This window comes from Oreochromis aureus, linkage group 12 (genome assembly GCF_013358895.1).
Source record: "Oreochromis aureus strain Israel breed Guangdong linkage group 12, ZZ_aureus, whole genome shotgun sequence".
Lineage (NCBI taxonomy): Eukaryota > Metazoa > Chordata > Actinopteri > Cichliformes > Cichlidae > Oreochromis > Oreochromis aureus.
Genome location: NC_052953.1, coordinates 26,906,773 through 27,050,951, shown reverse-complemented (window position 1 = coordinate 27,050,951; position 144,179 = coordinate 26,906,773). Strand labels below are relative to the sequence as shown.

General features: G+C 40.3%; 1 protein-coding gene across 9 annotated transcripts; it reads right to left on the bottom strand.

Moving 5' to 3' along the window:
• Positions 1-33,455: 33,455 nt before the first annotated feature.
• pbx3b (pre-B-cell leukemia homeobox 3b) lies at positions 33,456-90,473 on the bottom strand. Of its 9 annotated transcripts, none has more exons than XM_039621211.1 (11): positions 88,762-90,473; positions 88,088-88,167; positions 45,943-46,184; positions 44,827-45,017; positions 43,682-43,817; positions 42,822-42,851; positions 39,009-39,174; positions 38,342-38,419; positions 37,802-37,914; positions 36,818-36,907; positions 33,456-35,230 (listed from the first exon to the last, which is right to left on the bottom strand). In XM_039621211.1, the coding sequence occupies exons 1-11, from the start codon at positions 89,007-89,009 to the stop codon at positions 35,138-35,140; spliced, it is 1,467 nt and encodes a 488-aa protein (XP_039477145.1). In that variant the 5' UTR covers positions 89,010-90,473; the 3' UTR covers positions 33,456-35,137. The 9 variants fall into 9 exon arrangements, with proteins under 9 accessions (XP_039477145.1, XP_039477146.1, XP_039477148.1 ...); XM_039621212.1 differs by having other exon boundaries at positions 88,088-88,161; positions 88,762-90,468; XM_039621214.1 differs by lacking the exon at positions 42,822-42,851 and having other exon boundaries at positions 88,762-90,469.
• Between the last annotated feature and the right edge of the window lie 53,706 nt (positions 90,474-144,179).

Sequence of the window (144,179 nt, the reverse complement as noted above, 5' to 3'; positions counted from 1 at the left end):
AAAATATGTCAGCTGACAAGATGAACTGTTCGAATAGTTTTGTTAGAACATATCATATCATTAGCATATCATAGTTTAAATGTGGGAACTTTTAGTTTACTCTTCGAAGATGTTGCTTCGATTAGACAGACAAGAGGAGGGAAAGATTTGTGCTGGGGCGCTTTTAAAAATAACTGAAACATATCGTTTACCCTCTCACTCCACCACAATCATTTCCACACAGTTTCCAGCAAACAAGAAAAAATTACAGCTAAATAAAACCATGCGGGGTCCTACAGAACAAAATTAAAAAAGGGGTAAGGTAAAGTGAAAAGGTCTACAGTACGAGTTTATTAAAGAAAATATTAACTCTATTTATTGAATAATATTACAGCTGAGCATTAACCCTGGTTGTTAACCCTCGGGAACTGACACGCTTCAAATATATATACGCCAAGTTTTTTGGCAAATCGGCTTGTTGGTGCAAAAATATTATTTCATGTCTGTCAAACTCTGTTATCTTTGGCTCTGTTTGTATATTTAACTCGATTAAAGGGAACACATTATTTCAATTTAAAATGTGTTCTTTGCTGAGTTGTCTGTTATGTGCAGACACAACAATGACTCATCCCTTGACTGAGCTACCTTTAAATGCTATGAGTAATAAAAGTTTGATAAGTGCATAACAAACAAACAAACTTCCTCTGACGACGGTTGGGTACATTAGTGAAGAAGCAGCCGAGCCGTTTCCTTAAGAATGGCTTTTTGACAGCCACACTTCTAATGAGACCATTTCTGATGAGGCTTTGGTGAGCAGTATATGGCTCACCTGAAAGACCAGATGCATCTTTTAGATCCTGTGCCAGGTCTTTGCTAGATTTATTTTCCCATTTCTAAAGAACATGACTTTCAGATATGGTTCACATCCTCTAGATAGTTTTTTTCTTTAGCCTCACCACTTTTTATTTTGTCCTCTACTTATCCAGTTTCCTAAATCTCCTTAAGAACACACTTTGCAGATTTTGATCAACCTTGCACTACAATAAAAGTAAGTGTCTGACTGGCAGTGGCTTCATTTTTAGTATGACAATGACCCCAAACACTCAGTCATGGTCCCCAGAGCCCAGACCTGAACATTATTGAAGCAGTGTAGGATCATGTTGACAGAGAATGAAACAAAAGGCAGCCAATATCCAAAGAAGACCCATGAATGGCTTTAGGGGTAGTTTCCCTGAAGACTACTTAAGAAAGTTTGCCTAAGAGAGTTCAGGCTGTGTTGAAGAACAAATGCGGTCATACCAAATATTGACTTTTTCTGTTTTTGCCTTATATGCTGTGCATGTTTCAAGTCACTGTGCCTATCTCCCATTTTCCTGATTAAATACAAAGAAATGAGAGGTGTCTCGATACTTTTGCACAACATGGGATGTTTTCAGGAGCAATCAGATGGATATGTCAACATTTCTTTGACACTTAGCATGCTTAAATCTAATAAGAGTTTCTCCTTGAGTGCTCATGCAGCACACCATGGGCACTTATTTCAATAGCCTCTGCAGGCTGTTGTTTCATAATAAGCAACCGAAAAATGGAACATGTTTTAAGGCATCTCTGGCTTTTCCAGGGTAAAATGTTAATCCAGCTTTAGCAAGGTTACATGGTCAAGGTTGCCAAATTACCGACAAGCACTAATCACCCTGCCTTGGAGCGAGTCTGGCTCAGAAGCAAGCACTGTGGAACATTGCTCCCAGCCCCCCTGAAATGCCTCACTACACTCACAGCCGCACTCCCTGCTTTTCCTATGTATGAAACTGTGATTTACAACATCAATTTACATCTGCCAATACCAAGTAACTTTTACTTAAATACATAAAGTTTCTGCTTCAAAGGGTTTGTGTTCGCCCTCTGAGGTTATTCAGAACGCTATAAGCTTATATATCACACTAAAACAAACATGAAGATCACTGACCTTTGGAAATCGCAACGCTGCCATCAAGAGAGAATCAGCACCAATTAACATAGAAACATTTCAGATTGGGATATATGAACACAGCTGTGTCTTTGTTTAGACTCCTCTTAAATTGACCATGAAATCCCTGGAAATGTGCTCATCCGGAGTAGGAGGACTGTCATTTGTGAAGGAAAAAAACAACTTACCCAGCTTACTGTTTGTTAGGATGGTTTAATAAAAATGTAGCTGATTAGTAAGAAATTTTTACTGAAAAACATACGTTCAAACTTTTGTCATAGGCGTGCACGTGTTTGCACAACTTTAAATATGATCGAAAAGCAGACATTTTCCAATATATAGAGTAAAAGTAAACTTGTAAGTTCACCAACATACAATTTCCAACAATTGTAAAATTGTCACGTATTTGCTTAAATAACTAAAATGCCCAATGGTAATTATACATTATCCTATTTAAATACAGTATCTTATCTTATTTTTTATTTCAATGTGCCATATAATTTTGTTGTTAAAATAATATCAGTCAATACATCGCTTGGGAAAATGCAGTGTGCTCTGAGTCACTAAAGTCAGTAAAGTGTCAAATGTGCAAAAACAAGCCCCAAAACAAATAAAAAAAACAGTCCCTATAGATCCAAATGTGCCATGTTAACCTGTCTGAGTGATGTTACCTACAAGCTGCAACAGTCATGAATATTTAAATAAAAGTTATATTCTGTGTCTTACATATTCTGGTCTTTTAGAGTATTCCAAACTGGTTATGCATGATAGACTCATTCATGCGCTGTTGGTTTAACTTGATTTAAGAAAATTCTTGACTGCAAGCTCAATTCTGAGCAATCTCACCGTAATAATGGACACGCGACGATAATTTCTTACAACGTCATTTGAGACACGATGGGAATATATGTACATTTTTTAGAAAAGTATATATAAAACATCTCAAGGGTCCAACAATGACCATTTTCCAACCAATCAGGCATCAGTTGTTACTTGGGTTGACACGTTTAAAGACAATAAACATAAACTGTGCATAATAATCTTGCGCTTACTATGAATTTTAGTTCCTCTTCTAAAACTAAGTATTATTGCAAAGGGTTAATGAAAGTTTAAAATATGGTATACCAAGTGTTACAGTCCAATCACTCTTTTTAATAGCTTTGTAGCGGCCAGAAAATCAAGTATTCATGAAGATTGAGGAAGATGATCCAGTGAACTTCAATTTAATTGGTGCAAATTAAAACAATCCATCTTTTGCAGCTGTCTATCTATCTGCTATCGCCACTTCATTGCTCGTCTTGCACCTTGATTACAATTATCTTTTAATAGCAAAACTTGTCAGCAATTTCTCTCCCTTCTGATTTACATCACAGCCCAACACAGCATTGTTCCACTCATATAATTCATGTTTTAGCGTAATGCAGAGTAAGCCTCCACTGGGCAGACGCAAGATATATTGACACCATCACCTAATATGTGCTGGCTGCTATGACATACTGTATGGCAAACTGTCTGTATGTAATACAGGCTGCAATCTTTCATCCATTCACACAAAAAGAGTTTGCATTGCCGCCGTTTGGCCCCAGTAGACTGTCCCCTGAGTAAAGAACATCAATAGACTGCAAAATAAATGCATATGCAGACAGTATTTTTTGCAGTACCAAGTAATGGCTCCAAGCAATTAGACTGAAAGATGACACTCTGATCCTTATTTGGGACACGGCGAGCTCTGTCTCTTTCCACTTTGATCCTCCCTTGCCTCTCCCGCGATATGCTGAGCTAAGATTTTGTCTGGTTCTATCCTCGAATAGGATCTTGCCATTAGCTTACGATGACGGGAACTAACTTAAGGTTTCACATATGATATCACGTGCAGTAGTGCTCAGGGAATGGGCATGAATAGCTGTTGAGCTAAGCAGAAGGTTAAGTATTTGCCAGATCAAGGCAAAACAACATTTAAAATGCTGTGCATGGTTGAGAACAAAAGCTCTTTTGTGAGAAGTAAATGCTACTCAAGCCAACTGCTTGAACTTCTGGAAATAAAACTTAGAAGTATACCTCTGCACTAGTCTGTAAGGTCCAAGTGAGGCCGGTGTGAATGTCAGAACAGCCTTCATAGGAAAAAAAAATAATGTTCTCTGTAACTCATCTTTTCAAAGTATCAGCAGCAGACTCATTGCTGCAGCAGTAAAATATATCCAGGTCAAGAGTTTCAGCAATTGAAATTGCTGGACATTACAGCAAATGAGCCATGCATGGGCAATAATCAACAAAGAGATGGAGAAAGAACATGGCAAATATACAACTTCATATCAAGATATGTGGTCAGTGGGAGAAAAAACATCTGCTGTTTTTTTTTATTGCCAATAATTATTCACTTACAGAGGGTAACAGATACATTATGCTTTTGGAATTCCTCATAAACAAGACAATTAAAAAGCTACTTTAGGGAAGCAAAATCGGTGAAAAAGGGGTGGCGTGTGGAAAACAAAATCTGTTTATTTTTTCAATCGACAGTAATTTTACTGGTAACTACTGGTGAATGTACCCCTTTGCAATAAAGGGGTACATTCACCCCGTTATTGCACACAAAAAAAAGGAAAAAAAAAATCTATCAGTGCTTTAGGGAATTGTTCAGCCATTTCCACTATGCCCCAAATAAACTTGGATGTTCTTCATCCATCAGGTGACTACATGGAGAGCTGACCTGTCATAAATTCACTCTGTGGGGATGATGACAGGGCCGGAGCCAATCTTCATGAAAGAATAAAAAAATGGCACAAGTTTCCCTTCCCCCCACTCCCTGAGCCCCCTTCCAACCCCAACTCACCCTTTACCCTCACTACTGGAGAACCTCGCTCCCTATCTTCCTGCCTATCTCGCTGTCTCTGCGTCTACCTAGCTTTCTCTCTCTCTCTCTCTCACTCTCTCTCTCTCTCTCACCCCCTTTTCTCTCCATGGGTAAGCAGGTAATCATGAGCTGTCACAGAAAGGTGACCCATTAATGTGATGGATACGGTGTGAAAAACAAATGGTGTGAAACGTGTGGATTGCTGTCCTTACTGCACCTTGGCCTTTTGTTCTGTCATATCAATATCCACACAGGGCCTCATTACACCGCTGCACTACACAATGAGTGGAGCGCCAGGGTCAAGACTGCGCCACGCTCCCTTTGACTGGCTCGGACTGGGCTTTTCAGCTCAACCTCACCCCAAAGGACTCCCAGGTAAACAGGAAGAGGGGCAACCTCTGGAGCCAGAGACAGCGCACATCATCCTAGACTAAATAAGCAACCGCCCCCACCCCAGCAGTTCCATCAGGGGCCCTGACTCTGTTGCTTATATGTGCTTACAGACAAAACTGGCAGTAGTCAATAAAATCAATGTTGTCATTTATTTGTGAATTGGTCTTTTGTCAATTTTAGGTTTATTTTTACATGTAGCTTTGCTTCGGTTAAAACTCCAAAGGAGCCTAGGGATTATTTACGTGCATTCATAGAAGTTTCACGTTTTTCCTCAAATTATGTCAGCGAGGTCAAAAATATCTCTACATAAATATGGATGCCATCGAAGATGTTTTTCCTGCAAACTTACAAGTTCCTTGGCTATAGATCACATTTTTCCCAGACAATGGCAGGTCACATAGAGATGATTGAAACTCTGCATTGCGAGACTGTGTGTGAACAGCAGCAAAAGAATCAATAAGTGGGACTTATATGAATGTGTATGGACTTCTAAATTGCTTCAGGCATACGGTAAGATGGGCACTTAGACTTTCAAAGAGCCATACCGCCAGTCAAGGTCAGAAGGGGAAGTAGAGAGGAGCTATCAGAGTCCTGCCCTAACCCTGCACTGTCCATTACATTTCCCGGCTGTCTGGTCAAGCACTTATTAAAGACCGGGGCTAATTCTACTGCCAGGACCTGTGATCCACCAAGATTCTGCTAATCACCAAATAAGAAACATTATGGATTACATTCAATTGGTTTTATGTGCAGAAATCAGATGTATGGCCCGTAGAGACTTATAGAGGAAGCACTAGAGTTACTTTGTGGGTTTTGCATGATAATCCACAGCATTTGTTAAAAATGTTAGACACGATAATATAATTTGCATTTATATTTGCATTTGACTTCTTCGCAGTTTTACAGTAGAACTGGAACATACTACATGTAAGTCAGCAGGGATGTCTCCACACCCTCTGTGTTTCCCCTGAGGTCTACAGTGGTGGTCTCGTGGACACCTCAGATGAAACGCTGGAGACTCTATTAAGGACAGTGGTTACGGGCCACAGACTAATCTAGTATGACAAACTGGAGGTGTCCTGTTATTTCCAGACCCGGTGATGAATCGAGGGCTGTAGTCCCCCATGCTGTCATGTCAGAGTGGAGCTGAAACAGATTGAGAGGGAACAGACAGCAGATTGATGTTCCAGGCTTCTTCCATCTCCTCTGAAATCCACAGAATCAGCCCATTAGCCCTCCTCCCATTTGCCTATCATTTTACACAGGCAGCTACCTCCACATTGAAATGTGAAACTCACCTAGGGACTTAATCAAAGAAATACAAATCACTCTTCATTTGTATATTTTTTATTTATTACATTTTACAATCTTTTTCTTATATTTTCTATTGTACTGTATTATGAAGCAGCCTTTGACTACAGCAGACAGTGGATCAGCCAGTCTAATTAGGAAAAGTTATCCACTGCCTATAGTTAGAGTTATTTTGTACTTTTAAATCAAAAAGAATTTCTACTAATACAGTTTAATAGCCCATTTTTAGCTCTCTCAAAAGTTATATTACCTTGTGCCAAAATTAGGTTTGTTATTCTTTATTTGCTATTTTTCTTTTGCATTATCTTTCTTTAGGATTACTTAAGCTAGCTACTTATTCTATTTTCTGTAACAATAAGGAAAAGTCAAGAATCAGCCAAACTACAAACACTGAAGTGTATCTAACCTGGCAGTGATGGGCTTGGTCTCATTTTGTCTACTTAACGTCTCTAAGCTGTGTCCTCCTCTGATACTCAATTTCTGTTGTTTAGCCACAGTGGAAGTCATTGAAGTCATCCTGTAAGTGCCTGTTATTCTATTTTTGTGTACAGTTGTGATGCTGTATCTTGTTTAACATTAGCTAAAATTCTAGCCTTAGCGTCCCATTAGCTAGCTAGCTTCTAGCTTGAGACTTCAGTACAATGGACAAGTATTCCTGTAACACCGCAGATCACAGCAATTATAATCAGCAACTGAAACACAGATGTTTGCAAAAACTGCAGTGGTTTTCACTTCTCATCACTGAAAGCAAAAAAGTAATCAAATTACAATAATGCAGTGAAGACTGCTGAGCGGCATTACTAGCAATGCTAGGTAGGCTACTGAAGAAATGGTCACAGAAAAAAACAAACCAAAACTCAAACTAAAGAAATATATTTGGAAACATTACAGGTTTCATTCATTTCTTTCCTCACAAGAATTGGATTTGGTAATATTTTCATATCTTTACAATCTATGATGCTAGTTAGTTCACAGGGAGTCACTGATCAATCTATAGTTGCCATCCCTGAAACACACACCTCTGCCATACCCACCTCCCTGCAATGACCGCATCCCCACAGTAATGTACCTGTATGTGTGTGAAGGACATCCCGACCGGCAGGGCTATCACAGACACAATCTCACAGCACTTTAATAACTTTGAGAGCGGTCAGCACCCTGCGCTTTAATAACACTCCCTGTCAGCTCACCCCACACTGCGCAAAATTGTCTCGTTGGAATTCTTTATGGTGGAGGCCAAAGAACTCCTGTGATGGGGATGGAATATAGCCACACTCAAACCGCTTCTACTTCTAAATGGCTTTCCAAGAGTATGTTTTTATCTTTGGCTCAAAACAAACAGGAGAGAAGACAGGCACTTGCTTTATGATGCAGCAATAAGCTTTAAAAATCAGCGCTATCAACTCTGGGGAAAAAAAAGACGTCTTCTTTGAGTGTGCCTAAAGTTCACTCACTCATATGATAAAAATGTCAAAACTGGCACGACTGTGGAAAGCACACAAACTTTTCCATAAAAAACAGCTATCAATAGTACAAATAAACACTGACTGGACTGACTGGATGTAACAAAGAATTGGCTCAATTAAACTGCTGGGAACATTATATCGCATATGTGCCGCTATATGCACATATCTGTATGATATACACATATCTGCCCACATAAACTGGCAAATATAAATTGAAACCTGTAAATACACAACTGAATGAAATATATACTTTTTCCACATAATGACAGAGCTTGAAATTTTTTGTTGCGTCTTTGGTATAATTTGGCATCAAGCGTAGGGGGTAATGTAAGCAGTAACACTGGATGATTTCTAGCTATTGAAGTTTGTTTCAGTTTCCCCTCGCTGCCATTTGAAGCTGCCAACATGCAGCGCTGACTGGTGTAGCCACAGTGTTCTTATCATTATGCAAATATTTGATTATCTGTTAAGGGAGATCACAGCTAGTAGCTTCGCGAATGCAGCATGTTTATCTCCAGAATACATATTAAAGGAAAATTCAAGCTGAGCATATGAAGTGTAAATTGCCCAGTGCTGCACACAGTGTGCAGTGGCTGTGTTTCAGAGCTAATGATGGGCTCGGGCTGTGTTTTTGTGATGCATCTTAGATTATAGCTCTCTCTCCTGCAGCAGTGGTGCTGCGTTCCTGGTCATCACTGCCTAGTACTACTGATTAACATAATCAGCCAACATTAGTTATTCATGTGATGTGCAGAAGCGCTCGGGGGTCAAATCTTTGCCCTGTCTAATAACCTATGTTAAATATTAAAGAAGTACATGGGCTGCCTGATTTACATGCCTCTCATCCTGCCTTTAGATGCAAAAGTAGTGAGAAAAATCACTCTAGGCCTGTGGTCCATTAATTGCATGCAGAATAAATATATAGTGTGCTAAAAATGCATTGCTTTGATGATGTGAGGATGTGCAGTTAATGCCACAATGTACAACAGTTGTGCCCAATGCTAGATCACATCCAAGAGCTTATGTTCATGTAAGCTGATCATCTCGTATCTCACAAACCAGCCAAAGGTAGCCACCGCTGCCCTACAGAATTTCTCTGCGTGTGAATATGTGTGCGTACAGTATTAGAGACCGCTTTTTTCCACTCGGCTTCATCTGACTGTCTGACAAAGAGGACGCCACTGGGCATGCATGAACTGACTTGCTGCATCTTTATGCCTCACATTTCTTGATTAGGAACAATGAGAGAGGCTAGCCAAGCGTTGAGCTGTCCATGTTGGGTGAGCCATGCGTTGGGTGGAGGGGGTGGGCGTGTGTAAATGTGTGTGTGTGTGTGTGTGTGTGTGTGTGTGTGTGTGTGTGTGTGTGTGTGTGTGTGTGAGTGGGGGTGGTTGGGCTGCAGAGAAAGGGGCAGACTATGAACCCTGAGGAAGTCATTAGGAGACCAGTGACCTCACTGGTGCAGAGCTCAAAAAAAGCTGCCCACTGGCATGATGTCATACTTCACATGTCAACCTTCATCACAGCGGCACAATGAAGAGTCGAAAACTGTGAAAACTACATCACGTACCTGGATGCTTTAGCTCCACTTAGTGCGCCGTTTCAGTGAGTAATATTGCACTGAATCAAAATCAGCATAGTGTGTTCACGTGGTCCACATGTTCTGCAGCACATAAAAACATGGCGTTTCTCCATGTGCGAACGAGTCTGTCTGGTCCTACTATAAATAACAGCTTTGCTCAAAAATCCAGGTCAGTTTGTTCTTGCGCTTAAAAACTTAATAACGCTAAATCAGTCTGGCTTCAAAATACATTTAGAGGGTATTACATACCCAGTAGTCTTTATTTCAGGAACTCAGTCTTTCTCTCTGGGAGTTATAAAAGTCTCTAGCCCTACAAAATAAATACAAACACAGCTAGAGCAGCAGGTGGATCTCAAAGGTGGCACTATATTCCAATTCCACGTTGGGCCTTTAATGACAACTTGCACCGTGGAAGTGAATGGATGCACAATTTATCACCCATATTCCCTCACCCTGTAGGAATAAAGGGACCAAGCGTGTAGACTAATGAACTGCAAACTCTCCTCTAGGCTTCCTTTTGTAATGATGGAGCTACTCAGGAATTTTCTTCCTTCTTTTTTTGTAATTTGTTCCTTAAGAAAAAACAATTCTCCTTAGCTCTGCTCATTACTGCTTGGCTGTGGTGACCATTAGGAAATGAAAATAGCTGCGCATATTGTGCAAAGCGAAGGCCTGCAGGCTGAAGGTCTGAGTAAAGAATTTAATCTCTAAATATAACTTAAGTGCTTATAAGCCGCTGTGATTTTACATAAAGAAATGGCATGATAGGCTAGTTTACAAGGCCCCTAAATTGCTAATGGAACCACTGTTTTCTGTAGAGTTGCACAGAGTTTGAAATCAAATGTAAAAAAAATTTCATTGTGTATTTCCTCGTGAGCTATGTGTATACGATTTGCTGTGTTGGAATCTGTGGTGGAAGCATGACTGATATCACCCCCACATGGGTGATATCAATCATATCTTAAAAACTGAAAGTTTCATAGTCTATATCATCCGATACGAGACAAACAAAACACTTTACTATTGGCATTTTTACCATTCTGTCGTCTAAAGTACTGCACTTTTAGAAGAGCTAAAGGGGAAATGATGACACAATCTCAGGCAAGTAGCTATTACTTTGTAAGTAGTTATTAGTGTAAATGGTCAGTGCATTCATTTTGTAAATCATTAATGTTTCTAATTTCTAATGTGAAGAAACACATAACAGTTTGTAAATGATCAGTTTGGCATATTTTTTTTGACCAAACCAATTTCAGTAGGATTTCTTGAGAGCTCAATAATGTTAGTCCTTCTGCAACATATGTGTAAACTTAGCTAAGGCCTCCATCACACATGTCTAAAGACCGGTCAGCAACCCCTGGCTGTTGCATTCAATTTCATGCTAGCAACTGATAGCAACTTCCAATAGCCACACTCCAAACATTGGGGGAATGCGCATTTTTCCCTAGCAACCAGGTTGCCAGTGGGCTGCTGAGCAATCTCTAGAGCATTGTGACTGAGGCCTTAGCTAAATTTAGATATATGTTGCAGAAGGACTGATATTGTTGAGCTGTCAAGAATTAACAATGAAATTGGTTTATTGTCTGGAAAATAGCCAGAAAAAGACAGTTACTTAGGTAAAAGTGCTACATTGTTCATGACTTTAACTTTATACTTGTAACACACAGAGAGATTGAGTTACTTCTTTGTCACACACCAGGGCTTTTTATTAGCGCTATATAGTTCCGATAGAAAGACTTTAGACAGTTCAACATACTGTTAGAGTGAAGGCTTATATTAAAATAAAGTTTCCTTCATTAGAGTTAACGCTGTGACAATGAGCAGAATCTGTTCTTGTCGAGATTTGTGCAGAACTTTGTTCTGTGCAGTGTTAAGGAAACATGGCACACAAGCACAAAGTCTCATGGCACTCATACAGCATCAGTTCACTCACTCCAAACACAAATGTGGTGGCAAGCTCGATGTATTTGGCAGAGACCAATGTCCAGTGGTTACTGGATGAATGGCCCACAATATTGCACTGAGTGAGCGCACTCCCACATCGAGGCTGGACTGCTGTTTAAATCAAGCGGGCGGTCGCACTCGATGTGTACATCACCACTGAGGCATGGTGAGCAATGAGACGCCTGTACTAGGCCCCTGCCGGCCCATTGCAGGGCTGGACTGCTGAGGCCCCTGGGCTGCCTAATCAAATCTGAAACCATCACATTCACTATGCTCTCAGGCAGAGATGCATGCAAGAAAAGAAAAAAAACATCTACATCACCAATCATCCCCCCCTCCACCACACATCTTAAATACCACCATTAGGAAGGCACTATGAAGGAATATGTAAGTAATGGTATAGCATTTCTTTTTTTTCTAGTTTTCCCAGCAAAGGTCAGTTTGAAGTTAAACAGAGGTTTAAGAAGCTTGTGCAAAACTCTTTGTGATCCTCACTACAGTGTGTGTATCATCAACCATATGCAGCTGATAACTACAATCTACCCTCAATCTCTAACTTTCCAGACCTATGAAATTGATGTGTTTATTTAGCGTGTCCAAGCCAAGGCAGAGCAGTAATAGCCTTGTCTAGGGGGTGAAGATGGAATCCCGTCGCTTCACCATCAATGTAAGATAATGGTTTCCTTTGATGGAGATTTGGGCCATCTAAACATAATTAGGCAAGCGTGAACAATGATCTCCATGAAGTGCAGAGTACTAATTAAAACAGTTCAGCATTACAGCATTTCAAAACATGACAATAAAAATAACACGAGGACCCAAATGGATTGCACACTGTGCCAGTAGTTCCAAGGAAAAAAAAAAGGACTGTCTCAGAAATTCAAAGGGCATTGAATTCACTCTAATGGAAACAGAGCTAAGGAGAAAAAATATAATTACACAAAATATATGTGTTTTAAATTAATCACTTCTAACTATTTACCCTTTATCTCGGGTTGCCCTCACTAACCGCATGTGTAAAATGAAAACTAATTATAAAATTCACTCACAAAGATCAGCTTTGAGCAAGAATGAGAAAAGTTATTAACATTATTCACTTGAAGCCATGAAGTTATGGAAAAAATGTATCAAATGTTGGATGTAAAAACTTGTTTACAGTTACTATGAAAGACCTTCTTCACAAAGCACATACATTTTTAGGTTAAAATCCCGCGTCTTACTCACAGTTCTGACCTTGCGTGTTCTCCTAATTAACATGTCTCATGTGTTCAGTGAAGCAGCATTACTACAGTAAAAACTAAGTACCTGCAGTCCATTAATGCTTGCTGTCTAAAACCATTTAAAGCTTAAAAGATCAGAAAAATAACAAAGGTTTTCAAGTGTGTGCAACTGTGTGTGATTCAAATAGCCAGTCTCTTAAGAGGCACATTGATTCCTAAATGAATGCAAGGCTAGAGAAAAATGGATTTTTTCCTTAAGATGTGACTTTATATCTCTTCTTTAAATCCCTGCAGCACAGTGTGCATTTGATTACACACCGAGAAGGAGGAAATCTTTGCATCTTTATAAAATATTCATTGGAGTGGATGGGTGAGGCAAGGCTCTGTAGATGGTTGCTTGGTGATGGAGGAAAAGAAACTGAATTTGGTGTCTTCTGCGTAAATCAAACAAGTAGGTCAGGGATTTAATGCTAAAACTTGCCAAAAAAAAGAAATCCATTGTGAGTTTGCGTACTTATCAAAGATATTTTCCAGAGTATTTAATTAAGCGCTCAGTTTTTTAGTCTTTAATAAATGGTGCGCATCTAGTAAATGAGTTGATCAAGTGATTTACTGTTGTGAGATGGCTTTTGTTACAGCATCTTTCATCCGTTTTGTACGGACAAAAGATTGATTTAAGATATGATCGTGATTCAATTATAGCTGAATCCTTTATTACCCACTTGGCAGTCTCTGCTCTGTGGTTCCACTTCTGGTTGTGGCCTTCTTTGTAATTTCAAATTTTATATCTATGTGTTGACATTCCTGTGAAAACACAAATTCCCAATTACATCAGCTATCCATTTAATGTATGTCCTAAAAGTGTGTGTAATTCTTAACTTCCCTAACCTGATTTGCGTAATTGTAATTAATTCCTGTTGAGCCAGCACCAAACAAGTATGTGCAGCACTAAATTGGACTCAGTGCGGTGTTAATCTTATAATTGTGGCACAAATAGACACACGCACACGTACACACACTCACACAAAGATGACTAATGACTTTTTAAAGCCCGGCAAATAGCTTTTGAATTCTCAGGAGTGCGTACAGTTACTGTTTCGCTCTTTTTACTGACACGGATGTGCATTTGTTTAATGTCTCAGATTGAAAGATTGAAAAGTTTACTGCTAAAAATAAGTAGCTGTGGTTTCACTGTCGTGCATGTCAGACTTTCAAAACAAAGGTGTAGTTCCAATTCAGCAGTATGACTGCACTGCCAGACTCACTTTTATGTTCTTACTTTAAGAAAAAGGTGAGTTTTAGTTTACATGTATTTGTGGAATTAAATGCCTTGTAATGTTTTCAGTGCCGATGGCCTTTCCTTATATGAAACTGAAAAACTACATTTACATCAAGACACAAACTACCTATAGCAGTGACTTAATGACAATCATTAATTAATTAGAAATGATAATTATTAGAAGTACCAATACCAGTGTTACACTAATGCTGAACTCTTTTCAGGTGAAGCAGGCAGTGACTGAAAATGTGAACCCAGCCATACTTGGCCTTTTCAGAAAGCCAGAAGGTGTCACTGTTCATGCAATACTTCCACACTAAATGGACAGATGAAAGCACATCAGTGGTTTGTAAAAGCTGCTTGTGTTAGATTGGGGCTAAGGTAACAGCAATTAATGTATTATGGACATTCATTTGAATTAATTAATTTAATATTTAATTAATTACAGTGGCACAAATTCATATTTTGACATCATTCAGCACTTACTAATGACATTAGAGTACACTAGTAAGGCTACTACTATAATAAAAGATGCACTGTACCTGCCAGCACAGTTAAAACAAATTGAGTTGTTTCTTTATTACTTCATGAGATTAGATCTAATTTGACTAAAAAAGTAACTTTGAGCAACAAAAGACGTGAAAGAAAAGAAGCAGGGTAATAAGAGCAGACAGAGTAGAAAAGACAGGTATGGCACAGACACACACACCCACCCACACACACACACACACACACGCACACACACTCACAGACAGATTGAGTGGAGGGGCTTGTCAAAGAAGTAATACCCCTTGCTTGGTATCTTCAAAAACTGACTGGATGACAAACATGTCTGTCAGTGCTGTGCCAATATAGTTTAGGGCCTCTCGTGATGGGGCACACACCCAATGACAGAAGCAGGTCATTTCCGCTCGCTAGCATCATAAATCCACCGTCTGGCCCCTGTCCGGCTGCTGATGCTGCAGAACACCACACACAGTGGACCTGTCGGAGCACCGTGAGCTACTGCGCTGTCCCCATGGCACACAAAAATACACACACATACACAACAAAAACTCGCTAAGAAGCGGTGGCCAACACACTGTCCCATCTACTCTTGTATGGCATCTTAGGTGAGTAAAGAAAGAAAAATATAAGTGTATCTTTTTGTTATAGCTTACAGAGCATCTTTGAGGATTTTTTTTCTCCCTTGTCAAGGAAGAAAGCAAAGCTGCTACACTGTGGTTCACCTGTCCTTTGCATGGACCCTGACAGCTCATATTCTTGTCTGCAGTAAAGACTGCACTTAATATACAGAGGCATTGCAAGAATACAGTGCGAGCACGTCAGCTGGGAGATGAGGGATACTGCGCCTAATATATTCATGTTTGCTTAAATCAGGCTCAAGGTTAAAACAACATCTATTTTTCTTGGCGTCACATCTCTTTGGCAGAACACAGAGTTGCGATGTGCCAAACATGACACCTCCACTCACTAATACAAGAGAAATAAAGGATGAATGATAAATAAGTCTGTGTTTTCGCAACCTTCCACTATATACCCCACCCTCGTGTTCTTTTCAGCTCCTAGACAGAAATGCAAATAGGTCATCGAGCTTCATCCCCTATTGCCGTAACGTGCAATGACAGTCCTTAAATTCACATTTGAAGCAGGAAGCTGAAAAAAAAAGAAAAGAAATATGGGAAACTTTCCTATTTAGCTTGAAGAGGTAGTAATATTTTCCTTTGTAAGGCTGAGGATCAAAATATGTGCTTTAGGGAAATCATGACCGCTTTCAGGAAGCCATGACCGAGGTTGAGTGGAATGCTAAATGCCATACATCCTCAAGGTTATCTCTGAAGACAGAGCCCTTTTGGAATCTGCTTCTGCTTTATTTTCTTGAATGCATGCATCAAGTCGGCTGAAAAGAAAAAGATGAAGGTGACTCCTGGAACGAGTCAAACGCTCTCTCTTTGTGCACCCTGCCTGGCGGTTGTAGGGTGTACACCTTGCTGTGTTTGCAATGAATGGTTGCAATTCAGGAAGCTAGCTCCCAGTCGCTCTCTGTGCATTTCTGTCTGTGAACTGGGATTAGGCAGAGGTACAGTAAGCCAGGGGCTAATACAAAGCATTTAAATGTGAAAAGTGTCATTTCCATCCCCAAGTCCCTGAATATTGAAATTAGGTCATCAGTGCAGCAGAGGCCAATTTTCACCCTCATATATCATGGCTGCCCCTGCACCCAAGGTCTCATTACACCATACATGGTCAATAAGCCATTAACATGCAGCAGACAATGTGTAATGTTCATACAAAGACAATGTATCTACTGTACAATAAGACTAGTGAATCACTGTTTGTGCCGTAAAATAACTGAGGGGAGGGGAAGTAAAATACGTTTAAGATACGGAGCGATAGAACTAGCGAGCATCTTTTGAAGTATTTTGGAGGGCTTGGATGCTATTGGTCATTCGGCATGGGAGAAGCTTTTTGTATGCAGTCCTTTTTTTCCCCAACATCAGTTTGCCAGAGTGATATTCATTTGTTGGAAGCTGTGCTGCATAAACAAACAACGCCCAAGGCTACCACTGGCTGGTTAAACAACCACGGGCTGTTTTCTCTTTTCTCTACCATAGCACATTGTAAATTCCTTGTTGGACCACAACACGCTCATCTATGTTTATTTAACAAATAGCCGACATGTACTGACAATTTCACCTCGGAATATTTACGCCTTGCATCTCAAAAACCACCTTGTTTACAGTTTCTGTTCAGGGTTTGAGTAATTAATTAATTAAAGACGGTTAGCACAAAAATAACAGCTCGCCATGACAGCAGAATTGTTTTAGGAATGATCGAACGGTCTGCACCGCACATCCTCCCCAAGTTGCAATGATACAAACATTCTTTCGTTTGTCGGCATCCCTACATTTCTTCTTGCCATTACCCTGCAATAAACCGAGAGCATCAACATTCTTCTAACTAACCAAAGGCAGATTGAAGCTCCTGGCTGCCACTGCTGTAACAAATGGGGCAAATCATTGTCACAACCCATGTTTCTTTCTCCTTTAACGTGGTTACATGACTGTGCTGGGACATTTATGGACTGCCTGATCCAGTGCTGGCAGATTAAAGCAAAATCAACCCAAACCAGTTTAAACCTCTTCCCTGACGAGTCTCGCAGCATATTGTACAGCAAAAAACAAACATTTTATTAACAATAAAACATTGTTTTATTTCATTTTCTCGCTCTGATTCAATCTATTTCCCTCGACGTTTTTTTCAGGAGTACCTTCTTCCTGCTTGTGAAAATGGGGTTTGTATTGATGAGCTGGGCCCGATATTGATTTCCCATCATTCCTGGTGTGGACATTTTCTGGTCTATTATACTACAGTCGCAGCATATTCCCCTAGCAGCCGTAAAGTGGATATATGGGCAACCTGACCTTGGCAATATGGAGATAATGAAATATCCTTAATGACCCTTCCTGAAAGATTTTACAGGCTGGACTATAGACTGCCAACCCATGTACAATAATAGTTAGCAGAGGAGGATTTTAGAGGCCCAACTAAATCTAGAGCTCACTACACATATTAGTAGGAGTGTTGACTTGTTTATTTTACTAGGTTAATGTAACCATTAGGAGCACACATTTATATGATAGTAGCTAATATGAATGAAAGGTTTATATTCAAGGGCAGTGTCAGCCATTACTCTATGACTCCCAGCATCACGGAGGGAAAAAAGGAAACCAGTATGTTTATAAATGATACAGATCTATACATATATATATGTGTATATATATACATATATATACATATGTATAAATATTTGGACAGTGACACTTTTTGATCATTTTGATTTTAAGCCACCAAACAATAGAGATGACTGAATTTAACTCTAGGGGTTTAACAATAATGAATCACACCGCTATTTATTATTATATCACAATAAGAAGAAAATACTTCAACCTTGAGCATATTTCTTTACTCGTACCCTATTGATAATTGGAAAAACAGTATGAAGGAAACGATTTAATTCTTTAGTGCTTACAAGGGCAAAGTGGGAGGGTGTGCTAAAACAATGTGCTCCCGTAATTTCCTCGAATTGTGTGAAACTGTAGCCAAAGACAGAAAGAAGAAAGGAAATGAATGCCTGAACTCAAGTAGTACTGTAGGTATTTAGGTGTCAGAGTTGGTTTGGCATCAGCAGGTAAAAAAGGGAGATCATTATTCACATGTCATGCTGACAGTTGTTTCAGAGATTCGTGCCGATAGCAGCTGATAATCATCCCCAGAGCGAAGCAACAATGAACTTGCCCTACCACTCCACTGTCTTCTGAACACTTCAAACATGCTCCACTTCAAACACAAAAGCAGCCATCTCCTTTGATGTCATTGTCAAAAAATGAGTTTTGTTCCATCGCATTTAAACTCCACCCCCTCCGCTGAAACCTTGACGGAGACGTGCGAGAAACAGATTTTGAACATGAAAAGAGCAGCTGTGTTGACTGATACAGCCCTCTATCCTCGGGCTGCCATACTTCTCCCTTTGCCTCACCAGAATAGGAAATAGTAAGAGCTGGGGAGTACATAACCTTTAAGGTTTTAGACGCCGCCGCTCGCGTTAATGTGATGTTTACAGAATATATGGCGCAGAATGTGTAATTATTTATAATTTCCTCTCCAGTTAAGTGACGACTACAACAATCCACGGAAGGCCAAGTAGTAGCTGAAATATCTAGTATTACATCTGCAGTTAGCTCTTTGTACAGCTCCTTTACTAAACGGGACCTGGTTGCAGAGGCAGCTGGCAGAGTATGTCTGCCCCTGATGAAATCGCACTACAGACACGGCTGCTTCATAATGACTATAATCACAGCAGATAAGCAACTAGTGCATGGGAAGGGTGGAGATCAGAGGGTGAAAGAAATAGAAGGAGAGAAAAAGTAATTGAATCTTTTGGAGGCACATTCAGATGAAAGCCATTGGCTGTGTGGGAGATGCTTTTCAGTGAATGACATTTAGATTACAGAGGTGCCCTGTTCACCATCACGGTCAATACCTCCTTCTTCACAATAGCACTCCTAAGTCTCAGCAACACTGCTCTCAGAATAAAGAACACATTTCAGGAGTGATGTGGATTTTGGGGATGCAGAGTTTTCTGTATGGATACTCTCCAGATTTAGGAGGCAAACACTGACGCTGCATTAAAGCATAGGAGACAGCATATTATCTGTTTAGACTGCAGCGTTCAAACATCGTCATCATCCCTGCTAGATAAATAAATTATAAGATTGAGATTTAATAATCTGATACATGGGCTGATATTTTTTTTTCTTTCTGATATCAAAAAACAGATTTCCCTGTCATCTGAATAGTTACTCATGAATTTTTACAAAGATAATATGACAGTCCACGTTAAAAATAACTTACTTTAGTCGTTTATTCATTTCTGTTCTATTCGGTTTTATTTATGTAGCACCAAATCACAACAACAGTCACCTCAAGGCACTTTTTATTTGAAACTAAAGACTCTACAGCAATAGAGAGTAAACCCCGACAATTAGATTACCTTCTGTGAGGAATCACTTGACGAAAGTGGGAAGAAAAAACTCCCTTTTAAGAGGAAGAAACCTCCAGCAGCAGAGAGGGGCAGCCATCTGCTGCGAGCGACTGGGGTTGAGAGGATGGAGATGGGTCACTTAGTCTCTCCCGAACTCTGTTTGTATCTGCTGGTTGTTGTGATTCATACAGGGATGTTTCACTGTGCAATGTAACATGTTCAGGAGTATTTTTCCATGTTTTTTGCCTTTAAATGAAAATTATTTGTAGATACTGATTCGTCGACAAATAGCTAAACGGCTGGGCCGTCATACTGGCCAGTTAGCTATATGCTGATAATATCGTCCAGCCAGTATATCAGTCGGGCTTTAATAACTTCCACAACCAGAATAAGTGTTACATTCAAATATAAGGGTATTCAGTTTCTGCTGTGTATGGTCATTTTAAATATTCATTGAACCACCTTATCAAAATGTAACCGCTGGGGAAGTTTCTCCCCCAGCACCTCCACCTGCTTTTATCCCTTCTATCTCCAGTATTGACACGGACCAGCATATTCCTAATATTAGAGGAATGCCATATTCCCCCGGTGACACACTTCAAATGTATCTCAGATTAATGATATATCACGGTAAGGGATCTACAAAAACCATTAGTAAGCCTGACACTTTGACGTCAGATTTTAAAAAATTTCCAAGTAATCTTTTTGATTTATGAAAGTGTGTCCAGGTTCATCGGGAGTGATTCCAGATTTATCACATCCTGGTTAGAATTATTAATGATTTTCAATTTGTAAATCTGATGCTGCCATGTTCGCAGGAGCTTCGCAGAATCACCAACGGCTGATATCAGAGTCCGAGGTTTGCTCCTGCAGCATGATTACTTTATCAAAATATTGCTACCTATGACTTACATTTCACTTATTTTCCACTCTCGCAGTTCCTTTCCCATCGCCTTCATTTCTCTCTCCTCACGTACGAGTGCCACACACATTTTTCAAAAACGCCTTCTAAACACCAGAGCAGCCACAGCTTATGTCATTGCTTGGCTAATCTTCTGAAGTTAGACATTGCACTATTAGTTCCGAGTTCCTGACACATGCACTTTTAAGGACCCGCTGTGTCAACATGTCAAATGGGATGTAGCGCGCTGACGGCTGTACATTGCAATCTTTCTCACTGTTGATGAGAAGTACAGCGAAGATCATCATCACTTTCCAAAGATAGCCAGCTATGTGTAATGTTGAGGTTTGCTTTGATGTCATGTCGATGCATCAGTACAACTACTTTACCTCTACTTAGTCTGTATGCTCACAATGACTCGAATCCATTCTCTGTGAGGTGTCCTTTGTGCGGCATATGCCCACTCAGACATGAATAAGAATGTCACTTTGCAAGTAAGCACTGTGGAGACATAACAAGATGCATGGGTGTGACACCTTTTGCTGAAATGTGCTTTTCTATTGAAGCCAGAACAAACGCGATAATGATTTTTAAAAAGTTTAACATCCTCTCAGTCCGTCTTGTTTTCTAAGAGCACCTCAGTAATTATTTGAAATGCTATATTCCAGAAATAATTAGGCCACAGGCAGCTGATATTGCCAACATTTCTTGCTATCGCTGTTCCCGTTCTTACACCTATATGGTGCATCTCACTTCAGAGGGAATCGGTGGATGTGTGAAACTGTTGATAACCCTCCCCTGTCCCTGTCCTGTTCTCAGATAAATACAGTCCTTCACCACATCCATGAGTCATTGCTGATAGTGCCAGCAGTAACGTGTTTGCAGTACTGCCTCTTTACCTATTCAAAACTCTGCTGCATTGACTCCATGTTGAATATCACCGATATCGTGGGGAAATTGATACAAGTCATCTTCAGTGAAATTGTAGCATGTATAAAAATCTTTGGTGAAGCATAAGAAAATTCCAGATCAAACATAACATTAGAGGAATAGTATTGGAAAACTGTCATGTCTGCAAGGCAGCTAAATATAAATCCATACCCAGTAACTCATTATGACAAAGACTGGAACAGGAAACAGGCTGGCTCTGTCTAAAAATATGAAGAAATATGCCCATTCCAGCACCTCCCTCAAACTCATATTATTTCGAGGTTCTTGGAGTTTCATAATCAACATAAGGTCGGCAGGTCAAAAAGAGAAACGTCCCCAAGGCCAAGACCCTTCTTCCCTAACTTCACTTGGCCTACAGTGTCCTTGTGCTTGGGCACCACCTTTGTCTGCCCTGCTACTTCTGATATGGATAATATCCCAGTAAGTATGATGCTGGCAGCTGGGCAACAAATGGATAATACGTGCTCTTTAGCATCATCTTCTGTCTCACTTTAGAGCAGTTGCTGCTCCACCCATGTATGCCCCGATAGGCAACAATCTTCCACTCTGTCCTCCAGCAACCAACTAAGATGCTCTATTGATCAACTCTGTGGCTGAGGTAAAGGCCAGCGGGAAGACGGGACAAGTGGATGTGATTCCTACTTCCAGATGTTGCCAGAATGCAAGTTTGTACAAGCCTGTTCTGGCACAGGAGTAAGTTGTTCCTCTTCTGGTTTTGTTCACTGAATTTTGTCAGGATAATCTTTTATTGGGACACATAACAAAATAAAGTTATAACTAAAAATGTTATTTGTAACCAATGACCTAACAACTGAAATTTCCTTCACAATGTGAACTAGTAAACAAAGAGCTTTAAATTTAGATGCCATAAGTATATGGTGTTTTCCCTGTGAGTACTACTAGGCCTCTGGTAATATTTAGTGTAAAGCTGCCATTTACCTGCTGCCATCGTTCAGCCTACTGTCTTGTCATTTCACAACAAGTCTTCTCAAACAGTTTTGTGAAATAAAGAAATTACCAAACGATGCGCTATTTATCAAATAATGTAAAACAATAATGTCACCACTGAACCAAGTTACTACATGTAACAGTGAATTTATTGCTCCACAAATTATTTTACCCAAAGTAATAAATGTTTTTGTAAGATTTTGCAGATTGAGAGTGCCAAAATGTGTAGTGCTCTGTAAAAAATGAATCTCATTTCTCATTCTCTATTGTCTCTGCACTCAATTACCTAAATCTAATAAAAGCAACCACAAAGAAACTGTATAAACTTGAAAAAAGAAACCAAAAAAGGAGAAAAAACCAGAGGTTGAGAGGTTGGAGTCTTTACAGAAATCCTGATTAATTGTCCTCTACACAATTTAGATTTGGTTTCATGCTTTAAGTAAGAAGCTTCAGATTACAAAGCTCTTGTGCAAAGAGAACACAGACGTTGTAAGAAAAGAGAGCACTGTTATATACTCTCACACCGCTGCGTTTTGTAACTAATGAATTAAAAAATTCAAGCGTTACGCTCACCATGAAGAAATACTTAAAACTCCACAGGAAATCTGCTTATTTGCTTTCTTGAGATTAAAGGTTAGATGACACCACTGATACTGTTAATATGCTGCATGCAAGGCAGCTACGCTCACCATAAAGAGAGGAAACAGAGAAAAACATCAAGCCTGGTTTTGTTCAAAGTGGGAATTCATTTCTTCTACTGGTACATATTTAATAAACATGCTCTAACGTTGTAATAAGAACACATTACTTGTTATAAATGACATCAACCAGTCAGGCACAACAGATGAAAATTAGCTTTAATCTGGCATATTTCCATGATGGATTTCAGTTATTGAATTTTAATTAACGTGCATGAAGTTTAAAAACATTACAAAACTGAAAAACTTCTGTAATGCTGGAAGATTTCACAGCTGATTAGGTCAATTGTAAATTAGTAAATGTAAATGGGTATAAAAAGAGCGTCAGGGAGTGTTTACTGCTCCCTGAAAGACTGCAGCAAAGAGTTCAGCAATTTAAGAATAATGCATTTCACTGTAAAATTGTTAAAATATTGAGGATTTCATCCTGTATGGTATACGATATAATTAAAACATTTTGCAGTCTGGGGAAATCGCCGCTTACAAGGGACAGGGCTGGAATCCAATATTAAGAGGCTGCGATCTGCAGGGCCTCGGGTGGCACTGCTTTAAAAACAGATGTGATTCTGTGGTGGATGTCACTGCACAGCCTCGGAAACATTTACAAAAACCATTGTCAGTGAACATAGTTTGCTTCTGCATCCACCAAGTTTAAATTCAACCTTGCAAAGAAGAAACCTTTATAAAGCAGAACCAGAAACACTGCTCTGCACTGAGCACGCCTCCTCGACTCTCCTCTGTTTCACTCCACACTACCGCATGTCATTAACTTTGTATCTTCCCTCTGCTGTGTTTTGTACTTTCGCCTCTCTCTCCCTGTACCTTACTGCAAATGCTCCTTCAGAGCCATATGTTCCTGATGTTCAGGTACCAACACCACCAACCTGCTGAGCATTTGATGTGATGTTGTTTGCTGTGTCTCTGTGCTGCTGCTGTTTCTCTCTTTGCTCTCCTCTCTCTTCAACCAGTCAAGATAGATAACTGCACCTCTGTCACCAAGAATCTTAAAGTTTTAATATTTAGAATAATTTACCATACATTGTTAAATGGCATTGTTTTCGGCTGATGCTGTGTTGATAAAAGCAAAATAAGTGGAACATAATCCACTTACTTAATCCACTAATGGTCTGAGGCTGAAGAGAAAACAGTAAGCCTGTTTGCTTAGCTGGCCTGCCTGCAGTCCAGACCTATCACACATTGAACACATTTGGGGGAATATGAAATTTTTAAAAAAAGTCCTTATTTGTTGAGGAGCTGATGATTCAATATCTTAATAAACATGCTGATGTCCTAACTTTATTAACCATTTTGGTGCTGAAAGATTAAGAGTATTTCTTTTTCATCAAAAAGAAAATAAAAACAGTTTGTAAACTTCAACAGATTTGCAACAATTTTCACGTTCCTTTTTTGGGTTAGGTTTGTTTTTGGAAATGCGGTAGTATCCGACTTCTCGTGAAAATGGGAAGGAAAATTGACGGAAATTGAACATTTATTTAGCTCGAGGTTGAAAGTTATCAGAAAATAAAAACAAACAAACAAAAAAAAATGTTACCAATAATGGCAAATGGATTTTCTGTTGAACTGGTTACTTTTATACTTGTGTCTTTTGCAGTTGTTTACCAGTGGGGGAGTCAGTGTGAAACAATGTTTATTGCTTTTCGGTTAAGAGCCCAGGGGAATTTATGCATTGCTGTGGAAGTAATTAACAGAGATGGAGGGGTACAGCAAAGGAATTCCAAATGAAATGACAGCTCACTCCCCACTATCATACATTTACATTTTTCTTCTCTGCTGCTCATTTTTGTGGCTCCTGCTAAACGTTGTCCTGGGGAGACGAGTATTTTATGGTCAATGCAACTCTTTTATTTCTATTACCTACAGCACCGACTGTCACTTCCCCTAAAGGCTTGCCAAAAGAAAAGCCATCGTCTGTGCTACCGTATGCTAATCTAAACATTCTTGAGACTTCTTAGGACTTTATATGTGCTCATTATTGCCCTGGGAAAGTCAGACTCATAAGTCACTCTCAAACTGGTGTCTTTCTGTGACTAATATGTCCGGAGCTGTTTGCCGTTTGTAGTCTGCTTGTAGTCAAGTCCTACTAATTAATGGCTTTTGATTGCATGGCGATTAACAGTCCCTATGGAAACTTTTAAAAAACGCTGGCATTTGCCGAAATCTATCCTATGACTGTTAGCTATCGTCACTTTAGCTTTAACATTTATTTGCATTCATAAATAAAAGTGCAAATTAAAATTTTCACCCGGATATCTGCTGGCTACACCGATAGCATCAAAAAAAGGTCCGTTTCCCCCAGAGGCTGAGTCAACAGAGTAGCCGAATTACTAATCACAATTCTTATACTGTAGTATCATTTTACGTCTGCAGCCCTTATTCAATTTTACTTGGCAGCGTCAAAATGAAATTTAATTTGAACTAAGATGCGTTGTAAAAGCCAGATGCTCTGAGATGAAACAGAGACACGTTGCTTCCTCCTGGGAACGAGAGATGGAAAAATTAAATGTCTTTTCACCACCGGTAAATTCGTGTTTTTAATTTTTTTTTTAAACAGAAACAGCATCATCTTGCAGTCTGGTATAGAATTTTATCTCTTGTTGTATAATATATAGTATGATGTCAGCCCCCTGTAAAAAGGCAGTCAGACAATCAGCACTCGAGAGGACCATAACTTACTTTCTAGTTCGAAAGCAAACAACGTTTTTGTTTTTTGTTTTTTAAGACATTCTAGGTAGGAGCAGAGTCTGGAAATTGCCATGCTTTTCCTTGCCAGTCTGTGCAGTCCTGACAGGCTTTGACAAAGGGAGCTGCAAGCTAACAGACTTGACAACAAGAGCCTGTGACAACCATACAAATTAAGGATGACTTATGATGAAGTATTGTGGTCTGAGAGGCAAGACAGAAAGTACCAGGACTTAATTTGTGTCAGACTAGCAATGATTGTAATGAATTCCTGTGGTTGGGTTGGACTCAGTGCCAAGGTCTTGAAAATTCATGCAGCGAAGATCCTGCATGTAGATTCCAAATATGCGGTGCAATCATTTACTGTCAAACCGCATCTTAAATGTATTCCTGTTGTTCTTTTAATGTGAATCATTTCTTCGATTATGTGTCCTTGTCAATTTGGTGGATAACTTGCTATTTTTGGTCATAGCTCTGACCACAATTTTCAAGTTCATTTTATGCTATAAGGGTCTCAGACAAGGTAGGCTGATCATTTTATCCATACAGTAAATGACCTTTTATTGAGGATGTCAATAGGAGGATCTGGTTACCTATGTTGAGGGAGAGGGAGGAACTTAATTGCTCCCAGTGAGTGCAGTCTGAGGACTTGATTAGACCTTGAACCCCTTCTCATGTTTTTCATTTGTGTGGTGACGACCTTCCTCCTGCCTGAAATCAGCCCGGGCTCATTGCATGTCCACTGCTCTCTGGAGATTCATGCCCCAGTGGCTCCAACTGACTGCTGGCTTCATTCTAGTAACTCTGAAAGAAAATCTGTTAACTCTTTTTTTAAAAGCATAGAGCTCATTATATTAATCCAGAAAACTGTCCTTCACAATTTATCTCATGACAATAACCTAAATGTAACAACACAGGCTGGTGAAAAAGGAGTGATTATTTGCTTCTTCTTTTTTAAAATCAATTATATTGTATATAAAACAAGTGTATCACTTCCTTGAAAATGGAAAGTAAATCTACTATTCTATACTATAAAATAACTACTGCGACCAAATCAGATGAAAGGGGGGAGAAAAAACAGAAATCACAATTACGGCGCTCAACTGACCCACCTGCCATTAGCAAGATGAATTAGCTGGGTCCATGCTAGTGACAACAGCTACAGAGGGAAAATGATCCTGGTGCCTCATAGACCTGGGCTCCCAGACACTACCAGGAAGCAGACAGGGGCCACTTTGAGCCCGGAGACCCAGAGAGAGGGAGAGCGGGGGATAAACAAGATAAACACATTCACTAAAGCAGCAGTGGTGTAAAAGACTGATGGGGGTTTACATGTCCAGTAAAGTGCTACACCCTGCTACAACCATTGTGAGTAAAATCAGTAACTTTGTTTCCTATTAGAAATTGTTTTTAAGGGCCAGAATGGACTGGACAATATTTGTACTGCTTATATCACTTTTTTAAGGGGTAAAAAAAATCTGTGATTCACGATCAAAAATTTGTTATGATACGTGGGACAGTGATAACAGTTCTTCAAGACAATCTTCCATGTCTATTGCTTCAGATTTGATTGCCAGGGGTAATGGGATGACTGATTGCATGTTAAATATGACATCATGCCAATGGGCAACTTTTTATGTGCGTTGCACCAGTGAGGTCATTGGTCTCCTAATGATTTCCTCGGGGTTCAGAAACAGCCTACTCGGCTACAGACGCTCCTCTCGTGCTTTTTAATCAATAGTCGAAGATAGTTGCAGAATGTAAAGTATGTTGCAATTCAGAGTCAAAAGAACTGGAAACTGCCCTCACATATGAAGCAACAAGATAACAAACACATTATTTAATTAAGTCAAATGATTGCATGGCAGGCTGGGAATTTTAAAGAGAATTAAAATGATCAGCCATGAATATTTTTTCATGTTAACCTGTAACGATAGTGGTGTAAAGGTTTGGAAAATCCCACTGAAGTGTCTGTGAGAGAAAACTGTGCGATGGTGTTTGCCACGGTTTCTGGACAAATATGTCCTCGGTATAACCGCCTCACATCTGTATTTGTTCTGCTCTGAATCATAGGTGGCCCAAAGCTGTCTTGATAAATAGCTACTCCAGGCAAGTATGGTGTATGCTCTCTGACACTATAGGTCACATAACCTTGTTGTCGGGACTAAGACTAATGCAATGTGAAGTGTCAAGTTATTATACTTAAACTAGACTGTGGAGCAGAACCTGAGCCACTGTGGTGATAGCAAGTAGGTGAAACAAGGCAAGGTGAATGTAAAAAGGTCATAAAAGGAGAAGATACTGAGCAAATGAGAGGGGATGGAAGGGAAAAATATTCGACACTGAGCGGGTCTTGTCGGAGGTGAAAAGGGGCACCGAGGTTCTCGCTACTCAACGTACATCATAATTGGCTGCTCAGAGCTGGAGCGATGCAAAACACAATGCTGACTCGCTAGTCGCGCACGATGCCAGGAAGGGAATCTGTTTGTTTATTTCAGGAGAACTAAATAATGCAGTAATAATCCTCCTCACCATGTCTCCCGAGCAAATGCCTCAGCACCTGTCAAGAATTTGCAGTATGTTGTCTATTGAGAGAGTTGCAAGAAGAAAACATGCTATTATTACAAAGCCAAGTAAACTAAAGTAATTGTCTGCAGATGGCAAAAACAAGCCACAGCTGTTAATACAGTGTGAAACATAAGATATGAAATATAAATGTAGCAGCGAGGGACTGAGAACAAACTGCATCAGACCAAAAGCTAATGACTTCCCATTACACAATGTAGCCTATAGCCACACTGCAATACATAGCGAATGGAGGATGGAAAATGTGCTGTAAAGACTAGCTGTTATTCCAAGTAATTACCAGAATCAAAGTCGCTAGCTGGAGGATTTTAGGTTGGAATCGATTTCACTAAAATTAACATTTCGCCAGTTTCTTATAAAATGCAATATGGTGTATGTTTTTTTTTATAGAGTAGCGGCGCATTCTCTAAATGATCATAATTAACACAAATACATCTCATTAAAGCATTGACACACAAAGTAGAATAATAAAATCAGCAGGCAGCTTAGCATAGCTTAGCATAAAGACTGAAAATTAAGGAAATAGCAACTCCAGCACATAAGCATTAAACCACAACTTTATGTTTCAGAAATAGCCAGGATAGCTGTTTCTCTCTGTGTCTAATGCTTATACCAAGTTTAACTAACTAACTAGTAGTAATTGGTGTAAAGAAAATAAAAGATTTTCCAAAATGCATCTATTATAAAACATGGCTTCACAAAGCATCTCCAACTGAACCAGCAGGTGGTTCACAAGAAGAACACAGGAAGCAATCACATGCATCTTATTAAGCTTTTTTTTAATATGTGCAGGTGAGAAGAAGTCCAAAAAGTGATTTTGGTGCAGATGATTTCAGTCTTATTGCACTTAAATGAGTGCCACGCTGTCTTTGTAGATAAACATATTGCAGGGAGTGGGGTTAACGCCTGTTTTTGCAGGAGCAAACCATGACAAGGGTGAACACAATAAGGTTCATCCAGGTCGGAAACCTCACACGTAACCTTGACTGCAGAGCTTCTTTAGCAGCGCGGCGGGATTCTGAATATTTGAAGAAGCTTTTGATAATCTTTCTCAGAATGGTGCCATCCTTCTTTTAAATCGTCTCACCTCCACCACGCGAAAACGTGGCGGACGATATTTAACAGACCATTTAATGTATTAGGAGAAAAACATCAAAGGAATCTATCACAAACACGTTGTCACTTTAGGTAGACTTGTCACTTCTTACCTTTTTTAAAGCTTGCAAATGAATTTAGTCTGTTGTCTAGTATATTTATTCAGTGACCCACTTTCCTAATCTTAAATAAAATAATAAAATAAAAAGAAATTGGTTCAGTTGCGTTATCTTTTTTTCAGAAGTTGACAACAAACATGTTTGTTTTTGCATGTCAGGGTATATGTTGAAGCAAAGAAGGCAAACAGAGACAAGAAATGAGACAAAGCCTCAAAATATGGGATATTTACATGCTATAACTCTGAGCCCCTTGATGCCCCAAAATTATGAAGTTACTAGATATGATTAAAATATGTCTTTAATATATATATTATTTTATGCTGTAAGGGTTATGAAGACAGAAAAAAACTCTTCGGGAATCAAAGAGAATAAAGCTGATTTCCACATCACACATTAATTTTTTTTTGTTTCCAAGTCTTCAAGTGTCCCGTGATCTAAGTCAAGCTGACAGCAGACAGGAGTGACACCCAGTGGGGTCTTCTGCTGCCTAAAAGTTCAATCCGTGCATTCAGAGATGCTCTTCTGCATACTTTGGTTGAGGTTATTTGAGTTAGTTTTGCCGTCCTATCAGGTCAAAGCACTCTCCTCTGCCATCAACAAGATATTTTTGCTTAGAGATCTGTGGCGAACTGGCAGGTGCACCTACAGTAACAAAGTAGCCACTGAGCCTTTATACAGATGGAAACATCTGTACCGCTCTTACAGAATAGTTAATTGAAACATGAACAAAATACTGTGGAATGTTTTCAAGCAGCATTGTTTTAATATAATATAATATTTATACCTCTAAAACATTCTTCATGCTTTTAATGCAATACATTTATTTCTTAGTTGTAAGTCAAAAAAATAAATATAAAATAAAAATAAATATAAATCTCTTTTGTTTGTTTTTTTTCTTGTTCGTGTTATTGTTTTGGGGGGGGTTGTGACATGGTGTGAGTATATTTGAGCAGCACGAAGGCAGCACTTTGTTACTCACACGCGTCTGCTAAGAGGCAGGGCAAACATCTGTCTCCCGTCATAGCCTTCACATATATGCTTTTGTCCAAGCAGCTATGATAAGCCACCTTCAGTTCAGAGGAGAGATTACATGCCATCTTAAAGCAATCTTTCAGCACCAAAATGGCTGAATGGGTTGAAATGAAATTGAAAATGAACTTCTAAAGATGTAAAGAGAAGCCAGATCAAATGTTAATTAACTCCACTGTTTTAAGCTCAAAGGCCACTCAGGACTCATCTCTTAATAGAAGTCACTGCGGCTGAAGAGATCAGTGCAGGCAGGCTATGGTCCATTATACATCTGCTCAGTGAATCAAACTCCTGCACACTACTCTCAGGCTACACTGCTCTCTTTATGAGCATCTTCCAAAGCAAAGTCTATCAAAATTATTGTCCAAGGGTGGCGATTAGCGAGTTAGCCAGACCCTTCTCATCCAAACATTCTGCGCTAAATAAGAGCTACGGCGCCATGTCTTTAATGTTTACATGTAGGTTACTGGACCTTGTGTGCTTTTAAAAGAAAGAGAGAAAGAAATATAGTTTAATTACATGTTTGAATATCCTATTAAAATAACTAAAACATGATTTCTTAATTATGGCTCTATGTTCAGAATAACAAATACATTTTTCATTGAAAAACAGATGTTCAAAGAGACACATGACTATTCTAATTTGCACTCTTCAGTCACTGTTAGGCAAAGGAGAATTGTTACGCTCACATAGAAGTATACACTTCTCAATATGATGATTTAGTAAAACACGGCTTTAATAGTCAAAAGAGAGATTTTATAATTGTGGATAAATGCAAAAAATTGAGATGTCCTTATGATTACATCACCATGATAGTGTCATAAAGCACTGATTAAAACTAAAAAAGCTAAAACAACAGAATATAAGTAAGATTCTCACAAGAAGTAATACAAGAAGTGAAGCCAGTCTTTCAGAGGACTTTAATTTTTTTGTCTTTGTTTTTGCCACACTGCTGAACCTATTAAACAATATAATGGCTGTAAGCTTCTTCCTCTTAAAATCTCTTCATTGGGTATTGGTATCATTTGCACTTGACACCACAGATGCTTTTAGATTTGAATGCTTTTGGAGTTTAACTGTTGATAATATTTTTTTAATAGGATTTCCAAATTTATCTAAAATGCATAGACTATTGTTTATTAACTCACATTATCTTACACAGTGCTGTTCTTTCTGGAACAGTCTTCAAATACAAATTCGGAAGATTTACATATACTTTCTGTTTTTCTATTCTATTGCTGCAATCTTTGATCGGCGATCAAAGCACCAACGTACACTTGTAATTATTCTCTGAAATCAGAAAGCATTGATTCCAGCATTATAGTGTTAATTGTTGATTGGACTAAAGGTTAACAACATAATGCTGCTTACGTTTTAGGGCGTTTGTGTGTACATTTGAATATCAAGTCATATTGAAGAGAGGAACAATACGTTTGGCAGCTCATAAATTTCAGTTTGAACTTCCTACCAATTAAATTGAGCAATAGTGTGATGCAATTACATTTTTTTTTTACATTTTAATATTAACAATCACTCTGTTGAAATACAGTATAACATGGGTCCGTGAACCAAGCATTGCAAGGCATAAATCATAACGTGACAAAATTACATTTTATATTTAATCTAATATGAACTCTACCTTAATAATACAAATGATATCTTTCTCTAATTTAATTGGCGCTAGCTTGGTGCATATTGCTAATATAATTCAGGATTTCCATATTTAATGATGCATGCCTTTCATGGTGAGTTTTACTTAGAAAATGTCGTCTTTAATGAACCTTAGAAAAACCTCTAATAGGCATAATCTTAGAAAATGTAACTTCTTTATTTAAAAGGTTCTGAGAGCAATTTTGCTGAGTGCAGTACTTAAAATGTAATAGTTGAAGAATTGAGGAAGCAAATGCATTTGTAAAGCTAGAATAAGCAAATAGATTGCACTCTGAATGGCTGAGTAACACTGAGCTGACCTCTGCATGCTTTCGTGGATCCTTAGAGTGGATCAGAAAAGGATCATATGTAAAAAAGGGCAAAACTGGGATTTTAATTTCATCTTCTAAGAAAATATGTGTGCATGTGCACAGAAATCTGTGACATGGGTGTGTAGTAGTAGGACAAAGGCACGGTTTGCAGAGAAAGGTATTCAGTGTTTTTGCCTGGATGACTGGACAAATATGTTCTCCTAGAAATTGCCTGTGCATTGCACTTGAATCACGCTTGTGCTGTTACTTCTTTTTTTTTTTTTTTTACTGTGTATATCAAAGAAAAAAAACAAACTTGTACATGTGCTTTGAACTTGCTGCTTGCTGGGGATGCTGGGAGTATTTCTTGCAGCACTTTGCTGAAAATCTAGAGGGATCCATTACTGAAAGGGACAAACTCTGGACATGAGCTTAGTAGAAAGACAAGAACGAAGAACTATGCTAAGAAAATGAGAATAAATGGATGTCAATTTCCATGTGGAATTGGTAACCAATGATCCATTAAGCCAGCCTTTCCACAACAGACAGACAAAACAGCCTGAATTAGAAGTGCCTGACATTTCAGTTAATTGCACTTTGTCAGCTCTACAGTAGCTACTACCCAGGTCAAGTCCTCAGCGTCTACCCACAATATGTAAAGCTGGCAAATCCATACGTGATGAATAAATCACATGATTTTATCTTTAATTTGTATTTAATCTGTCTAAAAACTAAACAGGAAATGTGTTTAAAAAATGAGAAGAAATGGCTTTTAATGACTCTGAAGTTCCGATTAATGAGCAGGAGCAGTCAGCTACCATTAAATTGCATCCCTCGTTGAGAGTTTACAGAGATGGAGAAGCGAGCCGAGGTTCTACTTACCAGACAAGCGTTAAGGGAAAAACTAAAGAAAACAAACACACCCCCTTGCTGTCATGAAAGCAAAAGGTTTATTCATGTTTGAAATTACACAACTACCACAAGGAAGACTTTTCAGTCCAGGGTGTAGTCTGGTTAGAAAGTAACACTAAACATCTTTAATACATTAGAATCACTGCCACAAATCATTTGTCATGACTTTTCAGTTTCAGAATCACATACAATAGAAAAAAGAGAAAAGAAGTCTTGAACCCTGTTGAACAGAGCTGGAAATGTACAGTTCTGAATACTGAAACCTCTATGCATTACAGTTTTTATAGTGATTTTTTTGTCTTTTTTCTCCGCATGATTTAGTAACAAGATGAGCAACATTCAAAATGTTCTTTTTTTTTTCTCCTTCATTATTTACAACAGTTTTAACTGTTTGGTGTTAATTTATCAACAATATTCGCCACACGTCCCCACCCCTCCCGCGCGCCCACACCCCCCAGCCGTATAAGCCACAGAGCAACAACATCTTCAGCCACCCAACCCCACCCCCTCCCATCCCCTCCCCGTCTATTTTCCATGGTATTAATATTGTTATTTCATTGTTTTGTTTTGTTTTTATTTGTTATTTTAAGTTGCACAGCTGCAACATCATTTTATTAAAAGATTAAAATATACATTAGATTACATAGAGAATGAAGAGTTTACAGTGTTACAAGATGTAATCAAAATAACTACATAAAAACATTAAATAAGGGCCAAAGAAACTGTGGTGGTGATATGGTTTAGAGGTAGTAGGTGAGCGCTCTAAGCTACAGAAATGTTGGAAATTATTGGTTTCTATGAATGAGGTAATAAAGCTGGGTATTGATTGGTGGGGTGTATAATTACTCTTAAGCTATATTATGTACAACTTTTCCTGTGTAATGGGGGCCTGCTCCTGTGTGCCATGTTGTAATGATCTACTGTTCGTGTGTGTGTGTGTGTGTGTGTGCGTGTGCTGTCGAGGGGGGCTTCCATAAGCAGTACAAAAAAAAAAGGTTTACATATGTACATACTAAACATCAAATTATAAAATATGCAGTGGTGTCATGTTATAGTCAAGCAATCAATTATGCTTCTTTATGTTCCAGAGTTTGAATAGTCATTTCCTTGTACTAATGTATACAGCTGTAAGGCAAAAATAAATCTTGAAAGTAACTACAAAGCTGCCATTGAGCTGTCAACAACAGCATTGTTGAGTTGCCGGACAAGACTGCGAGCACATTACAGTCAAAGAAACAGCTGCTTTAATCTCTATGTTGTAAGGACTCAATTATCAAAATGGAGAGCGGCAATTAAATCAAGACTCGAACAAATGGGCCTTTAAGGTGTCATAAAATGTCACAGACAACACACAAGTGTCATCCCGTACTTTTGAGTGGAGATAATTATCCTGAAAGTTTACTGTTATTTTTGTTTGGAAATGTGCATGTGTTTACCTCTACAGTGAACCAACAAATTAAAAAGAAGAAAAAAAGCATGGCGTGTACACTTGATTGATTTATGAAGAAAGAACAAAACAGCTACCGGGAAACACTTGGTGTTCATAATGGAGGATGGAATTTCAATGCGTGCGACACGGTCGTGATGAATTTTAAGATACGTGAAAACCAATCTGCTGTGAAAGTTTAGTTTTCAATATCCTCTTCAGGTGGTCAGCCAGTTAAAAAGTCCTGCTAGAGGCGAAGATGCATTAATAGCGGATCAATTCGAGGTATCGGAGTGCACACTTCCGGGTCCTTCTGTTGGAGATATTACAGAAGATGAAGTCGTTGCATCTTGCCATCCCCCATTAGCCTTGGACACAAATGGAAAAGGTTGAGATTACAATCAAACACTCAATGCAATACGAACCTGGTAAATTCTAGACACTCCAAAAACAGAATATGTAGATCTATAGACTGATTGTCCTAATGTGTCAGTTGATATTAAAGTGTTGCAGACGCAGTTAGTCTAGTCTCTGCGTTACAGTAGCATCAGCAAAGAGACTCTCAAAAACAAATTTGTTCTGTGTCCCGACCAATGGGAGCGATCCCTGAAATCAGTGTCTAAGCAGATTTCAGCAGCGACCGACAGCTTGTCGCTACATATTCTCCTGTCAGTCAAGAAGAGGGAGGGCTCGGGCTGGGTGAGGTGGGGAGAGCTGAGTGAAAGTGACAGGGCAGGGCCTCTCCAAGAGAGCCAGTCTTAGCCAGCCTGACTTTGCTTTGCTCCAGGCGTGACCTAGCCTTTACTGGATCCCTCTACGTCACCACCAACACAGCTAAAGGTCTATGTGAATATATCAATAGTGCATTTTCTGGGCTATGGCTAAAAACGGCTGCTTTTCCACAGCTTTCCGTTCAGAATATGTTTTTTACTCTATTACTCTTTGTGCTCCGATCCTCTCTTTTCATGTTAAGGTTATTCGACTATTAATATTTTAGTAGGGATCACACTGAGCTCTGCTGAGCCAGTAGGCACAGGTCTACACTGCACATGGAAGTGAGAAACCTTGTGAGAAAGTGAAAAACACTTGATCCTACAAGGAGTTGACATGTCTAAAGAGCTTATAGCAATAAGGCTACAGCAAAGCCAAAATGACACCAACAGCACAGAATTGCTGGCAACAGCTGCCACCGTTTGTTTATATTTAAAAGAAAGAAAAAGATTTTTAAAAAACTAATTTAATACCTTACTTTCATGCTTAACTCTTACATACTATTAAGACTGTGAATATCTGTGCATTTCACCCAACAGGCATGCTAACACAAAGAGAGCAAATGCTGCAGTGTTGATACAGTGCCGAGAGAATGAGCTGTCTCCTCCTATTTCTCTCTCTTTCTCTCCCTCACTCTCCATCCTCCCTCATCAACGAAATTAATCTTTACTCTGATAGCTTCAGATTATGTGCTGCTTTACAAAAAGGCGCCGTATCAAACCTCATCAGGGAAGAAGAAATTCATGTCTGGAAAAAGGCTGCGGGCGATCACGTGATCATATTTTATCATGAAGATAAGTCTACGGAAAATTCTGTGAAGCATTTCAAAGCAGCTGAAATGCAACAGATAGGCCGTGTTTTTTCTCCCCCTCCAAATCTCATTCTTGGTTTGAGTCAAACAAAGTATTAAAAGCCGTTTATTAAAGTAAATCTGATTTTATTCACCTGCTGTGTAGCGTGTTTTTTATTAAAAGCAGCTTTTATTTAGATCAGGTGACACAGTGATGTGACACACTGGCTAATATTTTATTGTGCAGGTTGTAAAGCAATGTAATGCACCGTAATTTCATTAAATAAAATTAAAGGATAACCATGCAGCACTTTTATTGAAAAAAAAAAGTATCAATGAATTTCACACTTCCTTTGCCTCGACAAGCTTGTAAGCCAATAAAACCTTCACTTACATTTAGGCCATGTGGACTATACATCGCGTTTCCCCCCAGAGCATCATTGTATCCTGCCGTCTGACTGATAACATGGCGCAGGGTATCCACCTGAAGGGACAGACAAGGTGGACAAGCTGGTCAGCCAAGTGTCTCGCAGAGTTCCAACACTAACTGTAAACATGCTTAGTAAAGCAAAAGATACTAACTGAAGTGAAATTAACAAAAAGGGACTTCTGAGACAGCAAATGTACTAACCAGAAAAAACACGGCAAAAAGATTTTCAAAATAAATGTAAAAACAAAGGATAGTGATGTTACGAGCATGCTCAGGTATACTACTTCATCTAAAGCAGTTGTGGATTGATACCAAATAAAAGCATAAGTAAAAGTAATGGAACACATAGACTTTAATAAAATCTTAAATTAGCTTTGATTTTTCTTTACCTTTATTATGAATGAGCATATATTTTTTTCTGGTGTGGTAGTGAGTGTGTGTGCAGTGTGTCGGCTGTGTAGCTGCGTTAAACTCACAAAATGGAAGACATCAACAACAAACAATAACAAGATGAGACAGGAAGATAGCGATACAGAAGTACAGAAAAAAGGGGATAACATCGTACCAAAAAACCCAAATACCAACCCAAGAGCTCAAGTCAAAGCCAAATGCATTCAGACAATGTTTTGAATAGTAACCAGGAAACTGCTTTGCGGCATGATTGCAGTGGGGTGGGATCATATTTTGGCGGCCAAAGCATTCCATCCAAAGCGAAATAGTCAGTAAACACTTCAGTCAATGGGATGTTATTGGAGGCCTCGCTTGGTAATTTGAACTGCCCGTGGATTGGGCAGCATGTTTTTCTTATTTATGTTTTTTGGATTTTTTTTGTCTTTTTTAGGTTTGTTGTGCTTTTTAGACTGCACTGTGGATGGCTCAGTACACAGGCAAGACAAGGACAGCTCTCTGCACTAGTCGTCAGGAACTGTCCCTGATTGTTGCTCCTACCTGTGACTGTACATTGGCTCCGACTTGTGCCCCTTGGTAAGAATCCCCATTCAGACTCTGCATGCTCAAGAACATGTCCCCAGAGTTTGGGAGGTTAAAAGAACCTGAAGAACCTGGAAAGGGAAGATGTAAGTAGCTGAATACATGAGAGGGCTATAAAGGGAAAGCACAGGCACACACACAGACACGCACGCACGCACACACATTTATCTGTAAAAAACACACCCAGCTCAAGCAGACAAACACACAGAAGAAAGACTCCCATAAAGCAGGCAACTACAGGGGTGACGGAAGAAAAGGCAAGGAACCAAAACAGAGGAGGAGGAGGATGATGTGCAGAAGAACTGAAGATCTTTTTTTACGAATGCAGTGAGCACAAATTAAATGAAAATCACATGACAACAAGGGGACCGATTCTATATGTGGTTGGTCGCTTAAGCTCCCAATTGTTCCACATCACCTACTTCCAGTCTAAATTAGCAGGGAGGTATCACATGGTAAATGACAAGGACAATAAGAAGCTTATGAAAAGACCAGTACCAGTAAACATGTTGCTTAAAAGAGTGTTTTTGCTCTCTGCAGAATCCAGCTGAAACTCTTCATCTTTCATCTGGAATCCTGGGTGCAAGAAAAAGGGACCACTTCATAAGCTTACCACATCCCGACGAAGCTCAAGCTAGTCCAAACTCAGCATTACATTACTCATCAAACTCGACTAAACATGCCCTTTCAGGCTCTTTGCTTTTATCTCTATTTTTATTCAGCATCAACTGCACATAACACCATTTTGATACTACTACTGCAGGTAAAATGCTCCCAGCAATTATGTTTCACTTTTTTGCAAAATGCCTTTACCATTCAGTGGGAATACATACCATTACATTAGAAATGACAAGAAGTTGACAGAAAGTCAAGGGAAAACAAATCCCATGGCATTATTTTGAATTTTTTTTTTTCTTATTTTGCCAAAAATACATGTGTTCTCGGTTCACAAGTCAGGAACGCTCTCTTTATGCATGAGTTTGCTTGGCATCAACTGTCTTATAGACAGGAGACACTGTGATCCCCAAGCTGGGAGCAGAGCCTGTCACTCTAGCCTGTGTGAATGGTGCATGAGAGAGTGAGGCAGGCAGGCAGCAGGTTAAGGACTGAGGTAGAAGGTAGATCTTTTTGTTTGTTTTATTTGTCTATATGCAGGAATGCCTACCGGAGTTAGGTGTGGTAGGGGAGTTGGCCTGGCTGTTCTGCACTGCAGCGGCTGCAGCGTGTGCCGCATTTACAGCAGTCTTGGCGGCATACAGGTTGGCTTCTTCCTGAAACTTGCCGATATTTTTCTTGTACCGGATCCTTTTGTTGCCAAACCAGTTGGATACCTGCGTGGGAGAGCAGAAGGAGGAGGAGCAGAGGAGTCAGATGTCAAGCAGGCACAGCACCATGCACTGAGCAGTGCGACTGTTTCAAGATGTCATGTTTGGGTCCATCAAGTACCCAATTCCCAGCCCCTGCGCTAATGTCCGCCGGGTACACAAGCTAATTAAGCCGTAATCAGGAGCCACTTGTGTCTTCTCATGGATGGGAGCATGACATGCTCTCAGATCTGTCTCCTGACAAAACTAAAACACAAGGGGCTCCTATTGCACAGACACTGAAGTCGGTACGTATTTCTCATATGAGGACTGGCTGTTAAGGATACAAATTTTGACATTTCCCTCAGTGAAACATATGAATGTTCATATTTTATCCTCCACAGAATTCTCACTGTTTCCAGACGAGTGGGTCCAGGTGACTGACATTTTATAGAAATACAGTTACTTAACATATTGTAATAATTCATCATATGAAGAGTACGTCCAATTTAGCATAACCACTGGAAAGCATTACACAGTTTTCTGGGATTACTGGGTTTGGGTTGCTTTATTTTGGAAGATCATAAAACACTAAGGCAATGAAACATTTGTGCACGCTCAGTGATTTAGAGCGCCGTAGACATGAGAAGCAGTACAGAGATTATTGGGGCAGGCCTAGAGCTCTTAAGGCTTGAGAAAGACTCGAGATCAAACATGCACTAGAATCTGGGTACGTTCAGATTTAGAGCAGTCGGATATGTTAATTTTGTTGGACCGAAACGATGCCATTCAACATCAGACACTGAAAAGTTGTATGGTGTGAACCTTATGTGTGAATGCTGGCTCTGCAATAACAGTGGAATAATAATGAGATGATGCTTGTTTTTAATGGTCCTATAAATTAGAGTGTCTTGTCGCTGTGCTGCAGCCCCCCTCTCAGGCCCTGCAGCCCACGGCTGGACCAGCCAAAGAGCAGCTGCCCCTAATGACGCTTTATTTAATTTCCACCCATGTGCTTAAATTTTAATATCCCCAGCAGCCCGCCGATGCTGTGGCGTAAAAACTGACTGGATTTGCAGGACATCAGATCATTTCTATCCTCCACGTCTCTGTGCTCTAAATCTTTAATATCTAGGCAATTAAAATTAATGACCATTCAGGCGAGGCCCACTGTTGGCAGGGTTTCCTTGACATCAATTGTTTGATGGGTTTACCTAGAGGTTAAACTAACAAGCAAGGCTTAATTGGAAGCAATGAAAGCCCTGGCCATCATCCTTTTTACTTAACCTGCTTAGAGTGGATTGTAGAGCCTAAGACGATGCAATATTGTTGCTCTTTTGGACAGCTCGCAACGTGCCCACAAACCCCTGAAAAATCATATAAAATGTTTTGTAAAGCTCATCAGTCTGTTTAATTTAACAAAATGTTCATAAAAACAGTGCATTAAACAGATCTGCATTTATTAAAATGTCAGTTGTGGCCAGTTGTGGTGTTTGCACGTTCAGACCTATTTTTATCATTAAATTTGACTTAATGGATACAGACTATACACTAGTTTACTTTCATCGCATATTACTTTCATCAGAAAGGAGGCAAATCCTGCAATAAAATATGACTGATTATTTCATAAAATTAATAGATTTTTTTTTTAGTGTGTTATGACTGTAGTGCACACATTTATTGTGTTACAAGCCTCAGCAGTCTGGACAGACTCAGCCGCGGTGGCGTCACATCTTGTGGATGTTATACCACCCTTCTTTATTCTGCACACACATTTCTCTCCTGCCCGATGAACTCTGGCTTTAGTGATTCTCGGGTTCAGCTAAAATATTGAATAGATGCACAGCACCGCAAGGTGTGTGCAGCACAACCCAATCTACAGAACTAATTTCCTTTTATCTCGTAGCAGACCATGCATTCAATTGACTCCTATGTTTGGTAAGAATTACCTGACACCACCTGCACTCAAAGGCAGCGATTGTGTCATGACAATGCAGACTTCCTGTGCAAAGCTATGATACCACTGGCTTCATTGTTGCACACTGTAGTTAAGAGTTTGGACTATTTCATTGTGTCTCAGATAAATACTGCTTACTGATCAATATATGACCAATGCATGAGCCAAAAGTAAACTTGCAATGCCCTACTGTAAGATCAAATACAAAAAATAAAGCATTCGCTGCTTTGAAATTATTTCTTTTTTTAAATAGCTGAAATATTGGACAGGGTGTCATACATTTTGCATTATAACAGATTGAACATATTAACCCTGTGGTGGAATCAGGTTTAACAGTTAACCAGTGTTATATTGACACATATTACATCAAAGGTGGCCTCTGAAGCATCCACACACCTCAACACAAACTACATCCATCATATCCCATGCCCTTAGCCCTTACTGCAATGCACATGCAAATTAAATAATAATAATAATAAAAAAAAATTAAATGAATAAAAAAGGAAATAAGACCTGGTCTCGCACTAGGTAATGTTACCACCTTAAGTACATCATTGTGCATCAGTTATGTGCTCAAGCAGAAATCGGACATGAAACAGACATCTGCAATTTTGTTAACTCAAGGGTATTTTAAGGGCATTAAAAGTAATAATAGAAAGGAAATGTGGCGTTTGGACTGCTGGAATCTGAGTGAGCGCTTGACTTGAAGATGACTTCATTTTCAATGATCCCTGTTAAAATGATGCAGGGTGTTTCATCAGCAAAGATGTATTGAGCAAAGCTGCAAAGCTATATTGGCATACCATTCACAACTGATGGTGTTTAGTTAATGAACTACTTGTGCAATCAAGAAAGCACCAAAAAAAGGGGGGGGGGGGGGGTTACTTAGTCCAGCCTGCAGTGTGACCACAGTAAGCCATATATGAAAGGCTGGGCCACAGTGAGGGATAACATACTTATAGTGAACCCAGCATTATGTCAAGCCTCTCACTCTGTTACCCTCCTAAAATGAGCCAAAGCACTAAGAATAAGTCAATAATGATGTCTGCCATGGCCTCCGCTTATCGAGGAGTACACCACTAATGGGGCCCGGGATGAGTTCAGGTGAATTTTTAAAAGCCCTCTAATTTCTGCAAAGACTTATTTGTTCTCATGGGAACTGGTTCCGCGGACTGCTTTGGGAGACACTCAGACAGCGATGCCCATTTCTTTAACTGCTGTAAATCACACAGTGATCATGAGGTGGGAGGGATATAAATAAACTCTGAGTGCAATTTTTTTTGGAAGGGGGGGGTTCAAGATTTAAAAAAGACCACACAATTATTCAATCTTCTACAAGAAAACAAAACAACAATAAAATCAAATCAAAAGAAAACAAATAAATCATGTCATAAACCATAGCCAGAAAGTAAAAATTACATGTGACACATTTGTACACACATAGTATGGTGATAATATGGGTGTAGTGTAAAGATGTCAAACATTAAAAATAGGCTGCAATCTCTTGTTAAAAGTGGGATGTAAATGCTGATATAGCTTAGCCACTCTTTCTTTAATGTAAATTCAAACTTTAAATTTGATATTATAGCATTAGCATGGATCCAATAGTGTAAGAGAGGGAGGGTCTGTGCAGTGGACAACTGTGAGGCCATTACATACATGAACAAAGGAGGTACAAAAAAATGAAAACAGTGGATCAGGAGAAGTTATGACATACCTGTGATACTGTGATGGTGCTTCCCACCCCCTGAAGGCAAAAAAGAATGGGCTTTTACAGTATCTGACTCTTCATGACTACACTCAATATACCCCTCATCACCCCCTCCCCACACAGACAAAACACTGCAGATTATTGTATAGATTCATGTTTCTCTGATATTGTGTCTCAAGAGGACAACCATAGAACAATGGAGAATAAAAAAATCTAGATAGTAGTCACAATCATAGCAAAGGGGGGAGGAAAAAAAAGAGAAGACAGGGTAATAATACTTTGGATGTGGGGGTTAGGTGTGAGAGATATTGCCTTCAGGTTTACCCAATGAGGAGGCTATGATAGATATCGAATTGGAAAGTTGACTTTTTAAGTGTGAAATATAACAGAATTAGCAGACTCCTGCAAGGTCACTTGAAGAGCAAACATATGAGTAAATACCCAGGATCATCCAGTGTTTTTGAAGCACCGGAGTGACCGCTTTTCTTAAAGTAATGGATGATGCCATTTTTTTTTTTTTTCCCCATATGACCTGAGCGACTGACCAGGCAAGAGAGAGAGAGAGAGCGCACATGGTGGATGGGAATGAGGGGGAAAAATGGCAGGGGACCCAGCGCTGGGGCGACTAAGGAAGGACAGCATAGTGCTTTGATTGAGGCTAAGATGATACAGGCCTCCCTTCCCTGTGGCCCTGCTCTGACTGACTGGGACCAGCCTTGACTGAAGGATCATTAGGAAGTCACAATGTCAAGGTTAGCAAAGGACATTGCGCCTTGGTGGTGCGACCTACGGTAACTATCCCTCAAGGCTTTTAGCCTTTCCCACCTTGATTACCCACCAGCTACTGTTAGACGAGCACTACCCACCTGGGAAACTGTGATGCTGCACTTCTTGGCCAGCTCCTCTTTTGCCTCCTCGCTTGGATACGGGTTGCTGAGGTGCGAGTAGAAATATTCGTTCAAAATTTCTGTTGCCTGCTTGCTGAAGTTTCTCCTTTTCCGCCTGAGTGGGGAGCAAAACGAGAGAAACACCGAGCAAGCCTATTAGTGAGACCAGCATTAACTCATCCATTTGGATTGCACAAATTGCACAATCAATCTCACACATAAATGGTGAAAATAATGAGGAATGGGCTCTAAGGGCCCTCAGGAGCAGGATATCGTGTCCTGCTCCAAGAGCCTCATCAACACACAAAAAACTACAACCAATAAACTGACAAGCACACAGACAGACACACACACACACATACCGTTGCAAAATACATACAATGTTTAATTTGGTGTGTTGGTCTCCAATCTCTAGTCCAAGCGTGTAATGTGTAGAGTTTAGTGCAGCGGATGGGTGGGCTTCATGATGGAGCGCAAAGCCCAGTCGGAGTGCATCTCGGTACATTATAGAAATCATGGCATGCACAGTTGAGCATTGTTCCTGAAGTGCCACAGCCCCAGGGATCTCCAGTAGAAACAAGCAAACTCTAACTAGATCTGGGTCCCCTTCCCTCCCAGGGCACTACTTATCATGTTGTTGAGCATTTGCTTATTTTGCCTTGTTTACTGCGCTTCACACAGGCAGTGGGCAGCAAATGTGCTTCCACTTGGCTTGTTTGGCCCAAACTTGTGCTTCTCTCCACAGAGCTTCTACAATGCACCATACTGTTAGTGATTAGAGTAATCCACAACACCTGCTGATGACCTCCCCTCCATCCATTACACATGACTCGGCCCCCATTTCATTTGGGTCCTAACTGCTCTCAGGTGTGAGGGCATGATTGTCTTGGAAATGGATAACGCATGGAACATGGGCATAATTAAAATCATGCATCTCTGCAGTGCTCACACTGTGTGCTGTGCCAGAAAAGTGGAAAGAAACTTCAGACCTGCACGCCGTCTAAAAATGACCTCGCCCACTGGATTTACTTATGTGGGTCACGCAGAAGCAATAAAAAAGTCGAAACTTTCTACCTACACACACGCGCGCACGCATTCGCACTAAGCACACGCGATCAACTGACCTGGCATCAAGGAATCTGGAGCGCAGGATCATGACAGCCTCACAGGTGCTCTGCTTCAGTTGCATCTGGATGGAACTGAACTTACGGTGGATGATTCCCACCATGCGCTCAATCTCTTTGGGAGAAATGGGCCGCGTACGAGACTGTTCCCTCAGCAGGTTCATCACGTGGGTAGTGAATTCGTTACATGCCTGCCAAGAGAAAGAGTGACAAAAACAACCAACGTGAGGTGGGGTTTTTGTTGTTTGTTTGTTTTAGAACTTTAAAAAGCTCCTGACTGATGTGTTAAAGTTATATCCATTTTTCATGTATTAAATGAGTTAATATGCACGCTGATAAAAGCTTCCACGGAGTGCAGTGTTTGCATATAACTGTGACATAATAGGTGAAGTCATCTCAGAATAAATGCAGATCTGCAATTTGGCCTGGCCTTAATGCACTGAAGTTAAGCAGCTTTTCGTTAACACGGTAGTTCATACATGATTAATTAGAATAACTCATTTACGTAGTGCACACTTTAGCTCATTACTCTGAGTAAAATTTGTTAAGTATTTACATTTAGATAATTAAAACCTGGAAACACCCTTAAGAAAGATGCATTTACTCCAGGCGAAGTGTTGCGTGCCCCCGCATACCCACCTCCTCTCTCGCAGAGAGCACAAAGTAAATTACTCTAATTTACCTCACTGGCTTGCTGAGGCATCACAGTTTCACCTTCTATTTTCACCCATAATGCCCGTGTTTAATGGCAGGCTCAAAGTGCTGGGTGAAAGAGCTGATCATACTTTCATTTAACACAGATGACTGGGGCACTCCTTTGGATCTCTATAATCAACTACAACACAGTGAATAATACGGCAATTTCGCTTTTTCCCGAGCTGCTTTTTTTCCCACATCCTCCTCTATCGTACATATTCGCCACAGTCTGCAGTTGTGAAAGTACAACTCAGTGGCTTTTAAACATTTAAACACAAAGTGAAATTTGAAAGCTGGTAGTCACGTGGAATAATGCATAAAGAACATTTTGGAGGGTGTGTGCTATTTCCAATAAAAACTCATTCGGGAGGCATTTCTTGGGAGGATCTTAACCTTGGGGTTGTAAAGCTCCCTCCTCACCTGTTCGTATTTCTCCAGCTCTGTGTGGTAAATCTGTCTGATCTGGGTGAGTTTGGCTCTGTAGTCGGAATGTTCGATTGAATTGTCGGCTGCCCCGCCCGAGGCGGCGGCGGCGGCGGCTGCGGCGGCAGATCCGCCACCTTTCTCTGGTCCCGCTACTCCCTCTGCCAACAGCATATTGTCTAAACGCATGAGCTGAGGGTCTGGGGGGTCCTCCTCCTGAGCACCACGGATGCTGAGACCTGCAGAGACACAGAAACAGGGACACGTTTCAGCAAATGCATTCAAGAGATGAATTAAGATGGGAAAAGTAACATTATTAATAAGAGAATGAGTCAGAACAGCTGAAACCAGAAGCGTTGACTCTATATCGTTTGATACTGTGATGTTTCCCCGTCAGGTAGGAACTGAGAGCCTCCTGTGTATATGCTGTGTTCCTGTCGCCCATGTGTACGCCTGTTCTCTTTTATTTACACACTGCGCTGCACACTGTGTGTACGGGAAGGCTGACATGACAGCAACATCCATAAACTGACAAATGCTCAATGGTGAAGTGGCACTTCTACTCTGTGAAAGGATGCTAAACAGAAAACTATACCTCTAGTAAGTGTCTGTCTTTCACACAGTGAATGCTGGGAAATCCACAAAAGTAACTACTGTTTGACTCGCGTCTATTTCCTTGTGAGTTTTGAATCTTCAGTTAATTTAATTTAAGAGGAATCTAGGCCATTATAAGACTGAGCTATGAAATAATAATAAGGAAAAAATTGCGTTGTGAATTGCATGCAAAGCGCAAAGCCTGATTTCTGTGTTTGTTTTCAGATGGTGCTGTTTATTTCCTCTGGTCTGTCTCGCCAGGCTGTCAGCAGGTCGTAATCACACAGCAGATAGCGCGGGCTACATGCACACCTGGATGCGCTGGCAGTGAAACCACAATGTCAGGCTTTTCAGAAAACAAACAAAAAAAAAGCTCTCGCAGGTCAAAATTACACCAAAAACACGCTCGAGCAATCAAGTCTAGTAAGTGGATAAAAATGTGGCTCAATGGGCAGTAAATACTGAGTGGCTACTCAAACGTTATGATTACCAGAGTTGTTTCAATTCAATAATCCCTCCCGCAATTCAGGGATTTTCAAGAGCTCATTACAGCTTCATTAAGATATGGCTAGCCTTTGGATTCTAAATAAGAAGATTAGTGGCTCTATTGTGTCAGCCAGTAGGCATGCAATCAGAGAAGCCCTTTTTACCGTGCTTTGACCGACTGACCCTGCGAGCCGTCCACAAGAGTAAATACTAGAGAGAAAACACTCCCTTTCTTCTTAATATGTCTCTTATAAACACAATCGTAGGTTAAAAAAAGCCCACAGTGTAACCTCTTTTCTGATGTTTTCATCCCCGTTGGTGGTTTGTTCAACTGCAATGCCACTGAAAAACAAATTTTCCTCTATTTATAGGTCGGCTGGCTTTGAGTCTTTTAGGTGTAATGGTGTGAAAGGAGTGGATGAATGTGGCTATTTGTGCTGGAGACATTGAGATGCTGGACAAAGCTCCATCAGGCTTTGCAGAGCCAAGCCATCCATGTGGACAATATGCCGCTGCTCCACTAACCCTCATCCACATCACGCTGCATCTGCACAACTCCACCCAAAGCCATCATTCTGGACAGACTCGACTGTTTCCATTCCAGTTTGTGCTGCGTGAAACAAAACGGCACATGATTCAAATGTGACTGACCAGATGCCCGGCTCGGGATCTCAACATGCTCTAATAGCTGGTGGTTTGTCTGCCACGACGGTTCATATTTTCCCTAATTCAGTGTTTACACCCACTCTCTGAATCAACGCAAACTCAGCAGGCTGCACTTTTCTTTGTGCTGCGGGTGGTGGTAAGTAGGTAGCCACGTTTTTCATGTCAGGTATATTAAATATAACTCTGGGACGCGGCGTACATTTCCACACCAAACCTAGTTGTCACTTTCACTCCACTCACTCCATATCCAGGGGAAATGCAGCTGAGGGAATTTACAGGGCTTTTCAGCTAAATGGGCATAAATCACTGGTTTCATTCAAACTAAATAATCTAAGGCCATAAAGAGCTACTTGTCTCTTACCATATATTACCACAAAGTTCCTGTGTGCAATACTGTGGCCATTCACGGCAAAGGAAAACAGAGCGAGGCATTAGAAAGTGACACGTAATCCTGTTAGTCCGCTGACATGTGGAGTGGCCGTGACATTTTTATCATACGTGTCCATTTCTATTTAGGAAATCAGCAGGATAAAAATGATTACTGCGCTGCTCCGAGAAGGAGACGGCCCTGCAGGAGTCCACCAGGGTGTATTTGTGCCACGCCGGCTCTGGCTGGTCATTCATAACACATGTTATGGGAGGGATAGTGAGTTCATCTCAACCACATAAATAGTAAAAATTAAAGAAAGAATAAGAGCGAAACGCATATCTCTGCCTCGCTGTCTCTTTTCCGCGCACCTTTGTTGGAGGAGCTAAGCTCGGCGTCATCACACAACTTCCACAATATAAGCTCAAGCGAGATAATATCTTTAATTTGCTGTGTGGTTGACAAATCTGTATAGTAACTCGCAATTCCACAGTAACATTTTGCAATGCTGCTTTTCCTGCTCAAATCTTTATCCTGTTTTTGTCTGATGATATGGGTATTAAAACAAGTTTGGGCACCCGAGTTTAGCTTTAATCCACCTCCACAGTCAAAGTGGGATTAATCTCGGTGCGAGGGGAAAGTGCGGGAGTCATGTCACCTTGGTAAAGCCTCTAAGCAAAAGAAAAAAGGAAAAAGAAAAGAAGAAAAGGAATTTAAGAAAGAAAAATCCATATCTTCCAGTTATTACACGTGGGCTTGATGATGATGCTCGCTCACTTAATTACCAGGGCGCATTTCATGATATAAAAGGGAAAAAAAATGAGAAATTGTAATAATAATGTCACATGTCCTTAATCGGCCTCATTTGTCATTCAACAATACAGGTGGGGTAGCCGGGTAAAAAAAAAAAAGCACTTGCATATATGATTGTTCCTCATTTCTCTTCTGTGGCTGAGACAAAAGGAGACGCTGTGATTAATCCTTCCCTATCAGTTAGGGGTGGCTCTTCTTTTCACTTTTTACAGGTTTCACTGTCATTATCTGATCCGTGGATGTAACAAATTTGACAGATAAAGGCAATGCAGCCCTTTTCTCTCATACACTCTCCCCTGTTCACTGTTTATAATCATTTCCGGTTCGGGGCCGTTGTCTCGTACATCATTCCCTGCTTGAAGCCCTGACAGCGATCTGAGCACTGCCTCGGGCTGCTCTCCTTTCCTCCCACCTCTTTTTCCCCCTTGTGCCCTCTTTTATTCTGTGGGCTTAGCTGACCTTTGCCCCGCTGCTTGTTTACTCTCATCACTGAAGTGTGAGCAGGAGAGCCATAAAGGAAGAGCCCCGCTGGGTTAATGTGGCCTGCTGAAGAGTGCAGGGGTGGCTCTGGGCTTCTCCACCATATTCTGCCTCGCTCAGTGCACTGTCAGACACGAGATGATACACTGGAAGAGCGGCGCTTCTTGCAGATGAAGCCAGAGATTTTTATTTATTTTTTGCTATACTTTTCTCTCAATAGCTAAAGGACTTTTCGAGATTAAAAGTTCTGCGAAGCAGTGAAGTAACCTATGTTTAGATGATACGCGCTGTGGCTCGGTTACTTCCACCGCTGTTTCCAAAACATCCTGTTCATTACAAGTAACCCTGACCTCCTGCAGTCCTCTCCTACCCACTGCCTCTAGTGAACAGCTCCGGCCACATATCGACAGTCTGTTCATCTAATTGCATCGATCCACAAAGGTCTCCCAAAGCCAACTAATCGAAACAGAATTTATTTTCTGTCAATATTTGCAAAGGTCATCTCTCTTAAAGCCGTGGAGTTGATGGTGTGAGGAGAGAATCGTCTGGAAGGAAGAGCGGGACCGTGGCTTCTAGCCTGTTACTGAAGCTCGTCCAAGGTGAGCTTTAACTTAAGCTTGGCACTCGGGATCCAGGGCTTCTAATCCACCGTGTTATTAAAACCCGCTGCCAAAGCAAAACACTAGAGACTACAGAGGGCTTAGAGTATCCATTTCACAAAGAGGCCAGTGTCACTACAGCCGCGTTCCACGTCTCCTTTGACTTCATATCATCTCCTTTGTCGTGGCGCCTGGATCGGTAACCTTCAGCTCGAGAGGCGGGGAGCTGGATCAAATTACCATTGAAAATCTTTTGTTCTGTCAAATGAAACATAAGAATCCTCTTTCATCGACGTTCTTAAAGGCTTTTTTTTTTTAGATTGGCCTACATCCACATGGCACAAAGAATCTGAGAGAATGCCTGTGGGCTCTCTCTCTCTAACATGTACAGTAATTAACATGCCATTAACACATTAATACACATTAACTATTCCCAATGTTAATGGCAGGGTAATTACCATACCTGATACCACTCTGTGGGGAAGCCAAAGCACATTTGCCACTTTGTGTTTCACTTTCTTTGTTGAGTGAGCTGAAAAGAATAATTTGGGAAGATGGCTCAGTCTGCTTTCCTCCACATGGACAATATCTGTGTCAGTGCAAATGGATATATTGTCTGTCTCCAGCTCAAACGCTGTGAATAATGCAGCTGTTCTGATTTTACTATAAAAACACCGGAAAGGAAGAAAGCGCCCATTGTGAGGCGCTAAGGATTGTTTTTTTAGAGGTGAGGCTGAAACACTGGAAGGGACAAAGAGTGTGGTGATTAAATGCCGAGCAGTAGAAGACAGGGAATGGGCCCTAAACTGGGGAATCCCTGTCTGGACTGATGATGTATTTCCTCCCAGTGCAGTGAGTGATAAGCTAATCAGCCGCGCTGACAGTGAAGTGTTACAGCCCCCCAGTGCTGGGTCAAGACTTCTCCCATCATACACCACCAGCACACACTAAACAGACAGCGCATGGAGATGGTGGCGCTGGGGAGTGACAAAAAGTGGCTCTGGTCAGAAAAGAAGATCTCTGTCAGTTCAGGTAGCCTTTGTCCCTTGGTGATGATGAGGCACTCCTCCCCCCCCCCCCAAAAAAAAGCTGTGACAGCATTGGGGTGGGAGGGGGGGGCATGCCACTCTCGACCCACAACTCCAAGACATGCGAGGAGCGGGGGTGGGAAAAGGGGGTGGGAAAAGACAACCCAAACAGACATCTTGAAGACATTTTGCCAGGCACACCAAAATTAATCACTGTCCCACGGTGGCACTGACATTTGTGGGAAGTGACACACAACATGACAGACTAGAGGGAGAGGATGAAAGGAGAGCGAGGGAGGGTGGGAGGGCTGAGTAAACAAGAGCCACTGTCACTCGCTGCGATCATGTGTGTGCGCGCACCCCTGTGTGTGTGTGTGTGTGTGCATTTGTGTGTTTATATGTGGATATGTGAGTGCCCACTTTGTTTCCTGCCCTCTAAGACTCAAATGTGGGCAAACAGCCAAGTGGTTCAGTGATGGCTGACCAGGCCTGGTGGTGGCGGACACACGCGGCGGTCGGGGGAGACTGGCCAAATGAGCGGACAGGACCTCCGCTACAGATCAGCACACTGACTGACCCTACAGGACACGTACAGCATGGGGCTCCAACATAGGGCTCACGTGGTTCACATGGTCCGCTGGTCACAGAATGAGCAACAAACACAGAGACATCCGTGTGGTATTCAGGGAGTCGCACCAAAACCTAGGACAAACATAACATACGCTCGATAAACAGAATGGGAACAAATGACAGGAAAATCTTCCACAGCAGCTTCAGTGTGCCTTGGTTTTGGTTTTATACATCTTTGGGATTCAGCTGGAGGATTGAGCTCCAGCTGATCTTCATTTATTTGTTATTTGAAACAAATAAAGTGGTCAAAAAACACTGTCATCTTGGGAGAGACCACTCCCATCAAGACAGGAATGTTTCACCGGTAAGATCCGCAGTGACACTTCCCTCTACAGGGGACAAGTGGACACAAACCACATGAGAAACCCCTCCGCCCCCACATATTCGAACTGCCTCACTAGGCTCTCAGTAGGTGACAGACCTACACCCTCTGTTGGTGTCGGTAAGGGATGAATCATCCAACAATGTCCCCCTTTTTTTTCCTGCATCTCTAAACCAGTGATAGTTTTTAAATTTCTGAACCTTCAAATCTGCATCTATCTTTGTAGGGATCAGTTTAAGGACTGCAATACTGCTGTAATATCCCTCTCTATGTAACTGTCAACAGTCTACTGTTGCCGAGACTGATCACATGCTGCATTGGCATTCTCAAGTCAGCTAGGGAAGAGTTGCTCTTTTGTTTTTCCCTGAATGTTGCTCTAGTGCACAAGCATCACAGGCCAATAGCAGTTTCTGACCATCTTTCCCACAGATCTCAATGCAGACGTCACTTAAGTCAGTGTTCTTACTGAAGCACTAGCGGAGCAGTCTTTGTGACTGAAGCCCCTGCCATCTGTGTCCCAACAATGAAACCACTCTTTCACCAGTGAAGAGAAATATGGGTGGGGGGACAGAGAGTTTTACTGTCCAAGAATCAGACCCACTGCTTCACAAGTTGTCTTTGCACGACCGAATGCCAGCTGCTTAACTCCTGTGTACCTGTAGTCACTGTATTTTTCCACTCATTTATTTATGCCTTCCCTTTAATTTGTCCCCCACCCTTATTAGTCAAATAATATCTGTAAGCCTCATCTAGACTAGCACGTGGAGCGTAGATCACTTTGAGACCGTTATTGCATCTCATGTTTCAATATTTCATTTTATTGCCCCCTATATTGTGTTAGCATGTTTTGCTTATTTCTTTTCTTCAGTTTCATTTTATATTTCATGTATTGATGGTCTTTAGCTGCTAGCCTCAATTTGCTGGAAAGGTAGGCTGATTTGTTATTCAGACCCCAAGCAAATAATGCAAATGTGGCACTGAAAGCCACTTATGAAATACCCAACGGCAACTAATCACTCCTCCTCTCGTTCCAGCCTTTCTACAGCCTCCTAATTAGAAGATGGAGATTGCATGAAACCAGGTCACACAGCAGGTCTTGTACACACCGATAACCAGGCAAATACGCAGGCAAAACTTTGCCCAGACACTAAGCCAAGCATGCATTATTTTAAAGGCTAGAGGTGAAAAATAATGCTATTCAGGTTATTAATCCCATATATTTCACTGTATGCTTCCAAAGAAAGGATTTGGGCTGGAAGCATTTTGTCTGTGTGTGTTTATGTGTGTGTGTTCTGTATTTGTGTGTATCTGTGCATGTGCATACGTCCATGTCTGCACGTGTGCGTGCAAAGGCTAGATGCTCACATAAACAAAGAAAAGGCATTGGTAGCATACAGCCAACCATGATCCACTGCCAGAGAGATTATTCTTTGCAGTGCCATTTCTGCAAGAGAGTTGACAGTCCATCATTTAGATTTTGCAGTGTATCCACGAAAAGGCTGCATTGCCTGAAGCAGAAGGAGCTGCTCTTTCCTTCAGTGTCTTTTATAGAAGAGAATTCAGCTCCAAATTGTAAAGCCAGAATGTTTTGCTAGCCGTGCTAGCGTGTAAGGACTCTGCTACGAGGCAAGCGGGGTTATGACATCGGAATAAGACTGCACTTGACGTGCTGATTCTCGGTGGGGACTGATAAAGCTCACAAAAACACATCCACCTCCAGTATCTGAGGCTGAATGCACCCAGGACGACAGCGCTTTTTCTGGAAGCATCCTGAGTCTGAGCCATGTTGCAGGTTACTGCTAGGTCTGCAGAGTGCAGTGCAAGGAGTGGCTGGGCAGATCAGGTCCAGGCCAAACAACAGCTTGTGACAGAAGCAGGCCAAAGAGGATGTTGAGACACGCAGAGATTTAACAGGCAGCCGGCCTGCCATCCACTCTTTTTCAGCTCTCCTTATACTCAGCCCATCACTTCAGATCCATCGCAAGCGACTCTCAAAGAACACAGCAAGAATATAGTTTGAGAAAGGGACAAAATAATAGTTGCACGTTTGTGGAAAAAGAGGAAAATATCATTTTTCTCATTTTATTTTGATTGTATTGCACACCTGCCGAGGATACTCCACTTTTTTTAATGACACCCTGAAAGCAAGGTAGCAAAAAAAGAGGTTATTTGGTGCTAATTATTCCCAGCATGTACTTTACACAACATTTAATGAGTTAGACTGGAGGTGTGGCCATTGGCTGTGACTTGCTTGCCCAGTTACCGAAGATGAACCATGCAATCTCCCTCACGTCACCCCTGTCATGTGTACCACGTCCCCCTCCGCATCCAATTCCCCGCTAAGGCTTCAGTGGAGCAGAGACGAGGCGCCACTGAAGCAACACAACAGCTCCCGTAGCGTCTCCACACACCGGCGAGGGAGGGGTTGAAGGGGGGTAGAGCTGGGAGCTCACTCTCATAATTACAATAATTAACAGTTGCAGATTTAATTGGAAGGGAAGGCATTAACAGGAGGAACATTGTGGTGGCGCATGCAGAGGGAACCTTTGCTGCGAGAAGCTTTTGTCTTCTTTGTACCTAATGGTGCCTTGGCTGTGGTTGGCGAGTGCTGACACAACACAACACAACCGAGCTGAGGGTTCAGACGGTAGGGCTTGTCAGGACTCAGACTGGAGGCAGATAATTAGGTGCCAGGTTAATGAGAGCACAGGCTCTTGATGGCATTTGGTTACTGTATGTGGGCAATTAATGACTTTGTTTTTGTGTTTTTATTGCCCACTTGAGTGGAAAACATAATACATTATTCACCTCAGGCCCGGCGTGTGGTGTTTGATGGAGTAGCAGTGACTCCGGACTAAAGAATCAGTTTCATTCACCGTGGCGAATTCAAAACAATACATAGTATACGGAGTTGTGAAATGCAATCTCGGCTCACTCACGGCTACTGCGCCGTCTGACCTTTTCAGAGCGCATTACCTCATGTCGTCAGCAATGATGTTAAAAACTCCAAATATGTCAAGCAAACGCTGAAGTCACTGGTCAGGCGGAGGACAACGTAGCCGGCGAAACACACCAGAACAAAGAAAGCAAACCCGAGCGTTGGCTTAATTCTCCGCGTCGCGTTTCATAATGTATTTACGAAATTCCACACCCCGTGGAAAAGCCCCGCTTTCATTCCAGAGGATTTATTGGCAATGAATCCACTGAGAGGTCTTTAGACATCCTCTTCTTTAGCCCAACTGCTCGACGCCTCCTATTTTGGAGTTAGTTGTTCTCTAGCCTGTGGTGGCCAATTAGAGTGCTATAAGATAAATGGGCACCCGCAACTTTGATGTCCATCTTTTTAATAAGCTTTGGTTAAGATGACATCTGTGTGAAAGAGTTCAATATCTTCACAGTGGGAGAGAAAAGAGGTTTATTCTAAAATGAAATATCATGTAAATACTGCTGGAGGTTTAGGCTGGGTGGGGTGGGCTGGGGTGTTGGGGGATCACAGTGTCTGCTGTGACTCTGGTGTTGGCATTCATTATCTTCCACTGCAGTCGTGCAGATTAGTCAGCGAAAGATGATTTTTAGAGCCTTGTGAAAACTAGGCTTTTATATACACCGAATACTGAATCAGCTTTAGCAGGATTCAAATAAGGAGAACGTATCACGTCTGAAAAACAGTGTCTATTTTATATATGTGTATATACAGAAAAGTCAAAAAATTAACACTGAAGAACATAGTAGAGCAGTAATAGGATGAAAGGTGCAGTGTAACAATATCTAAAATGGTGGGGTAATAAAATGGTGCATGAGTCTGTATGAATGTAGGAGAGAAGGAGAGGTGGAAAAAGCATATATCTAACCTAGCCTGCGGACTTGCTCCTTTATATGTGCGTGTAACTCAGTCAGGAATAATGTAAATGTCTGGAGAGTCTTAAGACTGAGCAGGCCCGTATAAAAGCACCCTGTTTCGGGCTAGTAAAACAAGTCAATAAATACAGCGGAGAAGTCAGTGCTGTCTGCTGCACTCTCGTGAATGAAAACAGAGGTGAACTGCTTATTTTCAGTCTGGCACCAGAGGTTGACAGCGGCATTATGGGCGCTCATACATTCTGACTATCACTCGTCACAAGCTATATCTGTCAACATTACACTCAAGTGCATTTTAGATGTAAAACAAGCCTTCGCTTTGCTGGTGGGGTGGGGGGCAGTATTTATGACTCGGCGTGGTCAGCTGCTAAATGAGCTAAACAGCGGTGGCTGACCACGGTTGCGACGTCCTCGAACTACTTTTCCGTCTCGCCCACTTGGCCTGTTTGTCTTGTTTGCTGATTCTCACGGGCAGAACAAACACAGAAGCGCTACATGCTAAGCCTCTGTAGGCTGGCACTTACTGTGGGAGAAAGCGCGTCTAAATGGGAAGCCAATGGCACAGACTCGCACAAGATGGAAACACCATTAGGTAAGCAAACACTTTCCTGAGATAACTGCTACCTGATTACAAGAGGGAAGCGTAGCCATGGTTCTCCTTTTTTTTTCATACTGTATCAACACTTTGGGAAAGCAAATATTTCAGTGACTACCCTCGCCGCGCTTTAATCCATATGGCGCGTTCCGCGTGTCACCACGGATGTTACACTCCCCGGATGGGTTTTCAGAATAGGAAGAACTGCTCTCTATAAGCAGTGCTCACCTGCTCCGTGTTACACAATGAATATACAGAGGTCACACACCATATCACACCAGGGCCAGCATCAATCCTTTATTAAATTACCCAGCTATCTTATTTTCTGTCACCACGCTGATATGAGGGTTATCTTTTTCATTTATGTAGCGGATTTTCAGGGGATTATGCATTAAAGATTAGGGGTGTGTATACCTCAGCACAACAAAATGCAATACCTCAGACAGCGCATGGCTGATGTGTGTTAAGGAAAAGGAGGTGCTATAAAACAAATCTTCAGCAGCCAGAACCGGACAGGGTTTATTCTCCTCAGACAATACAAGCTGTGACTATACAGAATGCTTCAACCCTAAAATACTGTGGTAAGCAATACAAATCCCTTGGACAAAATGAAATGTATTAAACATGTGGATTTCATAAATCTCCCCTTCCTCGGTCTGGGTCAGAGGTATATTCACTGTAGAGCTCAGCAGGCATTTTTTTTTTTTTCCCAGCATTGTTACACTGAGTCGCAAGTGCTCCGAGTGGTTTCAAAATGAATGTCAGCAAAAGCTGCATGTGTACGGCAAACAGCAGATCCTCACAGTAAAATGGTTCAAATCACTTACCCCTGCTACTTTATAAGAGTACAACACTGGTGAAGGGATTTAGGGGTGTGCTAGAGGAACCCTGCAGCTGAAATAGCGAAGCGGGATCTACATTGTAAATGTGAAATCGTCTAAGATGAACAGTTCCAGATAGTTCTCTAAGCTCACACTCTACAGTACAGACAGTTTTTAAAAAAAAAATGCCATTCAGATCCGAGCACAACACTGTTAAACACCCAACTGGGATCCCTTTAACCTTGAGTAGCATACCAAAGGTAGAAGCAGCCCGGGGCTATGGGGGTGACTGGCTAACACAACTCCCAGTGCCATGCTGGTCCACAGTGGGGGCCCGACATGGCCAGATTGCCAGAGCGGCCAGGAGAGGTGGTACTACAGAGTTAGCGGGGACTGATCATTCATCTGCCACAACATTCATTTAAGTTGCTTCATTATCTGTTTGTTTTGTTTTCCAAACGATTCTGTGCTGGTAACCTCGCTGAGGAGAAATAGCACCAATGTTCACCTTGTGACAGATAAAGCATCTGTTGGCGGTTCGTTGGTGAGACGTTCCTGCTAATTATTTAGCTAGCTTGATGGATAATATGTGATCATTAAAGATCAGTGCTAAGAAAAGGGAGTAATTAGCACTGCTTTGTGGTTCTTGCTAGGACTTGAAGTAGCACAGATACACAATTAAATATTTTTCGTACATACCAACAGGCTGTAGAATTTGGATTTCAAACTAAAAGCGTATTAATGATGTATGGCTGTTATATATAGTCGTGCTTCGTGTGTCTGTGTGTGTGAGGGTGGGGGGTGTCGGGAGGGTGCAGGAGATGAATAAAGATGGAAGATAAATTAGTGTGTGAAAGAGGATTTTCTTTCCCTCAAGCTCACGTTACAGCTGAAGCAAAAACAAATAATGAAGCCTACAACCTACGAGTCACTTCAGTCCCATTGTACGATTCAATCATTTTTGTGACAGCTGACGATTACTTCATCATCACATAGAGACAGATTAAAAAGTTGTCAAATTAAATATTAAAGAGGGACTGCAGGCAGTGGTGAATTTTTAAAGGAATAACACAGATTGGAGATGAAACGAGGCACCTATATGCATATTTTATGCCATAGGGAACAAATGCATATTTTTTCCTCTAGGCCACCTACTTTGTAATAAAGAATAGTGAGCGTATAGATGTGGCAATGCAAGTACAGCAGAAATGATATGAAAGAGAAATTGGTTCTACATAATGATGTCAAAAGGAATACGGCTCTGCATGGTCATGCAGAATAAAGATAAGATTCTCTTTCTCCGTCAGTGAATATTTTGCTAATGGTTTCTTCATTTCCTTAAAGAATAAAGAAGTCAGCTTTGTATGAACCTTGAATGAGGTTTCTATTGAATGAAGTTAACATTTATCTTTCAATGGCAGAAGAGATCTGTTGAAAATACCCATGTGTGGAGCAGAATGCTGAATATAAAAGCTTTGTCATCTGTTGAAATAAAGATAAAGTGACAAGTGACAGTAAATGCTATCACATTTTCAGCAGAAGGGAGGTTTGAAGAGGAGAACAAAGCCACGAAATGCAATGCAGAGAGGGTTAAATCCCTGCAAAGAACAGAGAAGAGGCTGCATTTCACCAAGTCAGCATCGATTGGAGTAAACAATGACTGATCAATACGCATATAAAGGGCCCCTTCTAACAAAGACTTACATGCAGATTTCATATATTATATCTCTCAGAGAGCGTTTTCTCAAGCCTGTTGAATTAGCACCTTTTTTTTTTCTCCTCCGAGCAGTGTTTTCTATTCGGTGCTGCTACATAGACGCACTCTTGTGTCCATACACACTTACTCATGCAATAAGCATCACTGTCACAGAGGCTTCCTTTCCAAATGGTTCAGCCTCCACCATCTGCAGGCGTTCCCAGACACACCGCTTTGAGTCTGCCATAATGATGCATGACTAAGTACAGTTAAAGTGTTGCAGTCTGTTGGCAAAAAGCAGTCAAGCACTTTGCTATAGTGTCACTCCGGATAAACCATACAGCTGAAGGTTGACGATGGATAAAAGGCGGTGACAGGCCTAGTGATGTGACTCTGTGTGCATGTGTGTGCATGTGTGTGTGTGGATTCACACGTGTATGAGAGGTTAGAAACCATGGCACAGCAGATTTGTAAGTGTACTTAACTAGGATGTGAAATAGGGTTGGACACAGTGAAATAAAATGCTGCGCTGGAGTCTGTTGAAACTGGGACACGGTTTAAAAGTTATTCCCTCTGCCAATAAACACGCGGCCTCCCTCTAGAACTAAGGGGTTCACAAGAATCGCAGACTCATGGGTTTGGAAATATGTTCCGTTACACACATTTCTGAAAGGCTGTTGTTGGCATAACATTGTCAAATTGCAATTCCGGAACATTATTTTAACTGCTGACCTTGATGCACTTGGACCGTCTTTGGAAAATTTTGTGTATAAATGATCATTACTTGGGGTCCACATTTTTTGCCAGGCTTATTTGGTCCTGTGCAGCCTAGTGGTTCAGTGAATTTAGCAATAAGGGACTTAGCAATAAGCCTTCCTCTCAGCTCCAATCCAGTCATTCTCCTCTTTTTTACTGTCTCCTACAGTACGCTTCAGAGTAGATATTCAGCGTACAGTGAATACAGAGAAGACAAAGAACTCTCCATTATACTGTACTCTGTTTGCCAAAGTCTTTAGTGTCAAAATGCTCTGCAGACTTTGTTGCTGCTTTGTCGAGTTCACCGCTGCAGCCGCTTTCATGTAAATGATCCTGAATGTTATTTTCTAAAGAATGCATTTTAAAGAGAAATTCTCATTTCTGCCTCTGCGTCTTGTCACGAACCCTTTTCTCTTCTATCTCCTCCCCTCTCTCTCTCCCCCCCTACTCGTCTCCCTCCTGCCGCAGCCGTAGACTGCATAATTGATGCAAATACTGTCACTTGTGTCAGGAGTGGAGGCTCTTCTAGTTTACTTCTGTGCTACACTTTATCGGAGAACATTAAGTGGAGAAAGCGGTCTCATGCCAGGGGTGGAAAATCAGCTTGTCAGTGGTCTCATTCACAAAGCCATTTCTTCGGGATTGTTTCATCAAGGTGATTGAGAACAAAAAGAACGGCAGCAAATTCCAGCTTATGTTTCGGAGCCCTGCCACATACATTATTTATATTTGTTGCCCACCCCGGTCTCCCTAGCCATCTGAATACATCATTGCCTAATTCTCAAATATTTCTTCAGATTTGCTCTTATTTGTGCAATATCCTTTCCACATCAGCCACGCCAAACCATTAGGCTTGTAAAGCATGCCTTTTGTGTGTGACACTGACATGAAATTATAGATAGCTACTTTAAAGGAGTGCTAGGGCATGATGGGAAAGCTGTAATGGCTGTTGAGTGACTGGAGTGCAGTCAGAGACAGAAACAGGATTTCATTTGCAACAACGATACAGGAGGAATTATGTAAAATGGTAACATTCCATGCCATTTAATGAGCCATATTCACTAATGTCGAAGTCTATGGTCTAGCAGTAATAAAACGCACCGCCTGCCAGAGCTCTGCCGCTACACTGTTTCTGTCTATTTCCAGCTACGTATGAAACAATGGTGCATAGCAGAACAGCCAGACATTTGCAGTTCTTTACCCCGCGTGCTGAATGCTTTGCCTTCAGAGTGAGGCGCTTGTCTGCTACCCTTTCCCCTCCTCCTCATCCTTCTCCTCCCTTTCACCCCCCCCCCCTTCCGTGCTCTCCCTGTCCTCGTTTTTCTGGCCCTAGTCTGTGCCACAGATTAAGCGACTTGATCCTGCAAACATCTGAAGAATTCAGCTCCACAAAGAGGTCAGACAAAGGCCAGGGGATAGCCTTACAGGTCCTCCTCTATTAGCAGATCCACAGAGGTGTCATCAAGAGGAGCAACAAAGTCGACTCAAAACGAGCAGACGGCCAACTGATGTTTATCGCGGCCCTCGTTATTAAAACTTTCACAGGCCGCGTTTGCTTGGACGCACGCCGTCGGAAATTAACGGGATAAATCGATTAGCCTCGGACTGCGCGGATGTTGTGTGATGAGCTGCGTCAGAAAAGAATATATTTTCGGACTTGTAAATGGAATCTTTGCTCTTTGTCGTATCTTTACACTTTTTATTTTTATTTCTTCACAAAACAATTTTTTCCTTTTTTTGCACAAACAAGTTCTCACTTGTGAACTGAAATACTCACACCAAGTGAGCCGCAAGTGCTGACTGTCTCTTTGTTTACATGCCACTTGATATAGATAAACAAAAAAATACCCCCATATTTTCCCGGCAATAGCGTTCACAAAGAATATCTGGGGCTCCTAGAAAAACATTTCAACTGTAATAAGCTTTCTCCATGAGAGTCTGAAACATTTCAGAGCGCCTCTTTGAAGCACTCACTGTGTTGACTGTTCATACAGACAGTGCTTGGAAAGTCTGAGCGCCATATCGCTGTAACCTCTCACTGCTTCTGCATTAATAATTAATAGCCAATGTGAGTAAACACCACTGTAGATACAAGAATGTCCTTAACAACGCAATCTCTGCTCTGCTCCCACTTAAAGCTGTATGCTCAACAAATTTAGTCGAGCTTGCAGATGCATGCTAATGCATGTATGTAGCGCCAATTCCAGCGGTGCCTTCTGTGTATATATTCGTGTGCAACTGAGCGCCGTTTGGCATATTTACCTAAACTGATTTGCTCGGTTGTGCAAAACCTTCACACTGGAGACGGATTCAAGCAGGTGGCTTTATCTTTCATGCCACAGACTCCTATGTGCGGTGAGACCTGCTCAGGAGGAGATTTGGAGGTGCTGCTCCTGCGCAGTTACCCTTTTGCTTACAGGCAACACGCTGTGAGTTTACGGCTAACACGGCCTCATTTATATTACTTATAGTGAGCAATGTATGTGCAGGGCCTGTAGAACATGCTGACCTTGTCACTGTTAGCGGCATCTCTCCGTGCTAGTGAAGAGCCTGTTCAGGTATTGTTATCCAACCACTCTGTGGCTTCCTGCTCGTGTTAAAGGAGAAGTTAATGGGAGTAGTACAGTTGCTTATTGAATGGCTGAACAACATAACATGCCCACTGAGCTCTGATTAAAAGATTTTATTACACATACAGCACAAGCTCATATCACAGCACTGCATAATATCTGGTTTTGAAAACCCCAGCTTGCTTCTGAATATAAGAGAAATGAGATGCTTTATAATATATAATATAATGCATACACTAATCATATTACAATGGCTGTGCAAGCATCACCAGTGAGCCTTATTTAGCTTTTGGTGGCGGAATATGAGCAGCTATTCAAAATTCAGGAGTTAGGAGAGCGTCTTTTATCTTACTATATATCCTCATTATTTCTAATAGCACTTCTGAAGGCTAAAGAGTAGAGCAGAGCATGTTCTCTTTATTCTTCAGTCACTGACAGACATTGCCAAGCACTATGGGTTAATGTAATATCACAGTTGGATGCCTCCTCAACTCACTTACATTCCCTGTTAGCTTAAAAGTCTGTCCATGAAAAAAAAAAGGAGGGGGGGGGGATGCAATGCATGAAAGGATGTGACGATTGTGGGAGCTCGTAATGGCAGAGGGCCCACAAATTACACCATAAAAACAATCTTTCAAGGACCCCTTAAGAAAATAAGTTTAGTGGGCTAAAAGCATATTATTATTTTTTTATTCTAAATAAAGAAATGCATCATTATAATGTTTTCGCATAAAATCAAAGGGAAATAAAAGATCAAAAAAATTCACATGTGTGATAGCTACAGTCCCGCTCTGTCGTAGGGAATTGCCAGTCTAAGAATAGAAAAACTGACTGTAAAAAGTCCATGGTTCATCTACTGAGACTGGCATATCAATTAGGATTCTGAATAAGAGTGTAATTGAAAGCAACAGGAGCAGAAAGAAGCGGAAATTCATCAAGGCAAGCATGGAAAAGCACAAATGAGTTCCGAGCGAGACACAGAGAGCCTTGTCCCTATTCTCCTGCTCTGTCTTTGCCCAGAACAGATCCACCTAATCTCTCCCGCCATTACCAAACAATGAAATTAGCAACCAAACAACTCCGCCCGCTGTAGTTTCCTTTAATAATTCCAAGCGGCCTAATTGTTTTATTAGAGGTACAAATAAATATTTCTCAGAGTGTCTCCCTTTCCAGCCACAGTAGATTCATAAACTTTGCGTTAACGGCACACTGGGCGCTCAAGTCTGCAGCCTAAGGGGCCCCAATAAGTGGTAAATCTAGTTTTATAAAAGCAAGCGAAAAAAAGGAGCTCACTGTGTAGCATTAACCAATTACTGTTAGCTCATCAGTCACAACCTGTTGCAGTGGTTCATCGCCTTCACGCAATTTTGAGCAAACTAAGAAATAAAAGTGCTGCCAGGGTCAAAGGTCACCTTGCTGGGAGTTTTATAGGTAGGTTTTATTGGGTGCGTCGGAGCTCTGAGCTTGTGATTGCTTTGCAGGGTCTGGTTTGCCGGACGGTTGCGTCTGGGTGTTCCTACAGCCCTCATCTCTGCTAGTAAGCGTGCACGCTGGTGCAGGACTGCCACACAATCATTGTACCATGGCTCCACTGTCACTAAATGGCACGTTCTCTGAGCCCCAGTCCTCCCTTTCCTAGGCACGGGCTTCTCCAGCTGCAGCCTAATTTCCTGTGACTTGCCTAATTACTGTAATTAAGGATTAATTGCCATTAATTATTCACACATAAGCTCATCGCAAATCATGGGGTAAATGTCTTATGAAAGCTGCCATACAAGCCATGTATAAACACACTAGGATGCTACAGGCTGCTGAATCGATCACTCAGCCCTCTAGCAAATACTCCACGCCACACTTAGGAAAACAGCGATAACTCTCCCCAAAATCAACAGCCTATCCAGGTGATGGAGGAATCAATTCACATGCTTTATTCATCTCAGCTAAATTCAGTTGCTTCCAAACAGCGCTTCCAGGATTTCCAAGGCATCAAACAGAGGGAGCTGTCTGCGAAATATTCCGTAAACACTAACTTTTGATTTTAAAAAAAGGAAAAAAGAGAAGAAAGTGTACGTGAAATAGATAAGTTGAGGCTAATTCTGCTCTAATCTGCTTCTGTCATCTTCCGCTTGATGTCAGCAGCATAAGAATCAGTCCATTAAATCTGCTATCTCAGCAAAGAGGTGAGGAACGCGAAGCTCTAGCAGAAATTGTCAGTGATTGAGGTCATTCACTGACAGCCCTAAGGAAATTTATTCATGTGCTACTTTACTTTTCATTGTCTCTCTAAATTTTATGCTCAGTTGTTTGGGGTTTTTTTCAGGGGGGTTTCCAGGAACACGGTTTGATGTTTTTGCGACTGCGATGTTGCGGGACCTTCTGGTTCTGGGTGGAGGGAGAAAGTCGGACAAAACTCGGACAATTCCCAAGCAGCTTTTTTTGGGAAATGCTTTTTTTTTTTTTTTTTTTTTTAAATTAAGCATCATAAAACCTTAATAGCCTATAATGTAAATCTGCTGAGCAGGAAATGTCTTCCAGGGACCTGCATGCAAACAGTATTTAAAGTGAGACATTTTTACAAGGCTTTAAATCAGCAGCGGAGCCATGTGTTGATAGAGAGAGAGAGAGAGAGAAAAAAAAGGAGAAGTAAACTGTGTGGTGCGTCACACCGGTCCCACCACATATCAGCTCCTCTGTGCTTTTTTTTTCCCTTTTGGATAAACACTGGCCACTGAGTGGGAGGTGGATGGAATGAGAAGGGACTAATTGCTGGACCAAAGGCAGATGTGGCAGATTAATGCAGGAAACAGCTTCATTTTGGGCGCATAAGTTTGTGTGTTTGATTTAAACATTTATGTTAATGGGCCTTCTGGCAGCTCTTTAATGCTCTACACTCTCTTGCAAACAGCCACTTTGCAAATCCATCATTGGACCATCTTGAAAAAAAAAAAGAAGAAGAAAAAATCAAGCTGCACGAGGAGAGGGGAAAAGATAACACTATTCCAGATCAAGACAAGGGGATAACAAGGCTTGGGATGTACAGAGGCAGCTTGAGCCAATGCCGGCAAAATTTCTCCAGATCAGCATTATCGCAGCCAGAGTTTAATTTATAGAACTGAGCCGGTCCTGTTTTATGCGTTTGTTAGATTAATGTGCCGAGCCATAGTTTTTTACTGCTATAGCCTTTGATCAAGTTCAATTTACTGGGCTTAACCTGAGGTTCAAACGTAGTCTAAGATCCATTTCGAGTCATTATGTGAAGCCTCTACTTTCTCCATCCGCGACTGGGCTTCAAGTCCCCGTAATTAAACACAAGTTCAGAATATCAAATCTGTCCCCCAGTGTTGACGCTTCTTCCATGAACCTTTGCCGTATTTGTTTCCTTTTATTTCGAGCCAACTTTTATACCTTTGTCGTGTGCCTCTCAAATTAGCATGTGTTAATTGTTACTTTATGAGGAGTGCAGCGCTGTGATAAATACCACTTTTCACTGAGACACAAGAGACAAGTGCGCAGTTGCGTCTCGGTGTTAATACGGAGATATGTTGTACAATCAACGTGTCACCGCTCTGTGCGACTGCACGTGAGTTACAAGACCCCACAACCTGTGCTTTCTGCGGACCCTGCTGCCCCCACACATTTCACACTCCCACCCCCCGCCCCCCGCGTGACACCTCCCAGCACACGCATGCATCATCGCGTCATTGACGCCTAATTGATACTTCCCTATTTATTGTCACCTACCCTCTCTGTCAGCTGACTTGGCTCTCCGTGTCGCTTTGCATTTATGGACTCCCAGTTCGCTTGATCTCAGTAATTAGAGTTTATGTGCTAATTGGTGTAAATACAAAGATGGGAGTTGCAGGCGAACACTTCACACCGCGGCTATAAATTGTGGCTCTGATAAGTGTGGGTTGTAGTGCTGAAGGGATAGCAGGAGTGTCTCTAGGAAACTGATATTTCAATCATCAACCCCCGTCTTTTTTTTTACACAATCAAAGTGCTGCTAAGCGTGAATAATATTTAGATAGCTTAAGACATGTTTCACATCTTCTCCCTTTGAAAGTCTCATTCACCTTTTGATGTCAGGTGTCACATTTCTACTGTCCGGACCAGCCTGTCGACTTAATTGCGAAGACACGACAGTGTTTTATAGATATGGAGAGACGGTTAAGCATTCCTAACATAACCGCAGCTTCTCCATTCTAGTGAGAGTAATGTTCAATCAAAGGCAGTATAACGTATATACTACCCACACTTCTTGATTTCTGGTGCCTTCAGGAGAAAGAGGGTGATGGTTTGGCTTTTTACACTGTACGGTTACAGCAAACTCCACTTTCAGAATATTCATTTTTAAACTGACTGTGGTGTTGCTGAGGGGGAAGACTGAAAAATAACAACTGGTTTGCAGGTCCACGGCAGAAAACATGTTAGTTTCACTGGAGAGGTGCTGCAGTTCTTTTACACTTTTTTTTTTCTCTTTGCCTGTTTCCATGTTTCTTTCTGTGAAAACAGCACGATACAGTGACTTATTTGCACTAAGAGTCGAATGAACGTCGGCCTTTTTTTGTTGTTTTTCTTTCACATAAATAATTTGACAGTCACAGGATGATGAGGTCAGCCCAGAAAAAAAATGGGTTAAAAAATCATAACTGACATAACACAATTTTACAGATGGTGTTGTGAAAAAACTTAGTGATTACACCTTGTGATGTGATAAAGTCTAACAGGGTATTAAAGATGAAGAGAAAAAAGAATTCGCTTTGAGGGCTATAAATTAGACTTTTTATCGTCATACAACAAGTTTTAAGTGTAAACAGAAGATGAAGTTAATCCTCATTAATCATCCTAAAAGTATAATAACCTTGACATCAGTGCAACAGAGGGCTTTACTTCAGAGGGCCGTAAACAGAGATAGGAGTGGATCGCTGTTGTAGCTGCTATGGAAAGAACTATCAGTGAGATTTTAATCTGTAAAACTCAAAGCAACCTGTTTTTAATGTGTGCTGATGAGATCATTTATAACATCTGCTCAAAGCTGCAACATATATTTCCTTTCTCGAGCCACGCGCTTCCAAAAATGCTCAAATCTGAAATTATACGACAGTCGTGCAGATATCAAATAGCAAACTTACACGCTTGTTAAAATCGTGGTTTAACCACATGCTTTTCACATGCAAACACACAGATGCATGTTCCTTTATCCCCGTTTCATTTTCAGCTCGGTTCCTTTTAAACTCTGTGTTGTCAGCAGATGTCCTTCTAACGGAGACAAAGAAAATGAGAGGGGGCTGGATATCATCAGCATAGAAATGAGCCTCCTCCGTGGCCCTTCTAAGGCACAGCCACAGTGCCGCTCCAGCCACTACACTACCTTTTCAACTTGCAAATGACAGTGTCACCAAATGCTATCCTTCCATCAATCAAGTCAGGGGGGTCATGAATATACAAAAGGCAAAGCGGAGACTGGCTGCCTCCCGCAGCTCTACTTGGCCCAATTATACAGGCTCAGCTTTCTCCTGTGAGCTTCCACTTTTTGTTTCAGTCTAAAGGGTACAGTCCAAGGCAGCCCCGGGCTTAATCAAGGTAGGTCACGCATACTGGACCTCTCAAGTGGACTGCAAATGCAAGTTAAATGTGGACACCAATCATCTTTCTTTTACATCATTACTGCTAGGGGGCAAAGACAGCAGGGGTCAGCTGCGCACCCCTTTTTCTGTGCACACTCCCATGAACTGAAGTCGTCCTCTTTACCCAAACACAAGACCCTACCACTAAGCCGTTGCAGCTCCCTCCTCTGCTTCTCTCTGCCGCAGCCTGCTTGCCCCTTTCTTTACCCCAGCTGTCAGATCATAGTAGTGAATTAGCATTCTAACAGATTCGCCCCAACCCAAGGATGAATTAGCACACAGGAGTAACTAATGACCTCCCTGCTGAAAGTGGACCTTATAGTCGATGGCACAGCTGATCAATACCACAGCTTCAGCTCAGTTTACCTGCTCTTCTCTCTTTTTAGTGCTTTTGCAGCCACAGAAAATGCTTTCAAAGACACTTTAATTCAAAACATTACACGGGGAATTGCAAAAGCTATTTGCATTCATGTCTATCCGAAGAAGAAAATGGCACAAAATTCATCGATGCAGCTGAATGGCGACTGCTCTGCGTAAAGTCCGCTGGTCAATAATGTCTCATTGTTACGTATTCATTATGATACCAAATGTAAACAAGACAAATCCATGCGGTAGTGTAAGTAATGGTAATGTGACCAGATAGCATCAATCACTGAATGCAGCGTTTGTGTTCTTGCTCTGTGTTGACAAAGTGTTGCGAGAGCTGACCAATCAATCATCTCATTAAAAGCCATGATTCTAATTGTTTTTGATGAGTGTAACACTGACGCAAAGGTTAGACCATTTTGTTTCAGTGAAAGGCGTCTGACTGAACGAATGCGTTATAAATTTGTCAAGAGTGACACTGATGAAGCAGGAGTGGACTTTCTTACCAAAACACTTAACGATGATTTCGTTCTGAAGAATCTCTCCGCGTAATCACACGTTTTCTACCTAAGCGAGACGAGCCACTGACATGCCGTGCACAAACATGAAAGGATGTAGGCTGTCAATGTTGTTAATCGGAGCTCCGAGCCCTTTGAAAAGCACATTCGAAAATAAAGAGTGTCAAAAAGAAATCGGAAAACAAGGAGCCCGAAATGAGCTTTGATCAGCTGTTTTGATGTGTCTGTGGAAGAGAAGCGGTCGGCCTACGATGATAAGTCTCAGGGGACTACGAGAAAGCAAAGGGTTAATGTGGCTGGTAAAATAAATTACTCTAAATATGTAAGTGGACGTTGGAAGGGGCCCCTGCAAGAGCAGAATGGGTTTGGGTAAACCAACAGTCTGTCTGCAATAATTTATAGACAGCTATGATAAATACTATTTGTCCATGACAGTCACATGAAATAATAAACCATGGCTGGCTATAAACATTACTAAATCCTGACACTATTGATTTATAATGTCTAACAGTGACATCAAACCAAACAACTGACAGAAACAATGCCAGGGCTTTAGGAGCAGTTTGTCAACTATTAATTCTGTCAAAGGGGGTTTTGCTCTAAGCCGAGGGAGCTTGTCTTGCAGTTGTCAATCCCTTTGCTGGAAATGACTGCAGCACGTCTGCGGGTAAGGGCCCTAGGCGCTGCTCCGTTAGCCCTAATTACCCCCATCCCTGCCTTGGCAACGACAAGACCAGCCTCTATTTAAAATGCATGTTAATTATGCAAATTATTAATTGGGCTGGTGCTTGAGGATTTGTGTTTATGCCCGGATTAGAGTTAATAACTGTATCAAGCTACGTTTTAAGCCTGACCTATGACAAGTTATGCTGAGGTGCTGAAAGGGATATTTTCCAATACATTACCCTCTCTTCTCTTCCAAGTCCGTTCCCCATTACGGGAGGTTGAATAAACGGCACACAAATTCTCTTACCTCGCAGCAACACCCAGTTTGGATCTACACAGTGTGCTATTGTTGACACTGTTGCACCATAGGGCGCTTATACAAGATCTTTTCAGGGTACAGCAATCTGTATTTGCTGGTAACCACTATGATGCACGTGTAAGCATGTTTTTAAAAAAAGGAAAATCACACGAGCATAGTCACATAAAGAGTAGAGGGTCTTATTTCATGGCGATCCAGGAGTAGCTGTCAGGCTAATTGCACACACCTGTGATGGGGGACCACACATGCTCTGCCACCACCTGCCATGGGCAACAGTCAACGAAAGCCTTAACTCTGCTCACCCAGTTCTCAAGTTCAAGCAAAGATCATGGAGCAAACCTAAAATGTCTCATAGTTTGTTCCACTCATACCTGTTTGTGGAGGTTTCATTATTTTGACTTTAGAATAAATAATTCTAGTTATCTAATTTTAATGTATGTCACCATCGAATGGCATCCATATAGGGCTGGCATATAAGAGACAGGAACATTTTAGGAAAATCTCTAGCACTTTAAAGTTAAACAGTAAACAGACTACATGGGGTGTCAGCCAGTCAGCAGTCTTTCTACTTCCTACCATGACTGAAATGGTTAAGGGCGCATTAAGCTGTTTTGCTCAATGGCCCTTGACCAATATAAAGAAGTACTGAGATAGCATGTTCTGATTTATGCCCTGTGAAGACATTATCAATGCATCCAAGCACATGCATAAAGAACAATACACAGGGTGCAGGAAAAAAATCAGTAGATAGATAGATAGATAGATAGATAGATAGATAGATAGATAGATAGATAGATAGATAGATAGATAGATAGATAGATAGATAGATAGATAGATAGTCAATCATCTGTAGACAGATTAAATAAAAAAACTACTACAGCACAATCTGCACAACAACAAAAGACTAAATAAGCCCAATAAAAGAGAAAACCTGTAAAATTGCAAATAGACTTTCCATTTATTTTCTAGGGAACCTTTTGTTTGTTGGATCTAAATTATAGCTTGATTAAAGTCTAACAGAGGGCTACAGTAAATCCTGTGTGAATGTTTGCTGCAGTTCCTCTAAAATGGGAAATATTGATCAGTATGATTTCCCTGGGTACTAGAGAGCTGTAGAGGAAGAGTGAGAGACATTATTTAAGGGACATGGAGCCTAAGTTGGGGGGGTTGAAGAAAAAAAAGTGACATTATTGTATATGCCTTGAAACATGACTTAGTCTGAGTGGCCTTTGATGGTAAGGCAAAAAGGTAGTTCATCATTGTCTGCATGGGAACCAGGGGGGTGGTTGTCTTGTGTTGATTTTACATTATTAATTTGAGGCGCACAAGGTCATCTGGGCCCGTATAGTCATGAGAACCGGTTGTTATCTTAACACAGCTGTCGAGCTGCATCTGCATTGACTGATTATGCCATTGATTGGTAACAGTGTGAGAAGGGAGCCTTTAGGATGTTGCTCCAAAATCAGGGTATTTTCAGTACCACGACAGCTTCCTTGCTACTAAAAGCCTCGACTCCAAACAGGCCTTGTTATTTGTATGTACTGAATTTTCCAGCACTGTAGCTCCAGGAGTATTGTAAAAACCATGCCTCAGACACCTTCTATCTGCTGTAAGCAAATCAAATGTAAATGTCAAATTATTGTAAACATATGCTAATGCAGAAAAAAAAATCCATGGGGGGGAAGGTGGTAGTGGGGGAGGGGGGGCTAAATAGAAAATAAACATTACAAAAACTGTGAAATCTTAAACAAAAGGGGGTTGAATCCTGAGCAGCTGGCAGGGAATGAACTCTTCTGGAGAGGGAATGCCAGTTTCAGAGCGCCCCGAGCATCGATTTGGAGCCAAGGCAGTAAACAGCTTTTATCAGCAATAATGATGGCATAATCCCAGCTAAAGAGGAAAGTAGCATATGGTGCAAAGCTTACAACTGCAATCCCAACAAAGTAGGGGGGATTTTCATCACTTTGTCCACTTGAAAGACACTCTGCCAATTCATTTTTTTTTCAAGGATGATAATCCAAACAGTAAAACTAAAAGGGATTTGTTTCCTCTCATCTGTTGACTGTAGACCAGTGTTATTTATACATCTCCACCATGCAAAGTTGTACTGCAAAGGCTATAAGCACAGCTCTGTGCTTTAAATTACAGCCACACATCAAATTATGGATATGGATAATCATCTCTAAAATGAATTCCAAACAACGCATTAGCTTCGACCTACGCAAAAGTCAGACAATCTTTGCTCCAGCGTCCTTATTTCAGCTGTCATCTTTATCGTATCCTCCATCATTAAAACGATCAAGTTCCCTTTTTGATCAGACAACCAGGGCCAGAAGACAGCTCTTTCCCAGGAACAGTGTAACGCTGCCAAGTAGCACTCTAGACTGGCTTCAACCTCTGTCATTGATTTTCCTCCAAGCTGTGACCATTCATTGTTTGTGACATTCTCCTGTCGGCTCTTTAACACCCGTCAACCAAATCAATTTCATATTTTTGTCAATGCCTTGCAACTGGATGAGCCAGATGGGAAGGGATGTCACATGATTTAAGATGTCGATTCCTGGCAACAGTTTTATCTGCAGTTTTTGCAAGACTTGGAAAACTGGCACAACGTTTTTTTTTTTAAAGATGTATAAGAACAGGAGAACATAAAAAAAGCTAGCATGCATCGTTGATCACTAATTAGTCATTAATTGATTACCTGACGAGTATGGCTTTACGGTAGCTTCTAACATTCATTCATTCATTTTATTTTGATTTTATAGTTCAGCCTATTTGCAGATTTTGGATGTAAAACAAAAACAGACTTTTGCAGCACAACGTTACCTTCTGAGAATTCTAGCCCCAAAGAAATATAATCAACAGAATGTAAGTTAACATAAGTTAATATAAAGTTCATGTAATCTGATGTTAAGTTAAGCAGTAGGAGTCATCAAAAGGAAACCAAACAGCAAACCAATTTGCTCAACTCTAACAAGTCACTAAATGTATTCTTTGTCTCTTCATAAGCCTAGCAGACCATATGGCATTGCCCTCCATTATAGCCTCAATATCACGCACTAACAATGACAACAATAATAGAAGGGGTGACCTTGACTTCCTGTCTGGACTCTAAGAATAATATTTGATAGCAATATTAAGTGTAACAATAATGAGATGAATATTCCCCATTTAGTGCAGACAGCTTTAGGACAAATTCTGAAGGGAGAGCTGCCTGCTGCAGCTACATGCTGGTCACTCTTAGTTGTCAAGGCTGATTTATTGCCTCCTAGCTGTTCAATTTCACATTTTGTCCTCGTCATATCCCCGACTCATGATCATTCTGCACTGACCCTTGTAGGGCAGGCAGGGAATATTGATAAAACAATTATCTGCTTGCCGTTCATTTGATTTTCCATTTCAATTACGGATTGGAGGAGGCAAAAAGAAAAGATTGCAGCATCGATTTTTTTTTCCTACCTTACAACAGGAAGGAGGCGAGCTTTGATGGGATGCTTTGGTGACATGGAATACGGGAAAGAGAAGTGCCTACCAGCTTTGGGAGTTCTGCCTCTCTTTGGATGATGTCATGGCTTTAAGCGCTACAGACTGAATTTGGCATATTCGACCCAGCCAATTAATAGTTGTTTCAAAGCTAAAATGACGCCCAGATTCTGTATTTTTCATTTTTAAAAATCATATTTTGGAACATTTTTTGCACCCAGTTGACTAAAGATTATCTGACTGATTATTGGTGTTGATGATTCGGTGCGATGAGCACGATAGGCTCTTCTCCATGGGGGAGCAACATGCTCATGCTGCTGCTGACCTGCGGTAAACACTGTATGTGCCTTGCACTCTGGAGGCCAAAGGACCCCAAAGGTCATAGCAGTTTGTCAGCGATACCATTCCACTCTCTTCCCCTTTCTGATGGTCTGCCACTGTCTATTTGTCAATCTAAAATGACAACACAGTTGCATCATCCTTGTTTTTCCTGCAGCACTGACACAATGCTCCACCACCTCTGCATTGTGCAATATTGCACTGTGACGGAGAGCATACTGTGGGGATGATTTGGGGCATATTCAGAGACAGTGACAGATAAAAATCAAACCAAATATACAAAATACAGTAAATGAATCATTTGGGGATATATGCATGTTAAAAGAAGACTTTCATTAAGAAAAGGCATGTCAAATGAATTCATTACAACATAAAATAAATAGATTCTTCTGTAAATGATTTGGAACATTGGTAATGGGTAAAGATCTAATGGGAATCCTGGTAAAATAGCCTTCGGGGAGCCTGGGAAAATCTGCCTCAGTGAAGTGGCCGGCTCTTGGCCAAAACCCTGTGTAGATGGGGAAAGGGGAGGGGGGAGGAGGGGAGGGAAGGGGATACACCGACTTCACAGAGATGACAGAGAGCGAGGGGGAGAAAAAGACAGACAGAGAAGGATAAGAGAGCGAGCGAGAACGCACTCTCAAGGAATCTCCAGCCGTGGACGATTTTAAGTTCCACTGTTGAGCATAATCGTGTAAAAATGCTGAAGACTTGAAAGGGCTGATGATAATGCTATTGCTTTCCAGTGATCCAGCACGGTCACCGGCAGCAGCAGCAAGCCACAGCGCTGTACTACTTCCTATATCGCAGTCCGCTTCGGCGCACACGGCAGCTCCCAGGAGATTTCACATGGCTGACCTTAAATAAGTTTGGCTTTGATCAAAGTTTAGCTTTAGCATGATCAGTCTGCTTACTGCAGATCAGGGGATCAGGGAGATGAGACCCGGGGTAGGAAGCCCTGGCAAAGACTCCTTCCCAAAGCTCCAATGCACCCTTCCAACACCGGATTATGTTGAGCAATTAAGGTAATGAACTGGCTAACGTAACAGCACATAATGATCCTTTTTATCCTTGTTCTCCAAGGTGCCTCTTGTATTTTATCTGACACATCTTTCTCTGTATTGCACCAAAAAAAAAAAAATCAATTTTGTACCCTGATGGTTGATGCTCCCAATGCAGGAATTGATATCACAAGTAATATAAGGCAAAAGAAAACCTCCACTGGGCATGCCTGTGGGTAATACAGGCGGTGTCCAGAAGCAGAGTGCTAACAGAGGGCCTCTTGTTCGCGGTTTGGGCAGAAAGTAGAGGCCAAAAGGAGAAAGAGTGCAAAAGTACCTGTGCAGACGTGTGCACTTGCCTGCACTGGTGTACATCGGAGTGAACGGTCAGGCCTAATGTCTCTCTGTGTGGCAGTGAAAGCCTGCATTCCAGTTCCCCCAATCAACCTCCCACCCCATCAGTGCACGACTTGTCTGCCTGCTCCCTTTTCATTTGAACACATTTTCTAGCCAAAAATTTCACTTCAATCTCACCTCATCTCTCCATACTACATTAACCCCTGGCAATTGCCTTCCAAATGACCCCATTAAGCTGTAATTGCCTCAGCAGGCCTGCTCCCTCGCTTGTAATTCTGTGCAGCGAACCCACCAGACGTTCCCCCGGCATTGTTTCATGTTCTGGCTCCCATCAGCCAGTTCAGATGCTGACCCCCACCCCCACCTTACCCACCCACCAACCGCTACTCCCCACCTCTTCTCTGTCGTGGCCGGTGCGCTGTTGGTGCTCACTGCTAGCAATGCCACTCGCAGGCTCTCCTCATCTCCGCTGTGGGCTCACAGAGGGGGTAGCATGCCCTCACTGCTTCCTCCTTAACAGCCAAACTCGTCGTCACTTACACAAGTACATTTACTAGAAGAACCTCCAAATAAAAAAAGCTCCACCTGGCTTTTTATCATGTCTTTCCCTCCATTTTATGACAGTATTCGTTGTAACTTGGGATAAGTATCAGGAAGAAAACAACGTGTTTGGCTTTGCCGTTCACAATCTCTCTTCACCATCGCACAATTAATTGTGGCATAACAGTTACATGTTAAAGCATCATTTCTCTCTTCAGTAGTCATTACGGTGCTGTTGGGTGCAGCGAGTACAGCCAGCGATGACACCCGCCGCGGCACCTCCCAGCACAACTTCACCTTTTCGGTTCCCACAAGGGAGCTGATGTCAAGACTGCTCAACTTTTTGACGAAGGCCTCCGCGGATAACTAACGTGCAAATGCGGATGGGTGGAGAAAGTGATCCTGACAGTGATGTATTGCAACTAGTTGCAGGTGTCAAAAAAGAAGATGCTCTGCCAGCCACTGGCGTGCGTGCAATATATACAGCGTGTGCATGCATGAACACATCTGGGGCCCCTGTGCGTTTTTCCTCAACATGTGTCCCTCTGCGCGTCACGTACGCGTTTATATTTGTGTGCACACTCACAGACGTTTGATGTGCGCGCACGTGACTGTTGATGGCTCTGAGCCTCTATGGGTGATCTCGCGTGAGGCGACTCGGACTAATAATCTATTCAGCGTCTAATAAAGGGCATTTCTTCTTCTTACTCCCACTCTAGATTGGTTAGCTAATATAGGCTTTCTCTCACACGCTGCTAGACAAACAATCAACTTAACACCATTTTAAACGCCCTCCACCTACTATATATTTCATTTGTTTAAAAGAAAACTTTAATTTTTTTTAAGACTGCTGAACAACATTAGCAAAACACTTCAGCTACACTGATTTCCATTTTGTACACTGCAGCGCTTTACTGTGATTTGAAAAGTGGCTGCTAAATTAATTCTAAGCCAGAGATACACAAGCTTTCTCTGAACACAGAAACCTTCAGAAATGCTTTAGATCATTTCATTCTCTCGTTGCCCGTTTATTTAAATTCATTCTTTTTCCTAAGCAAATGTTCCCAGGAATATCAAGGTGTTTTTGTTGCAAAGCTCTAACTGATCCAGGGGGATTTGCTTCCAACAGCCTGTCTCTCCCTCGCCTTTCAACACAAAACTCTGCGCTCCAATCAAAATGAACCACCAGGGACCCCCGCCGCACACCCCCCCCCCTCGCCCCCCCCTGAGCTACGCCTGCTCCGAGTGCTGTGATAGCAGCCTCTCTGCCATTGATCGCGGAGTTTAGCACGGAGCATGTACGCCACTGTTAGCAGAAAACAAAGACCTCTCTCCCTTTAATAGCGGCGCGCACGGCTAATGCGCCGTCCTCCGCTTCCCCATGCCCCGAAGAATGAATGAAAGAAAGCAGATAACAATTAAAAGGGTTAACAAGGGTCCACGTCTAGTCACAAGTCATCTTTTTCACACAAATCTTTTTACCTCATAAACAGATTGATATCTTCTGGGAGCGCACATTCACTTGCCACCAGAGATAAAAACATGCATTCATGTCTTACTTCTAATTGTGTTCCACATCGCAAATCTAATTGTAGACACTGAATTCAAAAAGGAAACACAGCTTTATTGATCCACCTAACACAGACCAGGAGGATCTCATGAATTAGGAATGAGATAAATCACCATTAACCCAAGAGAACCCAGCTTGTGGTCGACCACTGACACACTGCGCTGATCTTTTTTTTTTTTTTTTTAATATTTGGGATAATTCTTCCTCGCAACGTATAAATATAACTCTTCAGTGAATACAGCATGTGTCTGTTTATTAAATCAGGGGCTGATTTAATTGTGACAGAGAATAAATTCTTCTATTTTCTGCCTCTATAAAATTGCCATCATTTTTAATTAATTCTTAATTAAAATATATTACACCACAGCTTCTACCCATCTCTCTTGATATTCTAACATAATCAATTCAGAACCATTTACGTATCATTAATTAAAAGCTTTCCTCTCTCATCCTTAAAATCATAATGAGGGCCGATTCCTCATTAGTAACCTATAAGGGAGAAAATAACAATACAGTAGAGAATGGATGGCACATTGCACAGTGAGTCCTTTGTCTCGGAGATTCGAAAAAAGCACATTTTTAATGCTTCTCAATTGGATTTAAGAATTACTGAGTCAATTTTGTAGACTCAATGAGAATAAGTGAAGCAACGCAGACTCTCTTAGTATTAATTTGTGCCTCCATGCTGCGTGCAGCGGTGAAACAAAGTCAATCAGGATCATCAGTCAGGTTGATTTTTGCACTAAATTCTATTTAAGCTGCAAAGAACTAAAAAGCAGAATTACTCAAGAGCGTTAAACATTATAAAAGCCTACTGTAAATATTTAAGAACGTTTATGTGTGTGTGTGTGTGTGTGTGTGTGTGTGTGTGTGTGTGTGTGTGTGTGTGTGTGTGTGTGTGTGAAAATCTCAAGATTGCAGGCTCGTGTGCATTTGATTGCATCTGTGAATGCTGATGCTGGACCGGTAAATTACATTTTCTAACACTAGCACTTTTTATATTGAACCTTCAGACAAAAAAAAAATAAAATACGACCATTTTCTCAGAGTAATAAACAATTCTGCATGAATGTAAAAGCCATTTTAATACTTGTTGAAAAGCCATCAGCCTTCATAATTCCACTTAACCATAAATTCTTCTTTGGGGGTTGGCGTCTAAATAAACAGCGGCCAAAGATCATTTATTATCCAGACTTTAAAAGAAGCCAACGCGTTGAGACTATCTTTCCATCTTGAGCTCTCTCTTAAAGAAGAGTAATAATATCAAGTAATGATAGGTATTGTTATGCCGAGGATCAGGCGTATCCTGATTTTTATCGCTCGTCTCTCACAGGTGCTCCGGCGTTACTTGTCAGGACTGCATGTCTGGGTCTTCCACATGTCAGATAAAAATCGCTGCACTTGGTGTTTCGGCAGCCTGACAGCAATTTATTTGAATGTTTTGTCACACTGGTGTTGGTGCATTTTGTGTGGGCTGCTCACTGGAATGGCAACAGCTCGTAGCTTCCTGACACTCTCCAGCACTCACACACACACACACACGTTGTGCAGCATAAAATCACAGATGTATGTGTCTACTCTGGGTAATTAAACCCTCTGTATGTTAAAAAAAAAAATATACAAATAGCTGCTGATGAACTTCATATCTAACAACCCATGAAGTAAGTGACACTACATGATGAGCACTATCCTTTTCAAAACTGTACTTTTTTTGCTCGCTGTGTCCACACACACACACTCAGACACACGCACGCACAAAACCCACTATGAAACCCAAATAAAATGTCAAACCAGCTGAGGTCAACTACAGCCAGGGAGATGTAGAGTCTATATTTACATGCAAACCCACTGCTATTTGCTCCTCCTATTAATTAAATAGCATCTAGGTAAGTAACCCACTTGATTCAGAGGATGTTAAACACAAACCTCACTGCAATCTTGTGATCCTCCGAGCTGACATGGAATATTGAGTAAGTTAATGAAATCCTCTCAAAGACAGGAACTCTATTTTTACACCATGATAATTAAAGTACGGTACAGTTATAATTTACAGCTCTCGCTTAATTGCATAGAAAAAGTAAAATGGGAAGCCTACAGTATGAGATTAAATGTGTGTCTCTGTGTTTCAGTGTGTGTGTGTGCCTCTTCACTCAAGAAGAGCGAATATAAAAAGAGCTTCCTGTGCAGCTACACAACGGGACTGTATCTTTTAGCATCGTGGAACGTATCAAAGATTAGGTAATGAAATATACACTCTTCTATTTTTCTGCTACCAGGCCCTTTGACAAATCGAGTACAATCCAAAATCTCCATAAATCACTATTAAAGACAAGTATATCATCACCGGCGCATATATCTTCCCCAGCCTGACCTGTAGACTAATGAGAAAAGGCCCAGACTATCTTGTCTGATTAATTAATTCAAAATGTCGGCTGTTATTCAAATGTGAGGCTGGTGTTATTTGAATAACACTTGACAGCGACGCCTGAAGAAATAATTTCTGGTTTGTGAGGCTGCAGCGGCATTACTGATGATGGCTCGTGGAAATGTTAGAAGCCGCCGAGTGTTTTCCCCCCTCTTTGCTAGTCCTCTCGTTTTCCCTCCCTCACCTTCTCAGTTATGATAGCTCCAAGAAGTATTTCATTACTTCAGCCGCCCCTTCCTCACAATTATGGCTCTTGCCATTTTTTTTTTTTTCCAACTGTCCCTCTCTCCGTGTTTGTATTCCCTCCCACAGCCAGCCCAGATCTACAGGGCAGTGCTTTGGCTCTGCAAGAGACATGCTGGCAAAGAGGAAGGTCATGGTTTTTACAACTGCAGCTCCCCAATGCTGACAGCCCGTGCTGCCAAAGTGACACGCTCTGTTTGGCTTTCCCACGTTCATGGAGCTCCACAGCACTTCGTCTTTATCACGGAGCACGCCACACACACACGCACACACGAACACGCACATTTAATCAGGCTCGGAGCTGCATTTCCTGCCAGTGTGCAACAAAACGATCACATGTACGGACATAATCACGAAATATCGCGACGGACACAAGCGGTTATTATCCTACTTGGTGGTGCACTTTTCCTTTTTATGTCTTTCTTTTTTTATTGCAAAACCCAGCGGATTGGGGGGGGGGGTAGGGAAAATAGGCACTGGAGAAAGAAAACCGTGAACGTACGTGGTAGGGCCTAGGGGCAGCGCACTCCCCTCTATCGCTTCCCTCATCAAGCATGGATTCTAATCAGGGCTGGGGAGATATAAGACGCTCAGTCATTAAATAAATTAACTCTGCCACTCCATGCTCTCCTTCAGCACCCGTGCGAGGCCCGCCGTGCTCTGCATACTTACAGAGGCTCACCTTCACGCCATAACCTAGCATGCCTGCCAACACACGCACACACACACTCACACACACACACACACACACACACACAGATGCACGTTAAGAACTAACTTGAATATTTAGAGAAGGAGAGGAACCACACCTCCTGCCCCTCAACAACTGATGTTCCCTTTCCCACTGGAAGCTTTTACATTATTGGATTTAATTAAAAAAAATAAAAATAAAAAAAGTCCTGTGGACATTTTAGCCATGTCCCACAGTTTTGCATTAAAAAAAAAGAAGGAAAAAAAATCCAAGTGTACACATAGGAGATAAAAAAATCTCTGAGATCCAAGGTTGATTGAGAGGGCTGGTGAGACAGCACAGACACGAGTTTTTTGTTGAGGATCTGTGCAGTGTGCTGCCATTCATCAACAGGAAGCAAGTGCAGTGACGAACAGTAAAAGAGCTCAGTGTCGGCTCGGATCACTGACACAAACAATCAAAGCTGACACAGTCTTCGTATAGCACCTGCCACTCCGCCAACACAAATAGATCAATATGAGGGGGAACTCATTCGCTGTTTAAAACTTATATGCGCGCACCCACATTATCTCCCAAAGCGGCGTGATGTAAAAAGCGCACGCTTAATACATATCAATCACTTTGACAGAGGAAATGCTTATTTGAGGAGCCAACGTGAAGCAAATACACGGTGTCAGCAGAATGTCCGTTGTCAAAACTTGCCATTTGAATTTTCAGCCGCATTGTGCTGAGACAAATGTCCTTAGAAATCCCTTACATTGCAATTTAGATCATTTTAATGCACGCTTTAATTCTCCATTACTTAGAGAGGATGTACCTGGGAGGGTGGAAACGCATTAGAGAAAGTAAGAAATGAACAGAAGGGTCTGGGGAATCTCTCGAGCAGACACAATTAAATATTCATGCGTCTCCTCCTAGGACACAACAGATACAGATCATTATCATGGCAACAGCACACCACCATTTTGTTCACACCTTTGGCTTGGAATCAATGGGCGTGCGTAAAATTCTATACGAAAAGAAGCCATCGTCAGGTCATCTCTTATTAACTCTTATTAAAATTACATTTGCTAATTTTTTTTAAAGATTACAAATAATATTAGATGTTAGATTCTTAACTAGAGTCAAAATTATGACCAGCGGGTGAGCAGCTTTGCAAAAGGATCCATGTATTTGTGAGGATTTTGCAACGGGACAGTATAGTAGGTCACAATGTTACTGAATGGTTCCAAAATTCATTACCAGTGCTCGGTATTTTCCTGCCTCCTGCTTGAGGAAAAGTAAGGAAAAAAAAGAATAGCAGTGTGTAATGTACTTCCTCCACTTTCTAAAGAGAGGAGAAACCAGCCTTTTTTTCCCTCCTTCTTTTTGGTTTTCAATCCCCCATCAAAGAGGAGCAAAAGGAGGGACAGCATTTCCCTGCTCGCCGTCATTAATCATAGCTTTCTGGGAGCAAGTGCATATTAATTTCTGTCATCCCAAACATCATTTGGTATTGTTATGCCACGGCTTAGTCCTCATTCACCAGCAGACGTCGGCCGTTCCTCCTGGTTTGAGGGAAGACAGGGCCTGTGTGGCTGTGTTTCAGAGCAAGAGGCCTTTATCCCTGGGGCTCTGACACCAATTAAGCCATTTCACTGAGAGACGAAAACAGGTCCCACCGTTTCTCTGTAACATGAGCCAGCACCTAGCTGCTGGCCCCTCGCCATCTCTCCATTACTTCAGACGCAAAAATGAACTTCAAGGACTAAAGAAAATAAAAAGACAGTTAGCCCGGCAAATGGTTGCACTTAACTGACTGCTGACAAAATTACAAAGAAAGCTACTTAAGTCTTTGTCCACTGATCACCAGGAGTGCCAGCCCAGTTTCTCCATCATTAGCTCCAGTGACACATTTAGTTAAAATGATTTTAAACAGATATTTGAATTCACGGGCGATATCAAAACAGTGTGATATTTATGCCAAAACTGATAAGAAAAATGCTGGGTGTGCACTTCCTTTAACACCCCCTCCACCCCTCCATCGTTGCCTTTTAGCAGGCAGCAGAGTGGAGCTTGTCTTAGGGCAAGAGCAGAATAATGCAAGGTTTGTTATGAATTAAATATTAGAAATCTTAACACAGCAGCCAATAAGAATTATTTGCCTTATTAAAGCAGCAGAAGACGCTGATTAAAATTTCATTGCATTGCAGTCTTTTTCCCATTTCTGCCTTCAATATATCATTCTAATGTATGAAACGTGGAACAATGGCATCTGGAACAATGGGGAGAGGGGCTACATTTTCAAGCTCGCAAATGTAGCAGAGACAGCAAAGAGCCCCTTTTTTCCTTCCCCCGTTTTTGGAAAACAATCGTGTGTAAAGAGAAGAAAGGTGACGATTGTGTATCACGTCGCTTTTGTCACACAACAAGCCGCAGACTGCCACGGTGTCGAGATATTACAAATGTGTGCATTTAGTGACTGGTGGCTTTAACTCCTTCATCACTTTAGCAAGAGAACCGCATCACCTGTAACACCTTCACACACACACCCTCCAAGAAAAAAAGTCCATCTATTAAAAAAGATTAAACACACACAAAAAAGCTAAATTAGGAGGAAATTCAAGAGCGCTGTCCATGTTCTTGCACTCACAGATGATGGGTCACTTAGTTGTCCACATGTAATGTGTACAAGAGTAAATGAACATCATGGTGTCTATTGTCCCATGAGGAAAACTCTTCCCTGAAACACTAGGGCTAATGAAATAGGGACCTATAAATAGCAGAGTCATTACTGAGAGAGGACTTGCTTTGCGCCAGTCTTTCACTGTAACGCTTTTTACACTAATAACCAGCTCTATGGCATTACATACACGTGGCCATCGGGTGACACAGTAATGAACATCATGACACAAGAGACTTGGAGAGTAATTTTAAAATAAAGTCTCTTTGTGACTTTATTTACTTACTTGTAAATAAACTCCAGCTATAGCTTGAAATCATATAGAATCACTTTGAGTCTAAGGGAAGAAAAACGCATAATGAAATGTGTTTTCATAATCACAAACGCATTAAAAGTGGGTTTTAGATTTTGCAACAATTTTTTTTTCGTCAATACATTTTGGCCTATAAATAAATAAATACAGATGGATATTTTATTTTATTTTTCCCTGCCACATTTAACTTTAAAATTTAAAAAAAAAGTGCAAAAATAAAAAGTGGAATAAATAAGTTATAAGATTGTTTAGAGTCCAGCTGTAGTGACATAAAAAAAAAATATATAAAAACAACAGCAGGACGAGTATTTCTTCAAACAGACAAAAAAAAAAGCGCAATATTTCTACAGGTGTCAAAATGTGACCCACCTTCTTCACGTTTGCGTCTGCCTCGTGCTTTTTGCATTCAGCAACAAACAGATGCCACAAAAAGCAAGAGGGGCATGTAAAGAGTCTCCAGCAGGCACGCTCCTACTGCTGTAAACTAATTTCAATCAATCCTTCCTTTTTGCATCCAAAGCAGCCTCTGCTGGCTGCCACCGCCTGAAGATAACTATTTCACCACCTCTGTCATGCCTAATTAACAACTCAGATGTACAATTCAGAAATTTCGCAATTAACCTACTAAAATATTGTTGGAGGATGCTAATTGTTATGCCAGTTGCCATAAAGGCTCATTTGCATAACGTATGTGCAAAAAACAATTATGAGCTGTTGATCGCGCAGGAGCCCGCAGAAAACGCTTGGAGCGATTCGAGGGGGAGAGAGGGAGACGTGTGCAAGAAGATGGGTGCGTGCGTGTGCAGATGGAAGGACAGCACTAGATCATCCCACCCACCCCCAAATAAATAAATAAATAAATAAAAATTTGAGGTTCTGTATGTGCAGATACCAGCCACTACAGCTGCAGAGACATCTATCGCCACAACACAAAAGCATTTACCCTTCCAAATGAAACCAATATGTATACTCTGTTTTTTTCCTCTTTGTCTGGCTCTCCTTCTTTTCATCTTTGCTGATGGGGAAATGGAGGGTATTTGGGAGCTACTTAGATAATAGCCACATCTTCCTCGGTCCCCCTTGTGCTTTAGAAGGGGAAGCACTAGTGGCCCTGACACTGAGCCAGTCAAGAACCCAGCTGTGCGCAAGCCATTCGGCACAACACTATCTAGTCAGTGCAGCCGCATCACTGGGGCTCTCTGAGACAAAAAGCAGCCAAAGTCAATTGTGTCTGCTGCTGAATAGCTTTCTGTTCTCTGTCATGCATTTACTGGAGCCTTTTCAGGATGAAGAAAAACCCATGAGGTAGAACCAAAAAAACAGAAAAGAAAAAAATTGACTAAAATAACATATATTTTTGTTCCCTAGCTCCCTAATTTTGAGAAAAAAATATAATCATAATCATAATAATACAATTAGAACGAGTTTCCTCATCAGCTTTGGCAGCACTAAAATTCATGCTCCCTACAGAATTCAGAAATGCTTACCCACTCAGTCCTAACTCTATTTACTTCAGGTAACACTTTTAGTCCGCCTTGCATGTGGTTAATTACAGGCTCATCCTGAACTGTATTTAGTGAGCACAGTCTTTCTCAGTCGAGCACCGAACACAGCGTGGACAGACCTAAATGCACACATGAAAGCACGCTCAGCTCTTTCAGAAGCCATATCAAAAACGTGCACACACAAAAAAAAACACCAAACGGCGACACCGCCTCGACCTGTGAGTGCAGTACCCTCCCTAATCCACTGCCTCTGACACAGGATCGCAGCATTCATCAGCCTGACTCTCTGCCACATTCCCTCCCTCCCTCCCCTACTTCTCCAGACCCCCCATTTCTGAACCTGATGAGTCAAAGGTCACGAAAACAACAAGTCAATACGCAGCCAAAGAAGCGCCACGCAGCTGAGAGAGCTGTGGAGAGGGCTAAGCCTCTCTGTAGTACTCCATGATTTAGCCTGTAATAGTTTTCTGTAATCTCTTTCTATTGATTAAACCTCACATCAAAGAGGAGTCTTGCTACAGAACCTCTCTTTTCCTGGTCAGAAATACCATATGGAGGTAATCTTTCACCTTTGTTATTCTTGCCGCTCCCGCTGCTCCTGCTGCTGTGAGCCTCTCTTCCAAGCAAGAGAGCAAGACAAGGGAGTAGCCAGCAGGATAAAACAAACCCAGCACAGAGGAATAACTGCAAAACTCATCTGAATCGCAGGCAATTTTCACTCAATGCATTCATTGTCTCCTCATGAAGCCTAAGGGGGGGAAAAGGTACAGCGTGAATGTATCCTTTGTCCTAAAACAGTTAGAGACATGAAAGATTTTGATTTGTTTGTCTTTTTTTATGTATGAACCTAAAGGGAAAAAAAAAAGATCACACACATGAAAAGACAAAGAACAACACTTGCCAACCAAATCTCACATTCAGCTTATCTAAATGCAAAACCAAGAAATTTTGGAAGAAAAAGCCTTCCTGCTAAAACACTCAATTTAGTGACAGGCAAATGACTTCATGCTGCCACTTAATCTCATTTCTTGCATAATGCTCTCTAATTAGCATATCAAAGTGAATTAATACTTCGAGGGCATTAGCAATGCAGAAATGTGCCCGTAGCTCTACAATAACAGTTAAAAGAGTGCCATAAACTTCTAAACACCTTGGAAAAAAACGCTTTGAAGTGTCTTGCTATTACTAGAAAATGCATTTTCTTAACCTTTCCGTTCCAAAACGCAATCATTTCAAAATGTAACTCAGTCTCGCCATCTTCGTCACAAAATAATACGAAAGCCAGACCTTAGTCTTACTAATCATCTGCACACCATGCAATAAGCCCTGATAACATGATACATGTGTGCAGTAATTACACTGATGATTCTTGGACCACTTTCAAATTTATTATTAAAAGCCATTTTCAGGCAGCGGTGGGCTCCATGGCTAAAAGACAGCGGTCCCATGTGCCATCTCAACAGACATGAAAGGGCCAAGGAAGCCTTGTGAATGATGCTGCAGGAGCCAGTGAAAGGCTTACTGTGAGCTGGAAAAGCAGACCGGTCAACAAGGCCACCAGACCAGCTGAGCTCTGTCAATGGCTAAGAGGGGGAGGCTGTGACTTTAAACCACAGGTTAACCATGCACACACACACACACACATGCACGCACGCAGGCTTGTGCTCACTCTCCTCCTCTGTCTCGTCTCTTTTTCACACTCACTTCTTACCAGGATCTCGATCAAACGTGCGCGTGCACACACCAAATGATTTTGCTTCAAAAAATTTTCATGCTACCTTGAAAGACTCGAGTTCACACAGCTTAAACATTCAAACAGGAGCCATTATAACTTCAAACAAACAAACAAGTAAAACTGATGTGGGAAAGTGGTTTGGGTCTGAAACTAAAAATCACTTCTAATACTTGTCTTTTCAGTGAGCTCCACTTTCTACAATCGCAGCAACGCTTCCATACTGGAAGACACTTTCGCCTCAAAGCTGGCATCGTGTTTGATCTGCATCTACTCTTTTTTTTTTATTGCTCCGTCTCTTTCATTGCCTGAAATCAACAGGCTCACAAACATAGCAGAGCAGCTCAGCTACACTGTGGACCCTCAGCCTGCCCCTGTGGACGCCACCTGTGTTGAGGAAGTTCATAAACTTTTATGACCTCCTTCAAGCTAATTTCCTCATAAACCGCACAAAGGTCACAAATCTGACAAAACACCAGGTTTGCTCTTTTTTTTCTAGTAGAGTCCATTTTTTTTTATCATTTTAAAATACATATTACTAGAAAAATAAATAGCTAACATATAGGAGAGTAGATATTTGAAGCCCCTGTTCAATAAGCATGGTCTGCAAAAAAAATTGTCATTAAAAAGCCAGCGTGCTTATTTAAGAAAATACACCATAAGGTGTAAAAACAACAATCTCTCGGGACACAGGTTTGGACTTGAAATAAAAAATACACAAAGTTTAAGCTATAAAAATTATGACACAAAACTTGTAATTACAACTCTCAATAATATATGAATGAAGTGTGTGTGCATGCTAAAGGTTTTCAATCCTAGTCCTAAAAAAACAGAAATAACAGAGTTTATGCTCATATAAATATATAAAAAGAAGATTTTTTTTATTATTATTTCACAATCCTTTTCTCTAACTAAGCTTCCAGGAGATGTGTTGTTTGCATTTTCCCAGATCAACCATCCACCTTTGCAGGAAGGCTTTCATACAACTGCAATCGAATTATTAATTTGCGAGCCTGTCGTATAATCTGACTAATAAAAAAATCTCTTATAAGTTGATGGCAAAACGTTGTCAGGTTTTACAGCATGGATTCTGTGTGATCTAGGATATGTAGAGCATATGCTACGGGACTCCCCCAGCATCTTCACTGGCAGGGTGGTGAGTGTGAAATCTGGAGCGCACTTTATGTTCAAATCCAAGCAAACCAGTGCTTTAAAACACACTTGCATAAGAAAAAAAGAGCATCTTCAGTGGAAGAAGACTCTGCCTATTGTTCCGTGACAACGGGAGTTTCTGAGTGGTACGGTGACATATTTTTAAAAAGTGACTGATTCATTTGGTCAGAGGTCACCTATAACCTGGATGCAGGCTGTCATCAGCTCACTGAGAGGTAAAAAAATAAAATAAGAAATGCCTGTGTGCTTTTATTGATTCTCCAATTGCATGTATCACTGTAACGATGGAGTTTATAGTTTGATATTACAGTATTTTAGACAAAGATCTTACCTGTCTTTTCTTTGATTTCACAGAGAACGCTGAAGAGTGCTGGTTTCATTCTGTGACAGTTCAGTCCGTGTTTCCTGTTTCAGTATAAGAGAAAATAAAATACTGAAATAAGTTCAATGATAGTTCACATGTCTGACACAAACAGTTAAAAGGGTTGGACACGCTTTTAAGTTTAGTTGCCACTTTAATAATGTTCCAATGTTCCAAACCTCTTCTTCAGAAAGTTAGCATTTTCTTCTAAAATGTATAATGTGTCATGCTATTTTTATTGTTTGTTTTTTTAATAAAAGCATTTCACAAATAACACCAAGCCCTAATGTAAATATTAGTCTCAGTGGCAATTCCCTGCATAACATGAGCCCACTGGCATTAATTGTGTTTCAACACCACGTAGACTTTTGTAGATGAATGAACATTTATAAAACACGTGCTCTCTAGGACAGTTTAACTAAAATGCTGTGCTTCCCTCAGTGGCAACTTTCACTGTGTTAAAGCTTTGCGAGGCAATAAATACACCTCAGAGTGAGATTATCATTAAAGCCACTCCAGCCTATTGTTGTGCATTAGGGAGTTAAGTTAAACGGGCCACATCTCAATAATGATGCGTTCGGCGTTTTTTTTTTCTTTTCTTTTTTTGGTGTGGCGAAGTTAATAAAACATATAAATCAACCAACTTTGCTTGCGCCTCGTCCAGACTTTGATCAGTTATGGTCATTATTTGATGCAGAATGTCACCAATGTCTTGTTTTCTTCCGTCTCCGTCTGTCCCATCGTGTCCATGTGGAGGCGGCAGTGCCATGCCTCCTTGTACCGAGTGGCCAGCCAGACTGACACCGCCGATCGACTGCATGATCCGGGCTTGATCGTCCATAGTAGCCGCTAAAGAGTCTGTGCACTGAGCCACACAAATTGAAAAACTCATATACGAAATCGGCTACAACATGTGCCGCAGACTGGAAGGATGTACGGTTGTGTGATTCTTCGGCGTTAGGCAGCACACACGCGATTTTTGTTAAAAATATGCAGCAGTTTTTATTATTATTATTGTTATTTAGCGTAAATCTTGTGTCCAAGTTGTCGTCGCTTTACGCGCGGTCCAAAGTGCCAAAACGCTGATTTTGGCTGTGTTTGTAGAAAATCGCATAAATATTTTTTTCTCTTCTTTAAAACTTGTTTGTCAAAATTGACGGTCCATCACATCCCGCACGGATCCTCATAGCAATCAGTCTTTTCTCTGGGTTTTGACGGGCGGTAGAGACAGAAACGGTCCTTGGTGGTCTCTCATTTATTAACGCTCTTCGTGGGATTCCCGGCGCATTTCCTTTCGAAAATGTCCAAATCCTCCTCGTGAAGCACCGGCAACAAAATTAAAAAAAAAAAAAAAAAAAAGATATCCGCTGTGAAAACGTGTAAACAAATAAAAAAACAATCTTAGGCTCGCAGGTGTCAACTATAAATGTGCAGAAATTATCCCCGCGACAACTGACAGTATTTAAAAAAAAATACACAATCTGCAGCAAGGTTTCCAAATGTGACTACAAAAAATATGAAATGTACAAAAAGTTGGGAGATTTCTGCCTAGAAAAAAAAGCAACGGCGAGAAGAAATTAATTAGGAGACAACGCTGTATAAAGGCGATGCGCAAAAAAATATCTTGCCCTTCTGAAATTTATGAGCTCCAGCCTCTGCCTGTGTGTGTTTTATGTTGTTTGATGGCAGCGGTAGTGAGCGATTGACAGTGTGCCAATGCCACTCACTCAGTGCAGACGTGTCAGAGCAGGGAAGAGGGCAGGAAAAAAAATAATCACAAAAAAAAAAATACAAAATACGAAATGAAAATGCACGCTCCGCCCTGCAGAGGAGGGGTCTATATTCTTGTCACTTCTCGCCTGAACACCGAAAAACAAAATGTTAAGCGCCAGTACTTAGGATGGTGATTATAATGATGAAAGCACGGCTGAGTCCCCTCTCTTTCTTGCAACAGCGGCAGCAGGGTATCCTCGTTTCCTCACGCGTGCACGTGCAGCTATGTGCATATTCTCTAGCAATAACAAAGATTTAGCTCTGCAGCAATACAAGCAAACACATAATGAGAGTTTTTATACAGTTTGATGTAGAACTGCACAGTCCCTTGTAAGCCTCGGTTCAAGCCAGGCAAGCAGTAGACATGTTTATATTATTGGAAAGTAAAGCTCCTCGACCAATCCCGGGCGAGAATGACGAAGACTGACGAGCTCCGCGTCCTATGCTGGCAGATGCATGATGCCGAAAGCCCACCCACTTCATCCCTCCATCTTCACCACAGCTCTTACAAAAGGATGGGAACTTCTGATTGGTCGTTGCTACGAGTGACATCCACTGCACAAGCAGGCGGCGCTGCTCTGTGCTCCTTCGCAGTTGCTATGGCAGCAGACAAGTTGTTGAGCCGGAGGAATGGCAGCAAATATACAGTGCACCTCTACTATATGCATCGAGATCAGAAAAAAAAAAAAAATAGGGGGTTTCCCTTCAGTTAAAATGAATTCAGCGATAACGTGTAGGAATAAAGGATGTGGACAGAGTTTTATACGAAGAAAGCACATTTTCAAAAGAGGGCTTGTGTTGTGCAAAGACGTTAATGGTGAACTTTTGATAGATAGGCTTTGCTTGGTTCTGATTACCCTGCAATGAAGTGACAAAGTCACATAAACATTATTTAAGCACCGCCGTGTTGCAATATATGGTCTTGTTTGCTCAAGTGAGTTGTTAAATTCTCCACCAGCCACTTTTCTTCCACCCTGACATCACTGAATAAATGACGTATAAGTAGTTTAAAGTGGCCCATCCAGTGTTTCACTGGACCTCTGAAAAAGCAGAAACGCTGCCTAAAATGCTATTTATTACTTCTGAAGAAAAGTGCTATATCCAGTTGGTAACTGTGTTCAAAGGTGAACGTGCAGCCATCAATAATGGAAGTGGGAGTTTCAGCAGGCAGCATGGTGGTTCAGCGGTTAGCACGTCTGCCTCACAGCCAGACTCCTGGGTTCAAACTTGGGCAGAGCCCCTCTGTGAGCACACTCTTCCTTTACGTTATGCATGATTTCTCATAGTAAAATAATTTTTTTTTTAAAAACTAGCCTGCTGATTTGTACTGTGGACGCAAAGTACTTTACAATATACCAGGATGTAGCATGATTCTTCTAAAAGCACCTTTTAGCACACTGAGTGAACATGTGCATTTAAAATATCTATTTATTTGGTTATTTTTGCACAGTTAATTTCATCAAAATACAAACAGGATGTTCTGTATAGTCAACATCTGCCTGTAATTTTGACTATGTTGCATGTGTACATATTTATCAGATTTGGAATTAGCTTAATTCATGAAACATCAAATGTAGAGAAAAACTGTAACATTTTTGCCAAAAACAATCATAGATGTAAAAAAGACTAAATCATGCATGTGCAGCATGTATATCACTCTTTTAAGCAAAATTTAAAAGTAAATAGACTTGCAGAATGACAATAACTTTATTTGTTTTTGTCATATATCTGTTTGGTTTTGCTTATTTGAAAGGTTTATGTTGACCTGCCCTGCGTCTACAGATGTAAACTACCAGTTTCTCTGTAATGTGACATCTTTGCATTTTAAACATGTCATGTATAGATGACAAATATACATATTTGGTATACTGATGTTCATTAAACTGTGTTGATCCTTTTAAATAAAGAGAAAGAGATTTTTTTTAAAAAAGAAAAAGAGCTCATTCATTTTATGGAAAATGTAAGTCTGAATTTGATGAACACCAGAAGTTACTGTGACATGGAAAGTTGGCATCATGTTCAACTTGTGAGTCTGTCAGTGCGTCATCATGAAAAACTGTTTTCCTGGAGACAACTACTGTAGCGGAAACTACCACAAAAGCACTTCTGAGTATTTTTGGCAGGTGTTTGTATGTCTGTCTGTGGACAGATTTTGTCAACACGGCAGCGTCGCAATCGTACAGTATAAAGCTTCAAAGATTTACAGATGTGATGCTGAGCTCAAAATGAAGGCAGGAATCAAAGATGTGTGTTGTTTGACCAATAGAGGGACTGCTGGGGGCTATGGCAGCTTCACAAAATACCACCTTCTTCTTAAGCTTGAATATGTTTGTAGCTCCCTGATTAAGTGTCTTTGTCATTTATATGAAAGTTTGATATCTACTAGTAACAGCTGATATTGTTTTAACCTTGCTCTATTTGTCTTTGTGTGTACGGCTACCTGTGTGTGTGTGTGTGTGTGTCACTGTGACAAAATGTGGTCGTCAAGACAATGTTGCAGAAACCACCACAAAGGCGTTTTTTAGTGCTTTGGCAGGTGTTCGTCTGTGTGTCTGCTGACAGATTTTGTCAACATGATAGTCACAACTCTGCACGATGCAGTTGCAAAATATTATAGGTGTGTAGCTGACACTGGAATAAAGTAAGAGACTGACTATGGGTTTGAGACTATGGCTGTGGACTGTGGAAATCTCGCTGATGTGATCCAGTGTGTGGTCTTTACTTTCTCTATGGCAAATATTCAAAAACAGCGTGTTATAATAGTGATGTCACACATAGCTAACGCATTTTAAGCTCTGATGACACCTGTGAAAGTTACCTGTCTCATATAGATGGTAAAGATAGATACAATGTGGCATGACCATATTTTACATCACTGCATTATCTGTTCAGCATTATTAGAATCATCTTATTACTTCAGGAAGTGCTCCTTTTTGAATATTTTCCTGTCAGCTGTCAGGGGTCCATGTAATACTGTATTAAAATAGTGAATAGTTTTAGCGAATGATTCATCTTCATGAGTCAGAACTCAGTTGTGAAAAGGAAGCAACTTTTACTGAAAGAAATTCGTTTGAAGTCATGATACGGTGAGTCATTACTTAAAATAACTTTTCAGCTTCTGATTTTCTTACTAGAATAGGTAAGAAAACCTTACCTATAAATGAATATATAATTGTTTCACAATAAAATCGACTGACGTGGTCAAGTTAAAGGAAATCACTGATGCTGAAAGTTTGCATTGGTGTATCTACCAAATTCCAAAGTTTGAAATGTTCACATCACAATCAATTTCAACATGTGAAGACGAAAAAAACTCTAATTTGTCTTTAGTGGTCTGTGTGGTTTTGCTCATTCATTTGACCTTGAAGTATGGGAGCAATGCACTCTTGAGTTTAGTGAATGGGAGTCCCAGGACTACTGCATTTATCATTGAAATACTGAGCTGTCAAGTCACACTGCATACCTGTCAAGAGGGGCTCAAAGGTACGGCTCCGACTCCTCTCCTCTGTTGCAGTGCATGATTCTTCATTGCATTGCATAGCAGGCCTATTCGCCGTTGTTTTCAGCCATATGTCAACATAATTCATTTCCGTATGTGACAGCTCCTTACAGTAAGACACTGTGGGTCTACTAGTTGACAAAACCATCTTTACATAACGGAGGGGTTGCGCTAACCACTGCTGCTGGTGTGAAAACAGTGCAGGTCAGTTTATCTGAGGAGAAATAATTTAGACGTAATTTGACATGTTGTTTCCACAAGTACTGCAGATTAGGTTAAATAAAATGACAATATTTTTACAAATGTGCTTAGCGAGGCATAGGAATAAGCACCTATGAGTGCAGAGACAACACTTTGTCATCATGCTTCTCATTGTGACATCTGAAAAGACCCACAGGTGCTGTGGAAAGTGACTGTGTTGTCATATTTCATTTAGGCATCCTTCTGCAAAGCTGTAATTGCCTAATTAGCTTGTTAATTAGGAGATTAGCATTTACTGATAGAGTGGCTTGCTCTGTTGTGATGAGAGTAATACAGATTAAGTGAGAAGTTATGGGTGCATGAGTTCACAATTTCGCTGTCCACAAAAAGGGTCAGAAATCATTAAAGGATTTGTGAAATCACCGGGTGTAGTGCGAGTGAAGATGTCTTTTCTCCCGGCTTCCTTGTATTTGAATTGGTGTTGAAGAAGGTGAGAGAATGCAAGAAGGCAGCCTGTCACGGAGCGGCGAGACACTTCCTGTTCTGAGTGTCGCCTGTATGATCCCCTGTTGCTCAGGGAGATTGAAGGAAATGACCGAGCAGACGGTGCCAGGGATATTACTAACCCAATTATAAACAGCCTTTCATCTGGTTTGGATATTTTATTTATTTCTTGATATTTGTCGCTGCTGTGCATGCAATTCGTCTTCATTGTGCTTGTAAATGTTAGAGTGGATAGAAGTAGCATTAATATTGGTTTAATCTGCAGGAAGCAGTGCCATTAAACATTTTGACGTATATGCTTCTGATGCAGGTGCAAGTCAGGTAGAGTCAGGTTACTTTTATTCATATAACACACGCTTCGACAATACAAATACACACAAATATCCAGGATGGGTAATACACATGAGGCAGACACAACATGATAACTCATAAACACAATGAAAAACTGAAGTAGAATCAAAAAGTATTTATGGAGAAAGTATTCACATCCTTAATTAAATTAAAAATCCTGCTTTCCAAAGCATTGTCAGCAAAATGTACTTATAGCACCAACATTAAAAGTACTCATTATGCAGGACTGTGGCTCTCATTAATTGCATTTTCATGAAGCACTTTTATGTTGAAGCTCATCGAGGAGGAGTTGATTTTAATTGCTTTATGTACTGTTGAGTGTAAAAATAAAGCTACTTACATGTTTTGGACATAAAGTCTTCTTCTGCAAAGAAACCAGTAGAGGCTTTCAAGTGAACTTTAAAATACAAATGCAAAAGAAATAGAAAGCAAACTGAACACAGTCTCAAAAAGAAAATATAGATACAAAAGTACTAGTAAATAGTAAATATTGGTTGACAGTTTACAGGAAATACTGTATGTGAGGTTAAACTAATAAAACGTGATACCTCTCAACCATGTTTCTGGTACATGACAGAATTTTGCTACTAATAATAAGATCATTTCTTTGAGGTTTAAAAATCTGGGTGATACAGACAGATGAAGACCAACAAAGTGGGCTTCATTATAACACAACACCTACTGCAGCAGCTATTCAGTGCCTCACTCTGTCCACCTCATTCATGTGCATAACTGAAACCAAAAAGTAAACCATTCAATAAAGTTGTAATCCCAAGAGTTTTAAGTCTAAGGAATTTGTTTCTTGAGAAAGTCAGGACAGATGTGAGAGATCAGGAGCAGGCACTAATCTGGGAGGGGGGGGGGGTAAGAAATACACAGCTATACTGCTCAGCGCGATCAATCATAGTACACTTGTCCTCCCTCGACTCTCTCGCTGTTACTGTCTCCACTGAATGCTCTTCTCTCTTTGCTTAAAATTATTACACAGACCATAAACCCAGAGAGGTGAGTGTCCTGTTAATGTGGGTACATGTAGTGGATGCAGTAACCTTTAAGACTGGCCAGCGAGTGGTGGTGGCTTGGACACAGGCCATATATTCTGGTCAATACCAAAGGCATGGACCGAGTTCAGCAGGCATTTTAAGGCCTTACATTTTAATTGTCATCCAGGCTACAGCCTAAATTGATTCTCAGGAGAGATAACATCAGACCTTTGTTATGGTGCTTTTATTGCAAAAATTCCGATAAATTTGTTGGATTTCTCAAATTTTGGGGTGAAAAAAAAAGCTGGGGTGAAGGTCAGAGAGCAAGGGATCCTCATCCAGCTGCCACTGCAATATTTATTTGGCTCAGTAGCCCAAAACTTGATGATGGACTGATGTAAAATTCTATCATATGACTCATAAAAATTGGGTAATGTTCACTTTAATCACTTTTTAGCCCAGGCTTTCTTGATATTGTGGAGTCAATTTTAATTCAAGCTAAGTTGTGTTTCTCTTCATAAAACAGCAGAAGCCCTCAACACGACCAACTTCGGACTTCATTTCATCCACTTTATTTCCATCCTATGTCTAATTATAAAGATTAAAACATAAAATTTTATATTTTTCACTCCTTTCATCATCAATTTATCTGGTAATGAAGAGGAAATCTCAGAAGAGGTCAGAGTGTAGCATGTCTAAATCACTGCGGCCAGACTGCCCTCAACTCAGCTTGAGTATTGACATTATGCCAGCTATGACACCATAACTCAGCCCACTGCGATGGTCATTTGATAAATGGTATCATAAATTGTTGACAAAACAATTTGTGATGTATTATGTTACCGATGGGTTGTACTGCTTATCAAATCAAGTAATCTGGCAGGGCTCTCCATTCATCAGCATAATGCAAGCTCTAGCTGTAGATAGTGATGGCTTTGTTGCTTTGTCAACATAAAGTTCAAATGTAGTGTTGCTAGAAACAGGGAGACCGGCGAGTTTCATTATTTTTATGAGGCTCTTATGGGGGTGCAGTGTTACTGTCTCTTTTTTTTCCTCACTTGAAAGAACGAGAGCGAGACGAGTATGTTGTGTAATTTTCAGCTCATCATTATGAAATAGTCATTATATTGAAATTCGCCGGTGCATGAAAGAATAGTAGTGTGCAAACAAACATCACAGATGTTTTATCATTAATGAAAAGTAATGAAGCATCAGGAAAAGGAGTCAAAATGCACAACTGCATGCATGTTAAACCAGTCCAAAGTTTAAATTAGACATTTTGCCAAAATATTTGCTTAGTTTTGAATAGGCAGCCTTTTTCCTAATGCTGAGCTAACATGACCGATGACCTAGTTAAATAAACAGCAAGAGAGTCGTTTTTTTAAACTGGTCATGGTTATATAAAAAAAGATGGTGAAAATGGTACACCCTCTGTCAAGTCTAAGAGTTTATATATCAGGACACATTTAAAAGAAATTAAATAGTGCTTACTAGGTCTTAAAATCAGGTGAGTGGAACCCAGATGAACAAGAATACATGACATATAACAGCTTGTGATTTTTTATTTAACCAAAATTAAGAGTACACCCCATGATTCAGTAGCTTCTAGAATGACCTTTAGCAGAAATAGCTTGAAAAACATTACACAGGAATTTTGGCTCACACTTCTTTGCAGCATTGTTTAATTTCATTGAGGTTTGTTGGCATCTATTTATGGCTCTGCCATAATATATCAGTTGGGTTGAGGTTTAGACCTGGGATCTCTGTCCTGCTGAATGAGCCAATTTAAACCAAATTGGACAAACAGCCTCCCATTTGACTCTAGAATACTTTGGTATACAGGGGAGTTCACGGTCACCTCTATGACTGCAAGGTCCTGCCCAAGTAATTACCCCTCTCTACAACCGCGCTTTACAGTTGGTACGAGGTGTTTGTGCTGATATGCTGTGTCTGGTTTTCACCAAACACGGTGCTGTGCATTATGGTCAGACATCTCCACTGTGGTCTTGTCTGTTCAAAGGAACTTGTTCCAGAAATCTTGTGGTTTATTGATGCACTGATGCAACTTTGCAAACCTAAGTTATGCTGTCATGCTCTTTTTAGAGAGAAGAGGCTTTCTTTTTCCAATTGTACTGTCATGAACCCTGTAGGTCTTGAGGCCTGTAGTCCAACCAATATTTAATTGATTAAGATCACACTTATGAAAAATTCTTTTTCTTTCTATGATGCAATTGTATTAAATGCGCATTTTTTTCTTTACCCCAGAATATTTTGCATTTTTTCTATAAAATTCTGCACCGTTAAATATCTTCCATTGATTGCAAGCTCGATTAAAATAGCCTGTTTCACAGCTATTTCACATTCATATGTACTCCTGGTATCTAGGCTTGATTTTACTTTCACGCTTTACAAATTAAGTTAATTTGACACACATGTCAGTATTTAAGACAGTTGTTTTTCTCCTTTACAAACATTTGTCATCCTTTATGTCCCTTAAAAACATGCCAGATAGAAAATATTCCTCTTGCACCAAACAGCTCAAGAGTGAGTTCATTAATGTTGGGTTACTGACAAGCGGTGGTGTGAATGTGACCGCGCTCACCAACAGCTGTCTTTTTTTTCTCTTAAGTGTCCTGCATAGAGCACTCAAAGAAAAGAAAAAGCAAAACAGCAGCCTGCCTAGGTGGTGTAATTAGGAGGCATTTTAATAAATGCTAAAAGCATAAAAAGAAAAAAAAACCTCCTTATTTTTACCTTCTGTGAAGTCACACGATTACACTTTTAATTGTCAGTTTGCTTCAAACACCTTCAGGTGGCTGTGTCCCATTTTTCTTTTTTTTGGCATTCATGTGAAACATACAGTACAATATTTATGAAGTGCACCGCCATACAGCCTGCACTACAGCCAATTTTCAGCTGAAATATTTGATCTTAAAAGCCACAGAAGCCGCGTGCTCTTGATCAAGAAACAATGTTGCATCTTTTCATCTCGCTCTTCTTTGCTGGAAGTCGCCTGTCCATTCTTTCTCTGACAGTGCCATTTCTGTTTGGCTGGCAGTAAGCAACCCCTGGGCTTCAAAGATACATTGAAGTTCTGCAAATAATCTGTCAAGCATGGAGACCAATGACTATAACAGCATCTGTCCACCACATCTCAGCAAACCTATTCATGAATGCACCGTTTGTTGTTGACATGATGGAATGCGTTTGTTGTCATCAGAGTATTTTAGCACAGTGAAGCCCTCCAACGCAGTCATTGCTCACTTCTTATCATTGTCTTAATGCTGTTTGTTGAGGAAAAGGGATTTGATGACCTACTGGTTTGTGACATTTAGTATCCACTATCTCTCCGAGGAGGTGATGGGATTTATGAAATGGGTCACACACACGCACATGAGTCTTACTTAAGCTTCCCGTTAAGGCCGCATGACCTTAAGAGAGAGAGAAACATATCACTGGAAAATGCTAATGTGGTACATTTGGTGCACATTAATTCTGTGCAGGAATAAGACACATATTTCACTACAGGAAAAATACAAGTGATGTATTCTCTCATCATCCTTAAAAATTAAGGGAATCTGCTCTTTAGCAATTAGTGGCAGTATTTGTAATTTGTAAATGGTGATATTGCAGCTATTACTGGGTTTTCTTGTGATAATATTGAACTGGGTGATTTGTTTTGAGGGAAAGCATTTTAAAATACATGTAAACTGTGTGGATGTACAACCTGGAGTCAGTAAAAGTGGAATGCATTCATTTAACTTTAACTTTTTTATATCCATATTTGTTTATTTTTATTCATGACGGTGAGACCTGGATGGCAAAACTTTCCAGGGAGGCTGGAAAAAGGGGGAGGGGCTGTGATCAAACAGTTAAGCAATTTCAGAACGATACCTAATTTAAACATCTGGATAAAAACTCTGATCACAGTGTTCAGAGCAGGATTCACTGTATGTAAACAAAAATAATTATACAGCAAGATCCAGATGTTGTTTTTGAAAATCGTGGATTCCGAATTGTTTGGACTGAAGAGGAGACGGATCGTTTCGGCTGTTACCAACTCCAACATCAGCATCTGTGATGATATGGAAAATGTTTAGTACAGAATTCATCACTGAAGGATTGATGGCACAATTAATTTGGAAAAACATATAAAGGTTTTATTGACGTCAAACTTTGCTTTGTGTGGAGGAAAAGTCTTTCTTTTCTATGCAAGACGATGTCAAATCACAGTTACAGGGTGTTTTAAAAGACGAGGTGATGATGCATGGTGGGAAACACCGCTGTTTTTGCTGACATCACATTCAAAATGAACTTTTTTCCAAACCACAACATTTACATCTTTATTTACACTTTATTTGCATCATTGTACCCTGAACTATGGGCCAGTCTGTAACAGTCAAAACTGGACAGTTGTTGAGCATGACAGGAGACAGTTGCTATGGTTTTCCTGTCCAGTGGAAACACCTGACTGTCTGGGTTTTGGTCAATTTTGCTCCACGTTTCAACTTCAATTTCTCCCAAAGCTGCAGCACTAACTCCTATGAAAAGGTGAAGTGCCCTACAATGTCAGGGTTCATGATAGCCCTTACTCCTGGTGTTCTGTGGAGATCACAGCAATTAGGCTTTTCACTTGTGAATTTTAAGCAGTTTGAAATTGAAGAGGTCAGTTGTCGTTATCAACTGTGTGCCCTCAGAAAGGAAGACAACACAGAGGTCAAGCGCATCGCGTTACAGGGCTAAAATGTTAGCGAAATCTAAGCAATGAAAAATTGGAGTTCATTTTGAATTTTCACTCTTTTTCTTGGAAATATCTGAACACCTCTGGCGGCTCATGTTGGCCTAGCATTGAGTAAGAATTTGGGGCCCCGTGCAACACAAGCTCCAAGTGAGCCACATGTTAATTTGTTTACCAGGAGATAGAAATTTGTGTGAGAAAATCAAATCAGTCATTAAAAGTCGGGCAGTACTACCAACCCCTTCCATGTTTAAAAAGTGTTGTGAGTTAACAGAGAAAGGCTGTCTGTGTGACCAAAATACTCAGTGACTTCTATTGACTCATAAAGGTATTTTATGCTTTTACAAGCTGATTTTGCAAAAATAAAAAATAATAATCAGCGCTGTGCTACACAGCAGTGTGTATGCGTATCTACATTTAATTTGCAGGTATCATGATTTGAAATGTATGCAGCATCAGCACAGAGATAACAATTAGTTCTTCTTTCCTTTCTTCTTCTGAAAAAAAAGTCGAGTGTTTGCCCAAGAAATCAAACCATAGAGCTGTTACCGACTCGGGCATAATGTTAGAAAAAGTGATTAACGAAGACAACATTAACAAGATTGTCTTCAATTGCAATTAACCGCGCTAACCATGTGACTATTGGTGCTCTGAGAAAACGGTGCGCGTTGTGGTTCGATGTATTGGACAACTGCCGTGAAGCTGAGGATGGAGAGACGTTGCCTGTGTGAGCAGAGATAGCACAAATACTTGTGTTGATTGGGAACAATTTTTTGCCATTTCATTGTACTGTGACATATCTTTCATTAAGGTTTAAGCATTAGATTAAACTAGAACCAGTATCCAATAGTAATTAACTTGAGTATATCGGGAGGCCATTATTCACATTAAAGTAACCTTTTAATAGCTGAGCCTTTAACTCCACTGCAGGTAATGACTTTAAAGAGTGCTTATTAAAAGAGAAATGGTAATGAGCTTTAATAAAGCAGAACAACTTTGAAATGAAGAGGGCTTTTCAATAGAAAAGGATGGAGGGATTGGACCTGTGATTCCATTAACGAGACTAATGATTCTTTATCAGCCCTCTTATGTGTACATGGAGTTAACATTAACAGTGATTGAAGATGGGTTTCAGTAAAAAGATGGGCCCTTTCATTACCCTTTAAAAGATCAGATAAGAGAAAAAGAACTTTAGCAATTTAAATCATTGAGAATTGATAACACAAGTCGTGCGACCTCAAAGTCAGCGACCACAGCCAAAATCTCCTTCAGCACTTATGGGCTGTAACAATGCAGTACATCTGTAATTATAAAATCTGTCTCATTATGTGCGAAAATGAACCGAATGAAAGGAAGCAGATTAAGTGATACGAGTGTCAAAATTTGGCTTGGAAACTGCAAGTTATCTAGTAGATTTAATTTTACACTCTTTGTGCCCCTTTGAAATGTTAAAAGACGCTTCAGATTTGCATGAAATCCAATAACGGCCATTTGAATATATACGACGCATTGTTTTGGCCACAATAGACCTTTGGGTTTTCAGAGAGAAGCCAAAAGGCAACAAGGTAGAGAAGACAAAGAATTAAAGAAATGCAGGGACAGAGGGAATGGAAATAATTAAATCAATCTTTGGCGAGCAGCTGGAGCAGGACTCCAGCTGACAACAGCACCTGGGTGTGCAGCAGAGTCTGCCTGGGGCTGTGCTGCCTCGCCTCCACCTCCTCGGCACCCCACCTCTTTCCAAAGCCCCCTAATGGCCCCCGGCCCCTGCTGGAGCTCTGGCTGGTACACCCACCCCCGTCTCCGTGTTTTCAGACAGAGGCAGCGTCGTCACACTGACGCTCGCCGACTAATTAAAGGGATGATTTGTGAAATGCCACCTTTTTATTCAATTAATCACCAACACATAGCCATAAACCCCATCGGCTAAAAATATTCTTGTTGGTTTGCTGTATAACTGATAGAGGAGAGTGCATTAAAGAAGCAGCGGGTTTTAAAAGAGGCGCCAAAAAAGGTTGGTCGACCTTTTTTTAAAGACCCGTCAATCCATTTTATTGTGGCAGCATCACGGCAACAATACAAACGATTCCCTTTTGCTATTAGTGACAACAGCTTGCTCTGTGTTCGTACATCACTCTGGATTCTTTAAACAGAAGCCAAACATACATGTCTAAATGAATGACTGTGCAGTTCTCAAACAAATGCTTCCCTTCTTCCGTGTTCCTCCTCATTTCAACATGTTTTAATTAGTAGTGAAAAATGAGTTCATTTGGATGATAAATAACGGGAGCTGTGCATGCTTTTGGTTGGCAGGGCTAAACACGGGTGTTTTTCACCCCATTCTCATACAGAAGGAGTCAGAGACAGTGTGAACAGCTTACAGAGCCATTTAAAAGAAACGCTGATGGCTTGAAAATAATTTACATTGGCTAAAGGCTGCGTGCTACAAAAATTTTAGCTTTTACCGAAATGATTAGCAGAATATTGTTGGAGAGTAAAAGCTACTACTTTGCAAATACTAAAGTTTATAGGTAGACAGACATTCCGTTCAAACCCCTACAAGAGGAAAACGTACTAATGCTGTTTTTCACGTACTCCACACTGGAGATACTAAGAAAGCAGTTTTATTGTCATTATACTCTCCAACACCAAGTGCAGTCAAGCTTTAATGGGTTTCCTTTCATCATACCATGGCTAAAGTTTTCCACCTTGAAGAGCCAACCCAAGTTCTTGCACGCTCTTCTTTGTCTTTGTTCAAACGGCCAAAATTTTGTGTCAAAAGTTGTTTCGTTTCATCTTTATTCTCTCAAACGACTTCACTAGTGCAGAAGAAATCACACATATCATCAATAAATATTTATTCAGTGTTTGTGGTGAGCAATTGGTGCGAACTCAGGTGTAATTTGGTTTCAGCCTATCGAGATTAATTTTGTCAGGAACATGATGAATGCAATGCAGGGCAACGCTCCGATGCATCAGTGTCATTCCAGATGAGATTTTTCACAGGAGTTGAGAGTTTCTAAGATTAAGTGCAGTATTAGTCAATGTTTTTGGGATAAGACTTCACACTAATTTAGTGAAGAGCAACAACCTGCAGAGGAGGCTCCATTAGCAATGACAATGAACTACAGCTCTGGAGGGGAAAATCTGATTAACGCCGCTCACTGGAATTGTAAAGTTTCTTCAGTGGCTGGGCGATAATTCCACATTTGCAGGAATACCAGCTCGTAAAGTGCTTTTGTCCATGTCAAAGTCTCTCTTTGCTGATGTATTGTCATATTTCCCAAGGCCCCAGAAGACAATAAATTTATAGGCCTATCAAGAAAAGTACCGTGCAATAACGTATCTCAAAAACTGCTACAGCAGACAGGTATTTGTCTATGAATTTGGGAATATGCTAAATCTCATTTGTGCAGCAGTGCTTTAAACAAAAGCAAGAACATGCCCGAGGCGATATGAAATGTAAAGTGTGTAAAGGCATGCTGGTAGGATCAGCGTGTTTTCTTGAAAAATCTATCCTCATCAGGACACTGAACACTTACAGCACAGTGCAATCTCTCCCGCTTCCTGTTTTAACTTTATTTGGGATGTAGGACTGGCCTTTTACCACCAAATATCTCTTCATTATCCCCCAGCCCCGCGCCCACCCCCCTCTTTTTTTTCTCAAGGAAATTTCTCTATTGAGATCAGATGTTCTGAATATATAACAGTGACAAGCTGCTGTCAGCATTGATTTCCATTTCTCCTAGAAATATGGTGTTGAAATCCTCTCCAGGCAGATAAGTATCTTTACACATGACTGCCAGATTTGATTGCCTTCTGTAAAAGAGGCTGTATTGGAGTCACTCTCAGTGCTTGCCACAGTACATTGTATTCTTCTTCTGTTATGCCATACTATGCCCCTTGCAGAGCCCTCATCTAAATAAGAATATTTCTTCCATGCTTGGCTGTCCTCAGAGGGATTGGTGTGCAGCAGGGCTGAGTTGTCGGGTTGGGCGGGAGGAGGATGGAGGGGGTGCAGGGATTCCACTCTCTGCTCACTGTAATGGAACATGTGACCTTACCAAACTAGAGATGTCGGCTTGAATTGCTGTAAGAAGTGTTCTTTTTATATGCTGTGTACTTAGGATGTCTGTTTTACCCCGCAATATGAGAAGCCACCCTGCACAAGAACCAGAGCGTGAATTACGATGGTGAAACTTTAAAATCAGCTGCAGCGATTACACTTTTAGTTGGATGTAAGTTTGTTTATTTATCATCTGTTTAGTTCTTTATTCATTTGCTGACTTTGAATGAGTACTTAGGAAAATGCATATTAACCACAGAGGAATCTGTGGATACTGAACTTTAAATCTTTAAAATGAAAGTAACCTACATGTTAGCCAAAAGTAATAATTTCTTGTTTATTTGTTTGTTTGTTTTTAATTAGCAAAGTTCCAGATAGCTTAGCATGTCATGCTCTGTTGTAAATAATACATTTCTCTTGCTTAAAAAATGACAAGACACTAATATTGAGGCTTCAAAATGTGATTCTGAATGCGAGTCCATCTTTTATATACAGTCTATGTAATCATAACATAACACTTTCAGTAGCAGAATTGCACTTGAAATGGGGCATGTTTTTTATGCTTATGTTCTCTAGTAATTAAATATCCTGATTATGAATCTTGAATCATGTGTATACTATTACTTTTATACTCATCTAATTTTCACAGAACGAAATGATAAAGACACTGTGCATATATTAATGACCCCAGTGTTTATGTCTTCAGTATTAAAAACCTTTACATTCCATCTCTTTATCAAGACTGTCTTTGGCTCCCAAAAGCATTCTTCCTGATGCGCTTTAAACAGTTTAACGTTACGTGTTAAGTACAGCAACAAAGTACTGAAGATATTCCACAAATAGTGTGAAGTGCGTCTAAAGTGTGATTTCAGTTTGAATTTTGTAATCGTTGCTATTAATTTTATTCACGTGGTGGGAATGAAATTGAGAACCAAAAGCATGATCGGAATTTCATAGAGGGAGAAAGAGAGAGAGAGCACAGCGATTGTGGTATGCTGTGATGAGGGACACTAGGTTTGATGGTTGCTGCTTCACACGGTGCAATAATAAATTTGGGGCTATGGGGGTCTGACATTGTCTGCGCTCAGTATAATTAAGCGGTGCATTAGAAAGAGGGCTGGAATAAAACATGAGTATGTAAATTTAGCCTGGAGCTGATGTTCTAGTGATTATTACAATGCAGATAAAGCATTTCTCACAACTGCCTGTGTCTACTGAAGCCTCCAAAAACATCTGGACCTTTTAATTGAAAAATGGCATGGTGTTTCGCTGTGCTGCTTTGTGCTAAGTGAAGTCAACAATTAAGACGAAAATGTAATTGATAAGAATTGCATTGCTTCATTATTTGGTGTTCTAGTCAAGAAAATTGATTTATCAATTATTTACAGGTCACAGAGCAGAGGCCATGCATTTCTGTTTTCATTGCATCATCATCTGAGAACATGCAGCATGGAGCTGAGAGCATCTCTGGAGTTCTTCCATTTGAAATCAATCATAACATGCATACTATGTTCAAAACTAATTACTTTTTTGTGCTGGTATTACATGCTGAAATGGGATGCATGATTTGGTTCCTTACTCGTGTAGCTGTTTAATTACAGCTTGTGTTAAGTCTGAAATGATGAGAGAAAGAAGCGATATAATACGATGAGGTTCTCAAGAGATATAAGTGTACAGTAAGCACCACTGATGGCTTCTTGAGGTTAATATTTAAAAATAAAACTTGAATTATTAGCAACAAGAGCGACATGATTTCTCATGTCATGCATGTCTGCTGGGCCGCAGTGGTGACATGTAACTAAGTACATTTACTTGAGTACTGAACTAAAGGTTCATTCGCATCTGAGCACAGACAACAATACTGGTGAACCGTTTTTACTCCAGCACTGAAACCACAGACCTTGTAGATTGTATTCATCCCTATTTTTTATTTCATTATCCTAACTGGAGCAATGGGCTTGTTAAAATAGTGTATGTGTGAGCTGCATGTTGCATGTGTGGTTCAATAGCAGATTCTGAGCACGTTTCAGGTAGTGCACCTGAATTTTGATGTATAGGCCCAACATAGTGCAATGAAACTAAAGGTATCTTATCTTAATTTTGCACTTCAGTCTTTCTTTTCTTTGTTGTTCTGAATTTCTCTCAGAAGCAACTGTACTTCTTCCTTTATTGACCGCTTTTCTTGCTACTTTTTAAAGTAAAAAGTAGCAATTTCTTGGCATTTTCTGATTTCTTTAGTAACAGTTGAGAAGAAAATAGTCAGCACATAACTCCATAATAATATAATGACATCACAGTTTGAAACAGGTTTCACCTGAACCAGCTAATTCACTAAACATTATGTTCTTACACTGAAATATGTGCATTAATGATAATAATAATTAATAATAAGTCACAGAGGGGTATTTTTCTGTATCAAGAAGACTAGCTCTCCCAAACCACAACTGTTCTGATCGTGTGTAGACTACAATCTAAACACTCACCTGACATATGCATATCATGCAAAAGGGATTTTTTTAAAATATCTGCATTGCTGTTTTATTACATGATTTCTATTGAATATTTACATATTTCTTTAAAAGACAATCACAGAGCGTTTTAAATCAAGGCCAGAATGTAGAGTGTTTCATTAAAATTATAAGGACTACCCCAGTTATTGTCCCCCTCAACACTGTTTTCAGTGCTGGGTGAACATTCCTTCATCCTCCCTGCCTGAAGTCTCTAGATTAGTGGGCCTGGGGCAGAGGCTGTTCATCTGCCAATATGGCACCAGCCTGAGTGATGGGCATGTGGCGATGTCACTAATGATCAGACCATAATGATTCGCTGACAGGGGTGGAGAGCAATAGATTGTCACTGGGGGTTGAGTTAAAGAGGGATCCTAATGATCTGCCTGCAAACACTGCCAGAGCACCTCCTATATCACTCCATCTCTTTACTATACCACTCATCAGGTTCCTCTCCAATGGAGGGAGCCACTGTGTTGTGTCTCAATGCCATCTCACGACCCACTGTAAACATCTGTCACCTCCGTATCTATATTTCATGCTATTACCTTTTAGGCCTTGGGCTGCGTGCTGTAAGCCTCGGGGTACTTGATTTCCAGCGGCATGAGCTTTCAGTGGAAAAGGATCAAGTTGTAATCATGGTGGTGCACGGTGGTGTTTTAACAGCAGGCGTCCTATATACCAGCGTCCCAAGTGGTTCCAAATCTGGAGTAGTCAGCAAAATGAAGAATACCTTGTGACCTCTATTTTTATCAGATGCTCTGTTACACCTGTCTCCATTTTCTGTGTCTACTGTAGTGCTTAACCTGCAATAAGAATAAAGCTGACAGGTTAAAATTATGCAATGTTTATGGTGAGAAAGATTAAAGTCCCTACTCTTTCTTTTAGCATATTATATTGACTCAGGAGCAAATTACTCTCCTTTACGGTTTTGTAAGTTTACAAAAACAAAAACTGGAGAAGACTGGAGATAGATTTGAACATCATCACGAGTAGGATAAACACCAATGCTGTTTTTAATCATTATATCAGTTTGCAGTAGGTAAAGGTATCAAGCCGTCAAGCAGATAAATCCAGAATGTTAATGATGATATTGCTAACAAGGACTGAGTACAATTTAATCATAAACAGGTGTTAAGAAGTCTAATTCATGACATGGGATTTTGCAGTGTGTACAGGCTGTAGTTTAAAAAAAAACATAATTATTTTTTATTTTGTTCTCAGTTTTCATCAAAACTGAGTTAAACACATTCCTCTTTTCCATATAACATCTGTTTATCAGAGAGAATGTGTCCCCCCTGCTTTCTAAATGGGGCAGGTCGCAGATGAATGACTTTGTCTCACTGTTAATCGTCATATTGCGCGTTATTATGGCAGCCGGGTCTGCACGTGAGCAGCAGAGTTTGGGTGTGTCTCGTTCTTCTAAATCAGAGAAGAAGCTGTAAAGATTTCAGTGAAGGGCTGCCTCGTTTATGTATTTGTTATGATGCTCAAGCGAAATAATTCACGTTCTCCGGGCTGATCCATTACCCTGATGAAACCAGAATTATTAATGACATGGTTTGATTTAAGTAAAACCTCAGCAAAAGATTCTGCCGTGATGTTTACTTAAATTGTTTATTGATTATGAGGCTGTTGTGAGCCAATAAGTTGTGTCATTGCCACCGAAAACCTGACAGATTATTCTTTTTAGATTGAAGTTCAACACCAGGCCATCTGTAAACTTCAAAATTCTGATAAATCCTGATAATTCTGCATTTTGCTTTTTTCTCCAGGTGAACGGTCGTGTATATGTAGAAGACCTATTCCCCATAAAAAAATCTCCAGTTTAAAAACCAAACAAAACAGGTTATTCAAAGAAAGAAAAGTGCGTTACATCCTTGTTTGAAGCTTGTCAGACACTTTAAGTCTGAGTCGTCACACTCCCACAGACTGTGGTGTGAACTGACACCGGAGTGATTTTAACACACAGCAACATTTTTAAACACCACCAGCACTGCAGACCACTTTCACCCCATCAGCGTATTTAATTACGGTTGGACTTGATTCAGTGCTCATCCTCTCAGTATTATTTTATCTCATTTAAGGGAAAAAAATGAAAGGTGGGGGAGGGGGCGGCAAGTACTTTCGTAATTTAAGAGAGTGTTAATGAGTGGCTGTTCACCTTTCTCAGTTATCCATCATCCAGCTAATGGAGGCAAGGATCCCTTTTCCAATCTGCTTTATTAAAAACTTTTTATTAAATCTAAATATGACGCCACGTACTGCGGAAATTAATCGTTTCTGAATGTCTAATTCATCCTTATGGCGCTAAAATCCTCCTTGAACATTTTATCCGCATTGATTTTGTATTATTTAAGAAGACAGAGGTCTTTAAAACCATGTCTGAACGATAAAATGCTCTACCAGAATTACCTGAGACCACAGCTGCATCACTGCCACTGAATTTATCATAGCTGCTATATATTACAGTAGATTGTTTGGAAGTTAGTCACTTGATGGCCAGGGTTTATGGCGGAGAGAAAAACAAACTAAAGTAAATTTTGAACTCTCGCTGGAATGGACTTACGGCCTGAGGTTAGAGGGAGGCAGTACTGTATAGGCTTATCAAATAAGCTCTTGATCATTGCATATTACAGTATTTATGTGTGCCGGTTCGAATGCAGTTACACGAGCCAAACACTTTTTAGTCATTCGTCTGAGAAGTGCTGTTGTTTTTTGTGAAAGGTGAAAGATATGCAAGTAAAAACAGCAACAGCACAACGTGAAAAGTGTTATAAAAGAAGTCCAATATATTGAACAGCCCCTCTCAGTGTGTTCTTTTTAAATGAATAGGATAAAAAAACAGTCTGTAAACAATCAGACTTAATTTATAACCATGTTCATTTACGAATCACAGAATCTGCAAGTAAAATCATAAACTTTAGCTTAAGTTGGTAAAGGTTGTAGTTCCTGTGAACTCGCATTCAGTCTGGTCAGTGTACTATCAACTAAATCAGCAGTCCCCAACCTTTTTTGGGCCACGGACCGGTTTATGTCCGATAATATTTTCACGGACCGGCCTTTAAGGTGTCAGAGATAAATACAACAAAATAAAACCAGTACCGGTACCAAAAAATTACGATTTATTCATAACACACGGAAAAAGACCCAGGGAAACCAAGTTAATGATAAAAATGATAAAACAATAACGATAAATACCCTGAAAACCATAAATTTCACACCCGAGCCTCAACTCTCGTGGCCTGGTACTAAACGACTCACGGACCACGGCAACGGTCCGTGGCCTGGGGTTGTTCCTGCTTTATCTGGATAAACGTTGGCACATAACGTGCTTGTGAGAGGTCATTGATATTGTTATTGACCGTTTTCTCTTTCTCATTTTTTCCCTCATTATTGATCAGGTTGCATCCAGCACTCTCGAAATATTTCCCTCAGTCAGGTTGTCATAAAACTTTCAGTTCACAGGAAACCTAAACGCAGCAGTGTTTCCTTCACTGAATGATGGTTGATTTGAATGTCCACAGTGTCTCTATGTGAGACAATAACCTTAAAAATATCCATTTTCTGTTAGCTATGTACTTTAGAAAGTCCATATAAGTTATAAAATACTTGACAGCAAACTGTGTTGGGCTGTTAATCGTCATGGATACTACTCCCTCTTTTGCTTCTTCATATTTCCATTTTCCCATTCGCACTTATTTCCTTAAAATGGTTGTTGGCATGGAAAAGGTCTGGCTATATCCCCAAACCAGATGTGTGCAGTTGCTCTGTCAATCCAATACCCCTAAACTCCTGTTGGACAATATGGAAAAGTGCAAGAGGGCAAATGGTGAAGTCAGAGATTCCCCCCTCCCTTTTCTTGTCATAAATCATGCTTGGCAGCACAGAATAAGCTAGTTCTAGAGACATTGCTACTGGCACTATACCCATTGCCATTCATCACCTCCGAGGAACTACAAAAAGCTTGAAAAAAAATCACCACAAGCCACGTAACCTCTGGACCAACACCGCCAACATTAGCAAAAGTGCATTCCTCTCCCGGAGACGAGAGAATGTTTGCCACCTGTACAATCAGTCCTTTTTATTGCCACTGTGGCCTTTTGGAGAATTTAACAGAGCTAATTGCTCTTCATTTACTCGCAGGGATGGATATAATGTAATGAGGCATCTGAAACAGGAAAAAAAATGAATTTCGCTCATGGAACAATTTTTCCAGAGGTAAATCTCCTCTCAAGAGCTGAGTGCTAAGTGGAGGACACTTTTACTCGGGTAGATTTTTCTCTCTGTCTCCCGTTAGTAAATTTTGTTCCATGAACTCATGCTGACACCCTTTTAAGCCTTTGTGCGTCCTATATAAAATCAAATCCCAAGGCATTTGTTAAAAGTCTGATACTAAATAAAGAGGCATTTTATGAAATTTCAGCTCTACTTTTAGTACATTATGCACTGAGCGACAGTGAATATACCAGCGTACAAGGAGGGATGTGCCAGACTCCATCTACATGAACTAACCTTTAACCTGCGCCTTAAAATGACTGCTGTTTTTCATTTCCTCGAAGAGATCTGACGGGCATGGCAGTAATGGTACTGATGAATGCCAGAATAAACAGACGGTGGGAGACAAGACAAAGAAGAAGATGAATGTGTCTGAAAGGTAGGATTCTTGGCAGTACTGAATTTAGAAAAAACCTGGGTTTCATTTTTGAATTTTATCTGTTTGTACCATGAGGAGTTTGTCCTGACAAACATGCACGTTTGTGTGCTTTATATATAGAATTTTTGGCCTTGAATCACAGCGATTTAGCGAAACTGGCCCAATCGATTTTTCCAAAAAAATAAACGAATTTCAAGGTTTCTCTACCTCGCACACTTTAAATGGTCAGAAAATTTTATTTTCTTGCCAGTTTAGATATGAGAGTCACACATCTTAATTACAATGGGAATGAAGCATCATTTTGCTCAATTAAAGATTTTTGTTATATGTAGTGTATGGAAAGTCTTTGGATTTAGTGATTATTTTAAATTATCAGTAAAAGAAACAAAAGGATTATTTAGTCATGCTTCACATAAGAGTCTTGTCTCTTGGTCTCTGCATCCTGTCATCAAACTTTGCCTCTGCTCCTCATCCAGATCCACAGCAGAGAGTGACTGCAGACCATTGAAGTCCATTATTTATTTCAAAGTGTTTTGCTGAAGCTCAATACCATAAATTACCATTGCTATCAATCTAGGGCTGGGCTTAGCCAGCTAGATTGGACCGCTGATTTATTTATTACCCACAGTATCTATTTAAAACATTTACATCTGTGTACATTAGCAAAGAGTATCATCTGTGAACCATTTATTGATGCCTACTCAACTAAAGGAAAGGAAGCCCATTCCTAAAAGAGGGACAGCTTCACTTCATCTTAACACACCTCAGATGGTTTCTTTTTTCGTACATTACTTACAAGTAAGTTAATAAATGATAAGTTCTGTTGCTTTTGATTCCAGCACATTGCTTTCAGGAGTTGGTATCAAATTATAGTTTTTTGACATGTTTTTTTGCAAATGGCAGCGAAACTTGGAGTTATCACATTCACATGAGAGGTACCAGTATATAAAACCTTAGCTCGTGTACATTTCTCTTTCTATTTGTTTCTATTCAAATGTATCATTTTTATTTGAATAAAAAACCATGAATAGCATACAGTGTAGCCAGTAAACTGTTGTATGATCAGACCTAGCCTTTATCTGATGCTAGACGATGTCGCTGTGTCACTCCTGTACACTCTAATTTTAATGCTAATCTTAAAGTCAAACCACAAATACAAAACACAGGAATGTAAAAAATAATTTCTTATTTTTCGTATTTTTTTAATTTTTTGTTGGAAAATCAAAGAAATCTAACTTAATACATATAATATAATATTACAATGATAACATAATACATATATTATACAGTGTACATATTAGATTAAAATTAAAAACAGGATTGGGAGAGTTCTATTTTTTAATATATTAAAAATATATTTTGTTTGTAATTATGGATTTTATACCAAAACAAACGTTTGTTTTTGGTACTTTGTTTTTTTAATCAAGTCACAAAAAATCACTGCTTATAATGGATGGGAGTTGAAAAGAATTTAGAGACTCTGAGCTCATTGTCAATATCACTTATTGATTGAATTGCTTATTGATTCTCATTCTGTTCTCACTGGCACCAAATCAAAGAAATTACATTCCTGCTAATTCACTGCAGGCTGTTTGGTTAAATGTTTGTGCATGTTGGAGGTATTTCCACTCTTTGTTGTAGAGATCAGTGCTATGGTCATTACTCAAAAAAAGTAATGTAGTACATAAATTACACAGAACAATTTTTCTTTAAAGTAATCCAGTACGTTGGATTACTTTTGCTCTTCTCCATATAATAGGACCTGAAACACGCTGTCTCATAATTACCATTTAACAACATAAACTTTGAGGCTGCTGTCGCCAACACCAACACAAATCTCTATCCTAATGACATTATCCCAATGTTATCCTAATTATGAACACAAAGCCAAAAAGACAAAGCAAAGATGAAAACCAGCACAAAGAGCCACAATTATTCTACTTTAGAAACATGAACAGATAGAAATGAAGGCTGCAGCCTGACTGCTCATCAGGTTGTTACCTGTTGAAGTTTAGGATCTGGCCGCTGGGCTCCAACTGGCATTCACGTAGCTAAAGTTAATCTGGCCTCTTGGCTAGCTTAGCATTAGCATGCTATTTGTGGAGGTGCTTGCAGAGAGTCGAAGTGTTTGCAACATAATATAGTGCAGTTTGCACTTTACCATCTCAAACTGCACCACTGTTTTCCTCCTCCAGCATAGCAAGTGAAATCAGCAGACTGTAGTGCAATCAGTGCATCAGGTTATCATGGACCTTGGAAAAGATCCCTACACATCTACACACACCCCACTCTAACCTCTGACAGGCCAGTTGATTTGGTTTCCATAATGCCATGCTTCCCAACATTCCTGTATGTCCTTCAGTGCTCTAGAAATGGTAACTTGCACGTGGAATGGAGCGTAGCATTAAATGCAGGAATAGTTTTGGTGTCAATGAATGATTTATAGAGCATGTCTGCAATGTATCCTAAAATGGCAGGTGTGAATCTTTAAGGAGGAATTCCAGGAAAAATTTCCATTCACTTTTTTAAATGTCTTTTTGTTTCTTCTCATTGAAACAAAGAGATATCATATTGACAGCTATTTCCTAAAACTGCATTTCACATCCCAAGATAATTCACCTGTAGCTTGTAGAGCAAAAAAATGACATTCATCTCAGATACTTGACCTTACTGAGGACTTCCACTTTAATTTGCATTAAAAATGTGAAATATAGATACAATGAAAAATGTTCTTGGATTGGTTTCTGCAGCACAATATGAAAATTTACAGTGCATTAATATTAATGCATCATTATTGGCTGTCTGATTTCATAAATAACTACAGCAGTGTCAGGTCTGGTATAGATCACTTGGAAAGGGGCAGACTTTGCAAAACCACACCTAAAAGAGCTTTGTGAATTTAATTGGGAAAATTGCAAATCAGGTAGTCAGCCGTATAACTCATTGTCACATTTAATCAATAAACTTTGTAAATCAACTCATTTCATTTATAAATGATCTTATATAGATCAGGCAACCAATTAAACAATTAGCATATATTTAGCAATTAATTAATTTAATCATTAATCACACCATTACCGTTCAAATTTTAAGCCAACAAATTTGGGAGCAGACGTGCAGGCTGGCGTTGGAGCCGTACATCATGCCTGGGGAGTGCAGATTGTGACACAGCTAGATTTACTGTGCTAAAAATCAATGCAATTAGGAGAGAGGCTGGAGGCTGGCCTGGGGTCCAGCATGGTCTTTAGGAAATTTTTGACACATACACACAGACACACACACATACTGCCAAATGTATTTCCTCCTTTTTTAATTGTAGGCATACTAAGGTGATAATAACTTTAGCTTTGTGCATGCATTGCATTTTTGGACATCAATATGTCATTGTCAAATTAATTGTGACATCTTGGCATAATTACTTCAAACAAATGAGACAATGGCTCAGATGATTTGTTGCCCCTGTCTCACACCACCTTTATTAATGTTAGTGTTTATCCAAATTAGAGCCACATTCTCATAAACCGTTATGCTTACGTCTATGCTAGTCCAGTGCTGATGAAGGCAACCTCATCATGTTTAGTGCCCCAAAGAGGGCCAGACAGTACTCTCTATTGAAGGCGTATCACGCGGGGAAACGAACCAACAGATTGTAACTGCGAGACTGTCCCAGTTTTTAGTTCACAAAGATTTAAAAAGCTAAAATATGTATATATCATGAATGCAAGCTACAATAAAGCTGCATCACAAACACATTATTGATAATGTGCTAGCAAACAGTCGCCTATTTTTACAAAGATCAACATTAGTCTTTATGTGGAGCTGTCAGACAAATTAACACATTACATGTTTGCCATTTTAGTCTATACAACCTACTGAAGCACACACCTGGATAAACTGGCAAATTCTGCAAAATGTGGCAACTACCTACTCGTGGGAGCTCCCTGCATCCCTGGGAAATCCTCTCAGTTTACCTTCAAGCATTTTTTCTGTTTTAAACTGTTAATAGAACTCTTGATGTATCACAGTAGCTGATTGGTATTTAAGTCAAAAATGCTTTGTATTCCCTTGTCTGTGAAGGTTCTCAGTCATCCAGGTCATCGTAGTCTAAGGAGCTTGGAAAGAAAAGCGTCTGGACTTCTTTAAGTTGCTTGAAGACGTTTCACCTCTCATCCGAGAAGCTTCTTCAGTTCTAAGGGTCAAATGGTGGAGAGTCCCAGATTTAAACCCAGTGGGAGTTTCCCCCCAAAGAGGGACAAAGGACCCCCTGATGATCCTCTACCTAATCACATGAGCCAAGGTGTGAAAGCGGGTGTGGGTCCCAATCAGCCAGGGTTTCGGGTGAGCTCATTGTTAAACCTGGCCCCACCCTATCAAGACGCTTTTCTTTCCAAGCTCCTTAGACTTTGTATTCCCTTCTTTACCTACAAGCTAGTTAAAGTCCAGAAATCAGTGTCAACATTTTGTCCAATTTCACATGTTTTACCAACATTTACGTTTTTTGCTGAATATCAGTGCCACTTGTGGATTTTTGTGTTTGTTGGTCATGCCAATGTGTCACCACCCAATATGCAATTCAATTCAGACTTATTTATATAGCGCCAAATCACACAACAGTTGCCCCAAGCTGCTTTCTTTGTGAGGTAAAGACCCTACAATTATCACTGAATCAATCATATGAATGCGTGGGTGTGTCCAAACCTTTCTTCCTCCAGCATATATGAAAGATTTTCAGTCTTCATTTTATTGCAGGACAATTAGCATGCAGTTTGAATAGCCATAATTCCTTCCACAAAAGGAATTATCAATGCTTGCAAAAAGAAAAACAATCTGTATAAACAGTTCATCAAAGTAAAACAAAAGAAGTGGAACAAAGATATAAAGCATATAGAAATAAATTGACTGATATTATAAGAACGAGTAAACAACTTTATTATAGAAGAAGATTATATGAAAATAAAAACAATATAAAAGGAACTTGGGATGTGTTAAATAACTTAATTAAACAAGGATCTTCTGGAACATCATATCCTGAATATTTCATTGATGCAAATGGTGAAAATCACAACATGAATAACATTGTTGATGGGTTCAACAAATTTTTTATAAATGTTGGCCCTGAACTAGCAGCGGACATCCCGTGTCAAAAAAATGAAAATATCATTAATATAAAATCAAATCCCTTTTCACTGTTTCTCTCTGCTACAAATGAGCAAGAAGTAATAAATATCACATTAAAATGTAAAAGTAAGTCTTCAATGGATTATCATGACATAAATATGTCTGTAGTTAAACAGGTTATTCTGAATATTGCTAGTCCCTTAACATATGTCTGTAATTTATCATTTCAGTCCGGTTGTTTTCCAAAAAAAATGAAAATTGCGAAAGTAATACCACTATACAAAAGTAATGACAAACACAGTTTTACCAATTATAGGCCTATTTCTCTACTGCCTCAATTCTCAAAAATTTTAGAAAAACTTTTTAATTCAAGATTAGAAAAATTCCTTGAAAAACATCAAATAATAAATGTTGGTCAGTATGGTTTCAGAACGCAAAGAACCACTTCAATGGCGATAATTGAGGCAGTAGAAGAAATTACTAATGCACTGGATAAAAATAAATATGCAGTTGGTATTTTGTTGATCTCAAAAGGCCTTCGACACAATCAATCACTCAATTTTATTGGATAAATTGGAAAGATATGGTATTCGAGGAAAGCTGGTAACTGGTTAAAAATTACCTAACGGGTCGGGAACAATATGTTAGCATAGGGCATTACCATTCAGAGAAACTTGGTATTATATGTGGTGTTCCCCAAGGGTCAGTGTTGGGACCAAAACTTTTCAATGTATACATAAATGATATTTTTGATGTTTCTCAAGTACTTAAACTCATACTGTTCGCAGATGACACCAACATATTTTTCAGCAGCGATGATTATACTGATTTTGTAATGATCATAAACAAGGAGCTAAAATTAATAAAAAAATGGATGGATATAAATAAATTATCATTAAATATAAGTAAAACTAAAGCAATGTTGTTTGGTAATTTAAAATATAATATAGAATTGCCAATTATCATTGAAGGTGTACCAATTGATAATGTGAGTGAAAACAAATTTTTGGGAGTCGTAATTGATAATAAAATTTCATGGAAACCCCACGTCAGACACATAAAAACCAAAATTTCCAGAAGCCTCGCAGTTTTGAATAAAGTGAAACCATACCTTGATAAAGATGCACTTCGTACTCTGTACTGCACCCTGGTCCTTCCATATTTTACATATTGTGTGGAAGTGTGGGGAAACACATATAAAAATACAACTAATCCATTAGTTACAGTACAGAAACGAGCACTGCGTATTAGTCACAAGGCTGGTTATCTAGATCATACTCACAAACTCTTTCTTCAGGCAAAGTTACTTAAATTCCAGGATCTGGTTAATTACAATACATCCATAATCATATACAAAGCTTTTAATAAACTTCTACCTGCAAATTTACAAACTTTATTTGAAATTCGAGAAAGGGGTTATAATGTGAGAGGCTTCGGAAAATTCAAATTACCCAGAATTCGAACAACCCGTAAAGGTTTTTGTGTGTCTGTATGTGGTGTGAAAATCTGGAACAGTCTGAGTTTACAACTGAAACAATGCAAAAATATTCATAGATTTAAATTCCTCTACAAACAGTTGGTCTGGTCACAGTATACTCAATGATGGTTTTAGTGTGCTCTGTAATGTCTGTTCTCTTACCATTGCTGGTATGGATTCAAAAAAAAAAAAAAAAGTGTGCGCGTATGTATGTACATATATGTACATGTGTGTGTAGATATATATGTATGTATGTATATGTATGATGCTTTGCAACGATGGGCGTAGCTGCGGGAAGCTTATTGTTTTTGTTGATGAGTGAGTATAGGGGTGGGATTTAATAAGTTTTCTTCGTCCCACTCCTTTTCAGGTAATTTTTTTTTGTTTGTTTGTTTTGTGCACTTTATGTTCAATATATGTATTTTGTTGTGCCTGAAATGAACTAATAAATGAATGAATGAATGAATGAATGAATGAATGAATATGACTGTTTTTTTTCCTGCTTATAAACAGCTGCAAGCTAGAGCTTTGTGAGAGATAAAACCAAAACAGTAATTTTAAGGGCCTGAACACTAAATCATTTAGCTAAAATATGTTTATGCACTTCATACAGCCGAGGGGAAAATATGGGTTTGTCACTGTTAAACGACTGCTTTTAAATAATTCGTATCTGCAAGTTAAAAGAAGGGTACATCACATACCTTTCAACTTTTGAAATACTCAAGAACAGCCATGACCTCATCTCCTCACTTCAGCAAAGAGAAAGGTGAGATCAGGTTTGAGATGTTGTGGACGAGCTGCCCTCAAACACAGGATGCAGGCAGGGTTGAAGTGCTGTCCAGGCCTTGGGTTGCTGATTGTCTCATCTGTCTTGGCTAAGTCAGCAGGATGTGACAGCCGCCCTCTCTCTGTTACCCGCTGACCACTGGGCTTGGCATTCTCTCCACTCACCTGCCCTATCACCGCCTCCACCATATCTCTATCCTCGCCTCACTCTCACCTCAAAGTCTTCGTAGCGAGAATGAGGATCAACGCCTTAGTGTCAAAGAAGAGGAATGTAGGCTAACAATTTCTGGCTGCGGGCTTGCAAGTATCGGTTCCGGGTGCTGACTTTGGTTTGTTGGTTTTTGATAGAGGCTGACAAAGTGACAAACCTTTACTTCAAGTGTAACTGACTAAACAGACATAACTTACTTTATTTCAGAGATCTCGCTCAAGGAGAAGGTAAGAGCTTGTTTTTGGTATTTTTAATTGCTTTTTGAGATTATGTGCATTGCATAGTTAAACAATGAGTTCCACACAAACTAGGCAGCACTTTCTGGCTTACCGAGCTACTACTTAATTCACCGAGTTGTTCTGAATATATATACAGGAGGTGGGGCGTGCTTATCTGTACTGAGCTGCAAATCCACATTGTCACAATGATTGTGTCTCCGGATGCCGACTGCGTCATCTTGTCTGTATGGCCGGCACTCCTAAAGAAGCTGTATGTCAGATACCTGCCTTCCTGAGTCACTGTTGTCTTTTTTTAGTGCAGGATGTCAAAATATTATTATGGTATGTCACGAATTATTACAGAACACCAGAAAGCATCTTTTTGGGGGGGTTACTTTGTCAGACAGCCGTATGCGTCACCTGAGTTTACAGTCCGTTTGATTTTATCTGCATGTGGTCTATCAAATTTGACAAAAACATACAGCAGCTGGTTCCTGCTGTGTTTTCCCAGTTTGGCTTTGTCACCAGGTTTATGTTTATGAACTGAACTGTATTTCACCTCTCAAAAGCAAAAAAGGAGTGGGGGGTGTAGGGGATGGGGTTGATATTTTCATCTTAAGAGCTGAAGTTGTGATTTTTTTGGTTGTTTGTTTGTTAGTTTTATTTTTGTGCGTTTCATTACGGTTCCTTTTTACTCACCACTCACTACAGTCCTGATCCCAGACGTGAAGCAGCGACAAAAGCCGGCTCGTCAGGGATAACAGATGAGCGTAGATGAACGGTGTCAGGTAAAGTGCTGTGAAAGACATTTAATGTGTTTTATATCAGTGTGTCTGAATTGTCCAGGAACACTTGAATCACTCAGTGTCAGCCAAATACGGCATAATGAGACTCGCCTTCTCTCATCTGAAGACACATGTCTCACTGCTGTCACTCAGGCTAACGGGGGAAAAGGGCTTTTCGAGCCTTTTGAAGCACACAATTGTGTATGATAGTACTCCGCTTTAGCATCGGGGATTGCTCGTGCGGGATTATTTCATTAGGAGGCTCCCGGAGAGAGGACAGAGGTCACAGTCTGGAGCTCATTCAAACATCTGGAGTTCGGGAACATAAATTATTAAATGAGGCGGCAGTTTGGATTGAGACACCTTACGGTTTTTCACGATGAACTTAAAGGTATTCAATTTTCAAAAGCCTGAAAAAACAGCATTTCTTCACTATTTTTTCTTACTTTTTTGGGTCTGCCAAGCTTGAGTTGTTTGGAGTGGGATATTAGTGTTGGCTATTAAATACTTCTTGAGTTCTTCTGTCGATGTTATTGCTGTGCTTCTTTTACTGCTGTGTCACAATCTGGCCAGACAGAATATGGTTTATTGTGGAGCTTTTTTTCCCCCTTAATTTTTCTTGGTGTCTGTTTGGAGATCTCAGAGTTTCCTCCATTTACACCAACACAAACCGTTGGTAGGTACGGTGCACTGGTGTGACAAGCGGTAAAGGAGAAGTGGTTCGTATGATGTTGGAGTCAAGAGGTTAATGATGGGAGTGGCTCTACCTTGCACCATAGCCTCCTTTTAGCTGTCACAAGCAGCACAAAAAAAGGAAGTTTGATTGGAAGATAGAAATCTCTAATTATCCCCACCTGTGTCCGGCTACAATGGGAGGGTCGAGATGAAGCCATTAGCTGTCTCTCCACTGGCACCACCAAGAGTTTGTATACATCTGTGTCTTATTTTCTTTTCTGGCACAATCAGTCCAGCAAGCTAAGCAGGCATGACCAGATTTGGCAAGTTCCAATGACTTTGGCAAAGTTAGACAAGGAGGAAGCGGTGAGATGCAGAGAGGGGGATGAGCTGGCATGGACTCTGTGTTTGCCTTCTCCCATGCCTGTTACTCGAGCTGCGTGTGTGGCTTGGAAAGAGGTGCCGGGTCGGTCAGAACAATTCACTGAATGCCGAAGGAGACCGCTACAGCAGGGAAAGTTGCAGGGGAAAAAAGCAGTGGAAGGAAAAGGTGATTGAGTTGGTTTACAGTTGTGTAGATCACAGGCAGCAGAATCCTCCCAGCTTTTTTCAACTCGTGTGTGCGTAAGTGTGCTGTTTAAGCTTATTGGGATACTTAAGCTCATCTCCCATTTGACTCATAGCACTTGATAGAAAAAGGCTCAATGTGATTTCAATATTGTCAGTTTTGATTAGCTGAATCAAGCCTTTGTCTGGCCCAGCAAGTGTGCATGTTGTCAAAGCTATTTACGAGCAATGGCCAGATATGAAGCCCAGACTATTGCGGTCATGTAAACAGCCACATCTGTTTGAACCCACCTGCTCCCTTGTGTTTACTGGGCTCTGTAAATAATGAAATAAGTCCTTCTGAATAAAAATATTACAGTGGCATGGACTTTTGCATTAAAATGACACAATAATTAATCAACGCTATAAACAAAAAGCTGCCAGGAATTGCAAATTTATAAATAAAAGTAATTTAAAAAAATGTCCATGCATCCATTGTGTGTGGTTTTTTTTGTTGTTGTTTTTTTTTCTGGTGCACCTAGACACATTCATTCATTCAGACTCTCATTCATTCATTTCTGCTCTAATTTATTTATATATGAGTGTTTGTTTTCACTTTAGTCCCTTGAACCTTGCCACCCTGTGTGTGACACCCGGGCTGTGAGTGAAGACGGAGAGGCAGGCTGGTTCAGAATGATCACTATCATTAACATTCATGGGGGGTTCACTTATCATCCCTGACTGGAGGGACATGGCAGCCATTATGAGACGTCCGCAGGTGGAGTGCCATGATACATATTGCATCTTGCCACAATGGATTTATGTATTCAGTAGCAAAAGAAAAGTCTAATGAAAAAATACAGAAGGCAATCCTTTATTTCTCGCTCGGCTTCAAGTGAGGCCACCATGTCCTGCGATGAAGAGCGCAGGGGAATTCCAGGGCTGTACGCTGACCTGTCACTCATGCTGTGCGCATGCCACACCACTATACTTCACATTATGGACAACTTTTACCGGTAATATATTTGTGCTCCTAACCCTAAACATAACTCTTTAGGACAAGGTCTTATGTGTTAAGCATAGAGATGAATCATATAAAATGACGCTTTTCTTAAATATTGGTCAAACACAATAGAGATTTACTATGTTTCCAGTTTATGAAGGTTGCTATTCCAGAAAAAGTAGTTAGCTTTTTATAGGGCCTCAAGAGAAATGCTTTTGTGCACACATATGTGCACAAAACTGCTTTTAAAGTAGCATCACAACATTTTGTTTGCTTTCGTAGATAGCATTAGCTGTCTAAAATAAGAGCAACATGGCTGCCACGTAACAACACAATTCCAGACTGGACAAATAAGATTAAGAAAGTTCACGAAAAAAGATTCATACATACATATATATATATATATATATATATATATATATATATATATATATATATATATATGTATATATATATATATATATATATATATATATATATATATATATATATATATATATACCTTTTCACAACCTTCTTTCACCTGCTGCATCTTCCAGGCCATCAGATACTACCTTTTTGGCCCTAAATTTTTTGAGCTAACTTATGGGTTGGGTCAGGCATGTCTGTCACTCCCAACTTAGCACATATGGACAGTTAAATAACCCCTTTGTATCCCATTTAAATGGTCAAGCATCATTTATCAATACCACCAAAAAACCTGCCCAAAGCATGCAGCACTTTCTCAAAGTCTTGATTCTGTATTTAGTTGTGAGTTAACTAAAATTTCATGGTGAACACAAATTTTGGTGACTGCCAAGTTACAAACAACAACAACGGTTAAATTTAATATGTGAAAAAACACAATGTAATATAGCATGCACATAATGATAATGTATAAATGATAATGTAAGAACATAATGTCTACAAAATCAAAAAGAATTAGGATTTATAATAATTCTTGTAGAAAACAATACAGATGTCAATAATTGCTGTGTGTGTGACGATTTTTGTGCAAAGCTTTGTTCATTTTGGCCCATCTCTAAAGGAGAAGATGGGATAAATACAGACATTTATGAATAAATATATACACTATTATAGTACATAAATATTTTTCCCACAATCTGTCCTGAACAAAATTTAATTTAAATATTTTTAGCATCTAAACCTAACTTTAAATTTACTGGTTGAGCATCATTTAGTGATACTAGCGAAAAACCCGACCTACGGGTTCTTGTTAGTATTGATAAAGTGGCCATGATGTGGCTTTTGCCAGGCCTGAGGTGCTTTTTCAAAGTCTTGATTCCATATTTCCATCACGTAAAAAAATTTGGTTACTGTTAAGTTACCTATGGACGTCAAACATTGAACGTAACAGATGAAAGGAAGGCAAAGGGACAATGTAACTTGAGATTTGCAGGGGGATGATAAAAAAAGGCTATTTATAATAACACATTACTTACATTACATTACATACATATTTTAGCCTACAATCTTTCCTGAATTTAATTATTTTTGACATTAAACCTAACCTCAAATGTACTGCTTAAGCATCATTCGTCATACTAGAAACGAGCCATAGGCCGGATTAAATCTAAAATCTAAAAATCTCATTTATCAGTACTAGCAAAAACCTTTAGGTCCAATTTTCCTGAACCTACCCAAGTATTTCATTATTTTGGGCATCAAACCCTAACCAGAGTGTAACAGCAAACATAAAACAAGCATGTGGAAATGAAACGAGTCAGAGACTGAAAACTAATCAAACTGGACACGAATCACAGTCCACTCAGCGATGAGCATGTGACTTATTTAACCCTTCTGGCATCCTAATGCAGACTGTGCTGTTTAAAAGATGACTGTCAGCTCATGTTGTATTGCCTCAGACAGTACATCAAGGCCGGCCATTTATGCCAAAGGACAACTTGTGAGTAATTTAGAGATGCTAGCGGTATCTGACAGAATGGCAGCATTTGATGAGAAATTGTTGGAAGAGTCCCGCTGGGTGATGATACTAGCAGAGCACATTTGGCTATACTCTTCTGTTTTGTTACATAGTGAGCACACCAGCAATTTTCTGTGTTGGAACCAAATTTTGACACCGACATATACAAAGTAATTTAAATGTCCGTTTTTTTAAAACATATAAAATAGCCCAACCTAACAAACAGGTTTTTTCTGTATTATTCCCAGTTTGCCCCAGTATTCACCCAGCAGTGATGTTTTAGCAAGAAAATCTAAAACAAACGATGTCTGAACTATTTATGGTCAGTAGTATATGTACTTCTGATGTTTATCCTGAATATAAAGGTCATTTCACGTAAACAAATCACAAGGAACATCCCATTTTGACTAAACAAAACAGCAGGGACAGAGAACTATTCCATGATAGATTTCTTTATGCTTGATTAAAGACACAATTCCTATCCTGATATTTCCTTGAGTAAAAAGACTCCCAGACCAGTAATAACCTAATTGGAGAGAAACCTCTAACTAGTGTTGCTCCTCTGTGTCCCTGTGTATAAATAGAGTCCATAATGGACCAAGGTGCGATGCCATCATTCATCTCTGCTCAGAAACACTTCAGGTTCGGGTCTTAGCTCATTTTCCTAATGATGCTCTTGTTTTAGGTATGTTTTCACTTTAAGGTTTGTAAGATTCCAGCTTAATGGACACTATTCATCATGGACTTAGTACCTCAGACCAGTTCACCCAGCAAACTTATTTGACAGAACAAATTGCCAAAATGAAAGGATGCTCAAGCAGGTGGATGTTTCAGACCAATAGGTAAATTTGTTCATATTGTAAAAATAATAATAACAATAACATAAAAAGCCAGTTTCCTGCAAGGATTTTGCTTCTCTTGTATGACAATTGCAACATTGCTGTCAAACAAATCTGTCATTTCATAATGTGCTTAACACGGCTACGTGAAGTGCTATTTAATTTTAAATGTTAATTGACTAAAAGAGGACTTCCAATTCCACTGGCACCATGTAATAGGAGGTTTCCCCCAAAAAACATGGAGTCTTCTGGGAAGCATATCCCACATGATAGCCCCCGGTTATGCCATGCTTTTATGTGGTAGATTACTCCCTGGCTCTGTCCCAAAAAAGGCTGCTTTTTAACCACTGCTTCTCCCATTTGCCTCGGGATACTCATGGGCTGGCAGGTTGCACAACACATTACCATCCTGCAGCAGCTCTTAAAACACATTTTAGCCCTGAAACACAGCTGGCATTTTGGCCGGCTTTGCTGCGCTGGGCACGGAAGGACCAAACATCAGGATGTTACAGAGAAATTAAAATGGAACCTAGTTGTAATGATGTGAGCAGATCCGCAATATGCTGTGATGTCAGTGCACTTCTCATTCCCGACACATCCTTTGTCAGAACTCAAGAGCAAGAGCGCGCTTCGGTTATTGGAAGCTAATTTAGAAGATATTATACATTTGTGAAAGAGGGGGCTCAATGTACTGCGGGGCGTGAGAGAGTCTTCACATGCATGGTCGACCCTGTGAGGATGAGTGTGTACTACCCCATGCCAAATTCAGGGTCTGTGTGTAGAGTTATGTGTTGCTAAACATCACTAAGATCCAACAGCCCAGTGTGATGCCTTTGGTTTCCAATCTCATGCTTCACGCCTGCTGCCCCTCTATCATGGATTCTTATTTACAGGCAGGACCCTCACTGAATCCCCTGAGGAGCAGATGATGTGCAGGTCTAGGTAGGGACCATATCCCATGAATACTGTCCGTATCACTATGAATGCAATTCAAGAATTCCAGTAGGCGATCTGACCAGCTTCTTTATGTCCAGAGCTGTCAACCATGAAATATTTTACAGAGAATTAGGTTATCTTAGGGTAGATGTGCATTGTCCGTTGCAGTCATAATCTAACCAATGGCATGCACTAATTCTATTTCAATTTCCTAGCTGCTGTGTTTTTACTCTAACTCCAGTCCCCATTCCCTCTCTTTTAAAAGCATTATAAATTATGTGCTATCTTTAAACATGCCCAAAATAAAATGTGCAGGACAATGAGGCAGGAAATATGAGCTGTCCGGCTCATATCCATGTCATCAGGATGACTAAATTCAAAAGCCGCAGGGAAAGCTAATTGTGCATTGCTGGTCCAGAAATACAATCTTCTTCAATTTTTCTCATTTTTTCCCCCGTTTCAAAAGACTATATAGCCTGCACTCTCCAGAAAACGATAGGTTAATCCTTAGAAGTTAATGCACAGGCTCTCAGGCATTTGTCTTCCTGCACCATAAAAGGGCTGCAGTGAGGCTGGCACTGCACAAATGTGGTGGAGATGCATACTGAAGTCCTCCACTTTTCCAATGGCACACAGAGTATTCAGCATTCAGATGGATGTAGGAAGTTTGTGGAAGTAACCTGATGCAGTGGGCTAAAGGTGGATATCCTACTATGCTGCAGCCCGCCACCTCCCATTGTCTTGATAGGGGAGCAAGAGATGTACAGCGGCCTCAAATGGAGGTGGCATCTGGTGCCCAATTTGTCATGCCTGAATTACCTAGGAGCTGATAAAGGCTGAAGTTTTAATAAAAGTTGGGAGCAGCAGATAGCAAGGTGAAGGACACTGATGAAGTGTCTTGGGGCCTATTTCCAGCTAGAGATAAGAACCTACAGAGAGAGGTGGGTCGAGGGTCTAGCACGGTGTGATAATACGCTGATGCTGTGGAAACAAAAAAAATAAAAAGTGCTGTTGAAATGCAACACAGCACACATAATGGAAAAAATAATAAATAAGCAAATAAATAATGATGATGATCTAAACGAGGAGAAGCCAGGGTGGAGGCTGTGGAGTCCTGAAGCGTCTCTGCCTGTAATTTGGCCACCCGCCAGCAGCCATTGCTCACCCTCAGCTGCGACGGCAAGCTCCAGATGTGCCAACGGCACGTTTTGGATTTTGCCAGCTGACTGCACCGTTTGATAGCCCGCTCTCTGGATGCCCATCACCGGCCGCAGAGATAGAATTAAATGATGATGATCTTCCCACAAGTTGGGTGAGGAAACAACGCATATAAATCTTGATTTCATCTCAGCGTGAGAAGTCTTTATCCATCATCACTCTTAATGAACAAGTCATTAGCTGCGATGAATGGCGCTCTGGGCTCCTGCTCGCCACTGCTGCTTTTGTTTGCAGCTTTCAGGGGCAACTTCCTGTGCCCTTTGAGAGGGTCAAACTCATTTCTCCAGATGTGGGGTAACCTCTCTGCTCCTGGGGTGGCTGCGCATCCATGTACTAAACAGGGCTGGGAAAAATGAGCATATACTGAGAGTTTTTATGATTTTTTTTTTTTTTTTTTTGCCATATTGTCAGTTCCTCAGCAAGTCTCTGCATGCCCTCTCATCCAGAGAAGCACATTAGCAAACTCGGTGGCCGCCTATTATGGTAATTTTATGTGCACAATCCTCGACTTGATGCAAGCTTGCTATGTAAACAGAAAAAGGCTTTTTCATTGTACGGTAATAGAAAGCTACCGAGGAGATGTAAAAACATGCTGGGCTGCGCTGCTACACCGTAACACAAATATATACCAGCAACAGCGTGACGCCGCCACATTTTTTTTTTTTTTTTTTTGCTTCTGTATCTGCAAACTCGATCAGTCTTTCATGTGAACTGATAATTCCTCCGTTTGAAATGAATGAGCTGTTTGGTGAACAAGAGTTGTTGAAGACAAACATTTCCCGGGAGCCTTCATTTTTATTTACAATCACCGCGCCGCTTAAAGCCATTGTTAAAGAATTTAACAGTGTGAACCGTACCCCCTCGGGCTACCAGAATCTAAAACACTTCCATAAAAGTTGGATGAAATTGTTGTGATCTTCTCCTCCGCCTTCTCCTCTGAAGTACAACAGTGCTTGAAATATGAAAAAAGGGGAGGCATCAATCAGGCTGTATGGCAGTAAATGTGAAGAGATAAAGGTTGACACGCGATAATTGAAAATATCTGCCGCTAATACACCAGAGTCTGTGTTTGTATTTGAACATAAAGGGGAAGAGTGGCATGTGACTTTCCTTGTTAGTGACAGCTGCCATGTTCCCCGGTCTGCGGGGACGTAGCACACTGGAAGATTCATCTGACTTCTACAGTATGTCTGAAGTTCCTCAAATCCCCCGAGACACCTCTTTACATGTTTGATGATGTTCCTGAAGAGGTTCCAGCTGAATCTTGTTCAGAAGTTTTGCGCCTTGAATTCCCTGAACATTTAAGTCCCAGAAACAAGAGAGAGCAAACACGGAGTGATGGTGTATTTGTGTTATGGTTTTACTCATGGGATTATTTCTGCTCTTTTAAGGCAACGTTATAATTTCTGTTTCTCTAGTGCTCCCAACAAGCAACGTGGTTTTCTAGTGATGATTCTAATGTCGTCAGTTGACGAAATATAAATTTACTGATGTTGTGGATGCGCCCCGTATTTATCTATGTTTCCAGTTTCAACGCACGCTTGCAGTATAGGTGCAGAAGTGAAATACCCATTACTGCATGTGTCAGTGTCATAAACAATAGCGTCGACTCCTCGGAAGGAGGCAGGGCGATAATGGAGGCAGTGCATCAATGTTCAGCACAAGGTCTGCAATTCACACGAGGAGAACATTCACCTGAGCACCGGGAACGCTGGTTGTAGACGGAATTAACAGTAGCAGATGTGTAGTGGAGGACCACTTTCTAAAATGAGCTCTGTGCGCGCACTGGTTAAAGGGTCAGTTCACCTGAAGTATAAAAAAAAGTGTCTAATGGTATTAGAGCAAGTAGACTCACAATTGCTGAGGTTTTCATTTTCAACAGCTTCTGAAAAATTGCCCATCACATCAATATAATATTAGCTCCAGGGCTCAAATATAAATGGACAATTGACCGGAAAGCAGTTTCATAGCCAGGTGAGGCCTGTTCCTACATTATTCCATGAAAAATTAAGCAGATAGAACATTTGCAGTTGAATCCAAGTGTTGAACTTGAAGTTCGTGGCAGTTCACTGGAACTACCAATATGAAGCCCAAAGAGATGGTGATGCAAGTGAAGGAGGCCATCAGAAGGCTGACAAAAACAAAATAAGCATCTTCAGAGAGATAGCACAAACTTGTCTTAAAAAGAATAAGTCCACCAACCAACTCAATAACACCAAAGGCTGGGAGACCATCAAGAGCAAATGCAGGAGATGATTGCAGGTTTCTTTGCTTGGTTAAGAAAACACTCTTGAAAAGGAAGAAATATCATTGTCAAAGTCTGCAATCAAGGTGCAAACCATGTGTTACACTTAGCAACAAGAAGGTCAGATTAGACTGCTAGAAAACGTCTAAAAGAGCCTCCATGGTTCTGAAAAAAGTATCTGGCCAAATGAAACCGAGATTAAATTGTACCAGAAGGCTGGAGAAGAAAAGGAACATCTCATGATCTGAAGCATCTCACATCATCTGTCATGGCTACCAGTGGAACCAGGCCACTAGTGTTTATTAATGATGTGACTCCTGATAGAAGTAGCAGGATGACTTGTGAAGTGTGCAGGTCTATACTCTCTGCTGGGATTCAACCCGATGCTGCAAAGCTGATCAGACAGTGCTCCACAGTGCAGCAGAGCTTCAGCTACTGAAGACAAAACTATAGACTAACAAGCAGCAACTGAAGGCAGCTACAGTAAAGGCCTAGAAGTCACATCTAGGGAGGAAACACAGCATTTGGTGATTTCCATGTTTTCTAAACTTAAGGTAGTCATTGTCTGCAAATACGTTTATTTTTTAAATCCTTATTAGTAAAATTGTGTTAGTTTGTGCAGTTACATTTGAGCCAGTGAAATGGGGGGTTGTGTGTAATAATGGCTGTAATTCCTCAACAGTCACTGCAGTTCTTTTGGAAAACATCTTGAGTTAAAGTCTGCACTTTAATCACAACTTGATTGCTTAATTTGAAATCCACTGTGATGATGTACATGTTGTTATTACTGTGTGTAGAGTGACTCTGGTTGAACCCTTATATAGAAGTTTAAATTAGGGGAAAATACTCTAAAATGTGTATCAGACGCATCACACTGGTCCTGACAGTCAGAGTCTGGATGGCTCAAGAGGGAAACGAGGTTGGATACAAACGAGCTGCTTGTAAACCACTATTTATTTTTAAATAATGGTGAAAGTGCAGTTTGTGGTTTTACAAATTACATTTCTGATTCATCAAAGGGAGGCTTAATGCTGATTTGTTGTATCTTTTTTAGTAAATATATCTTAAAGAATGAATCCCTGACATCGCCAAGCAGCTAATATTTGTAAGATGGGCTGGAGGAAAACATTTAAACAATGTATTATGAAACTATCAAAGGCTTAACAGCATGTACATTGTTGGGGATATTGCATTTGTTTTGATCCACCATTACTCTCAGCATAAGTGCATCCAAACTCAGTTTGCCCATTTGATAATAAATAATAGAAACAGAAAACTGTCTACCACAGGCTTAAGTATATAAAGCAGTTATATAGGTCTTTCATTTCCTATGATGTGATGGTGCTTTAGGCAGAAAGAGCAATTACTTGAAAAAAAATGTATAAATAAAAAATTGCAGAGGGCCTTTGCAATCTAAAGGCAAGCTTGTAGTTTCATGTGTGAAAGGATTCCTATATGAGACCGTGTATGCGTGCGTGCATGTGTGTGTTTCTGAGTTGACTAGTCTAAAAGAATTGAATCACTTAGACCTGGAAAAATTTACTTCTGTATTATTATGAGTCTCTTAATAAAACCAGTTTGGCTACATTTGAACTCCTTCCTCACTGACAGAGAGGAAATCATATAGATAACATGTAAGACAGTAACAAGGAGGTACTCGTCTGATATAAGCTGGACTCGCCTTTGTAATTTTTTTAGTACTTAAGCTCAAAGCAATCAGATACTGGGAGGTAGGGAAACATGTGATTAATGTGTGTGGCATACTCTTGCAAAAATTGCTTTCTCACACTGTTTTTAGGAAGAGCAAATGACCCAGAAGAACCCTACGGTGCAGCTTTAAATATAGCGGGTTAAATTAAGACAACTGCCAAAACAAAATATCCCAGAATGCTTCTTTTTGATTCAGTGAAAAACTGTTTTTAGAAAGTTCGACAGCATTATCAATGAGGAAAGATAGTGCTGCCTGCTCAGGGTGTCTCTTCCCTTCACTTTGACCGCCATGTCGCTCGTCCACCTCATTGGTCATATTGACAACCATTCCATAGTGCACTTGGTGTCCTTGAGTTTTCTTTGGTAGTGAGGAGAATTTCCCAAAGGACTTCTGTTCTTCTGCCCCTGGGACCAGTGTCCCAGGTGTGGCTGCTAAATATTTTACTGTGTGCTGACTAGTTACAGGTCATGCTGGTGTTACTACCAGAAATTACTGAGCTCATTCCCGTTAAGCTTAGTGAAAATTTCTACTGACACCAAACGCATAAGACGCAACTTCTCCAAACTTCTACAATGTTGCCATCTCTTAACTGGGAACTAATATATATATATATATGTTTATACATAACCATACATTGTATATCCATAATAATATGTACACATTTTAAGCAATAAATGTTTTTTGGCCATCTGGGGCAACAAAACAAGCAAAACAAGCGAAATTGTTCAACTGATTGGAGCTGTGTTTCTAGCACAACATGTGACAAATGCCCACTATCCTCCCTGTCCATATATTTGGTTTGCCACAAACTCCAGAGAGAAACATCTGGATCATAACAGCTAAATGTTTGTTTTTGTTGGGGTTTTTTTTTACCAGAGTAAAATACAGCCAACAGAATGAAATACTGACAAAAGACCCTCAGCTAGAGTTAAGCAGCTTGTCACGCTTTCTTGTCCTTTGTCATCTGCTGTATAATCATTCTTTCTAACCATGCGGATTCTGATTTCGATACAAAATGACGCAATAGCTCATCTGGCTAATGAACCATCACAGTTCCGAGGTTGCTGTAAAAAAGGAAGTAGTGAAAGAAATTCTTTTCACGTTTTTTTTTCTGTATTGCAAAAACTAACGAAAATTAAAATCCATTAAAAAAGACAAATGTAACCGTGACCTTTAGCACAGTTGGGCTGGCGACCCATTAGGCAATCATTGCGTGTAAGCTTCATTCAGTTCTGATAAATACTGTAGGAGAAGTTGTGAACTGTGACTGGATGAATGAGCCTATCAGTCTTTTGACAAGATGAGCTAGAAAAAAAGGAGCACAGCTTCCATGGCTTCTGTTTGGTTCTCCACCAAAGCTGTAAAGTCAATGCAGAAATGCCCTAAACCTTCATTCTTCAACGTAGCCATCAAAGCTCCTTTGGTTACAAAAGCAAGTCCAATTGTATAGATGTGCAAGTAAAAATGACACTAATTCTCATTCAACCTTTAACACTTTGCTAATGAGTTTATGTTCAAAGTCGCTGGTTTTAAGTTGGAGTCATTACAACATGATGGTTTTTTTAACAATGGTCAAAGATGTTGGTTTCAGGGTGGGCCGACCTTGTGATTGACAAACCGCTTATTAACTTGTCAACATGACACGAAAGGTTTTGAAACACCAAGATGACAACAGCCATAAACTGTCAGACTAACCAGTCTGTGATGTCATGTTCCTTATGTCCATCTTTTATATACAGTCTATGGGAAAAACTGTATGTTTTACTGAGAGCTTGATGGCACAATGGCTCCAAGCTGCAGGTTCGCCCACCCCACATAGACCAGTTATTCCCTTCGTTTAGGTGAATGTAATGCAGCTGGTGTGGGTGTTGTGGGAGAGAAAGGCAGAGCGTTACGGTGACGACTGTGGTCTTGTCAGTAATTCAGGAGATCAGATGACACTTCAATAGAAAAGCCAGAGTGTGGGGTGGAATTTGAAAATTGAGTTGACAACACCAACCATAAAGGCGTTATGGTCTCTGGTATTGGTCTCTAAATGGCTGGTGATTCTGTTGTTGAACAATGTGCTCGAGAAAGATTGCTGCATGAAACTGCAATATTACCTCTTGCACTTAAAACTTTTTGGCTTTAATGTTTTGTATGTGTGTGTGCGTGTGTGTGTAATTGAATAACAGAAGTCTCAGCAGATGTGAATATAGTCTAAATGTTTCTCTTCAGCTCGGCCTCTGTAGCTTGATAAATGCTCATATTAGGTTTTCTGTAAGTCCTCAGAAAATAAGTCAGGAAATGGCATTTTTATTCTTTAAGACCATCAAAGAGCAAAATTGCATGCAGCTTACAAACCCGCGGTGATGCAATATTTTTAGGAGTTGTGAATGAGCTGGATTTAAACAAAAGCAGCTGTGGTTTAATGTTAACATTGTACTGTCCTGTCACTATTTCTGTTTAAAGCGTTATTTTTCACCCTCACAGTTCCGTCTGATTTAAAATGGTTTAGAGAAACAGTCTGCAAATCCCTCTTGAGCGGATTATAGTTGAGGTTGGAAAACTTGGGGCAGTTTCACGCGCTTGCTAAATTGCATAGAGATCAGTGAGTCAGAAGTATATAATACTTTAAAAAGGGTTGGGGTGTTTTTTCTTCTTTAAAGCGTAGCTGTAACTTTGTTGCCTCACTTTACTGAATTTTTTAAGGTTCTTCTAAAACATATCATCTCCTTATAATAAGCATTTGCAATGAACAGCAAACATATATTTTTTAGGTATATATATTTGTATTGTTTGTAGATAGATATGCTTAAAATCCCAGATCTGGAATAACAGAGCTGTGAGAATGTACTGTGAGGTGTGATTTTCTAAAGAAATTGCGTCAGCATCTGAAGAATGCCTTTGTGTTTCCAAACCTGGCTCTTTAACACACATTTCAGAGGAGGGCTGTCAGCTTATGGCATATTAGCTGGATGGGTTCGTTTCCCATGGGACATGAGAGGCTAGCTTGGAGGGATCCCAGGGTAGAAATGGAAGACACACTATGTGAATAGCTTTACTCTGTCATTCCAATTCGGCACAATAAAAATCAAAAGCAGCTCGGCCACAGACCGCGGCTTCACCTGGAGCTTTCTACAGTACAGTACCAGCCTCAGACACAATGAAAAAAATACTGCTGTCAAGACTCATTTTATACTTTATAAAAGGAGCTATAATTGAAAAACAATCACTTCCTGCATGACAATTCCTCATAACTCACACACTGCATTTACGGCAATCCAGAGCACAGTGGTGTTTGCAGATATATGCTATCTCAAACAGCACATTATAATTCTGATGGCTTGTGTATTGAAATCACTTCATGTGCATAATATAAGCAATTTAATATTGCTTAAGTCTAAATAAATGCCTTTCATAGTATGTGCTAATGTGTAGTAAAAGTGCGACGTGTCCTTTTGTTGTTTTTCTGGAAGCCGTACTTTTTAGCAGCTGCTGTTTTCTACATTGCTGACTGACTTCAGTAAAACAACCTCCGCCACGCTACTTGCCCTTATGGACCCAGAAAAACATGAAATCAATACTGTATGCATTTCAAGCAGGAAAATTCTTTTATTGAGTATACTGCTTTATAATGGTTTCCATTATTGACATCTATGAGTTATGAAATAAAACCTAATGCAATGAGGATGAGGAAAATAGCATTTGAGGCTTTTTATTGGATCAATTTAAAGTCAGCACACTGCATTCTGATGACAATAAAATGCTAATCCTGACCAGTATTTACAACATCAAAAAGTGCTGTGGTTTCAAAAAAATGCTAAAACAAGAGAATTTGAGCCATAATGAAAGAGTGTGCAGGCGTGTCTGTCTCGATTTTTCTGGAAGGAATTTTGACTGAATTTTGCGAGATGATGTGGCCGGCCGATTTTTACCAAACAGAGATCAATGTAGGAGGTTTCACAAAATGGTTTGGGGGTAGAGGACATGATAATATAATCATATTACTTCTTGGACAAAACCAAACCAACATCTTTTAACTTTTCAAACAGTTTTCATATATGCTCTTTTTTTGTATCGATTCATGTTTATTTATATTTATATTTTTATTTCAGATTTTGGCCCTGATTGGTATTTTGTGACAAAACCTCAAAATCATATTGTGAGTATTACTGTTTGTTTATAATTAAACATAATAATTATGTATTTTTACACACATGCATTCAATTATTTTATTTATTTATTGTTTTACTAAGCAATAATCCCAGAATTAGAAAAAAAAATGTGTGCTATTGATGCAGTCATCTGAATCTGGCTGATCTCAGATGACCCTTCCTCTTTACTCCACCACAGCCACCCCCCCGCTCCCCCCTTCTCCCCTTTCTTATCCATTACATGGGAGCTGAATGATGGTGATTTGGTTGAGGCCCAGTGAGTGCCTGTAGAAAATTGGTTGGTTGATAAAAACCCTCCTATCAAAGGGGGCTACTTTCTCATTTACATTTAGATGAGTATTGATTATTTATTTACTCAGTGGAGTGGGATTCTTTTCCAATCTTATCTCTCGTCTGTGCCTGTCACCTGGAAAAAAAAGAGATAGAGTTCTTGACACCGCGCTAAGATAACGGCATTTTGTAGAAGCAGATAAAACTTGGAATGGTGGTCTCTGCTTCTTACGTTCCCCCTTTTCCTCCTACCCGATTTTGAAGGAAAAGGGAAAGTTTGGAAAATTAAAACTGATAGCCCTTGTTCAAAACATTGGGGGGCAGGCAGTGAAGGAATCTCTATTTGCAGGGGGAATAAGTCAAATTGGCTGTACAGATATGGTCAGGCTGCTTCCACGGGGAGAAATCTTATTCGAGTTGTCTTAGTAGTTTAGTGTTTCTATCACACATAATATAATGTTGTTTCATAATTGTAACAGTAAACAATACTGTACATTTTATACAACAGTGTGTTTAATAAGAATCTGTTACACAGTGCGGGAGTTACGTATGATCCCAGCGTTTGCAGGCTGTGTGGAAATGAAGCCCCTGGACGTGTCTGTCATGTTCTAAGTGCTAAACTCTGGTGATGTTTGGGTGGTTGAGCTGGGGATTGGTCATGCATTGCCAATGAGTCTGGAGGCTTGTGGCAGGGTGAGGAGCTTTGTGAGACTGACTAAAGGTGTTTAGGGTGGGAGGTGCAGCATGTGGGTGCTCTGTAGGAATTGGGAACCCCTGACAGACCCTGCCTCTTCTTCTCAGCTCTTTGATGGAGAGTGAAGAGTCTCTTGAGGTGGCCTCTGTCAGCTCTACTCCTCCTCAAAGCAGACACGCGGCTTCGGCACAACACTACCGCGCCTTTCTCACCCTTCACCCCCCGGGCCACTCCCAACCTCTCATGGTCACTTTTCATCTCCTCCGTCTCTGCACAGAGGATCTTGCCACATGTAAATGGACTTGTAAGCACTCTATTTTGAGACCACCTAATAGGAAGCTTGCATATTTGTTGACCCCAGAGTATATCAAGGTTGGCAGTACGCTGTAGGTTGGCACAGTGAGCAAAGCTACACTGGCAATGACTCTTCACTGCTGCCTCACTGAAGGTGACTTATTATGCTGCTCAAGGATTAGACCCCATTTTTCTTTGTTAGCCAGTCAGTCATTAGCCTAGTTACACATCTGGATCCCCACAGCAATTTAAGAATATGGAAGGTTCCTCTAAAAAAAACTAATTAGTCCAACTGAAAAGGAACATCTTGTTTTCCTGCACCCCTAATGGATTGGACCAAGGTCTTTTGAAATGCAAACCCATCAAGGAGATGCCTGAAAACAGCCCCTAACCCTGCCCTGACTGTCTCACGATGAACTTACTGCTAACATGCTACTAGGAGTGAATGCACCTTATTATTACTTTAGCCATAAAGTAATAATAAGGTGCCACAATATAATAACTATAATAATAATGTTACTATAATACACCAAATCTCAGTGTGTCTGTCCCTTGGTCAAATTAAGTCGAACAGCTACGCACAAATATCTTATACCCCTGAAGGTTCTTATCTATATCAGAGATTTTGACATCATTATGTTGCCTAGCAACATCTTACAACCTATATTGATCAATTTTTAACATTTATGTGCTTATAACCCCTTTAAAAGCACTGTATTGTTTTAATTTCACTGACGTAATTAAGCCATTATCTAATTAAGAAAATGTTATACAATACATTATATGTTATTATCGCCTTACCTGACAACCACCTAACGACAAAATGAAATTTACATAGTCGAGTAGGGCTGAGCGTTGCAGAGGACCCACAAAAATGAGCTAATTTTTCCCACACAAAATTTATTTATATTCTATTCATTTATATAAATAACATTTATCACCCCTGGTTTGTTTGTTTGTTTGTTTGTTTGTTTGTCCTTTTTCAGTGGGATTAAGAATATCAGACTAAACAGTGTTGTATGGGCATGTACTAGTAATTATAATAACAGAGTGTATAGAAGGCACAGTCAAATGAGTGGCTGGTTTGTGAGGCATGGAAACTACAGTGAGAGCTTATTCTTTCACTCAGTCCTTAAAAAGGATAAAACAGAGGATCTTTATAGAGATCACTTCATCTAAAACTGCCGGACAGGACAGGTTAAAAAAGAAGGATTCATTATTATATTATTTTGACATCCTGTAAGAACAAAGCAAGGTGTTTAACTCGTTTGCCCCCAATTTTTATTTAGTTTTTTTTAGTAAGTAAAGAAAAAAGTCACTGCAAATACTTTTGGATAATAATCCAATTTTTCGTGGATGAAAGTCTGCGTATATATCTAGTGTTGCAACACAGAAAAAGAAGGAAGACTAAGATGCTTTATAATTTTAACTTATTAAACCTCTTTGCTTCTTGATATTGCACATATAGGTTATACTATCACATAAATGAGACCTTGTTGAGCATTGTTGTGCTTTACATAAAGTCCACAGCTGGCTGTAGTAATGTTAATGTCTAACAAAATCGGGAGGATATTGATGTATAAACCTTGAAACTACTCCTTTTTACATACACTGCCCACAGGAGAAGTAACATCAGAAGTGAGTAACATGAACATGCATATAACATCCTGATTATCATGGTAGAGCGTCTTCTCATCATTTTATTTTATTTTGTGTATAAATGTAGCTATAAATCAGTCACAACCTTTAAAAAAACATGGCTGTATGCATTCAGCACACTAACTCATCCAGATCTCTTGGACCGAGTGTGCGCCTTGGCATTGTTACCGAAACTCTCAAGGAAGAGAAGTGAATTGGTCTATCAGATTTCCAACAACAACATCGAGTGAATGGCAAGGTAAGTACAGCTCAGACTTGGTTAGCTCACTGATTAGATGACAAGCTGTAAGGTTCGGTCAATCAAGTACGCTTCAGAACTGCTCATTTAAGGCTCTCGGTTTGAAATGACGTTTTCAGCTATCCCCGCAGGAGAGAACAAATCCAAGAAGAGATCTCATGTTTCTATTTTTTCCTCGAGCTTGTTGGTACGAGAAAGATGGGGCCAGGGAGTTTTCTCCTGCATTTCAAATTCAGCAGAAGACAAGGACCTAACAACACATATACACAAACTTAAGACTTTTAAAGACAATAGCCTTTTCTAAAGAGGTCTGCTGTATCCAGTATCCATTCTTTTTTTGACATTGTTGATTCTACTATAATTAAATGTTCTTTTTTATTGAAGTTTCATCTCGAGCCTTCATCTTTTTCTCCACATCTGCTCACTTTTCTTTAATTGCATGTTACTTTTTTGGTAATAACTCCCTTCAAGGCTATTTGTGTGACTACACTTTTGACAGGTAGCACTACAGACTTGGATTCTTGCTGCCAAAGTTTTCACGATCCAAAAAAAACTCACCTTTTTTTCATGACTCCCACAGCTCTTTCTCTTTCTGCAGAGCAACAGGGCCAGAGGTTGAGAGGAGGACCTGTCTAAGGTCTGGCTACATCTGCCAGAGCTTCCTCCCACCTGTCTGATGCTGCTGAGATTTATGTGGCTGTATAGGAGGAGGGCCAATCCAGTGTGCCAGGCCATGTGTAGGCTTCCTTTTACGCTGACAGTTGTGTGTATGATACTGTAGCTGGTTTCCAGTGAGGCTTGGCCCAGTGTATCTGGAATCTGTCATAAATGATAGCTTGAAAAGGTTAGGACAGTTCAGGGAAGATAAATGGTGAACTGGGAGGACAGCTGATGTAGGAGCACAAACACTTCAAGACGATGGAGTGGACTGAGGCCAATCTCCCTATCCCGCTCGGCTGTGGTAGTTCCTCTGCTGCGACTGCGGCAGATGGAGGAAATCATCCATTGTTTGCTCCACTAACAGAAGTTTCTACAGACCATTCATATGAGCCACTCTATTACTTTCATCAAAACAAATGATAAAGAATGGTTATTAGGTTCTCACAATGTCTTTTGTGTAATAAAGCTTGTTAACTGCATTGTGCAAAACAAATGGGCAGAATAATCAGTATACTTATTGACATTGTGTCATTTCTAGTTAGAGCTGGAAAAGGACTCTCACTATGGCTCCGGGCTTTGCCTTCTATCTCTCAAGAGGAAGAGCGCTAATGGCTTCTGAAAGCTGGGATCGAAGGAACTCATAAAGCTCTGTAGAACGACACAAAAGGAGGAAGAACATTATTAATCCTTTATTTTTTTATATCAGAATACATGATGTTCTGTGCAATATAGCATGCGAGCCTGAGACCAATATTATGCTGCATCAAAATAAATGATTGCACAGGGCTGTCTGCGTAAAGTTTAAAAGTGAAAATAAACTTTTGTCTGCTTTAGCTCCCAGAAACAGGAGCATCATTGTGACGGGAATAATGAAGTTACCGGCGCTCCAGCATGGGTCGGGCCCTCCCAACGCCTGGAAATAAAACACTGTTTTTATTGTAATTTTAGAAATGCTATAATAACTATTACTGTTGGATGATAAAATGGGTGTTGACGGACTACTTTACTTCGCCGATCTGGTATATATTAATACGAACCATCAGAGCTTCTGATTTAATATCGGAAACATGGTAGCTGTATTATCATTTAACCCCTTAACACCTAGTGTGTCATGTTTGATACATGGGTTTTTGTGAGTTTCTGAGACTTCAGTGGGTGTTTAGTGTGAATAATGATTTCTAATGAATCCAGGACATTAACACAGTGTCATTTATAATGACTTTTTCATTGCACGTTAATGTTCAGTCCCAAAAATCATCTCTCTTTGTCTAATATTTGAATTTTTTTTTTTTTTTTTTTTTTCAGCATTGATGGCCAAACTGATGCAAACGCTCGAGCGCAGATAAATGAGCTAAAACCACTTTGTCACAATGGAAAATGAAACTTGGCACTGCATCTGGCCAATTATTGATGCAACAATGTGTCATTTTTATACCAAGGTTCTTATGCAGATGTAACAGACTATTTATAAAGTGCTAATTAGTGAACTTCAGAGTATCCGATGTGGTCAGTTAAGTTGTTAAATTGCTTGCCGTACCTTCACATTTAACAGAAAGACGTGCGAGTGGTAGAAATAGCCTCAGCTAACTCTCAGTGAGCAAGAATGCATAAGCAGTTAAAATGTCAAACTATTTCTGGAAGACTGTGGTTGTGTTTGTGCTCACATATTAGAATTATTTTATGTGTTTGGTGGTCAAATCCTGTTTTAAAACAGCATTCCTGTTTAACAGTCTCCTATTTTACATTTTTCAATAAAAGCTGATTGATAAATTTGTGAAGTGTCAGCGTGTGTGTGTGTGTGTTTGGGCTTTACAGGTCAAACCCACAGCGTGAGCTGCTTTGTTTCCTCTGTTATTAAGAGATGATTGGCAGCTGTCATGTCTTCATCACTGCAGAGTGATATTTGTCAGAAGCCATCCCTTTGACGGAGGATCTGAGGGTCTTCTCAACCAAGAGATGGCTTACTGCTTCAGTGCGCTGCAAAGCATCACCTACAGGAGAGCGATGCCTGTAATCAGCCTTTGTCTTTGTCTGTGCTCATTCACATTAGATTCAGTCATATCAAGGAGCAATATACCTTGAGTTTTATTATTATTATTACGCAAGGCTCTTCATTGTATCATTTGCCCACGCTTTTATTGCTGCAAAAGCAGCGTAGCATGTACCCCACATGGATTTTCAGTGATGATTATTAACTTGAATAGATTATTTGCGAGGAAGACAATATACATACCTGTAATCGGCTCCTGCGTCAAGCTGTTGTCTGATTTTTAATGACACATGCTTTATAATTTATTTAAAAGTCTATCTTTCACCACTTGGCTCTGCTAGGTGTTTATCATCATTTATCATCTGCGTCAATCCGCTCTCGGCTGTAAAGAACCATGCTGGGAGAACGAGTCTCTGCTGTAACTGTTGTTTTGTACTGGCTGCCTTAACAACCCAATCAGCTGGCCCCGCTCTCACTTCCTTCATCAATGCAGGCTCCGTAATGTATGATAGAGCTATGATTTATAATCCACGCTCAAAATTAAGCAGCATAAATTACTCTTATTTACTCTGCAGGTGATAAAGATCCCGTCAAATAATGTCACTTGAGCATAATTTTTATAGAACAGATGAAATTTGTTATCTGGGAAAAGCAGGTCAAGTTCATCAATTAAAAGTCTGCTCTTTTTATTTTTTCCTCCCTTCGCTGTAAACGGTCCGGTGCTATTTAAAATGATTGATTTTATTATTTCTTCATTTATTAAAGTACTTTGTGAAGCTGCGGCATGAGTAATCAGGACAACAGAAACTGACTCAGCATGCACGTCTTAAATTGGCATTTCGGCATCTTCGACTCTTGTCTTCTATGTGAGTGTTTTAATCGCATCCATTAGGTAATAGTGTTTTTGTTGTTTTGTTTGGGGTAAAACTCATAAAAAGGAGCATTAACTCAGAGTAAAGCACAGATTTCAGGTGCTTTTATTTCTGTTAAGCCTCTGGGAAATGACTTGGTGAATAATATATGGAGCAGAAAAGAGGAGAATGATTTTAATAAATGTCTTGTCACTGCATCACGTCATTCCATAAATGGGACAAATCCACTTTTAAAGTAATGTGCTTTTAAATTTTTTATTGTATTTTATCTATGTATTCAAAAGTGACCCGCTGCGATGGAGACCTTAAGGGGTTAAAATATGTGCTACTTGGAGTGTGTCCCCCAGAAAAGGAATGAGGTCCCCGGGAATGTTTTACAGATAAAATAAAAAGAATCAGGAGAATGAGGGAAAGAAGAGAAGTTGAATATATATTTCATGTGATAAGAGAAAGATGAAGCGCGAGAAAAAAGATTCCATTACAGCTGCGACAGTTACAAAACTGCTGCTGTGTAGAGTAGCCTCTGTTGAAAAGATTGATGCAATAAGGACTGACCTTGGCTTGGAGCAGGAGTCTGTGATGTATGTATGAGCATCTCCCTGCTAAATGGACCCAGATTTGTAGCACTAATATACATGGAAGCCCAGTACCAAACTCACCACGGCTATAAATCAACAGCCACTTTGGGTGTCATTTCTGGTTTATATTCTACCATTGTTCTGTGCTTTTAATTCGTGTCACTGCCATCTGTTCATTTGATGCAGTTTCATACTGTATGATTTGGCTGCGAAGATACTGTGCAGACAATCCCTGTTAGGCCATCAGGGTGGATTAACTGCACTGGTAAATCCCCACTGAAGCTAGCTCAGAGTAGCATGTAAATAAAATCTGAATTGAGGGAACTCTTACAAATTGGCTCATTGTAGGGAAAAAAGAAATTTCAAATAAAACCTTTTAAGGATTTTCCCAGAACTCGGCAGACGAGAGCATCAATATATAGAGAATAAGAAAAACTCCTTTTAAAGTTCCAGTTAAAATGCTTTAATTGTTCATAAGTGCAGGTTTTCCTGAAAGCTGCACCTAAATGAAAATATATGGCCAGTTCACATTAATGCCCAGCCATGACATTCTGCAGTTTGTGTACATCGTCTCTTTCTAAGGTTTTCCTTTATTTGAACTGAAATGCTTCAGTCTTTTGTGCATTTACTTTACGGATTTGTGAAATAGGAAGCAAAAAAGGAAACAGGTGCAAATGGTACCTTTGTAACTGTTTCGTCTATTTTTGCAAACTGTTCATGATTGTGATTCTGAACTGATAAAAGGCCCACCAGTGAAAACAAATATTTATCTATGTAGGGGCTGATGGGTGCTAGGATGTGAACTACAGTGAAATCACAAGGATTTATGGCTTTTTAATTTTTTTAAATGACTCTACCCTCCTGAATTCTATATTCATATACAATATTTAGATTTCTTGTAAATGGTAAATGGCCTGTATTTATATAGCGCTTTAATAGTCCCTAGGGACCCCAAAGCGCTTTACATACCCAGTCATCCACCCATTCACGCACACATTCACACACTGGTGATGGCAAGCTACATTGTAGCCACAGCCACCCTGGGGCGCACTGACAGAGGCGAGGCTGCCGAACACTGGCGCCACCGGGCCCTCTGGCCACCACCAGTAGGCAACGGGTGAAGTGTCTTGCCCAAGGACACAACAACCGAGACTGTCCAAGCCGGGGCTCGAACCGGCAACCTTCCGATTACAAGGCGAAATGTGACTGGAAATCTCCCCCAGCCAAGTTAGAATAGAATAGAATAGAACTTTATTGTCCACATTAATTGTCTTCTGAAAATTGCCTTCAGTTTACCAAGTCACAAATCAATCAATCACTTTATAATAAAAGTACTGATAGTTGTCAGCCCTCATTCATACATAAGCATATATAAGCTTTGATACGGCTACAGAAATACACCACAGCATCTTATTATTCAGTTTACTCATTGCTTTTGGCACAAATGATCCCTTGTACACCTTTTTGCTAGCTAGAAGCATCCTATAATGTTGTCCTGTGGGCATTAACTCAAAGTCAGAATAAAGAGGGTGTTTACAGTCAGCAACAATAGATTAATATCCTTATTTCCATATTTTCTCTCCTCCGTCAAACTTGCAAACTCAGTATGTTGTTAAATGCGTTTCTACCTCTGTGCCAGTCAAGAGAAAAACATAAAATATTTTGTGGAAGAAAAAAAA

Coding starts and splice junctions, on each gene's coding strand:
- pbx3b (XM_039621211.1), bottom strand. CDS start 89,009: ATGAGTTTTTCAATTTGTGTGGCTCAGTGCACAGACTCTTTAGCGGCT. Junction 88,168..88,761: donor CTGGACGAGGCGCAAGCAAA/GTTGGTTGATTT, acceptor TCTCTTATACTG/AAACAGGAAACACGGACTGA. Junction 45,018..45,942: donor AGCTGGAGAAATACGAACAG/GTGAGGAGGGAG, acceptor TTCTCTTGGCAG/GCATGTAACGAATTCACTAC.